Source organism: Podarcis pityusensis (genome assembly GCF_964106645.2).
Source record: "Podarcis pityusensis genome assembly, chromosome: 1".
Classification (NCBI taxonomy): Eukaryota; Metazoa; Chordata; class Lepidosauria; order Squamata; family Lacertidae; genus Podarcis; species Podarcis pityusensis.
The window spans coordinates 75,749,928-75,881,497 of NC_138028.1; the positions used below are offsets into that span (position 1 = coordinate 75,749,928).

The window sequence follows — 131,570 nt, forward strand, 5'->3', positions numbered from 1 at the left end:
GAGTGATGCCGTTTTTGCCTCAAATACTATGAGCAGGGAAGATCTGAACTGGTATTAAAATAGAATATGCTTTTTATATATATAAAAAGGAAGAATGTAACAATGCATTTCCATATCAGAAGAGAGCACTGTCTTGTTTGCACAAGCTTACAAGGAAACTAGAGGAAAAGAGAAACAGAATTAATCTTCAGCACTATCCGCTCATGTTACTCGCTGTGAAACAGCTTGAGAGAGGTATAGGTTACAACCAATGTCAAAGTCAGGAGGGAATCTCACTTCACTAGGTGACTTTAGTCAAACTACTATTAGGCTCAGCTTCCCATTCCCCCTGCCATCTGCAGTATGTTTGGAATAAGACTACCTTAGAGGGCTTCTCGACAAATGTATTACAAAGAAGTAGCTACGTCAGAATTTTCTAGGGCACTAGTCTGCTCTTCGAACACACATGGATTTATAAGTGCAGCAGCAGGGATCATTTGGATAGTAGTGTAAGGATTACAGTTCTGTTCACCGTTAGTGAACCAAAAGTTTGGTAGAGGTATATCTAGCAGCCACTCAGATTGGCATTATCCTTCCTGAGGTAACTCTAGTTCTGATTGGCCGTGTAGTTCTGAGGGCGTTTCCTCCTGTATGTATAGTTATACATCTTCCTGCTATGTACTAGGCTTGAGCTACGAAGAAAGACAAACCTCTCTGTTCACTTCTCCTTATATTATGTACTTTTTTTTCCAGTTTATACAGTATAGGATTAGCAGTGCCTTTCCCCTCTGGACTCTGTCTTCATCATTCAAGTGACTCTCTTAACATCCTTCAATAAGAATTTCCAGGGCAGTTTGTATAAAAATATACAATTAACAACAATGATAGTAATAATAGTACTAGTGGCCCCTCGTAGTAGACCATTCACTGGTCTGTTTCTGTATTTGGTAAATGTCTGAAAATACAGAAACAAGCTTTCACTTCATGGGTGAAAGGCCTTTAGATATCAGGCCTTTTATAATGTTGCTTTAAAAATGTATAGTTCTGTTCTGGATACCTCAGTAAGTTAGACAAGGTTGCAGGTTCAATCCCCCTATGGGACAGCTGCATATTCCTGCATTGCAGGGGGTTGGACTAGATGATCCTCAGGGTCCCTTCCAGATCTACAATTCTATGATTCTATTTACAGGAATGCTGTGAGGAATGTGCATATAATTATAATAATAAGAAATCCATTTCTGATTTTGGGGGGGGGGGGTTTAAGTGCTACTTTCAGGGAAGTCCCAGATTTTTCTGATTATTTTTTAAGTACAGTGGTACCTCAGGTTACATACGCTTCAGGTTACATACGCTTCAGGTTACAGACTCCGCTAACCCAGAAATAGTACCTCAGGTTAAGAACTTTGCTTCAGGATGAGAACAGAAATCGTGCAGCGGCGGCACAACGGCAGCAGGAGGCCCCATTAGCTAAAGTGGTGCTTCAGGTTAAGAACAGTTTCAGGTTAAGAACGGACCTTCGGAACGAATTAAGTACTTAAGCCAAGGTACCACTGTACTGTACTTCATTACTTTTTCTCCTGTGCAAAAAGTTGAATTTGAAATGGTTTTAGATAAATATATGTTGCATTTCAGGAGCCATCTGTGCAGTCTAATGAGACGGTTACTCCCTGGTAAGTGTACATCGTATTGCAGCCTTAATTAAACAGATGTCAATGTTCCTTTATTTATTTATTTATTTATTTATTTATTTATTTAGTATTTGTAAGCCAATTTTTAAATATTTCTATCCTGACTTGTTACAGCTATCAAAGTGCAAAAATTAAAATATTGAAAATAGAAAACAAACTGTAATTCAAAACAACAATTAAGGGGATGCAATCAGTACAGGAAACCAGTGGCGGTCAAAAATAAAAATCCATAAAAACAATATTCTTAAAAGCCTGCTTGGGGGGGGGGGATGTGTTTTATAATGAAAGTGTTGTGGTGATAATCTCCTTTTGCTTTTTGTCATATATCGTCATCAGCCCAATGGAGAAAATATTTAATCTGACATGACGCACACATTGTTTTGGGAGTCAACCATGGATTAAAATGTGTGTCATATAACTAAATACCCTCCTCTTAGGACAATGCTATGCACAGTGGAACTGGAGAAAATTCATCCTTCACTCACTGCCAAAAGTACTCTTAACAAAGGGTAACAAGAAAGCATAATTCAGATAAGGGACATCTGTTCTCTAGTGTTTGCAGATAATGATGGATCAAGTGTCTGCATAAAGGATAATTATTATCAGCAGATGGTTTATCATTATTTTTTAAAAAAAACTGGAAAAGGGGAAGAAAAGGAAATTATCGCTGCAATAAATTGTATGATTTCTGCAGAATGTCATTTTTCTATACAGCATAAAGTGATTTGCAAATGAATGATTTCTACTCTTTCAAACAGACCCTTGAAAGAGAGATGATTATTTGTGATCTCATGGCTAGTCACACTGGGTAAAACTGCTAATCTTATTCACTGGGGTTTTATGCTGAGACAGTTTTCTTTGTGTAAAGGGATTTTATGTGAAGCGATGGGTAATACTGTTGTTGGAATGTAGCGTTTCCTTTGATCTTTGGGTCTTGCCTGTCTATGTCATGCTGCCTACCATTTAGATGGTCTCTCAGAAGTGAAGTGATTGCAGCTGCAAGGGGGGCAAAAGGAGCAAGATTACTCAAGATTTCAAAATGTAAGGCTCAATGCACATCTGCGACATCTGCTATGCACCGTTTTATGGCGTGTGATACTTATTATCGTACAAGAGGAGGAAAGGGATAACCCTTACAAGTAAGAGATGTAGAACTTTCTTAGTAAAGGTAAAGGGACCCCTGACCATTAGGTCCAGTCGTGACCGACTCTGGGGTTGCGGCCGAGGGAGCTGGCGTACAGCTTCCGGGTCATGTGGCCAGCATGACAAAGCCGCTTCTGGTAAACCAGAGCAAAGCACAGAAACGCCGTTTACCTTCCCGCTGGAGCAGTACCTATTTATCTACTTGCACTTTGATGTGCTTTCGAACTGCTAGGTTGGCAGGAGCAGGGACCGAACAACGTCGCAGGGATTCGAACCGCCGACCTTCTGATCGGCAAGTCCTAGGCTCTGTGGTTTAACCCACAGTGCCACCCGCGTCCCTTAGAACTTTCTTAGGAATGGTGTAAATAAATGTTCAAGGGTCCCCCCTAAAAACACCACAAAAGAGAATGGACAGCATAACCTAGAAACATACATTGACATTTTATGTATTTATTGCACTGATATACCTCCTGGCCTTCAAGGTGCTCAGGGAAAGGCACACAATTCTACACCCTCCCAGCCCATTATCCTAAAAATACTGCTGTGGAGGTAGGTGAGGCAGAGAGAGAGACAGAAAGAGACAGAGAGAGAAAGCAATTGGCCCTAAGTCACTCTAGAACCAAAACTGAATAAGGATTTAAACCTGAGTCTTCCTAGTCCTAATCAGGCACACTTGAACTAACTTCAGCACACAGGTTCAGTCACTGATGTACTGTATACTGATGGCATCTAAATCAAATGATGCATAGAAGTGGCCTGTGCAAATATAGCACAAAAGCTGTAGAATAAAAAATGATTTCCAAATGCTGTAGAATATAACATGATTTCCAAATGCTATGGTCAGCTGTTCATCGATCTGTTCTGAGTTCTTAAAAATAAGCATGAGTTAAAGCAAACTCCATTAAGTTCAATATGGCTGTCTGTCCAAATGCTAACACAAGGAGGAGCCACTGAAGTTTGCTATACATATTTTCCTCTGCATCTTTTCTTTTGGTTTCACGCAAAGCCGCTGCACGTTGGTGTGGCCATTCCTCTGAAAGCATAGGCAATCGGCATATATTGCCAGTGCAGTTTGTTGCCCTCAGGAGGCGATTCCAAATCCAGAGCATTAACAAGACTAGCCACCAAGCCCAACCGTACACGCATGAAAGCCTAATCACTCTGCAATTTCCGTGCAGAAAACCTTTGTGCAAATTGTCCCTGAAAAGGTCAAGGAATAAAGACCATGCTATGAAGTGTGTGTGTGTTTCATAAGTGTGTATTTACACTCACTCTAATACAATCACGGTTGTCACATGTTCTCATAATACTGTGGTGACCTCATTTTTGGTGCTATGAAAATCTCAAATACTGTTTAAATTATAAACATCTGTATGCCAGCCTACAGTGTATTTAGTAGCATTTTACCATATTATTTGCAATATAAAATGATCAACATGTCTATGCTTTGCCAGGGCGGGTTATGGGGATTCGGTGAAGTTGGCTGTTTAAAGGAAAAGCAACTCTGAGCAGCTTTCCATGGGTCAAAAGTATTTTTGCTAAAATGCTTGCTCGATCTTTACTTTTTCAGTGATTGTTTCAGAAGGAGCAATGTATTACTATGGACAGGAGAAATAACTGCTTCTGTAATAAATTACATGGAATAAGTCGTATGAAATCAAAACAAAGCCTGGGTATTGAATCTCATAGTGGAAATGTATTTTTTGTACTTCCCCTCTACTAAGTATGTTTCCTCTGAATGAAATCCTTGTTCTCCTTCATATCACATTATTATTATTATTATTATTATTATTATTATTATTATTCAGTGCTTTTTTTCTTAAAAATGTTTAGGGGTACTTTCATTTTTCTACTCATATTGAAATACTGCCCCTCAATGAGACCAAACTTAGATTCACAAAATGTTTAGGGGTCCGCATCCCCCCAGAAAAAAAGCACTGTTATTATTAATAATATTCTGTTGGGAGCAGTCCAGAGTGGCAGGGGAAACCCAGCCAGATGGGTGGAGTACAAATAAACTTCTTCTTCTTCTTCTTCTTCTTCTTCTTCTTCTTCTTCTTCTTCTTCTTCTTCTTCTTCTTCTTCTATTTTGCACTTTACTTTTTGAAGCTCATTGTTTATTTCTGTGAAGCTTTGGGAGCCTGTAAATTGTGGAACAACTCAGAGCTGACAACGTTCTATAGACTTGGACAGTTGGCACTATATACAGACAATGCATTTGACCTGACGTATGGAAAAAACAGCGCCACCCGTGTCCTTCCAGCAAATGTACCTCCTCCTTTGTTCCTGCCCTCGCATGGGTAGACAAACTAAGGCCCTGGGGCTGGATTGCCTTCTCAATCTGGCCAGTGGACGGTCTGGGAATCAGCGTGTTTTTATTAATTGAACAGGAAGGAAAATTAAAATTAAAAGAATATGATGAAATAAAGGAATATCTTCAGAGTCGGTTGCATCATAGACAACTGAATGAAATTTTTTAAGAGGATAATAAAAAAGGATTTGGTTATACAGTTTCCAAATTCCAAAGGGATGTCATAGATGATAATTCTAAACTGTTAAGGAAGGCATATGGCATACTTTTGGAATGGGAAACTAAAGATGAGGAAGTCAAATCAGTAATGATTAAATGGGCGCGGGATATAGGGCATAACATACAATTTGATGATTGGACAAAACTTTGGAAAGTGGATTTGAAATTTACGGATTGTATATTGCTAAAAGAGAACTATATGAAGATGATGTACAGGTAGTATGTTACACTAACAAAATTGGCAAGAATGTGTACAACCGAACTGAAGAACTGTTGGAGGTGTAAAGAAGGGGAAGGTACCTTTTATCATATGTGGTGGGAATGTAGGAATATCCAAATCTTTTGGGAAATGATATATAATGAATTGAAAAAAATGTTTAAAATGACTTTTACAAAAAAAACCAGAAGCTTTTCTGATAGGAATTTTGGGACAACTAGCGAAAGAAAAACAAACATTGTTTATGTATGTCATGACAGCAGCAAGAATCTTGATAGCACAGAATTGGAAGACTGGAAAAATACCATCGTAGGAACAATGGCAAAAGAAGTTGATAAATTATGCAGAGTTGGCAAAGTTAACAACAGACTACGTGAAAAAGACAATAGTGACTTTGAAAAAGAATGGGAACCCTTTACATCATATTTGCAGAAACAGGGAAAAAAAATATAGAGTCATTGGCAGGATTTAAATAAACATTTTCAATTTTATTTGTAAAGAACAAGAAATATAACAGTATGACAATATGGAAGTATATAGAAACAGCAGATTGTAATATGAGAGACAATAAACCAGGGATGGAAGTTGAGGGAAGTCAGTAGGGAAAGGGGAAAATTGAAATTTGAATGTAATGTATGTAATGAATGTAATGTAATGTAATGATGGCAGACATTGTTATAAGAGAAAAAAAATCCAATAAAAATGAGTTAATAAAATAAAATAAAATAAAATGCATCTCTGGGTTATTTGTGGGGCATAGGAATTTGTGTGGGTTCCCCCCCCCCAACAAGGTCTGAGGGACAGTGGACCGGCCCCCTGATGAAAAAGTTTGCTGACCCCTGCCTCACCGCATCCCTATTTCAGGGCTTGTACAAGCATATGACCCACCAGACTTGGCTTAGCTGGCTGAACTCCAGCTGAGTTCACATGGGGGACTCATACTGGTGTATCTCTGGCTGGGCCAGATTGCGGGTCTTATGCTGGTGTGACCCAGCTGAGCTGGAGATCTGCTGGATCCTAAGCTGCTGCTCAGCCCAGCAGATCTATGGTCAGGATTCCTCCCTTATATAATGCAAGCAAGCTGAATCATATTGAAAAAACAGCAACAATTGGTCGGTGGATCTGTCAACGGTGTTCATTATCCCATACAGTCCACAAATTTTAAGAAGCAGTTTTCTTAGGTACAAAAGGAAATTGGAAGAAAAAAAATCTGGCTAAGCAGGAGTGACGATATAGCAGTACATGTAACAACAATAAAGAAGGAAAGCTGTGGAATATGTTAAATAAAATTAATTTCAGAACTATGGGCTACAAATGAACAATTTCCAGGTGTAGAATTTAAACAGAACTAGAGGTGGAAGATCAAAAGCAGAAATTAAAAAGTATGTTATAACAGACATTTTAGAAGAAACTATTGACAGGAGGAATGTTCACATTTTTGTAAGTGTATCTTTTTCAAACCATTGCATAACCTCCAACATTCCTCAGATGAAAATAGAGACATTTCTGACTCCTCCTCAACTGACCTACCTTGACCCCCCCCCCATTTTTGTCCCTCCTCCCCTGCAGAGCATTTCCTGTCAAAAGAAGGGTCAGTGCCACCACCACTTCACCAATGGGACACAGCACACCCCCCCCCCATCCTGAGAAAAATCTCAATTTCATTTCATTACATTTTTTGGATGGATTTACAAAAAGAAATTGGGACCCGGGTGGCACTGTGGGTTAAACCACAGAGCCTAGGACTTGACAATCAGAAGGTCAGCGGTTCGAATCCCCACCACGGGGTGAGCTCCCGTTGCTCGGTCCCTGCTCCTGCCAACCTAGCAGTTCGAAAGCACGTCAAAGTGCAAGTAGATAAATAGGACTGCTCAGGCGGGAAGGTAAACAGCATTTCTGTGCGCTGCTCTGGTTCACCAGGAGTGGCTTAGTCATGTTGGCCCCATGACCCGGAAGCTGTACGCCGGCTCCCTTGGCCAGTAAAGTGAGATGAGCGCCGCAACCCCAGAGTTGGTTATGACTGGACCTAATGGTCAGGGGTCCCTTTACCTTTACCTTACAAAAAGAAAAATGCACACCAATACAATTTTTTAAGAAAGAAGCAAGAGTAGAGGCAGACACACATTAAATAACAACAAGACTCTCCTGAACTGCTGCTTCTGATCCTTTTCACTTCTTGCCTTGCCTAGACCATGGAGTTGGTTTGTTTGTTAGCTAATGCTGCAGAGGAGCATGTTGTTTGGAGGTCTAGGCTAATGGTTAGTTTACCAGCTAACTAGTAATTTTCCATGTATTCCAAAATACCGTCCCATGTATACGGGAGGCGGGAGTCTTTGGCTGGTTGGTTTGGGGAAGATAACATTCCAAATGTAAACAGATCAAGTAGCTTTCGCTTTAGTATGCAGATAGCCAGGAACCATGCCTTTTAGATGTCCAGTTGCTGCACTAATTTAACGTAGGACAAGATATGGATCAGCAATCTTCATGAGATCAAATCACAATGTATACTTTCTAGTTTTTTATGGCCCTAAAGATAGTACAATATCTGAGTAATTCAGGCTTCAAAGACTCCATTCTGGACCTGAAACCAGGGGTACATTATTTTCTGACACTGAATATGGAGCTTTTGGGTAGTTATGTGTCCTCTAAACACTAGATAATGCTATGCGGTTTGGCATCCATTGATTGTTTTACCCCCGGAACACCTAAAATTAACCTCTAGCCTTGCTAATAGCATGAGTCACATGCTTCTTTTTATTTCTTTTATCTGCTTCTCAAGGGATCTATGTGTTTCCAGTGGGACTGTAGCCAGATCTGAGATTCTTTTTAAAAAGGGTGGTGTTGGGGGGAGCCATTTTTGTTTTGCTGCCCCAGAAACCCTTGGTGCAACTTTGTTTTGCACCTAGCAGAAGCTAATCTAATGAAGCCTGTACAAAACCTGGAAGATATCTTAGACTATGGGTAGGCAAACTAAGGTCCGGGGGCTGGATCTGGCCCAATCGCCTTCTAAATCCGGACCGCAGACAGTCCGGGAATCAGCATGTTTTTATATGAGTAGAATGTGCCCTTCTATTTAAAATGCATCTCTGGGTTATTTGTGGGGCCTGCCTGGTGTCTTTACATGAGTAGAATGTGTGCTTTCATTTAAAATGCATCTCTGGGTTATTTGTGGGGCATAGGAATTTGTTCATCCCCCCCCCCCAAAAAAAATATAGTCCGGCCGCCCGCAAGGTCTGAGGGACAGTGGACCGGACCCCTGCTGAAAAAGTTTGCTGATCCCCTGTCTTAGACTGTTTCAATCTGCAAGTGCTGGACTTTAACACCATGTCAGCTTTTCCTTTTGTATTTTGCTTAACATCTATCCTACCCTGGCGTCAAAACAGGTATTTATGCTTTTTGTTTATCCTCATACCATTGTTTCATGATAAAGACCAGAATGGATTTTTTTGTTGGGTCAACATTTGTCAGGAAATCGTAGCTGTACTTCTCCACTACAAAAATGAAGTGGAGCTGGTGTTTCCAAGTATGTGTTGACCACTGAACAGCTTTGTAACGTGGGCCATCATTTATCATACAAAGACTTTCACTTTGCAATCCACCCCAGCAACTTTTCTTTAACACATCTGAAACCCTGGATGAGGGAAAAGTGGTTTGGTGGCTGTGGTGTTGCAGAGGCAAAACAGTAGGTGGGAAAAAGCTAAGCATCCTTGCCTTCTCCTCCCCCCTTGCAAAATATTCCCATTCTCCACCCCCACCTCCCAACTAGGAGGAGCATGCCTGGGTTTTCAGATTCATGTGGATTGTTAAGCATTTAGCAGTACAATACGTTCCATATTTATTCAGAAGTAGGCCCCACTGAGTTTATTCCTTAAAGGTGTACAGAACTGCTTGCATAGTTCCAGAGTGAGGTGATATTCTAATTGCAGAGCGGAACAGCAGAATTTGTTCACATCATTAAGACATTATAAGGCATACTGTTTCCTCCCCCCAGATTTCTCTTTCTTTTATTTCAGGGTTCAAAGTTACATTTTATCTCTCAACAGTTATAATCCTTATTCTATAATACTTATGACTCCCTGCTCATCTGTCCTTGATATTTATAATCACGATTACAAACAATTGCGTCTTAAAATTCCATCACATCCAGTTTCATCCTCTTTAAAAAGTTATTTAATATATTCTGCTATTTTCTCTCTCTTAAACTTCAAACCCTGCTGTGGACTTCACATATTATTATTTTTTTTAAAATAGACAAGAAAGAGTTTCCAGTCCTCCTTGAAAGATATACTGGGGTGTGTGTGTTGGACAGGTGTTACAACCCCATGATACCAGTAGGGGAAGCTCTGAGGGAGTTTTAGAGCACCATGCTTGAGAAGAAGATACATGAATGAAAGCATGCATTGATGTGGTAGCAAGGCTCAGCATTCAGAAGGCAAATAAGGAAAACTCCACTGAAACTGGTTGTTGTTACTTTCGGAGTTTCCATTGGTCCTTTCTTGCTTAGGCCAACATAAGTTTTGAGAAAATGTTAACCCACTCAAGACCCAATCCTGATTGTGCCATTCCACAGCTGGTGGGATATATTTGTTTGTTTGCAGGGGGAACTGAACATATGAGATAAAATTGCACATTTAATGTAATGTCTAGTTTGGACTTTAGCATTATTGGATTATATCCAATTAAGTTGTCCGGTTCCTGCAGAGACTTATACAACAATAGTTCATGGAAGAACTTCCCCTCCCTTTTTCCGCACAACCCATTGTTTTCAGAAATACATGACATTCTAAGTGAAAGTTCAGAATCTTTCAGGCATGGATTATGGCTAGGAAGGGAAACTGGAAGTATGCTTTCATTTCCAAAAATAGATTGACAAACATCCTAATCCCAGTAAACAATCTAATTAATAATGATGGCTATATTTGCAGTTCAATCCCATGTATGTTTACTCCAAAACAAGTCCTGCTCCCAGTTACTAGCAGTTACTTGCAGTTTGGAAGGTGAAATAAAACAGAACTCTTTCATATTGTTATTAAATGCAATTGAATATCTAAAGTCATTTCTACTTTTAGAGACAGGTTTATTTTCTGGGCCTTTTGGCTAAAAGCATGAGCCTCTTCTGGTTTGCATGAGAATGAAGAACTACATACTATTTTAAAGCCAGATAATACTAATATATTACTGTATATATTTTTTAAGAACTCATTTATTGATGGTTTCTATTTTCAACTTTTATTTATTTAAACAAGTTTTAGTCAACTCTTTACCCATGCCCTCAGGCTTGTAATCTAAAAAGAAAAAAAGGGTTTTCTCGCTTTCCCAGCTGCCAAAAGTTACGATATATGCAAAACGAAGTAAAACAAAATATTTACGCATGCTCACACATAAAGTAAGCTCCACTGAGTTCAATGGGGTAGGTAAGTTCCAGGTAGGTGCGAATAAGCACCTTTTCCCAACCTGTGACACTTTACAGAATTGTCGGACTCCAACTCCCATCAGCCCCAGCCCCAGCGGCCAATGGGCAGGAACGACGGGAACTGCAGTCCGCCACCATCCACATGGCATCCCTGGCGCGTGGGAACAGCAGCCGCAACGTGGGAAAATCAAGACTCGGGTCGATAAGGCGGTAAGAAAGCGCAGTATCGCATGAGCCTCGCAGGTTCCCAGCGGCCGCCGCCGCAGCTTCAGCCTTCCTGCTCTTTTTTAACCCTCCTCCCTCTCTCTCTCTCCTCAGCCAGAAGAAACTCTCCCTTCTTCTCCGTTCCCGTTCAGAGGTTCTGTTCCCTCGGAGTTTGCGCCGGGACTCTATTTCCCATCGTCCCTCGGGAGGGCGGTCGCTTCCGGGTTGCTGTGCCGGGCGCGCGTGTGGAGGGGGAGAGAGGGGCGGGGAGAAAATGTTGGAGGAAAGGCAGTGTGTTTACTTCCGGCCACCCTGAGCGCGAGAGCGAGAGAGAGGGAGAGAGCGCTTGTGTGTCTCTCGCCCGCCGAGGCTGGTTGGCTGAGGGGACCCGGCGGGCGCTGCCTTGGGGGCGGGAACCCAGCGGAGCCGCCCGGAGCAGCAGCAGGAGGAAGACGAGGCGGCGGCGAAGAAAGAAGAAGAAGAAGAAGTAGCAGCCGAAGTAGCAGCCGCCTCCTCCTCCGCCTGAGGGAGGAGAGAACGGGGCGCCAGGCGGGAGAAGGTCCGGTGCGGGACAGGCGCCACCCATGAGCCGCCTCAGAGGCCGGAGCGGGCGGTGAGGAGAGGAGCTCAGGCGGGCAGGCAGGGACGCAGCCGGAGCCGCCTGCTTGCTCGCCCGGCCCAGCACCGCGGCGGCGCAAGGCAGCAGGCGGCGTCATGGACTGGCTCATGGGGTGAGTAGCCTTGGCTGGGCGAAGCAGAGGGCGGTGGGGGGCTGGGCTAAGTTGGGGTTTTGTGCTTCGTTCCGGCTTCCTCGTGGGGTAAGAAGGTCAGAAGGGAAGGTGTTTCCGGGCATGCTGGCGGCTGCCCCCACCTCCTCCCCTCAGGCCGCGGGGGTCGGTTTTGGCAGGGCGCTGGCAGGGTCAGGTGTAAGTTGTTCCTGAGTTGTAGTCAAGATTGGATTAACTTGGATTAAATTAGCGCCCAGCATACTTTAATCCCAGCCACCACCTTTCTACTGATTCTCAGTCGGGGCAAGGTAAAGAATGGGAGAAGATGAATTTCATGCTGCCTGCCCGAACATGCATAATGTGTGTGTGCGCGAGCGCGCACGTGTTAGGCACACATGCAGATTTGGACAGTGTATCCTTATGCATGGAGTGGAGGTTACAATCTTTGATTTGCCATCTAGAATCAGGGTGGTAGTTACTCCAGGTAAGAAAGTCCTGAGATTTTTTTTTTTTTTTTTTTTTAAAGATGCAATCTGTGTGAGTATTTGGGAACTATTTTACGCTTGGTTATGCATGCACTGTCCTATGCAGTTGTGTAAGAACCAGAGACTATAATGCAGGGGGTGTCCTGGATTTCGGGGATGGGGGGAGGGCAGCAGATCAGGCTTGAATAAGATGCAGTTGCTATAGAAACCTTAACCCTGACACAGCACCAGGATGTCAAGGAGGAATTTCCAGTGGTGGGAGACTTGGCAAGGGGCACAAAAAGGAGTGGTGTGTGAGTGAAATGCAAAGTGCTCACTTTGATGGGAGTAGTACATTGGTCTCATGTGGGTATGTGGTGGTCAGTGTATTAAGGTTCTGCTGAGTGGCAGAGATGCTGGATCACATGTCCGTAAATGGCATTTTCTAATTGCAAAATATGGAGCATCACAACAGCTGGCCTGGGATCCTGTGTTGTTGGAAAGCAAGGAATACAAAATGGTTGGTAATACCTGGTTGGGATTGAAGTGCTTTGTAATGGTGGGGGCTTGACAGGGAGTTTCCAAAAAATCATAACTTGTTCAGGTGGAGGGGCAGAGAGGTAATGTGCAATAATGTTAGGAGTCAGATTTTTTTTTAAAAAAAAATGGGCTGATGCTTTTATACTTGTCAGTTGTCCAGGACATGAATATTGCTTAATTGGGTTAAGAGAGAGGAGAAATGCAGCATACATATATTGCTGTAACCCATCAATTTAGTAATAATTTGGATTCAGGAACAGCAAGTTGCAGCACATTTCTGTCAACTTAGACTTCTGTTTTTGCAATATCACTTCAGGTCACACCTTAAAACTTTTCCAACAGTTTGTCTGCTAGAATGTAAAAGAGGAGACCTTGGCGGAGGTTAAAACCAAATCATTGCCACGCCAGGGGGCTTGGAGAGCTTGGGATTAATAGTACTAATTACCCAGAGAGACAGAAGGTAGAAAGCTATTTGCTGTTGGTTTTAGGGTTGAAAATCTCAGGCAGCTGAGGGATGCTAGCTATGATTAAATGCAAACGCTTGAATACTGACTGCACAACTATTCTTGACTTGGGTGAACTATGAATAATGGTGATGCGAAATTCATTGGTGAGTAAGATGTGTTCCATAAATGTGCACTCAAGTTATTTATCTTTATGTAACAATTTGATCTTATGCCAAAGGATAATAGTTTGATAGGATATCATAGAGTTTTAGTAGAGGGGTCACAAGCCTTGTGCAATTTTAGATGTAGGCGGGGAAGGTGTCTTATGCTTAGGGTGACTGAAATCAAATCAGTTTTGGGTAATACTTCTAATAAGAGTTTCCGGCTGCATATGCTGCTCTTCGAGAATACTTGCTGGGACATCTGGAACAAGCATTGAATTTATGTGTATTATCAGATTAGGCGAGCTGGCTGATAAATTGTATTATGCTTGCATGTATGCCCATCAGTAGAGATGGGTAACATAATGATGGTTAGTTATTTAAAACCTCAGAGGTTTTTCAGAGTTAGGTCGGTTACTCCTTTGATGTTTGTGTTTATAAATCATAACGTATAGAAGTTAGAATTGGACCATGTAGTTGCAAATAACACTTAGGGTAATTTAATGCTAATTGTTTGTGCTGACCTTTTTCTGAACTGAATCATATATAGATGAATAAAATTGTTTACTTTAGTGTGGCTGGGATTCTTACAGCATTATGCAAATCAAACTTAAATTGCTATACGTGCTTGCTGCTATTACCTGCAACTTTTGGAACACTGTTCACAGTAATGGTGCCTGCTTTGTTTTATCTCAGTTACTATAGGCTTTCTACTTGTGTAGTCTGGTTTTGAAGTGGGAAGCCTTCAAAAGTTAATGTGTGCACTTCTAGAACAAAACACATAGTATTTTACTACTGTAGCAAAGTTCTGATAATGGACAACAGACTTGCAACTAAAACTTAAAAAACAAAAGCCTAGTTTGCATGTCAAGATAAATTATTATTAATGGCTTACTACAATCATAGAAATTGGACCCTTTTGACGACTCCCCCAGTGTGAGCAAAAACTACAATGCCTGACTTAGTGTTCTATCTGAACTGCGGATCATAGTTTGTTTCGGTCCACACCATGATTAGTAAGCCAAGAACAAACCTTGGCTTCACATCATGGTATGTTTGTCCCAAAACAAAACTGCTGTAAGGGAAACACTACTATGATATTGGGGTCTCCAAAACTGATGATCAGGGGAATGTTTTGTTGTGAAGAATCTTTGTGTTTTACAAGGCTGTAGGTCCTGAATTGCTGGAAAATAACAAACCACCATCCTTGATTCAAACATAATGCTAAGCCACTGTGGTTTGTTGCTTGCAGCAACAAATTAACATAGCCACAGCCACCCCTCTAAAGCTTTTAAAAGAGGGATTTCTGGGAAATAAACTGATTTGTTAACTTTCTGTTTTCTCTCCAATACTATTGTGCATTACTTTTCTTTAGGCTATAGTCCTTTACCTAATTACCCCTGAATAAAGCCTGTTGGAGTAATTCATAGAGTCACAGAATTGTAGAGTTGGAAGGGATCCCACAGGTCATCTAGTCCGACCCCCTGCAATGCAGGAATCTCTGCTAAAGCATCCATGACAGATGACCATGCACCTCTGCTTAAAAACCTCCAAGGAAGGAGAGTCCACAACCTCTCGAGTGAGTAATTGGGACTCACTTTTGAGTAGACATATACAGTGGTATCTCGGAAGCCGAACGTTTCGGTTTTCGAGCACTGAAAACCCAGAAGTATGGTAATTGCTTTTTATACTTTTGTATTGAGCAACATTGACAATTGTCCTTATTCTAGGCTTTCACAGTTTCAAGTTCATTTGCTCTTTTGAGCCATTATTCAAAATTTCTGGTTACCGGTGTGGAAGCATGGTGCAGATGTAATGTTTGCTGATCTCTTAGCCATAGTTAAGAGATTGGAAGCATGCACAGACTCTGGTTCCTTCTGTGTTTAACATGATGCATGGCATAGCATCCTATTTGAAGCATGGTTAGCTTTAACCAGGGTTTGATTCTTGTTCATAAGCTTCGGTTAAAGCTAACTGATGGGTGTTTACCCTCATTGTGGTAATGGTCCTACAATATATTTTTATTGTTTTATTGTCTGAGTTCCTGTGGGTTTTGGGGGGGCTGTACACAACTTTGAAATGCAAATAATTAAGCAGTATGGAAACAAATATTAGGAAACACTACATTTACACCAAGCCTAAGGGCAGTAATCAAGAAGACTTGTACTACCCAGAAACATTGTGCTTCTCTTTTGTGTTCTCGTATGCTAAAATTTTGAGGGAAGAACTATGTGAAACAAACTGTCATAACTGGATCACAAAATTTCTATGACCTTTCTTCACATTAGTTAAATATTGTGTATCCTGCTGCTGAACACTGCCATATTCATGTCAAGGTCAATTACTTACAGGTGTGTGCAAATCCAGTTAGTCTGCACAGGTGTTGAACAGCAATGGGGAATATGTTAAGCAATAAATTGCAACTTTTAAGAATGGGAGATTAAAATTTTCCTATTATATGTAGACATATGACACACCACTTTGAATGGAGTTCAGAGTTGCATTAGGATTTTGTGCACTTAAATTTGGTATGAATATGTTGAGCTTTGTTTCCTTTTGGAAGAGGATTGATTGCTATGATACTTTGTTCTGTTAGTTTTAAGTGTCAACAAATAGTATTTGTAGTTGTTTTTAGTTATATAAATTACTTAACTTTTTATGAAGGAACAAAACTGTTAATACATTTGTAGTTCTGAAGTGACAAGACAGTGACCATTTCATCATGGGAGCTGATATAATGTTATGTGACAATTAAAAATATTTATTGAAGAGCACCTTATTTTAGGAAACATTTTAACATCACCAGTCAAGTATTTTGTAGCCAGTTAATCTTCTCACCTTTGGAACGTTTAAAGACTTGTACATTCTGAAGGAAGACAAAAACATGGGGCAGGGAACCTGTGCCGTAGACTCCAGTAATGATGACCAGTTGGGGTGACAGAACCCTGTTCTATATTTTTGTACCATATGCTAGTTTTTAGAAATACTAAAATTGTAAACTGTCCGGAGTGCCATGGCAGAAAGGCAACATATAAATGCCAACAATAACCATCTATTATTCTGCGTACAGTTTTCAGAGCAGCGACCTCTTTATTCAGTAGAAACTTCAAGCTGGTCAGTATTTTTTTGCGGAGAAGGTCCTGTTGCTCCGCCATGACCTCCCTGCCAATTTGGATACAATAAAGGAACTGGAGGCCCCTCGACTGTCCTCGGGTCCAGTATTGGACCACTTTGACCGGATATCCCCAGCCGATGTGGACAGACTCCTCCGAGCTGGAAAGCCCACCACCTGTCCTCTTGACCCATGCCCGTCCTGGCTGATTAGAGCGTGTCCAGACGAGGTGCGGGGCCCCCTGGGGGATATCATCAATTTGTCCCTTGGCACCGGGACATTCCCAGGGGAACTGAAGGAGGCAGTGGTGCACCCGCTCTTAAAGAAAATATCATTAGATCCTTTAGATCTATCCAATTACCACCTGGTTTCGAATCTTCCATTCCTGGGTAAGGTGATTGAGAGAGCGGTTGCTGAACAGCTTGGTAGGTTTCTGGATGAAACATTGGCTCTGGATCCATTCCAGTCCGGCTTCCGCGCTGGTCATGGGACCGAGACTGCTCTGGTCGCCCTAACAGATGATCTCCGCAGGCAGCTGGATCGAGGCAGGTCGGGGCTGCTGATTCTTCTAGACCTGTCAGCAGCCTTCGAAATGGTCGACCACGAACTCTTGGACCACCGCCTTGCCGACGTGGGGATCCAGGGCACAGTCCTTCAGTGGCTGCGCTCGTTTCTCTCTGGTTGGGGACAGAGCGTGGCGCTTGGGGGGGAATTGTCATTGCGGCACTCCTTGGTGTGTGGAGTGCCTCAGGGTGCAATACTCTCCCCGATGCTTTTTAACATCTTTATGTGCCCCCTCGCCCAGCTTGTCCGGAGTTTAGGGCTGGGTTGCCATCAGTATGCCGATGACACCCAACTCTATCTGTTGATGGATGGCCATCCTGACTCGGCCCCAGACACACTGACCAGATGTTTGGAAGCTGTGGCTGGATGGTTACGTGGGAGCCGGCTGAAGTTAAATCCTTCGAAGACAGAGGTCCTCTGGCTGGGACGGGACGATATGGGATTGAGGGGGCAACTCCCATCTCTTGCGGGGGTGCAGTTAGTGCCAGCACCGTCCGTTAAGAGTTTGGGTGTAATCTTCGATACCTCCCTCTCTATGGAGGCGCAGATTACAGCTATAACAAAGGCGGCATTTTTCCATCTCCGCCAAGCTAAGCAGTTGGCTCCTTACCTCTCTCGCCCTGACCTAGCCACTGTGATCCATGCGACGGTCACCTCCAGACTCGATTATTGTAACTCGCTCTACGTGGGGCTGCCCTTGAGACTGACCCAGAAACTCCAGCGGGTGCAGAATGCTGCGGCGAGACTCCTTATGGGGTCTTCGCTGCGAGATCACATTCATCTGGTACTATACCAGCTGCACTGGAGTACAGGATCAGGTTTAAGGTGCTGGTTTTAACATTTAAAGCCCTATATGGCCTAGGACCCTCGTACCTACGGGACCGCCTCTCTTGGTATGCCCCACAGAGGAACCTACGGTCTGCAAATAAAAACATCCTGAAGGTCCCAGGCCACAGGGAGGTTAGGCTGGCCTCAACTAGAGCCAGGGCTTTCTCGGCTGCGGCTCCAATCTGGTGGAACGCTCTGTCACAAGAGACTAGGGCCCTGCGGGACCTGACATCTTTCTGCAGGGCCTGCAAGACAGAGTTGTTCCACCAGGCCTTTGGTCAGGGCGCAGCCTGACTCCCTCCTCTGGCAACCTGCACAGAATTTTGCTTAATGGTTGCCATTAATTTGATTTTAATTAATTTTTATAATGAAATGTTTTTAGAATGTTGGATTATTTGATTGTTTATTTGATTGTTGTTAGCCGCCCTGAGTCCGGCTTCGGCTGGGGAGGGCGGGATATAAATAAAATTTATTATTATTATTATTATTATTATTACCATGTTGAATTCACTATCTGAAACTGGAACTGAATAGTTAAAGAACTGAGATATACTGTTTTAAGAAACCCAAGTCATCCTTTGTCTATGCTTGTGTGCTGCATACATCAAATTTTATATTCTTCATACATTTTGCACATTTCTGGCACCTTCTATGTAGAGTGTCAAGAATTGTTCTTCTTTCCTTCTTTCTTTTTTATTTCTATACCACTTTTCTACCAAGGCATGCAACACTGGAATTTTTAAAATATCAAAACAAATAAATGACATAAAATGTAAAGTTGAGGTGTAGGGTTGGAGCAGTTCCTGATGTTGTCATTGCCTGTCTTCCTTGATGTCTTCTTCCTGCCCACAGGACAGAACATGTAATTTGAAAAAGTAAACATTGTGCCACAGTTACTAATGGTGTAGCATCAAAAATTGCTTACTCCAGTGGAAATAACTCCTCGTTTAAAGTTAGTTGGAGCCATACTTCCCCAAGCACTGCTCATGGGAGCCACCAGTTTTCTCTGAGTCCTGTTTCCTCTTGCAGCCCTCAGAACCCTGTGAAAAGCTGCTCCGGAGAGTTTGAGGCAGGAACTTCCTCCACTGGTTCTCAGTCCTTTTCCCCAACAGAAAGACAGATCTGGATCCATGTTACCCTGAGAAGTGATGGTGACATATAAATATGGTTGTATTAATGAATCTATGGACATCTTGAATGGGAATTTCCAATGTGCATGTAAACTTAGAGTTCTGATGCTAACATGAAACATTTACAGATAGGTAGCCGTGTTGGTCTGCCCTAGTCAAAATAAAAAAAATCCTTCCAGTAGCACCTTTAAGACCAACTAAGTTAGTTCTTGGTATGAGCTTTCGTGTGCAAGCACACTTCTTCAGATACACTGAAACAGAAGTTGCCAGATCCTTCTATATAGTGAGAAGGTGGGGAGGGGTATTACTCAGAAGGGTGGTGGGAATGGGAGATTGGCAGATAGCTGGGATGAGCCTGCTGACGACTCTTAACGACTGTAATGGGTCTTACAGGAAAAGGCAAGGGGTGAGAAGGTGAGAAATGGCTTAGTCATGTATAATGGGATAAGAATCCAATGTCTTTGTTCAAACCAGGTTTCTCCATGGTTTTAAGTTTGGTAATGAGTTGCAATTCAGCAGCTTCTCTTTCCAGTCTATTTCTGAAATTCCTTTGTAGTAAAACAGCTACTTTGAGATCTTGTATAGAATGTCCTGGGAGATTAAAGTGTTCTCCTACTGGTTTCTCTGTTTTGTGATTCTTGATGTCAGATTTATGTCCATTTATTCTTTGGCGTAAGGTTTGGCCTGTTTGTCCAATATAGAGAGCTGAAGGACACTGTTGGCATTTGATGCCATACACAATGTTAGATGATGAGCAATTGGACAAACAGGCCAAACCTTACGCCAAAGAATAAATGGACATAAATCTGACATCAAGAATCACAAAACAGAGAAACCAGTAGGAGAACACTTTAATCTCCCAGGACATTCTATACAAGATCTCAAAGTAGCTGTTTTACTACAAAGGAATTTCAGAAATAGACTGGAAAGAGAAGCTGCTGAATTGCAACTCATTACCAAACTTAAAACCATGGAGAAACCTGGTTTGAACAAAGACATTGGATTCTTATCCCATTATACATGACTAAGCCATTTCTCACCTTCTCACCCCTTGCCTTTTCCTGTAAGACCCATTACAGTCGTTAAGAGTCGTCAGCAGGCTCATCCCAGCTATCTGCCAATCTCCCATTCCCACCACCCTTCTGAGTAATACCCCTCCCCACCTTCTCACTATATAGAAGGATCTGGCAACTTCTGTTTCAGTGTATCTGAAGAAGTGTGCTTGCACACGAAAGCTCATACCAAGAACTAACTTAGTTGGTCTTAAAGGTGCTACTGGAAGGATTTTTTTTATTAATGAAACATTTAACATGTTTTGGTCCTCGTGTGGTAGACCAAATCTAAACATTTTAGAACTGCATTAATAGATTGGATCATGGCCCATTCGGGCTAACGGAGGTAAAATTTAGCTGTCATGACTGGTAGACAACTTCATGAATAAGTCCTCTATCAGCGGCTAATTCCTTTTAGAGCCATCTTAACCAGTACCCTTCAGCATATATTGTGGCAGCAAATTCTTTAATTCCTTAATTATGCATTGTGTGACAAAGCTCTTCATTTTGTTTGGCCTAAATTTAATGCTGATCAGTAGATTAATTTGTAGTTTGTCAGTAAGCCCTAGAATATCATCTCTTGTCACCTCTAATTCTTGAGATGTCTTGCCTGAAAAAAGTAATTTAAGCATGATATCTAATATCTTCCGCTGAAGATTGATGCAGAGAAGCAGAATGATATAGCCCTGCCCTTCTTTAGTACTTTCACACCTTGGCTATCTAACAGTCACCTCCCAGGCTAGTTTCCTGCTTCTGTTGTTACTTACATAAATGTTGGTCTTAATGTTTTTAACATGCCTATTGTCAGGACACCTTTTTGTCAGTTTGTGCTCCACTTCATTTGGACAGGTCTTTAGAGGAAACCTTGGCTTTTATGGCTTCCTTGTCTCTGCTTCTTAGATATACTGGCATACCTTTGGACTTGGTCTCATCTAGGCAGCTCTGTAACTAATGTTTCTAAGATGTTTATCTAGACATTTATGTCACAACTAAGATGTCTAAGATGTTTATCTAGACATTTTTGTCACAACTTCTAAACGTTGCTCCCCCATTGCATTGATTGCATGCATGTAAAAGACATTTTTAATGACCATCATGGGAGGTAATGTGTAAACCTGTTCTGAGTTTCACTCCTTTAATCAGATTTCACATAACCTCTGTTCCTACTACAGACTATTATTAGGGAGTCTAGAACTCCCTAATGTTTATTAAAAGTGCTGCAGCTGCTTAGGTCAATATAATTATTTGTTAACTAGCTGTCTTCTTTGTTGACTAAGCCTCCTTCTGCAAGGAGGCTTGAGAACTCTTGGGTTTTTTCATTGGAAAAGTACTTCTAGTAAAGTTTCAACTTTACTTTTGTCTCAGTCTGGTTTACATGTCAGTCACAGTAATTTATAGTTTGAAGTAAACTACTATGTTTGTGCCTGCTTTGTTACCTAGCTTGGCAAAAGGAAGAACAACCCATGGAGTGGATGGCTTAGCATTATATGTGATTCAGTGTGCATGGTTTTTTCTCTCTCCAGCCATGAGTGGAAGCCAAAGTGTTTTTCGTAGCTTACTACTCAACACTTGTTTCGTAGAAGCAAACCATGTAACACCAAGCCAGTTTCTCCATGGCTTCTCCAAGCTTGGCAATGGAGCGAGGGAAGCAGGTGAGATTGAGCAGAGTACACTAGCACATTGCTTGTTCATGGTAAACCTTAGTTTAGTTCAGATTATGGTTTATTACAATGTGCAGACAAGACCAGTGTGTGTATTAGTTTGTGTGCACTATTTGTGTGTTTACCATTATAAATGTTTTATATTTTGTTTATAGTACTATAAGGGTCTACTATGTTGCACACTTCTAGAACTAGTTTTGGTATCATGTATAAGTGAGAACCATGAAAGAGTTAAGAAGGTTGGCAGCTACCCAAAACAGTTAAATTAATGTTAAAAAAAATAGCCACCTTGTCTGAACATAACAGCAGTCTGATACAGGAAATGAATTAGATCTTAAACATTTATTAAAATTCTCTGTCGCTTTGTTGAGACAACTTACAAAATTTGGGGATTTTCTCAAGAGCAGCTAGCAGATCAGATACAATCTTATGATGTAATCTCATCACTATTTCTTGCAGGTAGACTTTCTTCAAACTTCTGTTTGAAGTGGATTCGAATTCAAGTTGGTTACTACACATAGAAACATAAAATTGTCGAGTTGGAGGGGACCCCAAGGGTCATCTAGTCCAATCTCCTGAAATGCAGGAATCTCAACATACTGTCTCCCATCCAATTTGAAACTGTACTGGACCCTGCTTAGCTTTGCAAATGTTCTGACAGTTTTATTGCTACAGTGCAACTAGATAGTTGCTATGGATGGATATTGAGTTAAAAAAAAACTTTCCCCTTCTTTTTGTAAAGCCTTGTTGGTGTCACTTTGATTTACACAGCTGCAGTATATACGCTTGCTATCAATTCTCATTTAGGCAGGTGTTACTCTTTTGTATTCCCACTGCTTTTTTTTTTTTACCTTTGTGAACTTCTTTCCCTCTACAGAAAACCACTGAAGATATCAGACCTATGTTTTCCACCCATGAAAAGGTGCATATATTGAAATGTATTGACCATCATATGCCATAAATGATATAGTGCTTTCAATAATTTTTTGTGACTTCTTCAAAGATACTTAAGGGTATAGAAAAAAATAATTGGGAAGTTTGACAATTTTGCGATTCACCTAGCAGCAGCATTCAAAATTTGTCAGGTGGATTTTGCACCTGGCTATTGGACACTTGTGACCAAGTGAAAATATCCAGGCACCAGGATGGTGCTTGGTGTCTCCACCCTCTGGAAGTACATGTCTGGGGATCCTTGGATCTTGACTGTTTTCACACACTAGCAACACATCCTGTAGAATTTTATACATTATATTTTATCTGCACAATCAGAATGAATTCCAGGAACCAAAAAGTTGTATTGAGAAATACAACTTTCAAGCTGTCTGGCCCAAAAAATGGCACCTAGACATTCCGTTTTGGTGACTGTAACCCTGGTTTAAGGAGCCATCTGGCATATGCATATATAGATAGATATATCTCAGAGTTTCTAATACTCCCTAGTGGTTATTGCGTTTCATTGTTGTAACAGAAGAAATAAGTGGATGATCTCCCATTACAAAAAATTAACTCAGTAAGAGAGAGTTTTGGCATCTTATATTCCTTAGGACACTGTGAAGCTTATTCATAGCAGGGGTGCTCTAAATATGTTTGCATCAGTCAGAGCAGTGATGGGAATTTGTGGTTCTCCAGATGTTGCTGGATTACAGCTCCCATAATCCTTGACCATTGGCCATGCTAACTGGGGTTGATGTGAGTTGGAGTCCAACAACACCTGGAGAGCTGTTGTTCCCCACCACTGTCCTAATGGAGAACAGGTGAAAGATATAATATAATATAAACAAAAAATCAGTTTGAAGATTAGCAACCTGTAGCATGGTGTTAATAAAGAAAAATTAAGGCCTCGTTCCTGAAAGTATTATCCTTATAATGATAGTGTGCTAGTTGCATCATTTCTCTTTTAATACTTTCAAGCTTTGGCATTCTGTGTGTGTATTTGTAGGTACAGGGTTGTTGTTTCTTTTTCTTTTAATAGGACAGCACACAGGAGAATCTCCAGGAAAGAATAAAAACAAATGCAGTGGCTTGACAGTATATGTATGACATAGGTACTGATTTGCTTGGTTTGGATGAGATATTCAAGGAGTTCTGTATTTTTCCTTCATATACAAAACAGGGTTCACGGGAGGGCATTGCTTTAGCTTTGGCTGCTGACCAGAAAGTTTTCAGATGCCTTGGACTGTAAGCTGGACAAAGACAATAACTAAACAGACGTTGATTTCATTTTTCTTAAAAAATTAAACCTTTAACTCTTGGATGCCAAGAGAATTCAGGTCATAGTTGTGATAAAAATTCTTGTTGTGGTTGTGTGGTATGTTTGCTGGACTGTCTCATGGCCTCTGGAGAATGTGGGCAATGTGCCCTGGCATAAGAGCAATTGAAAGAACTGAAAGCTGGCCTGGGTTTTCTCTCTCGCAGGAACACATAACATTGGTTTTATTGATTAACTTGGTGCATGGACTTGTTAGACCACACGTTCATGGTAGTGCTGATAATATTACTCAGTTCACAAACTTCATCTTCTTATTTTGAGAGACTCCCCGCCCCCCAATATATGCTATGTAATTCCTCCTTTGTTATCTTTCTACTTGTCGGAGGGAGAGTTCCCTTCAGTTTCTTGTTTTACTCAGTAACAATTTTACGGGTTTCAGTTAGTGTGAGATTTGTCTGCTGAACTGAGCCACCTTCCTTTTGTAATACTTTGTAAGTTGTCTTAGTTTTGTTGCTGTACCTGCTGTCTTTATACAGCAAACCCAGAAGTTACAGCCTAGAAATACGGAAGTGTGTCTTCAGTGGCAAGAGCACATAGTAAGTTAATAGGCCCTTGGCTAGTAAAAGAATGGTCTGGCTATTTCTGTTAATCAGATTAACGCACACATACACATGTTACATTTTAATCCTCCTATGTTTTTTAGATCAGTTTGAATAATTTATGCTTCTTCCAAGGCACTTTTTGATGATGAGTGTGCTCCAGCTCTGGAGTACATACTTGTATTATTTGAACTAAAAGTGTTAATTTCTCATATGTGTGTTTGTCACAGAGCAGGCATTTAATGCTGTTAGATGGGGCTTTGTGGCACCACCACTTGCTGGGCAGTAGTTTGTTAATGCTAATGGTTATACTTCTCTCTGAGCATCCAGAGCAACAGAATATTGTAGGGCTTACATAAAATGCAATGTGAACAAAAAATAGTCCTTTATACCTAATACAAACCAGGAACTGCTGTAGAAGAAAATATGTGTTTTGTCTAATTTCCTTGCCTTGTGCATGGATGAGGAGAGGAACATGAAAGGAGAACATTTTCCTGAGGCTCACTATGACTTGTTGCTACTCATGGACTTAATAACAAGCTATGGTTTGTCGTTGCATCTATGGTAAACTGGGTCATTGTTCCTCAGGAATGCATGGCTGTAGCTATCAGTCTGTGAGGGGGTTGATTTTGTTTTATAATGCAAGTGCTGTAGCTTTGTGGATAGAGTTAAGTGTGGGGTTGTTAATTTTTGTGTGCATATCTTTGTGTGCATATCAAATTATTTCTTTTCAAACAAAATCTGTAGGAAATAACTTCTATCTTTATCCTATTTCCTGTATTATTACTCTCTTTCATTTGGAGAACAGCTACACTATCTCCTTTCCCTTTTTGTAGTGTATTTGCATATTTTATAACTTGAAGACTTGTTGCCGGTACTTTGTTCTTTTCCAGTTTCTGTAGTTTCTGCAAGGAAGACATGTGCGTGCAAAGCACCTCATATTCACATCCTGTTTTCAGGCACTGCACTTTTCTGATGTTTCTATTAAGAATGTGGCTTCGAGGGATGGATATACAATGCAGTTCTCATTGGAAAAGATTACAAAAGTTCTCCTCACCCACCACTGTTCAGTTTGTTAAAACACGTCTCCTGCATAACACTTGCTTCATCTAGTTGTGGTGTTGAAATCCCATGTTTTAGTAGTTATTCTTTATTTGACTGTCTAACCAGTTTAAGATTCTCACTATGAAAAAATTCAACCACAGAGAAACGGCAATTGCACAGTGAAGGAAGTGGTCTTGGAGAGGAAACTAAACTTGTTTCTGTGTAGTGTTCTCTTTAGTCATCTGGTTAAAGAGATGTGCAGATGTATAATACTGGAAAGTAAGAAGTAGCACCGAAGTTCATTTTATTGAAAGTTGACCCTATCTGCACTTTTAGAATAAATGTGTAACTGTCTGGCTGCATTCTAAATAGAAAGAATTTGCATTAGAACTCATTTAATTTTCCGCTGCAGCTTTAGGGGCTATGTCAAGTTTGTCAGTTCAGGGCTACCTTAAATATAATCAGCAATTGTATAAGCTAGAAATGTTAAGATCCTTATTTTTACTGATATTTTTCTAAATATGTGTATCTCTTCATAAATCTGTTTAAAGCCACAGAACTAGGTAGCAATCTAGAATGCTCAGTGAATTCTCTTCAAGACAAATGCAGCTGGTTGTGCTCGCTGTTCTGATGTGAGGTATAAATTGGTATGGGTTATAAAGACTCATTTATCCAGATTATCTGACTACCAGTTGCCCAATTTTTGCAGTGTACAAGTTGCAGTTATGCAGGCTTCTGAACACAAGCAATGTGAAATCATTGTAGCAATTTGAATAATGCACGTTCTTCTAAAATGGTATGTTTGTAAGTGGGACAGATTCTACAGGGTGAACTAACTTCTTCAGTTCCTTTTGACACATCTGGAAGATACCATGTTGAGTACTCCTGCTTTAGAATTTAGCTTTGTTACAATAAAACCCTGTGTTCCCAATCTCCTGTGTGACAATAATTTCTGGTCTAAGGTTGCAGTTTCCTATGTATAGACCAAGAACTGAAAGAGTACTCCAGTTTATGGGTGAAGAAGAACCTGTAAATAGAATTCATAGAATCATAGAATTGTAGAGTTGGAAGGAACCCTGAGGGTCATCTAGTCCAACCTCCTGCAGTGCAGCTATCTCAACTTAAGCATCCATTGGGCATCAAGAAAGCAGTTGTACCTCTGCATAGTGGAGGGACTAAATTGTGCTCTTCTGATTCTCAGCCTACCTTATATCATCAGAAAAAGGCAGACCTTTCCATAAACTCAACCAAATCCTGATTCAGGGTTAGGCATTTAACCCATCAACAAAATATTGTAAAATAATCACTCATTTTTTTGCAATCAGATGTAACTTTGATAGGTGTAAAAAAGAAAGAAAGGAAATTACTGCTTACAGGGGCATTTGTGGCTGATGATATTTAGCTGTTTTTAAACAAATGCCCCAGTACATAGTATTTGACCAGTGCTCTGCCCTTGAGTAAGCTTTAATAATATTTCTTTTGCAATCTCTCTGCCATATTCCTTTTGATGCAGTGGGAAAACATGGTAGGTCTCTTCCCCCACCAAATATATGGATCTTTAGTAGGTAATAATTATGAAAAAGCAACTAATCTGAACTCCCTAACCTTGAAAAGGTAACTTTAAAAGGTTTTATATCCCCTTAAATGAAATGAGAACTATGACTGCGGAGAAAGCAGAGAACTTCTATTTATGGTAGGTGTTTGTCCTACAAAATATTACTGTATGTTGGTGCATTGGGTTGTAAGGGTGAGAGGCTTGTCCATCTCTGAAGCCTTGGAACTATCTATAAAAGTGCAGTGCTGATGGACGGAGGCTTTTTTTAGCTCACTAAAATGATTAGGATTTTTGGACAGAAGCAAACACTTGCATGGTATTAAAATATCTTTTGAGCTAAAAATAAATGATACTATTTTTAAAAAGTAAGTGCATCAGTTCTGGGTTCTGCATCAGCTATCTGACTAAGTATACTCTGAGTAGACCCACTGAATTTAATATGTATGACTAACTTTAAGTCCTTTTGGCTTAAGAGGGTCTATTTCAAGTATGACTTAGTTGGATACCACCCTATGCTTTTGGTCCTTGGTAAATATTCCAGTAGATGCCAGATTAGAGCTAAGAAAATATATTGAAGTCTGACTAAGGAGTAGGCCTGATAAAATATCAATCCATGGCTATCATTTGGATATGTTCAGTGAAATCCTGTTAAATGACCTGATTATGAAATAATGTTAGTTTGTCGGAGCTCTGCTCTTGTGCACCAGGTGGTACGAGTATAATGGTCAAGTGATCTTAGAGAGGTAAGTTATGATGTGTAATTTAGCATCTACATAACCTTCTTGTGGTCTTGTATGAGCTAAATTGGTTGTTAGGATTAGCACACATTTTTGTGTATGTTCAACCAAACCCCTTTTAGCTCCCAGCACCACTGCTTATCTTGTATACATCCTGTTGCTGTACACAAGAATGTCGGCTGAGATACTAAAGATTCATAGGAGATCTGTGAGGTTAGGAAGAAGGATGATTGGAGGCGGTGGCTGCCTCCAGGGCCTGCCCAGCTACTCATGCCACTGGTTTGAGGAAAGGAACTGAGGGAATGGCTTGGTTTGCTGAGCGTGAGTATTCTAGCCTCCTCTTTGAGCACTTCTACTTGCCTGCCACTTCTAACATCTTTTCGCTTCTCTTTTCCTCTGTCCGCAGGCTAACAGGCAGTGCATCAGTACACTTGTTACAGCTCTTAAGTGTACTGTGTCAGTTTCACAGCTCTCTGGTGTAATGTGAAAGGCAGTGGGATAGGTTTATCAGAAGCAGCTGTTTTTATTTTGTAGATTGTTGCATGGGTGGAGTGGCAAGGGATGGGGCTAGTAGCTTTTGCAGGAGATTAAGATGTAATTGCAGGTTTGGCTTTGAAAAACACCCTGCTAAAGAACAAAACCTGTGAGTAAAAGAAATAGAGCATCAATACATTTTAATAAGCCTTTCGCTTATGGATCTTTGTAGCAGCACCACTCTAAGCTGTAGGCCTCAGAATAAGTTTATTACATTCTCCATTTTGCCTTAAGTAATCATTTTTCAATTGTGAATTGACCAAGGGCGTGGCTAAGCTGTTGCTGAAATGGCTTGTACCAACCTTCAAAGGATGCTTGAGATGGGTCAAGGTGTTTTGAGGCAGGGAATAGCCAATGAATTCACCCTCTCAATATAATTGATATGTATTATACCCTGAAAGTGCTAATCAAAGAACATGCAGCTCATTAGTGATAGGAAAGGAGGAGTCTGTACAATATGAATTCTAGACCTTTATGGAAAGGATAAGAATATACTGCTTTGTGTAGATATTTTCTTCATCTCTCAAAACACTTCTTAGAAATCTTAATGGTTCTGAAAGGTAGTGTAGTGTCGGTATAATTTTCCCCACAGTACAGATTGGGAGGGTATTGTGGCTGACCTAAGAAAATCTAGTTTGAAAATGTAAACCACTTGGTACTTTTTGTTAGGCTTTTTTATCCCTTCTAATTCTAGGTGTGAAATTATAGAGAAGCTGTGCATTTATTATTTATCAGGCTTATCCTTCAGTAGAACTTACTATGATGTACATAAAGTTTCCAGGTGATCTCCTGTCTACGTGTTGACAAGAACCAGACATGCCTGCCTTCATTAAGGTTCAACACCAAGTACCTTCTGACCATAACTTGTTGGGGAAAAAGATCTTCAAAATGAATACAAAATTGTTTTAGGAATTTACTCCTATTTATTTCTTCTGTGTTTGGGGAATGCATGGCCAAACCTGATCCTTGGCATTCTGTTGAAACTGAAAGGAGTTTAGAAAATGTATCCCACAAATTATAGCATTGTTTGCATTCTGTGATGTCCTTGTGAAATGCCTAAATTATATTTCCTGTGCTGATAAGATCCAAGATCAGTTATTCTAGTAGCAAATGGTGGACTTATAACGGCCCAATTTCTCATTAGTTCAAAATCATTTGTGAAATGTCTTGTGCTATCACAGATACTTTGTGTTACATCTAATGCTAGTGCCACTTGCAGAGAAGCTAGTACAGATGATTTCTGAGCAGAAATAAGTGCATAGAGGAACACTGGAGTGTCTGCCTTGCACTAAAGAAACATCAACTCCAGGCGAAGTGGCCATAGCTGCCAGATCAGCTGCTGAGAGGGTGTAATCCTCTTCCATAAACACAGTCAGCTAGCTTGTTTCATGTTGCCTGAAACTGAGGCTGATCCCTGCAGCCCTGTTTGGAAACTTGATTTTTCTTGCCCTGCCCCTCCCCCCCCAACCCACTTTCCATCCCATCATCATTGGGAACATTTTACAATGGTAATGAGCTTGGCAAGCACAAGGGCTCTGCCTGCTGCCAGGATAAAACACAAATAAGAAAAACAACAGCGGCTCCCTCCTTTCTCTCTCCACCCTTTGCAGTGGGGTGGCTGGTACCACTGTGCCCATGCTGTAAGGAGGATAGAATGTCCTGCCTGCGGTTTCACGCAGATGGCCTGGAATCTGTCCACACTGGGCAAGAAAAGAGGGAATGCCACTCACTGGCCACCCTGTTGTTTGTGTTTAAACAGAGGGAAGACAATGCATCTAATTTCTCTGTTGCTCATTTAAAAACATACTGGCATGTATTGTAGATTCTGTGGAAGTTGACCACGGATGATCCAGGAAATTTTAGACCTCTAAAACTAGTTTTTTGTCCCATATGGTTGGCATCCGTATGTCTTGGGACAGATGGATTTGGAAGAGTGTGCCAAATAAACCAGTGGAAAGCACCTAAGGGTAGAGTTATTAAACATATAGGAAAAACAAGCTTGCCACCACCAATCATTCATAATTTTCTGAGATGTCAGTAAAGACAGATGGAGAGATCTGGCTACATTAAAACCCACTTCCAAAGGATATTGCACTTATTCCTTGCGATGAGTACATTTTGGGCTTTCTCTTTATTAAAGAAATAGCTAAGGACAGAGGTTCATCATATGATGAGGATAGAGGAATTTCTTCCATTAGAGTATCAACCTGCAAAGGCCCTGGGGACTATGTTTTTTATTTTAACTGGCGAGGCAAAGCCTCTATTGTTCCTGCTCAGGACATCTAAAGACACTCAGGGAAGTTGAATCACTGTTGGCTGAAAGTCTTTGTGTTTTTAAATGTAAACAACAGCTGTGATATGCGTTTGGTAAACAGAAGAATAAGATGTGTTGGCATTTTGGATTTATTGTTACTGGATGATTGTCATAATATATTTGGCTGAGGTAGATGGTTCAGAGTTTAGGGTAGATGGTGCTCAGAAGTTATTGATAGCTATTCAATGATGATGATGGTAACTATTCTGTTTAATGCTGCTTTCAGACTGAACTTCAGTGACAGTGCGGGTGTGAGGGGAGAAACCTTGCAGGCACAAGGGAATGCCTCTAGAGGTGTATGTGTGCCTGGATCTGTTGCGCTGGCAATCCTTGGATTGAAACAAATCCTATTTTTGTGTGTGGTGTGGTGAACTTGAAATTCCTGGGTTCACATAGCTGAGACACTAACTTGATGGCCTTTGTTAGAGGTATAGGTAGCAGTGTTGGTCTGTCGTAGTCGAAACAAAACAAAAAAGTAAAAAAAATTTCTCCCAGTAGCACCTTAGAGACCAACTAAGTTTGTTATTGGTATGAGTTTTTGTGTGCATGCACACAATGTATCTGAAGAAGTGTGCATGCAAATGAAAGCTCATACCAATAACAAACTCAGTTGGTCTCTAAGGTGCTACTGGGAGGAATTTTTTAATTTTATTTTGATGGCCTTGGACACGTTGTTCGCTCACCCTCAATTTTCTATCTAAAATAGGAATAATAACCTATTTGAAGGACACATTGTGAAGATGAACAAAGGCTTGTAAAGCACAAAGTGCTAAAGTGCTATGATGGGGTGTAGTAAACTTCAGAATTACTAGGTTTTAGAGAAATGCAAGTGGCAAATGCTACTTCAAAGAGCTCTTATTGCTCTGAGCTCTCTCTCCCCCCCCCCCAATGCTGTGGAAGTGCTACAGGGAAAAAACTTCAATGACTCCTGATGCTAGTTGTAATTACTCAGTGTGCACTGTTGTCATGGTCTGATGTAATTAAGTTAGATGAAGGCATGATTTTGGCCTTTTGCTGTTGATGTCCATTTAAGATTCATATAATAGTTTTTAGTCAAATTACCAGTCCCTTTTCTGAAGGCAAGCATTTCCTCATTTGTAGGGATAGATCTCATTTAACATTACTGTAACTTTTAAGTGTACACGTACGTTTTTCTTTCTATCATTGGCTTAATTTGGCAACAGCAAAGCAGGGCTTTGGCAGACAGGAGTGCCCATATTGGTCTGTGCATTTCTTCCTTTCCTCCCTGGTTTTTAACATTAGTTTACTGTGACATCTGAATTGGCACACAGTGGCATTGCTTAGCCTCCAAGTGATACTTCACAAAACCAATTCAAATCATGGTTCAGTGGAAAGATGCTGCCAGTGTTGATTTTCTCTTGTAGCAAACTTGATGGACAGGAGGGTAATGAAACAAAGTCACCCACCGAAAAAGTGGAGGCCTTTGCATGCTTGGAGGGCGAAGCTGACTCCAGAGGACCAATTTCTGCCTGCCCATTTGATGAAGATATAAAAAGTTTAAGGGTGATATTTCTTCCCTTAACTTTAGCAAAGGATTAAAAAAAACCTTGGTGGGTAGAGCATGAGACTCTTATTCACAGCATCATTCACAGGGTTGGAGCCACATGTTGGGCAAAAGATTCTGCATTTCATGGGGTTGGACTAGATGACCTTTGTGGTACCCTCGAACTCTACAATTCTATTACTTTATCAGGCACAGCAGGGAGAAGGTACATAACCGCATACCTCACGGTGCTGCTCAGGTTAGGCACTTGCTGATCAGATTCTTTTGCAACCAGCCCTGTAACCACTGTACCCTTTACAGTACTCAGGCTTGGAATGAGTAACTTACAGCATGGAGGGAATACCTCTTCCTCCACTTAGTAGCCCCCAATGTCCTCTCACTTTTCTGTCTGAGTGCAGCTGACTTTTTTTTTGGCTGACTAGCTGCTGCCCTTTTATTTTCTGTTGTGTTTACTTGTTCCAAAACTCCCGTTTAGAATAACTGCCAAATAGAAAGACATTTCTGTAAAAAGGATTGCCTATGAATTAGTCACTTTAACAGGGCTGTGTAGGTCTTTTCTACCATACCACACCCCATATGTCTTTTTTAAAAACCTGCCTGAACAAGCTGGAAAGGTAAATGAGCCATAGCTGTGTTTTGTTTTCCTTTGGTAAATCATTGTCCTGGCTAACGAGTGTTGTCACCATTTTAAAACTACTTTTTTCATTGAAAGCAATTACTGGTGTGTTGATTAGATGTTTGATAGGCCCAATTTAATAGAACTTTGCATTTGTCTTCATGAAATTGAGATTCTCAGTCTAAACTAGTACAGTGGTACCTCGGGTTAAGAATTTAATTCGTTCAGGAGGTCTGTTCTTAACCTGAAACTGTTCTTAACCTGAGGTACCACTTTAGCTAATGGGGCCTCCTGCTACTGCTGTTGCGCCGCCAGAGCACAATTTCTGTTCTCATCCTGAAGCAAAGTTCTTAACTCGAGGTACTATTTCTGGGTTAGTGGAGTCTGTAACCTGAAACATATGTAACCCGAGGTACCACTGTATTCGGTGGTTCTTGTAAACCAGACACGTGCAACATAACGGCAAGCCAGATGTGGGGCTTACTTGCAGCCTATTTGTAGCCCCCTAGGATTCTTCCAAAATCCAATCAACAGTGGACGCAACAGTTGTGTGTTGGTCCTCCTCTCTTTGGTTCCAAGAAGGGTGGTGGAGTTCATAATAGTTTGTCCAGTTTATTGCAGCTGGCCGTGGTGTATTACAGGGGAGAAGGACCTTTTTCAGCTCATGAACTTCAGTGTCATGGGCAACATTCCAGGGGTCACATGCCAGTGGTGGGCATAGCTAGAGGCAAAAGTGGGTGGAGCAGTAGATGTGACTCTTGCCTTTGTTTAGTAAGCTGCATTCCAGCCAGGCAAAAGCACCCAAGAAGGGCATGGAGTGGGGTCTGTGGAGAGTCTCAAGGGCTGAATACAGAGGCCCGGAGAGACACATTTGGCTTCCAGGCTTGAGGTTCCCCTGCTGAATTGCCTGTCTAATGCTGTAACTCTGAAGGAATTGCTGGGAAAGTGAAATAAGCACTTGGTGGGTACTCTTGTACTGAACAGAAATGAGGGTGAAGAAGGATTGAAGAAAGAAAAATGGGGCTAATTGTGAGATGAGGAGCAAAGATATTCCTGGTACAGGGTATATATGTGTGTTGGGGAAACTGGATTTCAGTCCTGTGCCTCCAAAGACTCACCTGAACCTATCCCTGGTATACTCCTCTCTATATCTGTTGGAGCACCTATAGAGGGACAGGGGAGATTTCTGCCATGAATAGATCTTTGGCAACTTGTCTCATTTAACTACAGACATCCCTCTCCACCACTGAAGAGGATTGCCCTACAGTTCTATGTCGCTCAGTGTTCAGAAAAATAAGGGATTAACTCAGGTTACTTGTACTTCAGAACAATCCTCATTTGTAATAAGTATTTTCTACATCCCTTAACTGAGTATGAATGTTAGGTGAAAAGAGACATGGGTTTGACTTTTGCAAGTGGTAACTTGAGGAAAAATGGAATTGTGTAAGAGTATAAGGAGCTGAAAATCAGGAGGACGTAGGAATGCTCTTTTTGAATGCATTTGCTGCAGAGCTCCCTATCTGTAGTTTGAGGGCAGTTATGCTGTCATTCTTCATAGAGTGGTTTGTAAGGATTACTGAAATAATGGTATATGGAACTCTGAGTATACAACCCCACGTTATGTAAAACATACTACAGACTATTCACATACTAATACTTGTATTTTATTGAAGATATATAAATAAAGTATATAAATAAGGTGAAGGAAAGAAAAAAGAAAAATTAAACAAACTATAATACAATATGATATATGGGTATCTAAATACTACCCACATACTAAGCCACTACTAGAAGTGCACTTTGTGTTGGGGGCTTCTCTGGATTTGAGAATTTTATGATGTATTCTTTGAAAAGTCTCCTTATTTTGTTGCATTAGCAGAGCACTTTGTATCCAAAATACGTTATTTTTCTCAGGATATTGGTGTTATCCTATTTAAGAGGGGAGGGTTAAAAAAAAACCTGTCTATCTTGTCTCAGAAAGCAGATTGTAAAGCTTTAGACAACTTTCCTCAGAACTAACCATAGAACAAGAGCACACTTCTTTTTAAAAAAGCAACCAAATGCTAGGATGAGCAATGATTTTAGATGTCGTTTGTTAAACTCAGACTCCCCTGTTCCCTTCTGAAGTTATGAAAGGTTTCCTTGACTTTATTTTGACCTGGGCCAACTCAAGTTGCAGGCTGCAGATCTCCTTGCAACTCAGCTCTTTAAGCACCAGAGTTTCTTGCATTTGTAACTAGAGATGCAAGGCCCTAATTTATATTCCATGTGTGTTACTTTAGAGTTTATGGAACGTCAGATTCCAAGCAGCTACAGTTGCTCAGGTACAGAAATGAGAGCTGACAAGAGATGTGGACAGACATAAGAATGTGTTGAATGGGATATCTTCCAATCCCCATTTGAAATTAGTTGTTGATAAACTAAGCTTGAACTAAGGCAGGGACATGAGAACTCAGCTATGTGATACGAAGTGTCGTTCTTCTATTATCAGTATTTGTGTACTCAGTGCTACGAGAGATGTGAACTTTGAAATTAAACAACCTGTGCTCCAGCAGTTATTCACATTACATTTCTTAAGTTTTCTTAGCATCATAGGGTCCAGTCCCTCCCCTTAAACAATATCTGGGCAGAAGTAGTTGCATTGCAGCTGTTTCAACTTTTCCACTTGCATTTCTTGTTCCTCATATCATTTGTACAGTTGCTATTTGCATGGGATGAAGAGGCATATAGTTTGTTTCTTAGAAAATGATATTAGCAGCATCACTGGCATGTGCTCTAAATCTGAAGTTGAGGACTATGGCTTCTTTTGTGTGGATTTGCAAACATGGTGTGTGTGTGCTAGCAGCTTCTTAACTTAGTAATGCACTTTCTGCCAACTAGACAGGGAATCTTTATCAGTGCAGGCTCCTCCTTTCTTCAGAACGCTGAAACCAAATTAACAGCATTAACTGACTTTATTTCATACAAAATCTGTAACTTGTATTTTGCCATGTATTATGCATTATAACTTTTCCAAGGGTAAAACACACAAACCATCAGCTGTAGAGTGCTTTTCAATTCTCTTCCTCCCACTTGGTATTCTAGTGAATCTGCCTTGCAGCCTTTTGATTACACCTACTTGGTAGTGCTCTCCAAGTGCACATTTACACACTGTCCAAGCATAATGCTACAGTATGAGCACAACACTTCAGAAATCATATATATGCCCCATGGTATATATGCCCTGGGAAACCAACCCATAAGTGATACTTGCATGCTTCTTTTTATGAAGTGATTTGCTTAGGTTCTCTCCCTGCCCCGCCCCATTTTTACTGTAATGGTGGATTGTGGTGATCGTGGAGAGGTGGATCAGTTCTGGACTTCTGCCACAAAGCATTTGTCCTGGGGAAAACATGGACTAGAGCTAACGCCTTGGCATTTCTGCCATCATGGGAGGGAGAAGGCCGCTGCCTCCACCTTGATAAATTGCTTTCTCCATTCTCATTAACTCATTTCCGTCAGGATAGAAGCTAGTCAACTGGTCAGCTCCAGTATGTTTGATTTTTAACAATACTGTGCTTCATTTTAGAAACAGTAGGAGGTGCTGGCTTTGAAACTTGCCCAAAGTCACACGTTTGAACATTACATAACTTACTCCTAATGGCAGATGTGAAAAAATTTGATGTAGCTACTCCCTAGTAAAAGGCACTTGGGTATACTCAGGGATGCCCTCTCATTATTTTATACACCTTTGGAATGTTTAAAAATGGCTTAATATGAACTATGTCAGGGCCCAAGTCTATCAGAAAGTCTTCTTTAGCAGTATTTATTCTAAATTTGTATTTGGTGGTTTGTGGTTACACTGGAGAGAATATGTTGCATATGCCCTCTTTTCTTTATAATTCCAGACAATCTATGCAAAATCAACCACATCTTTATGCTCTCTATCTATTAATCTAGATGAGGGCAGCCCAACTTTTCATAGCAAGTACGCCGCAATAGTACTTTGACCTGGAAACCACAGGCTGCACACCACCTTGTTGTGTGGGGAAGTGAGCCCAGCATTTGATGCCCAACCCAGCCCTCCTCCTGCCTTCCCAAAGCCAGGTAAGCAAGGCACCAGGTTTTGGGAATGAGGTGTGAGGCAGGGTTCGAGAGCCCTCCTACCTCCTTCTCAAAGCTGGGAAAGTGCTAACTAGGCTTTGGGAAGGATGTGGGAGGACTCTAAGACCGTTAGTATTTCAAAATTAAGGTATTAGGTTGACATGGTTTGTGCCATTCTATGGTGTGTGAATCTTGTGACCCTGCATGGTTATCGAGTCAGCCAAGTAACACATGAAAGTAATGCTAGATGTGTAGACGTAGCTACTTGTATGCTGTGTATTGTGTGTTAGGGAGGGGCAATCCTCATAGGTGGGCACATGTGCAACTGTATGGAAGTGAGAGCTGGGATTGCTTTGTATGACTGTGGCTGATCTAAAATTTAAACTCTGATCCCCAACCCCATATCCGTAACCATCCATTGAAGCATGTTTCCTCTTGGCTTTGTGTCTTGTTGAAAACACCACAGTTTAAAGTGCCGTTGGGTTGCTGAGATGTAGTATGCTTTTTTGCAGGCTGTAGCAGAGCAGGGTAGACATTTTGAGCTATTTTAGGCTAATTCTTTTGGCTCTAGATCACAGAAGTTTGCTTTAAACAGAAGTTGTTGTTCTTCAACCAGGCATCAAACTGTGTTTGCAGATAAGAACTCTGTGAACTGTAAACTGGTAATTTACTAAAAATATCTGCTCTGTGGACCAAAGTAAGGCATACTATGATCTTGTAAAAGTAATCATGTTACATATGTAATCATGTGGGGCTTTTGTTTTACCAACACAGCATCTAAAATTTAATTTCCACCTGTCAAGAAACCCCTGCATTTTGCATTTTGCTTAATGGTGGAAAGTGACATGGGTAACTGCTAGCTTTATAGTCACAGATAGGCAATCAGCCATTGCTATGTTTCTTATTTCCAGTGAGTGTTAATGCAGCCTGATGCTTGCATAGCACCTGAAAGGCCTTATTTGAATACCTGCTGTTTCTACCCTTACTCCAACTTAAGACTACAAAATGCTGATAGAGATAGCTTTACCATCAGCCAAATATTTTGTTCCTCTTCCATAGCTCCCTTTTGCTTTGATAGCCATCTAGGCTGATAAAGAATTCTTGGGAGCTTGAAAGTTTGTGCACTATTTTCTAATATTTTGGTTGGTCCACTAAAAGTATTGTCCTATAAAATGGACTTTGGAGTTTTTCTTATGGGTCAGCACAGCTATCTTTACTTTTCATGCTAAATGAAATATTCAGATTGCTTGTTGAGCTTGCAAATATTTCGGGTATTTTTCTCCTATATGAGCAGCTGCTGATTTATTCATCCAACTGACACTTGCATCATTTAGTTCTGTCATCACTATACTCTTTCAATAAGCTTCATGTTCTAACATACTCCTGTTCTTCACTGCCAATTTGTGATTCACTTCTCTTGAATTGCCACTTAACTTGCAGAACTCTCTCTGCAACTTTTCCACCCCATAATCATCTAGTGTCCCCATTGTCTCTGCTTTGACTTCACTAGTGAACCAGTAGATTTGTGTGTTTAGCCTGGATGGAAACCAGGATAAACCATGTACAGGAACCTTGCGACTTACATGCATTTAGCTTGTATGCATTTAGTTTTAAGTGCTTGGCAAAAATAAACAAACAAGTAAATAAATAGGGGGTTGGCATCCAAGGGAAAAAAGACTTCAGCAACCCCACCCATCATTGAACCCAATGTGTTTTAACGATACACAATTTTTGACTTTACGTGCTGTCCTCAGAAGGTAACCCCCTTGTAAGTTGAGAATCACCTGTACTAAAGATGATAAATTCTGAAACGACAATATTTCCTTGCTAAAGGTGCTGAAAACAAAGGTGGTATGTGAAACACTTGCAAGAGCAAAATCATTTAATTGGTAACACTAAGAAAGTGCTTTTTGCCTTTCTTAAAATACCCCTCAAAATAAAAACAAAACTGATGCCCTCTCAGATACTTTTCATATAATCATATAATCATAGAATGGTAGAGTTGGAAGGGACCCTGAGGGTCATCTAGTCCAACCCCTTGCAATACAGGAATCCAAGCATGTCATAAATGGCAGTTGGCCATCCAGCTTCTGCTTAAAAATCTCCAAGGAAGGAGAGTCTACCACCTTTCGAGGGAGTTTGTTTCACTGTTAAACAGTTCTTACTTTCAGACGTTTTTCTCATATGTTTAGTTGGAATCTCCTGTCTTGTAACTTGAAGCCATTGGTTTGGGTCCTACTCTCTCCAGAGCAGGTGAAAACAAGCTTGTGCCATCTTTCATGTGACAGCCCTTTAGATATTTTAAGATGGCTATCATATCTCCTCTCAGTCTCCTCTTTTCCAGGCTAAACACACCCAGTTTCCTCAACCATTCCTCATAAGGCTTGGTTTCCAGACTATCATCTTGGTCGCCCTCCTCTGCACACATCCCAGCTTGTCAATATCTTTCTTAGATTGTGCTACCCAGAACTAGGCAGAGTACTCCAGAGAAGAAACATTTTGAAAGCCAGATCCCTCTCCCCAGGGGGCAAGGGAGGGGCCACCTTAGCTTGTTGATGAGCAGCTCATCAGGCTATTCAGCCTTTCCTCTCTTTGCCTCAGACAGAATGAGTATTTGTTTTGTAGAAGTAGCAGCCCTCTCATAAAAAGGGCATGTTCCTCAACCACTCTATTATAATGACTCAGCAGGGCACACTGTCTCTTTCCCCCTTTGAGACACTCTGATGCTTAAGTGCTATGGGTATAAAGCCACCTTCTATCTGCCTTTATTATGCAGAATGGCTGAGGTTTGCAATTTTATTTAAAACCTCATTTCATTGTCAAACTACAAAAATAGCAATTGGAAGTGATGACACATCTTTTTGGGGCCACAACAGATCAGTAGGGAACTGAAGCTTAAACCAAACAAGAAGCTATTAGTATCTCATCTACTTTTGTAATGGCTCTTTTCTTTAATAATTTGTTACAGATTAGTGCTGATGGAAGTTAGCATTGATTACATTTCAGCTACCCACCTACATTTTTCTCAATCACATATTGGTGCAATAGAAAGATGAGTGTAATAGTCCCCATGTTTATTTGGAGGTAGAAAGGCAAAAGTAGGCAGTGTTGGAACTTTCAGTTTGTTTTGCTTAGCAAAAGCTTAGGTGCAATTCCTATTTATAAATATGTCATACCAGTATTCACATTTCTCATTTCCTGTCCATTATAATTACTGTTTTCCATGACTTAACTGTACCTGCTTTTAACATGTAGAAAATATTTTTAATAAAAGTGTATTATATCTCATTAAAATTTAATGTATTGTTTCTATCTGACCTCATCTGAATGTCAGTATTGCAATCCAGCACTTCTCATTTCTGCTTGATTTTCACCTGACTCTTCCCTCCATCCCACTGCCCAGCTTGTTAAGTGTTGTGTGCATTTTTTTTCTTGAAAGAGAAAAGGGCAGAGAGTAATAGTTACAATGCATCAGAACCCCTAGCACTGTAAGGTCTTATCGGCTGTTTGAAAGTACAGTGGTACCTCTGGATATGAACGGGATCCGTTCTGGATCCCCATTTGCATCCTGAAGCGAATGCAACCCGTGTCTGCACGGGTTGCAATTTGCCGCTTCAGCGCATGCACATGATGTCATTTTGACCGTGGTGCGCATGTGCGAGCGACGAAACCCAGAAGTAACGCGTTCCGTTACTTCTGGGTCGCCGCGGAGCGCAACCCAAAAACACTCAACCTGAAGCATATTTAACCCGAGGTATGACTGTATGAAGCTATTTCCCTTGCTATTCCCATTTAGGTTTCTTGGGTGTGTGAGAAATTTACAGTGGTTGAGGTGAGGAGTCCTATCCCATGCTACATTGAGAAGTAAATATGTATGTTGAATTCCCCAGGGCAAGAGTATATGTTTAAATTGGGATATATAGTTGGAACTTAGAAAATTTGTTCTCCTGTTGATGTAAATAGCAACCCAGCCACACACTGCACAGTCCCTTATGCAAACTGCTGGAGTGAGAGATGCTGCTTCTGAATCCTGCTAAAGCAGTGGTGTCCAAACTTTTTTCAAAGAGGGCCAGATTTGATGAAGTGGGGGGGGGGCAACCAAAGGGCCGACCAAAGTTGTTGACCTTTCCCCTTTTTTTAGGATTTTACCCCAAGAAATAAGCTGCCACAGGGGCCGGATTAAACCAACCGGCGGGCTGGATTAGGCCCCCCGAAATGGACTTTGGACATGCCTGTGCTAAAGGCACTGCATGGATTTAGTGGTTCCAGGACATTCTGAATGAAATTGTTTACCTCCAGTTCAGTCTGACTTTAGGCTTGGTTTTGGAATGTAAATTACTTTGGTAATTGATTTGTAGCAGATAATGTACAGGGGATGGAACTGCTGTGAATTATTATTTTTAAAAGTAGCAGCCTAAATGTATTTGCATTCATTGTGCTTACTCATGGCATTACCAACTCATCAATCCCTAATTTGTTACAGCGTTTCTTTCATGTATGATAGAGTAGACCAAGATAAACCAGTAGTGTATAGCAGTTCTTTCTTTATGAAAAACCTTAAAGCTGACCCAGAAAGAGAAAGTATTCAATTGCTCATCATCTAACATTGTGTATGGCATCAAATGCCAACAGTGTCCTTCAGCTCTCTATATTGGACAAACAGGCCAAACCTTACGCCAAAGAATAAATGGACATAAATCTGACATCAAGAATCACAAAACAGAGAAACCAGTAGGAGAACACTTTAATCTCCCAGGACATTCTATACAAGATCTCAAAGTAGCTGTTTTACTACAAAGGAATTTCAGAAATAGACTGGAAAGAGAAGCTGCTGAATTGCAACTCATTACCAAACTTAAAACCATGGAGAAACCTGGTTTGAACAAAGACATTGGATTCTTATCCCATTATACATGACTAAGCCATTTCTCACCTTCTCACCCCTTGCCTTTTCCTGTAAGACCCATTACAGTCGTTAAGAGTCGTCAGCAGGCTCATCCCAGCTATCTGCCAATCTCCCATCCCCACCACCCTTCTGAGTAATACCCCTCCCCACCTTCTCACTATATAGAAGGATCTGGCAACTTCTGTTTCAGTGTATCTGAAGAAGTGTGCTTGCACACGAAAGCTCATACCAAGAACTAACTTAGTTGGTCTTAAAGGTGCTACTGGAAGGATTTTTTTATCCAGAAAGAGAAAGTGTATCTTCTTTGATACTTTGTCTCTATAACTTGCCTGCCTGGACAGAAATTTTATACACACATCATTGCATTAAAAGGTGGACCTGTACATTGTCTCTTGTTCCTCTAAGCTAGCGAGGAGGCATTGGAGGGTGGAATTCAACTTTTTTGCTTTGGTGAATGTTCTGTCATTCTGAACATTGCAGCTTGCCAGGCAGAATGATCTCCCCTGGCAATAGAGGGGAGGAAGTCCCATGGCGCAAGCAGATGCCCTCGCACTGACCAACTTCATTAGGTGAATCCTACCCAGAGTATTTTGTAGTAGGCAGGAAAATATTAGGTAAGCAGTGATTCCAATGTCTGCGGACAAACGCTGGTTCCCTCGGCCTGTAGAGCGAGATGAGCGCTGCAGCCCCAGAGTCATCTGCGACTGGACCTAACGGTCGGGGTTCCTTTACCTTACCCAGAGTATCTTGTAGTAGGCAGGAAAATATTAGGTAAACAGTGATTCCAATGTTAATGTTATTGGATTCTTTTTTTTACAAAAACCCAAACAGGAGATGCTAAATGCTGTAAACTGCCAGAATCGGCCTTGTTTTGTAAGCTTTTATGCAGTGCCTGGTGAGCTCTGGTCCATGGGGTCACGAAGAGTCGGACACGACTAAACGACTAAACAACAACAAATGCACTAAATGTATGTTGTGAAGGAGTTGAATCCTGTACCTCTTGGAATTAGGTCTTTTAGAATAGCTTAGTCTGCTTCTCTTAAGCAGCTAACCTGCTGATGACTCAGCAGAGGGATGCAAGCATACTGCACCCTTTGTAGCTAGCCATTTATTCATGCTTCCTTGTGGATTTGCTCAGTGTTAGGAGACTTGGATGTGTTTGGATACTCTTTCAGGAGTGAAGTCTGCCTGTAACTATGCAAACATGCCCAAGTGTGTTGGCCGGGCTCTCATTGTGTCTGAAAATTGGCCTGCTAAATGCTTCCAGCTTGAGAATTCTGAATTTAGGATGAAAATTCACTTTCCAAGCTTCTCGAGACAACAGAAACAACACTTCCAAAGTGACATGTTCCTCTGTGTTTTCGATATCTCATGTGCTTTTACCTTCATTATGGACAGTTTGAGTTTGCCTTCAGACATGCCCATTGTTTAGGGAACAACTAAATTATTAGACCATTTGTTCGCATATACTTCATTTTTAATGGCATACAGAATCTTTTATTCACCACAGATGACCAGGAGAATGTCTATTTGCAATCCTGTTTTAATGTCCTTTTTTGCTGAAGAGGAATATTCAGGAGCTATTCTTCCTTGATGCTCTAAAACGTAACACTAAAGATACAGTTTATAAAAGAGAAGATTGAATCTTTAGCTACTCCAGTTACTTGGTTTGAAACTTTTGTTTCTAAAATAGTTATTTTACACCTTTTTTTCTTGTAAGCTAAAAACGAAATAACAGTGACATACAGTGGTACCTCGGGTTACAGACGCTTGAGGTTACGCGTTTTTGGGTTGCGCACCACGCTGAACCCGGAAGCACTGGAACAGGTTACTTTCGGGTTTCGGTGCATGCACAGAAGCACCAAATCGCAACCTGTGCGTGCGCAGACATGGCGCTGCGGGTTGCGAACATGCCTCCCACACGGATCACATTTGCAACCCGAGGCTCCACTGTATTTGGAAAACCTGATACAATACTAATCATCCACAAACACTTGCCTGCAATATATGGATATACACACGAAGAATATGTAGGGACTGAAGTTGGAATATCCTTTGTTAAGTATTGAACTGAAATGCCTACATAGTGCAAGGAAGGGTGGCAACAGTTGTCACAAATAACATTGGCCATGACCTCTGCTTGTTTTGTTGCTCACTACTTCCAGCTGGGAAATTCTTGGTGGTATTAGATCCCTTTACTTGGAAATCCAAATGTTAATTATTTTGCAGACACAACCTACACTACTTGTCTGATTTACTGAAGCTTGAAAAAAGTACTTTTCAAAATGTTCTTATCGTAATCTCTACTCTGTAATATGATACACTCTTTTTTGGGGGGGTGTCTAATACTACTTAAAAACTTTGCTTCCATCTGTTTGTGTTACTCCCCCTTCTCATGTTTCCATTTCACAACACTTGGTTTATTCTCCTAGTAATGAATTAGCACTTGCTGTTCTCTTGTCTCATTTTTATTTTCTGTCATTATGGGAATCATCCACTCTAAAACTAATCTGTTTAGGAGAAATATTGCCTGGAATTAGTATATTCATATTTTGAAAACTCTGGCACTGTGATTTGTTACATTGGTATTTTACTTTTGTATTAAACTGCTTAAATAATAGGAGGAAATGTGCTTTTCATCTGTAATTTTAATGAAACTTGTGGTTTCACATCTTAAACTTAGGGAGCCAGCTATCTCTGAAATTTGGTAGACTTCATCTTCTCAGAAGAGGTGACCATGTCTTCATATTGCATCCAATTCTGGCAGAAAAATCAAACAGACCTTTTGTTTGACTTTTCCTTTCCTAAACTTCTTTGTTTTTTAAAAAATCAAAATGCTGTCAATTTGGGAGGTTTAAAACACTGTAGAGGTTTTCCTGTACCAATAAATTTCATTCACTTTGGCCAAAGGAGAACAATAATAGCCATTTTAGATACCCCATTATAGTGAATGGGGAGAACAGAGCTTTGTTGTATAGAGCGTAACTCAGAACCCAGAGCACAGATCAAAGTAGAGAGAGCACAACATGAATCAAGCAGATGAGAATTTTTTAAAATATGCAGGTACATATAATAGTGGATTTGCATTCTGCCTGAAAAAGTTGGTCCTAAATATTAAATAGCTTTGATTTGCCTTCCAGTGCATGTTCCCTTCTGTGCAAATTATAAATTTGCTTGTAGTGGTGACTAATGTCTACCAGGCATCTTGTCAGTACAGTGGAACATTTGCCCTTGGTATCCTGGTACTATTTAAAATGATAAGATTCCAACGTTTTTAATATCTACATAAATGAATTGGTATCCTGTATTCTTTCATTAAGGTTCCAATAATGAACCCCATCAAGGCGAATAATTATCTAAATAAAATAGAGCAAAATGGGAACAAATGAATTTAATATTAAAATTAAAATCTCTTAATTGATATCTAACTTATCTGCCTTCTTTATGCTTAAGACAGCAGCACCCACTATTTTTAGAGACAGGAAACAATAAAACTAGCACATTTACAATACAGGATGCTTTTGAGCTTTATCTGTGTCCAAGTAAAAAAATGAATCGGAATGTATCAATTTTCTGTTTATCTCTCAAAAGGGAAGCTTGCAGTTATAACATGCCTGCAGAAACAATTTTTATAATGAGTTCTGTGGCACCTTAAGACCATTTTTGTGCCATGTGAGCCTTTGTTTTGTAGACTACAGCATGAAACCACTTTACTCAGTAAGGTAAAATGTTTGCAAAATGCAAGAGGTGCAATACTTAATAAAATCAGAATGATGAGTCTCCGTACCCCGATTTTACAGTATAGTTGAACTCTAGCAAAAAGAAGTTATTCTTGGCTATGCGTGTGTGTGTCAGTCCTCTGGATCCTAAGATACTTGTAAAATCCAATGAGACCAAGGCACTATTTGAAGATCCATGTTAAGACAAGATATGTAGTCTGGCTTTCATACTTCTTTTATAAAAGCAATTTCCCCAGTTGTAATTGCAGATGTCTCCCACAAGATGGGGCACACTCCTTGTTTTAAAGCAAGGTTATTTAATCCTTTCTCAATTGAATAACACTACTGAAATGACTGAGAGTTCCCACCTTTTGGGGGAGTTTCCATTTCTTTCGGGGGGGGGGGGAAAGATTAAAACCTAGCATAGCCAGTAAAACAATTTGAACCAAAATGCTTCCTTTTAAGTCACGGAACTGTTTGAATTCCTAATGTTAGGAAGACAAAGCAAGGAACGAGTTGCCTCTTTGCTTTTTGTATTGAATAATATTGATAGCATGGTAAGTAATGTTCTTCATAACTTTGTTTCCTGTTGAAGTGAGGCAGTGAATTTTCATAAATGGTGCTTAACACATGCCTGAAATGTTTTGGTTGTAAACATACAGATACAAGCCAGTGCTTTAGGTAACTGTATTTAGTGATATTCTCCCTTTGTTCGCATATGTTTCCAAATGAGTATGAAGGTGTTAGCTTATGTGTAGCAAGTGGTGATCCATCGCCATTAATAACTGAAAGCACTGATCGTTGGAATATTTTAAGGTGGGGTGACTAGAACTGAACACAGTACTCCAAATGTGCTCGCACCATGGATTTATAGAACAGCATTATGATATAGGCAATCTTATTTTCAGTTCCTTTCTTTATGAATTTGCCATTTTCACAGCTGCCAAATGGTGGGTTGACATCTTTGAGCTATCTACTATGATCCCAAGGTCTCACTCCTGGTCCCTCACCTCCAGTTCAGACCCCTTGGGTGTGTGTGTGAATTTAGGATTTTTTGCTCCGACATGCATCACTTTACACTTGCTTTCATAGAATTGCATTTGCCATTTTACTGCACATTCACTCAGTTTGGAGATCTCATTTTGGAGCTCTTCACAATCTCTTTGTTTTAACAACCCTGAACAATTTAGTTTCATCAACAAGCTTGACTTTAGTTTCATCAACTGCTCACTCCTAACTCTAGATCATTTAAGAATAAGTAAAAAGCACAGGTCTTAATATTGATCCTTGGGAGACTCTACTCTCTACTTCTCTCCATTTGGAGAACTGTCCATTCCTACTCTTTGTTTCCTGCAGCTTAACCAATTCCTGAGCCACAAGAGGACCTCTCCTCTTATTCCTTGACTGCTAAGCTTACTTGGGAATCTTTGGTGAAGTACTTTGTCAAAAGCTTTTTGAAAGTTCAAGTATACTATGTCAACCAGGTCATCTCTATCTATATGCTTATTGACACTCTCAAAGAATTCTTATAGGTTTGTGAGACATGGCTTTTCCTTGCAGAAGTCATGCTGACTCTGCTTCACTGGGGCTTGTTCTTCTGTGTGCTTGGTTATTTTATTTTAAACAATACTTTACACAAATTTTCCAGGGAGAGATATTAAACTAACTGGCCTGTATTTTCCAGGAACCCACCCTCCTCCCCGGATCCCTTCTTAAAAATTGAGGGTCCATTGCCAATTTTCCAGTTCGCAGGTATGGAGACTGATCCGATGAACAAGTTACATATTTTTGATAGAAGACAAATGAGAAGCAATTTCTCATTTGAGTTCCTTGCGGACCCTTGGGTGGATGTCACCTGGAGCCAGCAATTTGTTGTTTTTTTGTTTTATCTATTAGGCCTAGAAGTTCATCTCTCATCAGCACTGTCTGTCTTAGTTTTTCAGACCCTTCTCCTACAAAAGTTAGTTAAGGCACTGGTATCTGCCATTGTGAAAACAGATGCAAAGAAATCATTTCTCTTCTCGTTAATCTCTTTAACTTCCTCTACAACTCCTTTTCCTCCCTTGTCTTTCAAGGATCCAGCTGCCTCCCTGAAGGGTTTTCTGCTACTAATATATTTAAATAGGGCTGCCATTTCTGAAAGATGGTGCTCAACAACTTTGGGGTTTGTCTATGGCAACCCTATATTTAAAGAACTCCTTGTTGTTCGTCTTAATGTTTTCAGCAATGTGTTCTTCAAAGTCTTTTAAAGCACTTTCTGTCTGCTTGCACTTTTTTTTGTCAGAGTTTGTGTTCCTTTTTGTTCTCTTCATTTGGACAAGCCTTCAGTTTTTTGAAGGAAGACTTCTTGCCTCTAATAGCTTATTTGACTTTCAAGTACCTTTTGGCCAGTGCCCCCCAAATTCTTACACCACTTTCCTTTTATTTTTATGCCTCATGACTTGATGGGGATCAAAATCAATATAATAAATCTTCACATCAGTAGTGTTGGAAATTCCCTGCTCACTGTTTCACTGGAATGGAATCCTTGTATCTGTTCTTCCTGTAATGACTGACTGGCGAAAGAGCAAGACAGGTATGAGCATGTATTAACTTCACCTGGGGGTCTTGAGAAGAGCTTTTTCAAAATTGGGAAGTAGTAATGCTTCCAGGGCAAAGTTTCAGAGGTGTGGGATATTGGAGCCATAATTTTTTACATGCTTCATTTACCTGGGTCAGTTTAGTGGCATCACTCAGCTTCTTCTTTTTTTAAAAAAAATAATATTTATTGCTTTTAAAAGTTACAAAAAAGTAGAAAAAAGAGAAGAGACCAAAAAGAAAAGAGGGAAAAAAAACAAGAAAAAACAAAAACAATACAATATATAAACAATACAAACCCACCCTAAACCCATTAAACTAAGCACATAAACAAAGCAAAACAAAAACAATTTAAAAACATCTCTCCTTTTCCATACTCTGTCCTTCATTCCCTTGTTTCCTTGACTTCCTCACACCTCCCTTCTTGTATCCCACTTCTAGTACTTGTTTCAGCAAATCCTTTCCATCTTTCTCTATTTTCTGTCATATTATAAATAACATATTCTTTAACCTTTTTTCCCATTAAAGGTAAATTACTTATATACACCCAACTTCTTATAGCATTTCTGCTAAATCCATAAAATATCATTCCACCATTTTTCTAACAGTCATTACTTTAACAAAATTTCTAAATAAACACTTTAAATTTTCCAGTAATCTTCCACTATCTCCTCTCCCTGGCTTCGGATTCTGCCAGTCCTTTCCGTCAGTTCCATATAATCCATCAACCTGGTGTCCTTATATCCGAGGCTCTTAAATCTCTTCCAAGTCCCTTCTGCAGGTCTTCTTCATATTCTTTGATGCTCAGGAGCAAATCTCGGGAAAACTCCAGCCTAGCAATACTTTTGTTCCTTCTGGACAGTTCAGCCAAATTTCCAAAGTTAAAAATAAAGTCCATAGAGTGTTTCAGAACGTATTTCAAGATTCCTCCAATTCTAGCGACCCCCAAAACTTCAAGCTCCTCCAAACCCGTCCATGTCCCAAAAGTCAGTCAATCCCTGGATAGAGGGTTCTTTCCAAATTTCCTTCTTCAATCCAAGCCGGGATCATAGCCTCAAAATTTGACTTTTGCTAGATTCAGTCATGAAAGACCTCAATTTATAATCCTCAATTTGCTAATGAGAAATTAAGGATCCCGTTTGTACTACTTTTGGTTTCACATCATCAGCTTTCTCCTTTTTCTCCATCATTTTCACATCATCCTGAATTGTTTCTGTATTGACACTCACTTTTTGACTCAAATTAATCACGTTCTGTTCCAAGTTGTCAATTTTAGAGATCGTATCATCTGTCTTTTTATGGAGCTGTTCCAGCGAGTAGTTTATCTTGTATAATACAGTCACAATAGCTTCTCCTATCAACATTTTGAATAATCCAAGGTCAGACTCTAGTTTTCAGAATCTTATCTTGCAGCTGGAGATCTCTCTGTTGCACTCCTGTAACAGTTTCACATGCTCCCTCTAGAGGGATGGCATCACTCAGCTTCTTAAAGAATATCTCTAGTAATAGTTACTTGGGTATAATTGTGAACTCATATTTCTTTTGACCACATATTAATAATAGTGCCACCAATCTTTTTTTAAAAGAATGTTAAGAATTTCATGTTTTGTAAATACGTTAACAGAAAAACAAGCATAAGGCAAAGGGCTGCAACAGCTATTGATAACTTTGCCATACTATGATATAGATGATATAAAGGATCAGTATGGTTAAGTTGACAAGTAAAATGTTGAGGATCAAATGAGGAGTAGAAGGATTATGGCTTTGTTTCTTCAGCCCAAGGTGAGAATAGAGCAAGTTACTTTTCCAGATGTCCATGGCTTCTGAAGAGGTGGATGTATTTGATGGTTTTTAGCAAAGTCTAAGAATCCCACTACAAATCCAAGCCACAAATGAGCCTGGTTTTGCCTTTCCCTTTAGGAATCTGACATGCCATGTAAGTTTTTTCCTGAAGAGCAGAGTTGCAAGCATTGTTCCACCAGTTTGTAATACTGAAATCAGGAATGGTCTTCCAGCATTGAGTTGTAGATAGTCTTGTTGCAAGAATCAGGAAGGTAATTTATTCCTCATTTATTCCTCATTTATTCCTTCAAGTTTGGAGAGAACTGAATACAGTCTTTAATATTCTTTTGGTAGGACTTGAAAACAAAAAGAAGGGTGTGAGATAATTCTATGGTTCTGCTTAACCTCCCTTATAAGCATTGTGGTTGCTGGCATGACCTTGATGTTTACTAGTCAGTGTCTGCCAGACTGAATTTCAGATGTCAATGCCATCTTTTGAGCTCTCCAGTGCATCAGATCAGTGGCTACAGACTTTTCTTTCCTTTTGTTCATTATCAAATTCTTAAGGCAGAGATGGGGATGCTGTAGCCCTCCAGAAGTTGTGGGACTCTACAACACTCCTAATTCTTGAACATTGGCTATGCTGCCTAGGGTTCAAAGATCTAACATCATCTGGAGGCCCGCAGGTTCTCCATCCATGCCTTAAAGCTTAGCTGAGTGGTTCATACAATGTCACCTATGAGTTCACTGGAAGTTTGTCTGGGCTTAGGTTGCCCCTATAAAAACCCCTTTAAAAGCATTTTTTTAATCATGCTAAAGTTAGTACATTATTGTTGTTTAGAGGGATAGAAATGCATTGGTGGAGGGAGGCAGTGAGTGGGAGGCACATTTGGGGTACATTTGTGGAGAGTTGCATTGCTCAGACCCATACATCAAAGTCTGGCAAATACAGCAAGTATGTCAGAGCAGTCTAAATGATAGAGGACAGTTAAAGAGCACAGTTGTTTGGAAGAGACTGTTTTCTTCGTTGGCAGAAAATAGTTGCTTGCTTTGAATAAGTTTTGGTATGCAGTATTAAAATAGAAACTTTAATACAGAAGCCCACTCACTTCCTGAGGGTAACCATTTGTAAGCTGCTAACTGCAGCCTAGCTCTCATATGAGAAGGGATTCAACTTCAAGCAGGAACAACATAATAAGTAGTTAGAGCAAATGAGGAAGCAAAAGCAAGTCCCATTTCCTACAGAACTCATTGACAGTGGAGAGGACAATTTTGTGTATATAACATTTGAGCATTATACAAGCTGAATAAGTTCCTTCCTGTGTATTTCTTAAATAGTATACTCTTCTCTGAGTGTTTATATATGTTTTTCTGGCCAAACACACACCTTTCTGGCAATAACTTTTAATTTTTTTATTTCTTTATCTGTTGCTGGCATGAGTTTTTAGTATAGGTCTTGCTTTACTAAACCCTCTTTAGTTTTTCACCATTTAGATGATTCTGTACAATTTCATCAGTTTCTTCAAGTTTTTCCCTTGGGTTTACTACCACTACTATCACTACTACTACTTACTAGGTTTCAAAATTTGTCTTACCCCTCATTGTTGAACATTATTGGCATACTTCTGCCTGAATTACTGGTCTAAGACAGCCTCCTTCACACTACAATCCCTGGCCATTTGCCTTGCTGAATGAGGTTGATGGGAGTTGTCATCTAAAATATCTGGAGGGCACCATAGGTGTATGGTTCTTGTTTGAAGTGCATGCGTTCCCAATTCCAAATTGCAGGCAAACCCTGGGTATGGGAAATGCAGTATGACCCTAAAAGTATAGCAACTGCAATTTATTCTGATCTTAGCAAGTTTAGCAGGTGACTTAACACATTTAGCCCTTTTGTTACAAAATGGTTTCTTATCACGTATTTGTTTGAATCATAGCATTAGGTAAATAACCTGGTGGCAGTGAAAAAACGTTCATCATACACACCCCTGAATCCTGCATGCATCATTCACTCAATCCCATAGAAGACATTTGTTTGTTTTTGGAGCTACATAGGTAGTACAACAGTTGCTTTGCAAGTACTGGTACATGCTCAGCTGAAGGCAAGGGCAGTTACTATCTGGACAGTACTGCTTAGAGATTTTTGAAATATTGAGCAGTATATAAATGCTTTCAAATAAATAAAATAATACTGCACTAGATAAAAGTGGGTAAGTATCTCTGAATAGGCCTGCCTTAACTTACTACCATCTATGAGTCCTGTGGTTATTGGAAGCCCTTGGAGTTTGGCATGCCAGACTTTCCCCCACAACGTTCATGTGGTTTACATGCTGCTGTGGTGTGGGGAATATGTGATATAGCGTGCTATGAGTGCTTGGTGTCTGTGTGCTGGAATTTCAACATATGTAGCAAGGTTTACCCTTTGTTACCAAACTCTGAAGGAACAGAACTCTATCTTGACCATCTAGCAGTAGCTGGGTATTACTAAATAGCACTGTCTACAGTCTGATAAAAGAAGTATCATTACACTGCTTTTCCAGACTACTTTACTTCCTTCTGTATTGGGTCACCTTCCAGTGGTGTGCCTAGGTTTTTGACCCTGAGATTGGGAAATCATGCAAAACAAGTTGTTGACAAAAAAAGGTATCAGAGGCATGGATCAATTCAGATACCTGTTTGGCATGTGATTGACGAATCAGACAACACAGTTGGAAAGACTGAATACTTGAAAAGCATGAGTATCTGATGTCTGCTCATACTTTGAAGGCATGGTTCTGATCTCTCTAGGCAGTTGCAGACATTTTTAGCTGTGCATAAAATATCTTTGTGTTTATTATTGTTTGCTGTGCAGCTAATAAATGCTGCTTTTTGATATGTCTGAAAAAGAATGAAAGTTCGTTCACTAGAATTTGTCTAGATAAAGAAGTGATAATATACAGAAACTTATGTTGCTGCATTTTAGCATAGTTTAATAATTCTTGACATCCTGAAGGAAGTATCCAGTATTGATTGAGAGAAGAGTACATTGGATAGATAGTTGCAGACTAATATTTCCATCTTTATACTAAACCTGAGACAGCTCTCTATATAGATTACTTACGGGACCCACAGTACAATCCTATGAATTTCTTCTGCTATACTTTTCCTTGAGACATTCTCTGTGTAAGAAAAGAAAGGACTGGTGCCGTTGGTTAGTTCATAACTAATCAGACCCAAGCAGTTTTATAGCTGAAATCACGTTAGACAGTTGCATAGTGAAAATAAACTCTCTTTTTTGCAGGTGATTGCCCTAGGAAGCACGGCTATAAATACAAAAGCATAGCTTTTTGAATGTGCTTAAATTTTATGTGAACAGTTTTCAAAACCTTCACTTTTAAAAATGTAAACAATACAAGGGAGCATGTGCTAGTCATTACTTAAAACGTTTACAAGAACCCTTGTAAAAAAAATAATTTCTAAAGAAAGCTTTTTATTTATTTGACTATAACATCTAAACTGCATTGTATACTTTACTGATTTCCACCACCCCCTCGGCCCCAAATCATTTCTATTCAGATACTTTTGGCCATTGAAAAATACACTTAAGAAGTTTATACAGATTCAAAACTACCTGTCATGCTCCTTAAATCTTACTTATTAAATAAGCAAAGCACGTTAAATCATATGGGCATTGGAAAGTTTCCCATATAGTTCTGCTTAGCAGACAATTTAAATTTTGACAACAGACTAACTATTCTTATAGCCAATCTATGATTTCTAGCTTGATTATATTTTTAGAAAGGCAGTCTAGAAATGTTAGAAATAAAGAAGTAAACAAGCTATTTATTTAAACCTGCACTTCCTTCTCCAAACACATTCAAAATGTCCCACAAGCATATAAATCAGTCTTGTGAGAGCAGAAAGGCATTTCTACTCATGGAAAGCAGCTGTTCTGAATTCTCCCAATTTCCCTGTCACACTGCAGCCCCCATGTTGTCCCAGAGAGTCTGAGAGATGTATTTTGAGGGGCCTGAAGCTGTAGTAGGTGAGCTAGGAAAGCCCTGTTGTGCAAGAAGGGTTGCACTCACCAACCCAATGGATACAACACAGTAACACACCAAAGTTTTAAAAAATCCCAAGAGAGCCGGGACTAGCAAACATCACAATCTAAAGGTATGTAGCCTTCTATTAAGAACACAAGAGCCCTGCTGGATCAGACCAAAAGCCCGTTTAATCTAGCATCCTATTCCAAAAGTGGCCAACAAGATGCCTATTAGAAACCACCACTTGGGTCATAAGTGCAATATCACTTTCCCCATTCATACTGTCCAAGTTCTTTACTCACAGGCATTCCATCTCCAATACTGAGGTGGTATAGAGCAATCATGACTAGAAGCCATTGATAGATAACCTTATCAGATAATTCATCAATGTCTGTGTATTCATTTAAAACTGTTTGATTCATAGTTTTGTAACTCTCATTTGAGCTGCTTCAAGAATTGTTTGTGAAGTAAAATAGACATTTTATAAAATGTCAGAATAGATAGAAGGGGTCAAGATTTTGTCATGCTCATTGCCTTGAGCAGTGTTCTAATGGTCATCTATAGCAGAGGTCAGCTAACTTTTTCAGCAGGGGGCCGGTCCACTGTCCCTCAGACCTTGTGGGGGGCCGGATTATATTTTGAAAAATATATATATAAAAATGAACAAATTCCTATACTCCACAAATAACCCAGAGGTGCATTTTAAATAAAAGGACACATTCTACTCATGTAAATACACGCTGATTCCTGGACCGTCCACAGGCCAGATTTAGAAAGTGGTTGGGCCAGATCTGGCCCCCGGGCCTTAGTTTGCCTACCCATGATCTATAGCCATTGTTAAAGCTAAGACACTCCTCTTTGCTGCAAGAATTAGCAGTTGACCTGCATTAGAACTGGATTAGCTGCTTGAATAACCTGCTTTTCTTGACACTGGATACTCTTTTCTCCCTGTCTGCCTGATGGCACTTCAGAATATGAACGGCAACACCTGCCTTTAAGGATATTATGGTGGAGAGTGACATGATAAAACTAATTAAGGTTCGCTGACTTGGACATCATCTCTCAGTTCATTGATAGCGGTATAAGATAATTTACTTTTTCCACTGTTCAAACAAAGATGTGCTGCTTTAAGCTGCAGGAAAAGTTGTATAGTGATGAAGGAAAAATGGGAAAGGCACCAGAAGAGAACACCAGGCTTCAGTATTCTCCTGTTTGCGCTGCAGAGGTGGCAGCAATGTTGAGAGATGCAACCTGAGAGGTTATCCATTCTGCTGTGGGTTGGTCAATGCAAGATATTCCTTTTGTTGATACATGTCTGAAGAGAGAGGGGCTGTATTGGCATAAAACATAATATGTGCTGTGATGTGCATGGAATACTAATATGCAGACTTTACTTCTCAATCCAACCTTAAACTTCTCTGAAATGGCTGAATAAAATGTATAAAATTGCTTTCTGATTGATAATGATGAGGGCACAAGATGCTTTTGACTAAATAACTGACTTTTGTCCTTACGTTTTGGGAAAGTGTTCATATTAAAGCATCATGGATTCTTGGTGTCTATCACAGTGGAATATTCACATTTTTTGTTATCAGATGGTGATATTCTATTGTCCGTCCTTGAGTGGACCAAATTTCTACTTGTGCAGTGGGGTATGCCCTTCCTCTCCTTCCCCTCATTGCCCCAGAGAATCTTGGGGGTGGGGGGGGAGAGAAATTATTTGGAATAGATTTGTATGTGTGAGAACTGTAGGGTAAGAATGGAATGGATTTGTATGTGTGGGAACTGTAGGGTATGAATGGGCAGACTGTTACTTCTATTCACAGAATGTTGCTTATCATCCAGTATTGGCTAGAATACTCCCTATATATATTAGCCAGGTTGTTAATATGTACACCCTGTTTCCCCACCACCACCCCAAAAGAAGACCCAAAGCTGTTAACAGCATAAGCAAGTGAAGAACGTTTCTTACGAAAGGAAATTGAAAGAAATGTTAAACATATCTACAGTGCAGTGAAGCATTTTCTGTATGACACTTTCCCAGTCACATTTGTGAGCAGCAGTGTAGGAAAAAGTAAATACAGGGAAACACTCTATTTAAGGCCTTGGATCCCTTAACTGAAGTCTGCCATCTGGATGGAGGATGGATGGTTTGTTCCTGGAACATATAGAAAGAAATTCCAAGGGCTAAAAATAAACTGCACTGGAGACAGGAAGCATTTGAGGCATGGAAGGGATGATGAGAGCTGCATAGCCTTGTTCTTGTTGCAGCAAGAATGAGAATAAATATTTTCTAATCTCCCAGTATCTCAATGCATTCTTGCTATAGGATGCCTTAGAGACTAAAACTGAGTCCACATGGAAAACTCTCATATTGTAGCCACTCCAAATAGGGGCTATAGTGAATGTAATAAGTTTACAAAATGGATTAACACTATCATCCTGATAACATCCACATGGCCAACTGCTTTCAGATGTTTAGTCCCACCAAACATATCCCCTCCCCCCATGGTATAGGATTGGAAATGTTATTCAGTGCTCAGAAAGAGGATGAAACTGTACAAAGGGACTGCAATCCTATGTACATTTAGCCTGGGAGTAAGGTCCATTGAATTCAGTGGGATTTGCTTCTGAGTATGAAGAATACTGGAATTTTGTGAATCTCTTGCAATCTCTAGATTTTAGATGCAGTATTTATACTTTGCTTTTTATTAAAATACTCAAAGCGGCTTACAATGATAAACAACAAAAACGCAGCATGAAGCACTACAATTACATATTCAATTTAATGATTATCAAGAAGAACAGTAATATATTCCAGCTGCTTCTCTTGCTGTTCTGGAGCTCTGGTTGGTATCACTCCAAAAAGTTATTTTCCCTTTGGCAGCCCCCCACCAAAGGGCAATCACCTTTTAGGTTCCATAGCTGTGTATATTTGTGGATCCCTTTGGGCTGCTCTGGACACCAATGATATATAATGCCCTATTTTATTTTAATTATGTCTAAAATGGATGATTGGGGACGACGACTTTGTAAGGCTTCTCAGCTGGGGCTGCCTTCCTATTGGTAAACAGGAGCATGGCTTTACAAGCTCATTATCAAGATATATGTGAAGGGATACTTGTTCAAAGTATAAGTTATCTTTCTGTGGGTCTGTCTGAGGACTGCAAGCAGGTAGGAACCCAGGGAATTCCTAGCAGAAGCAGTAAGAAGAGGGAAATACAAAGCCTTAAGATGGGATGAAAGGAGAACTCATTTAATTTTCATGTGTATGTAAATTATTTTCAGAAACTTTTAAATGTGTTAAGAGTTTTCAGTGTAATTTTCTGATATTAAGACAGATGGGCTTTAATCTTGAGAAGACTGCAACAGAAGAAAATAGGCTGCTACTTGATTCTGTGGAGAGACTAGGGATTTAGATCACATGTAATTCAGAAAATGTAACATCTATGAAAAATATATTCATGGGGTGTAAAGGAAGACTAGATATAATGGAAAATTTTCAGCATTAAAATGACAGTACTTCTAAAATATACTGGGCCAGATGTAACTAGAGTAGCAAAAAACCCACAAATCCTTTGGTCCATCAGATGCATTCATTTCAGTGGGCTTACTCAAAGTAAAACTTACCGTATTTTTCGCTCTATAGGACGCACTTTTTCCCCTCCAAAAATGAAGGGGAAATGTGTGTGCGTCCTATGGAGCGAATGCAGGCTTTCCCGGGCTTCCTGCAGCTCCGCGCCACCCTCCGGATCCCGGCGCGAAGCCGCGCGGGGCTCCGGAGGGTGGCGCGGAGCTGCCTGCGCCCCAGGGCTTCCTGCAGCTCCGCGCCACCCTCCCGATCCCGGCGCGAAGCTGCGCGGGGCTCCGGAGGGTGGCGCGGAGCTGCCTGCGCCCCAGGGCTTCCTGCAGCTCCGCGCCACCCTCCCGATCCCGGCGCGAAGCTGCGCGGGGATCCGGAGGGTGGCGCGGAGCTGCCTGCGCCCCAGGGCTTCCTGCAGCTCCGCGCCACCCTCCCGATCCCGGCGCGAAGCTGCGCGGGGCTCCGGAGGGTGGCGCGGAGCTGCCTGCGCCCCAGGGCTTCCTGCAGCTCCGCGCCACCCTCCCGATCCCGGCGCGAAGCTGCGCGGGGCTCCGGAGGGTGGCGCGGAGCTGCCTGCGCCCCAGGGCTTCCTGCAGCTCCGCGCCACCCTCCCGATCCCGGCGCGAAGCTGCGCGGGGATCCGGAGGGTGGCGCGGAGCTGCCTGCGCCCCAGGGTTTCCTGCAGCTCCGCGCCACCCTCCCGATCCCGGCGCGAAGCTGCGTGGGGCTCCGGAGGGTGGCGCGGAGCTGCCTGCGCCCCAGGGCTTCCTGCAGCTCCGCGCCACCCTCCCGATCCCGGCGTGAAGCCGCGCGGGGCTCGGGAGGGTGGCGCGGAGCTGCCTGCATTCCGAAGCCTGGTGCGCACTGAAGAGCGCGCCCGGGCTTCGCGCACCTCTCCACAAGCCTGGGGAGACCGGCTCGGTTCCCTAGGCTTGCGGATAGCAGGCTGTTCTGGGGGCTGGGGTCGGGGGAAGCTCGGGCTTCCCCCGCGCCTGCCCCGTGCCTGGGGAGGGAATTTTTTTTCCTTTACTTACCCCCCCCCCCAAAAAATAGGTACCTTGAACGCACCTTGTTTTAGAGGGAGAGAACAAGAAAAAAAAATTTTTCCCTGTTCTCCCCCTCCTATGATCCGGTGCGTCCTATGGTCCGGTGCGTCCAATGGTGCGAAAAATACGGTAGGTGAATACCACCTTTTGGAACAACTGTAAAAAAGGGAAATAGCATTTCCATGTATTAAAAAATTGACATGTCAATACATTTAAAAATGTGGGACTACCTTCATTATGTACCTGCCTAGAAGGTGTGTATTGAATGCTAGCGTTCCTCTCTACCTTCTGGCATTTTGCTTTCAAACCTCTTCCCACCAAGACGTAATGCAGCAGTGTGAAACGTCTCACCTGTGGGCCCAATTAGTCACACCAGGCCTCACCATTTGACTGATGAGACCATTTTGACCAAGTTATACCTACATGACCTAAACTTATGTTATGAATGATGTCAGGTGTGGGACGGGGGAAAGATGTGATTGGCCTGAAATAGTGTTTGCAGGCATTAACAATCAGCTGATCTTCAGGGCAGCCCAGTGTCAAGTACATTACATGGAGAGAATGAGAGAATGAATGATTTCTGTAGGAAGGGGTGCAGTTGGCATATTAAAAGTAATTGGCAAAAAGCACTCCTGGCCAAACTACCGTATTTTTCGCCCTATAAGACGCACCAGACCACAAGACGCACCTAGTTTTTGGAGGAGGAAAACAAGAAAAAAAATATTCTGAATCTCAGAAGCCAGAACAGCAAGAGGGATCGCTGTGCAGTGAAAGCAGCAATCCTTCTTGCTGTTCTGGCTTCTGGGATAGCTGCGCAGCCTGCATTCGCTCCATAAGACGCACACACATTTCCCCTTACTTTTTAGGAGGAGAAAAGTGAGTCTTATAGAGCAAAAAATATGGTATATCTTACTGTATGTAACTTCTGTTCATGCAGTGAAGCCAGCTGCAGAGCTAAACAGAGCATTAATTGGGGAGGTCGCCCCACCATGGGTCATTTTCCTATTTGGCATTGTCCCCATGAGAGTAAAAATACGTAAGATAACCCTTTGTGGTATGTCTTTTCATGGGAAAATTATGCACAGCTGCTCTGCCCTGAATCAAGCAGGGCAATTTCTATGAGGTTTTGGTGTTGAAATTATTAGTAGTAGTAGTATAGTAATAGTAGTGGTAATAGTATTTATTTATATCCCATCTTTTTCCCAGTATGGGACTCAAGGAGACTTACTAGAACAAGCTAAAAACATGGAAAAGTCTTTCATTAATATAATTAAACACTAATAGAATTAAAAGACTATAAAAAGATCCATTAAAAACACAGACAATAACAATAGACACACCACATTTTCCTCAGTTCCAAAATTCCTCTTGCAATAGAAAGGTCTTCAGCTGCTGGCAGAAGGACAGCAAGTCTGGAGCCAGTCTAATGTCCTAACTCTGGGATCGGCCACCGAGAAGGCCCTCTCCACCAAGGCTGCCTGTGATGGTGGTGGGACTGAGAGAAGGGCCTCGCTGAAGATCTCAGAGCCCAGGCAGCAGGTTCATATAAGGGGAAACGGTCTCTCACATAAAAATCCACCCCTGATTTGCCCAAACAATTTTTTAGTTGCTATTATTAGACAATTTGGAGACAGAAAACCCTTTTTGATCTACTTCAAATCATTTGGAGCTTCCAGTAAATACTAATAAACTTTCTGCCCATTCTTGGCGCTCTTTTCTGCTCACTCTTTGGTCTGCACGTAGGGTACAAGCCCTCCGTGCAGTGTTGAGGATTGAACTGTTCTCCTGCTTCAGGTGATTGAGCTAGAGTAGCAAAGCAGTTTTGGTTATCGTGTGTGTGTGTGTGTGTGTGCGCGCGTGCCTGTCCCAGAGGGCTATTCAGATCAGGTGTGGTGTAAGTGTCCATCCAAGTATTTTTCTGGAGGGTTTGCTACTCTTTTTGGTCACTGCAAATATCAGCTAAAGCAAATCTCATTGCTTTTTCTTCCTGAACTCACGTCTCTTGCTCTCCCGCCACAGCTTTCCTCCTCCTAGATTGTGTCACTGGCTATATTTTGCAGCAAAGCCTTTTATACCAGCTTGGGAGGACTTGGGTGGAGCAAACTGGCAAGCTGAACAGTCGCTTCCTGTATCTGGGCAAATGTTGTGCCTCAATTACCTGATTGTTCCTTCTCTGCGGCAGGAGGGGGGGGGGAATACTCCAGTAAACTGCAAGCTTTCCTCCTCCTCCCCCTTTATGTGCAATTTATGTAACTTTATGAACTTGGATCTCTTAGGAACAGTGGCTTCATGTATTTGGATATTTAAGAACTTGGCCACTGTCCAGCGTGCAGTTAAGCATGCTTATCTTGACTCTTAATTGTGGTTTTGGTGATGGCTGCATCTAACAAATCTCTAAAATTGAAAAGGGGGGGGGGTTACTCTGTGTGTTGTGGTAAAGAAGGACATTTTGTGTATCTCAGTTTATATATTTCTGTTTTTATTAAAGTAGTTTCACGCTTGTAGGTAGTTTTGTTCTATGTTTCAGAAGTAAGTTTGCAGACAGAACCAAGATTGTGTTGTATCAAACATTTTAAATGTATTTTAAGACAATTTTAGGCATTACTTACTTAAAATAGTGTACTGAGTAATTGAACCTCAAGGGGGAAGTGAGACATTTAGCTTGGTGGGGGGCGGGGAGAAGTAAGTTTTAACATGTACAAGCTGTACCTCCCATGTATGTGTGCCCCTTCCCCCAAGCTAATGGTTCTTAACGCCTGAAAACAGAAGTGACTTAGTATAATTTCCTTCATGTAAATTCCACCATTGGAGTTGTATCAGGAGCATAAAGCTCCTGCTAGTGCAGAAATCCCAGAGGCGTGACCAGATGCTACTTTGACCTCTGGGATTAAGTCATGCAAGACTTGATTTCCTGGTCCACTCATTATTCTCTTCCTGCCCGCGCACAAATGGACAGGGAAAGCAGTGCAGGAGCCCAGAGCTTTTCCCCAGCCTCATTCTGGGCATGAAGCAGCATCTGAACAGCCCTTATTTTTTATGGTTTAATTTAAATGCAATTATAATCTAAACTAATTTGGTTTATAATTCAATTATAAGGTTTGGTGCTGGTTTGGATAGCTACGTGTCTTTGGATCACATTCTCTTTGCACTCTTATAATGCACTCTTTGCATTATAAATTGTATTGTGTGCCCCCAAGCCTGTTGGTTTTAATGGACATTTTGTTGGTGGATTTCATGGGTAACAGTTTTTCATTTACTGTATAAGCTTTACTTTCTTCTAAGACCTTTGTCTCCAGGGTCCTTCAAGTATGGCTCCCAAGGCTCATTTTGATCTTTGTTTTAGTTCGGTTACTCTTCTAGTGGCTCTAACACATGGTTTATCAGGTGTGAGAATCTTGTCCTAGCACACTTTGGGAACTCTGAGTTCAGCCTTGTCTTGGAGCACTGCCATATCCATGAGTTCTTTTAAAGAATCAGTTGTAATGGTGCTGACATTTTGTCCAAATATGCAGTTTTGTTTGGCAGAATATGTCCTACCTACTCCATCATGAAACTTCCTGCCTAAGATTTGTTGTTTTTGTATTTGCATATGGTAAAAGCTGCAAAGAAACAGATGTCTGCTTATGTTTTAGCTTCCTGATTTAGGGCTGATAACTGGCTTGGTTCACATGTGAAAAGAAATGCCACCAACCTCTTTTGTTTCCTATTCTCCTATTCAGTGGTGCATCCAGTTTTGTACTATATACCGTATTTTTCCGTGTATAACACGCTCCCGTGTATAAGAAGACCCCTATTTTTCGGGACTCCAAATTAAGAAAATGAAGGGAGATTGCCCAGACTTGTTGAGCTTTTTAAAGGAGGGATCGCCAGTTGGAGCTGCGCTGACACTTGCGCGTGCCGCAAAAGCCACCTATCGTCTGTCCCCTCACCGGCAGAAGCCACCAATCGCCAACCAACAGCAGCAGCAACAGCCAATCAACACCAGCCCTTGCCGCAGCCACCAATAACACACCCAATAGCTGCTGATAATCTCCGGCTCACAACAGCAACCAATCCCACGTCCCCTCTAAGCACTATCCGTGTATCAGACACCCCACAATTTTTAACATGATTTAAAAAATATAAAATCCTTGTCTGATACACGAAAAAATACAGTACTTTCCTTAAATGGCTCATACTTGCCTGCTGATTCCAGTTAATTTTTCTTCTCTCTGGTTCTTATGTAATACATTAATTTGACCATAATGCTAAAATCCCACATTAATGCTATTTAGAGTCCATTTCATTACATGCCTGAAATGCTACCCTATGTTGCAGATGTATATACATAAAATCCTAGGTTTAAACCTGTGAAGATACAAATCCCTCAGGTATTCAGAGCAAATAATAATGAACTGATAGGATGTTCACACAGGCTGTTGATAACCTTACATCTGACTCATCTGAGTTGCTTAACAGTCTGGGCACATAAGATGCCTTTCCTTTAATCCTCGTTTTGATTCTCCTAAATCTTGAATAGCTTGAAAGCTTGTTTTTCTTACTTCAAAAGCAAGCTAGTCCAATTAATTTACTTTTGTACTCTTAGAGGTCCATATTACATGATTTGGAATTTCCATGCAGAATGGGATTCATGTTGGGATTGTGATGAAATCTGCATATAGATTGTGTGAAGATCTTGCATCTTTCCCTGTCGCTTGCATATTTTGTCCATGTGCTAGGGAACCAACTGCAGCTTCCTAATGTGCATATACAAACTCAGAACCACAATTTACCATTTGTGTACATGTTCACATTATATTCCTCCTTGGAAGTGCTCTCCGTGTAGTGTGAAGCAGTCCTTGTTTTATGGAACCACTGCAGGTGCTGCAGTTCGAGTCTCATTTTAAAAATGCTTAGAACATTACATAACAGTTATAGTTCTGTGCCATAGAAATTGTGTGGGTCCACAGCATATTGCTAAACAGTCAGGGAGCGGCAGGCTGTACAGGAAGAGAAGCTAAGCAGCCTAATCAGAGACAGTGTGATCTAGTGATTTATGCAGGGCAGCCTGCCCGGGACTGGACTATTAGAAGCATTTCTTCCTCTCTGCCCCCACCCCACCCTTCCATGTGCAAGACTCGAGAGCAGCCTGCTTTTTGTGTTAAATGTAGCTGTCCCACCTACTCTCCTGCTCGGTTGTCTGCGGCTTGATCTCTTTTTTGTGATATTAAATAATCTGGACACCAGCTACTTTGATTTGTTTCTCATTTGCCTTGTTCTGCTGAGGCAGTCATAAATACTTGAGCCATAAGTCAAGCAGGCTTGAGAGGAAGAGGGAATATCTGAAGCTGCTTTCAGACTAATTAGAAGAGGGCAAAACATAGCAAACTTGATTCATCTTTGTCATTATCCTTTGAAAGTTAGAGAGGACGTAACATTTTTTATCTTTTCCTTTTGCTTTGCTTCAGCTGCCAAATTCTGCTCCTTTTTGGAAAAGGTTTTGAGGGTTTTGCTTGTAAAGAGGTGGAGTATTTTACATCCTCAGGCTCTTGTTTTGCCTGAACTGATTTCCTTTATATTTCCTGCTAATTGGCGGTTTCTGATTGTTCCCAACTGATGACTGTGTGAAACAGGAAAGACGTTCCCTGACCAGCAAAAGACTTTCTGACAAACAGGTGCTTCGGTTCTCATTAAACTAGGACAAGCAGATTCCATTCTGGATTTTTTCCTCAAATTTTTGTCTGCAAGCATGAGACTCAAGAGGAATGGGTCCTATACATTGAATAGGTAAGGAATGATAACCACTTTCATTTGTTTCATACTTTCCACCCCCCACCCCTCAAATGGTATGGAAAGGTATAATTTGTTTGTGAAGTTAAGACAGTTGTTTTCCAAAGTTTTTCTATTGCTATTGCTGGTATGATCACATATTTGCTTACTGTATTTATTTACTGACTTTTAGTGGGAACTGAAGCAAGACCAAAGCATGAGTATTCTTGTTTGTTTATTTTTTGGCAAACCTATTTCCCATTTTTGCATGTCCTCACAATACCTCATTTGGTAGATCATGCTTGTTCCTAATTTACAGAAGGAAACTTAGACAAGGAGAAAGTGATTTGCCCAAGGTCAAACTGTGAGTTCATGACTTATGCGGGATGAGCTAGGTCTTTCAGGAGTAAGTGCCAGCTTTCCAGCTGGGCCACATGGATTCCTAAATGTGAAGGAATAGAAAGGTGCCTTGGTAGTTGAAAGGAGCCCAACTCTTAATACAATTCTTAACGTTTCTGCACATGATCTTTTTCCTAAAAAAAACCATCTTTGCTTTTTCCTTAACTCCTAGAAAATTGATGCAGTGGAAAGTGCTTTCTGGTGCAAGAAGATGCTAGAGTTTAACCTGAAATCTTGGATTTCATTTTGGAGTTTTAAATACAACATAAAGCTCATGGGAAAACCATCCCACTTTACACTTAGTTTTGTAGCCCAGTTTTACCTTGAATATATCAATTAGTTACAGCTATATTTAATAATGCTTAGGTCTGGAAGATATGAACATGTTAGACAACAGCTTGCTTTTAAATATTTTGAATAAGATTACCATACGTTGCGGAATCCTGTGTTTTGTAGCAGCTTGCTATGATAACGTTATACATAGATTTGACAGCTTGTTTAATGCCATAAATTGTGAACATTGCTATTGTTTTGTAGATATCGGAAACATTGTAGTAATTCCTTTTTAAAGAGAAGACTCTTAAAGTGAGGCAAAGTGCAGAAACAGCTTCCAAGGTTTGTTAGTCTCTTGAATCCTAAATACACTTTTGCTGTAAGATCTATTGACTACAATTGATCTAACTTTTTAGTATGTCTTTGGATTTTCTGCTAAATCTTCTCTTCAGTTAGTGTTCGTCCTAATTCATCCTGTGGTGAAATAACTAGATAGGAATCTTTTGAACCAGTGTGCATAATGTTTCAGAAGCTCCTGACAACCAGGTGGTTTTCAGACACTACAGAAGCTGCACAAGGGGGCTTGGCAGATGCTGTAAATTGGCAGCACCTGTCAGGCCCTGCCCTTATGTGCCCCACATTTGAAGTTTTATGAGGCATCAAGTGAAGGGCAGAAAGTGTGGCTATCCCAAAATGTGCTTGTGGGCCAAATGAGGAAGCCTAGCAGACAGGTTTGACCTGTGAGCTGGATGCTAGGCACCCCAGCCTACCCTCTAGCACTCAGGTAGCAGTATTATGGAGGGAAACTCACAGACATTCACTTGAACAATAGCAGCTTTAAAAGCTCACTGAGAAAGAAAAGTATTCAACTGCTGGTGAAACAAAGTAAAGATAAGATTCATTACTTGATGCAGGAGGTCCACACATAGGCTGCTACCATAGTAATCCACAATGGGGGCGTCTCTAATGACCAGACCTTAGAAGGCAGTGAAATGCACAAGAGAGTTGCTTAAGTTGAACTTTGAGGCCACAAAGAGTGACATGTGCTGCTGCTGCTGCTGCTGCTGGACTGATCACTCGTAGCCAAGTAAGATTGTCTTCCATGAACACGATCTTAACTTTCCGACTGCTAGGTGGTGACCTGACTGGGCACGGTAATCCAGTCAGGGAAAAAGGGAGGCAGACTGTGTTCAGGGCACCTTTTCTAGCCCTTCCCCCTTTTCGGGGTGAGCAGAGTGCATCCTAAATAGGACTGCTCAGTTGTGGATACAGCTGCCGAGATACTAAACTGCCTCATTCCTTGAGTCAGGACGACTGAATCTGTATCCACCACCTATGTGCCGGTTCATGACTAGGGGCTTCCAGATTTCATGATCCTGCCACCGTTACCATTTTCCAATCACCATGGGACTTTTTGGGGGTTGGGTTTTGGATGGGTTTTTGGAAGATGCCTTGTGTGAATTTGTTTTATGTGTGTAGATCAGTGCATGCTGACCAACACACAGTAAGGCTCTATTCTGATGGCATGAGTGTCATACAACCAGTAGATTCTTACCCACTGCAACCTTCATCCGCTTTCACAGCTGTTGTAACATGCCAGCATCTTCCACCTGTTCTGCTGTTGAGGACTTCTTGAGTCATTCTTTGTCTAGCTCCTCCCCCTTGGCCTTACCACCTTGGGCAGGCTTCCTCAACCTCGGCCCTCCAGATGTTTTTGGCCTACAACTCCTATGATCCCTAGCTAGCAGGACTAGTGGTCAGGGATGATGGGAATCGTAGTCTCAAAACATCTGGAAGGCAGAGGTTGAGGAAGCCTGGCCTTGGGAGCATGAGATTCCTGATGGCTTTGCTCACAAGGATCATAGGAACATGCAAGCCCACTCACTACGACCAAGTGATGATCCAGCAAGTGAGGATATGTGCAACCTTCACGCCAGGCAACTGACATAATCCTCATCACCACTAATAATGCATTTATTACCTGCTCTTTACTAGCATGTCCTGGGGTGGGTTGCAACAATTTAAAATTCAGCAATAAAAAAAAGATTGAACAAATTACAGTCACAAGAATAGGGTGGGTGTGAAAACACACATCTCAGTTGTCAAAGACCAGAGTAGAGAGGTACATTTTCAGCATTCAACAAAAACTGTATAGCACCTCCCCTTTCCCGGGCCATCCTTTGAACTTCTGAGGCTGGCAGAACTACCAGGAGAGCCCTGTTTGCTGATCTTAACACCCAATTGGGTCTGCAGGAAAGGAGCCAGTCTTCCAGCTATTTGGGGCCTAAGTTGTTTAGGGCTTTATATACTAGTGTGAGCACCTTAAATGGAGCTAGAAACATCACCTATTTTGTGATTGGTGTGTACTTTGCTTCCCTAAATTGCATCCTTTCTGTGAATAGATAGCTGGTTGTTCCCCTGGATCATTTTCCTCCTGGGGTGATGGTCTCCTTTTCCTGAGACCCTCATTTTCTGTGACAGCAGAGCAATTGCCATGCTGGGAGTGACTTTTTTGATATCTTAGTGCTCAGGTGCTATTTTGTTTGTTCAGCATTGCTGGTTTTTCCAGTGCCTGAGCACTATTAGTTCTAACAAAAATGCTTGGTTTCTAAATTAAGCAGTGCATGTAGGGGAGAGAATCTATCTAATTAAATCCATTCATAATTTGTTTGTCTCATCACAGGTGGCCTCATAACATTATGTAATGGAAACAATGCCAACGAAAAAAGCTTTTCTTGTTCAGCCAAACCTTTAACTTGTCAGCAGAAAAGTAGTTTGCCCTTGCAAAACTTGCCCTTTAATATCACAGGTTTGTAATTGCTTTTGTATTTGTCTTCTCCTCCCGAACAACTTCATAGATGTAGGGAAGAAATTAAAAGCCAAGAGGATAGGGCAGATACAGAGCCTATCTGAAACATTGAACATTGTTCCAGGTGAACCACCTGGGAGAGTGCCTGCCAAATGCATCTTCTCTTTTAGGAAGCAATATGAGAGAAGCAGCATGGGAGCATTATGGCAAGGTTGTGTGGGCTGCCTTTGCAATGCCAGAATCCATTCCCTTTCCTCATATACTCTTGTTTGCAGTTCTGTGTTTTTGTGACATCTGTTTCAGCATATGTTGCATGTGACTTCATCCTACTAGAATGATTGAGTCCTGACAGGTTGCTTGCTTGCCAAAGAGATTTGAGCATCTCCCCTCCACTCTGTCTTGGGGAAAGTTCACAGTTGTTCTTTTAGTTCTTTGATCTAGATCCTCAACACAAGATAAAGGTGATGTGTTCAGTACATTATCTGTTTTGTGCAACTTCCCTTATAGTGTGGAAATATGAACAATCACCTGCAACAGTGGTGGCAATACTTTAGGGTATGTGGTATTTCCTTGTTTGTAGTCATCTGCCACATGTGATAAGAAGCTAACCTTTAAATCACTGTAATGACCAGTCCATCAGCTTGGTGAAGACAGTAAACTAAGTATCAGTTGTTGATGTTAAATCAGTTGTTGATGCCTGCTGAGTGTCAGAAACCTTGGGCTATTTGCACCATGCATGTTCTTCATGTTTTAACTTGTGACATCTTTACCTTCAGCTGTTTGTATTGAGAATTTGTAATCAGTTTCCAATGCAAGTGCTACTCACAAGTTGACAATAAAATAGCAATAAACCTTCAATAAAAACATGCAACTGCAGTAAAAGTGAATTGAAACAGCATCAAATCCAACAGCAGTTAAATAGAGTATATTTAGGCAGCAGCTTAGGACCTTTCTGATAAGGAACTTCAAAGTTGATCTGGTAGGATAACAACTACATAGCTTTGCTTTGAGTTGAGAAGATTTCAAGATATGAGGTTGTAGAAGAAGTCATATACACATACCCCAAAATAGGTTTGATTAATCTTATTTAGGGTTATTTCAAAACATAAGAATTTTTCGTGCTTTCTTCCCCCATGGTTGGGCAAGAGGTAACATGAAATCCTGAGGCCCATTCCCAGTTGCACTTATCCAGTGGAGTTGCTAGTGACTGAGTAGCTTTTAGTTGCCTTGGCACTTACGGTTTCTGGGTAGGATAGGTCCATCATTTCACTTTTTTAACTGGGATATCAAACATTTTTGCAGTTCCCTCCCAAACCACTGTGTATTCAATTAAGAATTCAGATGTGTTACATAGAATCCCAGTAATGCCTGCGTAACATAGCTACTCTTTAAAGCTGTAACAACTAAGACAGAGAGTTTCCTTCAGGAAATACTTCAAGAATGAAATAAAAAAAATTGTTCATTTTATCTGATTCTACTTGCCCTTATTTAACATCATGCAAACCAGACATTTGCAAATAGTTTTAGTGCAGATGACACAAATCATTGCGTAAAACAGTTTTTTTAAAAAAATGTTTTTCTCAGAGTGGTATCAGGCTCCAATTGCATCCCATTGCACCTGGAGAACGACTTGATCCAGAGCTATAAACTCCCAGGTGAGAAGTCATAGGCATTTCTTGGAATTGGAAAGTTCTCAGGTTTTCATTTCAGACAGGTGGGAGGAGAAGAGAGGAAAGACTTTCACAATACAGTGGTACCTCGGGTTAAGTACTTAATTTGTTCCGGAAGTCCATTCTTAACCTGAAACTGTTCTTAACCTGAAGCACCACTTTAGTAATGGGGCCTCCTGCTGCTGCCGTGCCGCCAGAGCCCGATTTCTGTTCTTATCCTGAAGCAAAGTTCTTAACCTGAAGCACTATTTCTGGGTTAGCAGAGTGTGTAACCTGAAGCGTATGTAACCTGAAGCGTATGTAACCCGAGGTACCACTGTAATTGGGTTCCATGAGAATAGATTCTTAGAGGAAATGGGAGTTTAGGACTTGAGGAAAGAAGCCTTCAGGCGCTGCAAGTAACCCACAAATGTTACTAGCTTGCCTGCTCACTCAGACCCTAGGCTGTTTGCTGTCTAAAAGAAGAAAAAAAAGTTTGAAATGCTTTCCTTGCTATTTGCCTAGAGGAGATTTACTAGTCATACATTAGCACATAAGTATCTGTTCACAGGCTTTCTTCTCATGCTTTTACATCTTCAAGGTTGAAGCATGAATTGCTGTACACCCTGTTCTCCTTGTCCTTGGTATCATTGTGCTCTCCAGCTTGGCTTCTCTTTTGCAACTGTTCTTCAGTGTTCATTTACACTGCAGATTTTTCTATACCATGAAGGTCATTATCGCAGTAATTTGCTTACTGTTACACTTAGGCACTTTTCTTGGTAAGTTTTTAAAAACATTTCTCCATTCTGAGTTCTTGCTGTTGTACCCTGTGTGTCTGGCATATAGCTTTGCAGCATTTGCTCATGTACCTGTTTTGTATGTGTTTGTATTAAGCCTATTTACTAAGGCATATTAAATTATGAGGATGCATATTAAAAGGAATGACTACCTACTTTATATTGTAAGCCACCCTCTGATCCTTGGATGAAGGGCGGCATAGAAAATACATACATACATACATACATACATACATACATACATACATACTACTTTAGAGCCTGTCTACTATGTATTCTGATCATGACAGCAGTTGTTTGTATGCTCAGTTCAATACTCACGGCAAAGAATTTCGCTGGAACATCATACCAAGTAGTTATGGAGCCCAATGTTGGGCAGTGAATTCTTGGCACACCAGGAGATAGTTCTTGGTCATTCACTTCCAGGTAGCTGGTATGCCACAAGTGATTAAGTACATGCAAATGCTGACAGGCAGACATATAAAAACATAGATAGGCTAATAGCTTATGTAAACTTATTTATAATTTTTTTTTAGTGAGCTTTTAGCTTCTCCATCATGAGTTGTTGATTAGCATCATTCTGCGTACACCATATTATTATTGTGCCACATAATGCACATTTTTCAAAACTAGCAATACATGCTAAACTATGCTGTGAACAAATGGGGACCTGCAAGAAATTGGGGAGACAGTGCCCCCTATTCCCAGCCAAAAGAATCCATCCAGCAGGAAGCCATGGCCAATGGTACCAAAGGTCACCAAGAGATCAAGGAGAATCATCAGGGTCACCATCTCCTATCTCTCTCCTGATAGATATCATCTGCCAGGGTGACCAGAGCCGTAGTAAGATAAAGGTAAAGGTACCCCTGACAGTTAGGTCCAATCGCGGACGACTCTGGGGTTGCGCGCTTATCTTGCTCTGTAGGCCGTGGGAGCTGGCGTTTGTCCACAGACAGCTTCCGGGTCATGTGGCCAGCATGACTAAGCCGCTTCTGGTAAACCAGAGCAGCGCATGGAAACGCCGTTTACCTTCCTGCCGGAGCAGTACCTATTTATTTTCTTGCACTTTGATGTGCTTTCGAACTGCTAAGTTGGCAGGAGCTGGGACCAAGCAATGGGAGCTCACCCCATTGCAAGGATTCGATCTGCCGACTTTCCAATCGGCAAGCCCTAGGCTCTGTGGTTTAGACCACAACGTCCCCGCATCCCTTAGAGCCGTAGTAGGTTCATATTTAATTGATACACCAGCACCGCTGCATTGTCAGCAGTAGGAAAAAATAGATGGAAGCGAACAGAGATAAGGCCAAGGAGGGTTTGAGGTGGCGAGACCTGTCAATTCCAGTTCTAGCAAAGAAGCCGGTGATTTCTCCTTAGTGCTGCCGGGGGTTGGTGGTAGCAGTGTGTGTGTGGTGTATAGCCTACCAGTCATTTGATAGGAGAGAGAGCTACATTTTATGGACAGTTTTCTAAACATGCCAATATTTGAAAAGTAGAATCCAAACTTAGAGATGAATGAACCATGGTCCCTTTAATTTTGCCTATCTTTATTAACATCCTTTAGATATGCTTCCCGGTATTTTTGTTCAGAAGGCTTCTGGTCATTGGGTACTGTCCTTGAAGTAAATGTGTATACGCCTGTTTGTGATACATAAGCACCTCAAGACCTTCCCTCATGGCTCATTCATTTCATTCACGATTTCCTACCAAGTTTCTTATCATCTCCTGGAAAAGCATGCTGTACAGTCAATAACAATACATCATCACTGATCTAACAGCCAGGAATGTTTTGTGGTGGTAGCTGACTTCATTGTATTTGTGGTCTTCAAGAGGGGTTAATTAAGTTTTTCTTTTTTTACCTTTTCCTTAAGTCTGATAAGTGTTAAGATTTTAGTGAATTATTTTCACACTCTCACAAACAAGTTCCGTGTGTGTGTGTGTGTGTGTGAGAGAGAGAGAGAGAGAGAGAGAGGTCTATGTACTTACTGTAAACCTCAAAGACTGTGATGCATATCAATTCAGAATTCACTTGTCTTGTGATGTTTGTTTGTCTTGTGGGTTCTGAACATTCTGTATCAGCTTCCCTGGATTTTCAACATATGAACCATTTCTACCTCCAGCTATGTGGAGTTCAGTTATAAACCAATACCTTTTCCTTTGAATTAAGGAGATCTCTATTATTAACACCCCTAAATCATGAAGTATGGGTGCTTTTGTGGTGGGACATGCAGCTGAAATTGCAATGAATGCATTTTTTGATTCCTTACGTTCTGTTCAATAGAATAGACTATTGAGTAAAATGCTCCCAACCCTTTCAGATAGAACTGATCCTGTTCTGTTAACTAGACAATCCTATGCATGTCTACTCAGAACTAAGTCCCATTGAGTTAAATGAACCTTACTTCTAGGCAAAAGGGTTTCATATTGCAACCTAAGACAGTTGGTTTGTGTGTGAGGCTTTGGAAGTGAAGGCAGGTGGAACTTTTAACACCAATGGTGCAAAACTCCCGAAAATCTTCCTGTATTGAAAATCTTTTTCCTCTTCTTTGTGAAGACTTTTATTGTCTTTGGCACCAATTATAAGTAATTCTTGGATTGAAGCTAAGTTAAAGATCCACTGTACTCTTAGCTATTGGTGTGCAAACTGCAAAATAATCCATCTTACCAGGAAACATTTATATTCTCAGTTCACTTTCCTCAAACTATAGCGTTCTGTTTATAAGGTATCTGCATTTGAAAGCTTTTATTGGCTTCTTTAAAATGTGGAAAAGGGTTAAGAAAGTGAATGGTGCTCTTTCATATTGTTTCAGCATGACTCCAATAACTGCCAAGTTAAAAGGCAATCCTGTTTATTGCGCTCCTGATTTAAAACTAGTCAGACTAGCTCTTTTAATGCAAATTTTGAACTTACTAGTGAAAGCAAATACACCAAATCTGAAATCCATAGCAGTAAACCTCTTTAACATTACATCATGTGCTGGCTATTTATAATAGCAATGTGCTCCAAACAATGCTGTTGTTGTCACCTCTGTTATGTCTGAGGGCACTTGCTGATGACCAGCCGCCCACAAATAATGAGTAGCCTTTTGTACTTGGGCTTTCACTTTTTTCAAATGGAAATAGTACTATGGAGGAAGCCAATTTTATTTCTTTATTATGGAAATCCACCTTCCTACTACATATACTGGATGTCAAGACTACTTACTGGTCATTGCTTCTGATGTAACAATTTCCATTACAAATAACTGCTACAGTGTATTGTGGTTTCAACATATATGCAGAAGTGCTGAGTGTAGAATAGCACTGTGTCCATGAGTATGTAGGATCATTTTGATCTGGTAAGCTAACATTTATTATTTATTTTGAGGGTTTAAATGGAAGTGAAAACATCTGAATTGAGAATGGAGGGAGACGCATGTTAGCCCAAACTGTGGTTCATTCTTGTAACGCTAAACTATTGTCTGAACCATCTGCTGAAGTGGAACTCTAACACACAGTTTTCTGTGATTTATGTGCATGTTTAGTTAATAAAAATTTAAAAGTGGTTGTTGGTTATTAGAGTTGTGCACAAGTAGGAAAAAGGATTTCCATGAAGTGTTGGTTAGCACATGCCAAAAGCAGCAAGAAATATGCAATGCATTGTCTTTCTATACTTTGCAAACATCTGGAGTTGGCATCTGTGCATAGACAATTCTATTCTGCCACTTATCTGACTTGGGCAATGATCAGTTTGTGATTCTTCTGTGCTTCAACAAATGTAGCCACTACTCCCAACAGACACTTAATCAAATCATGATAAATGATATTGGCTTAAATTAGCTGTGTTGTAATCTTAATTTGGTGTGGTAATTTTCATGTCCCTGGCATATTTGAAAAGAATGTCAATTGTGTTTTCATGTGAAGGAAAAAAAATCATATTGAGAAATATATTAGTTTCCATTATTCTGGACTTCTCTGTCTAGGGATATAGTGCACACTGGCAATTGTAATAAAGGAATTGTTCTCCTACATTCTCAAGCACTTTGGCCTCTTTTCTGAAAGATGAAACCATTTTTGCAAATATTTAGCTGGGGGTAGGCTAATAATTAGCTGGTTTGATTGGTTTTAGGTACGACTGCAGTTTAATGCTTATCAAATGCAAAATTGGGATTCGGGTTGTCCACAGCTGTGTGTTCGTTCTCTCTCTCTCTCTCTCTCTCCCCCCCCCCCCCAAGCTATCTTGGGGACAGAGGCAAGCACTTGATAATATCAAACTATATTAGCACTTGAATCTTGTTGAAAACTGAATATGTGAAGTTGAATTGAGAGGGGAGTGCTGAAAATATATCTACACCACTGATATAAACTGGCTTAGCCATCATCTTCCCTGGGAAGTATTGGAACCATAGCTCATGAAGAGAGAGGAGTATGCTGTAGATTGATTGATTGATTGATTGATTGATTGATTGATTGCAGCAACCCCTTGTTCTCTCTGGTTTTCAGATGTGCATGCTAAGGGTTATGTATCCAAAATAGCACCCCCCACATATAATAGATAAATTTAAAAATCTAGTACAAAAATGGGACCCCAAAGTGAGGAATGAACACCATCAATAGCTACAAATGTTTTATTATTACTGTTACTTAATAAATTATCATTTATTAAATTTGTATACTGCCCTGTTGGTAGATCGGGGGTGGACAGAAACTATTTAGTGGGTGAGGAATTGGAATGGGGTTTTGTGACAGGGCATAGTTGATTGGAACACTGAACAAAAGTGATGCACACTGCAGCATTTTGTTGCAGGTTCCGCTGTGTTTCATGTCACAGTATTATTCCAGGTTTTTTGGTTTGCAAAATAGTATCTGCTAGATGGGCACACTTTCCCCAGAACCCTTTTGAACAATACAGTGGTACCTCGGGTTACAGACACTTCAGGTTACAGACTCCGCTAACCCAGAAATAGTACCTCGGGTTAAGAACTTTGCTTCAGAATGAGAACAGAAATCACGCGGTGGTGGCAGTGGGAGGCCTCATTAGCTAAAGTGGTACCTCAGGTTAAGAACAGTTTCAGGTTAAGAACAGACCTCCAGAACGAATTAAGTTCTTAACCCGAGGTACCACTGTACTTACCTGATAGTGTACCTGCTGCTACCTCAAAACAAGTAGCAGTGGCTTTAAAAAGTGAAGAAGTAATTCTCTCCCCCCCCCCCAAATGTCCCCAATTTCATCCAAAGAATCTCTGTTGAGAACTTCTGGCTCAGCCAGAAACCATAGAAACTATAAACCTCTTCTGGTATAAATGTAAATGCAATATCTGGTTGATTGGCTTCAGTTTTCAGCTAGTTCAGTTAGGCTCCGGAGAAATAGATCACTGTTATTGTGAACTGCTAAATTCCACTTGGTTGTCTTAGAAACATATTGAAGCCAGCTCAGAGCAATGCAGTGAACTAGGAAAATTTTGTTACGTTGTCAGGTTCAAATAATTGTGTTCAAATGCTTTAGCTTTTTCTTTTAAGAACTCCTTTAACCATTTTCTTTTTTTTCACTTCTGAGATGATTATCCTGAGGCTAAAATGAGGAAGAACGAAAATGTGGCCAAATGCAATTTGTGGGTTTTAGACTATAATCTAGGCTCAGTTTTTAGTTTAGATGATGGTAGGAAACGGAGCAGTGTTAGGAAACAAAAATGCTCAGTCTGAGAAGTTTGTAAGAGAAATTGTCATCCACACTTTCACTCAGATTATAATCTTGCACATTACTTTTATTAAAAGTATACTATGATTAAGGCTCCCCCCTCATAACTCTGGTTTCTTACTTTCCCTCCTTACCATGGTTTCCATTGCATCTGAATTATGAAATTATAGTCTAATCTCGATCTACAATCTAGGATCTGAAACCAGGATAGACCAAGATGAAACTACAGTTCCTCTTGATATAAAGGGATACCTTGGTTTAACAAACCCTGAAATTTTTCACCTATAGCATATGTGTGATAGGAGGAGGGCGTGTAAGGACACAAGTTTGATCTTAACCTAATAAATGATGAATTGCCTGAACTGGGCCATAGAGGCACACGTGGAAGGAGTTTATAGATACATGTGCAAAGATATTTTAGCAACTGAGCAAGTAAATCCACCTGTATATGTTCAGCAGATTTGAAACGGTGACAGACAGCATGTAATATGACAGTGCACTGCAAAGATAGATTCATGAGTAGCTCTTAAATGGTCTTCTGATCTGAAACATGCAATTAATACACATGGTAGTGAGCAAGCTGCTAACACAGTTCTGCATGTCTTGGCTAAAATAGTCAAATGCAAGTAGAAAAATGTAAACTATGGTAGTTAAAGCAGCGGTTGGATGCTTTAACTCTCTCTTGGATCTCTCTTGGATGCTTTAGCTGAGATTCCTGCATTGCAGGGGGTTGGACTAGATGACCCTCAGGTCCCTTCCAACTCTAAGATTCTAAAGTTACACGAAATACAGGGATGGTTTAGAAGGATTTAGAAGTTATTGAAGCTCTGAGTATGACTTCATCATACAGTGATATGGCAGCCAGGACTATCATTCTTAAAACAAAGTTTTAACACTTAGTATTTTTCATATTTGAAAATAATTTTGTTGAGCTGCTAAATGGGACTGAAAAATCCCCAGCATGTCAGGCATGAGAACTTAGCTCTGAAACTGCAAGCCTGAGCACTTCCCTATCAACTGTTCTGTACAACTAACCTTTCTGGCATGCATTAGTGGTAAGTAGGTCATTGACTGAGGTTCTTAAGCCTTTCCTGTAGCTTTCTGCTTGCTTTGCAGACATGCTGGCACAAGAATCCTGTCTAAACAGGTTTTACCTTAGGAATATGAAGCTACCCTTCCCAACTTTGTATACAACAATGCAAATAGGATAAAAGAGTCATGTAAGATTTATCCACTTGTATGCAGGAACACATATACTACTCCTGAGGTGTCTACTTTTGTTGTTGGCATCTGTCTTGGGAGACAGTGGAGGAATATGCCTTTGGGGGTGAACACAAACCGTTGGAAGAATTACAGATCCTGCTATGGCTATAGAGACTGATTCCATGCCTGTTCCCATCTTCTGTCACAAGCACTTGTGGAGGAAAAGGAGAACATTCACACACTTGTTATTAAAATTTGTAAACCACCCTATACCCACAGGTCTCAGGGTGGTTCATAGGAAAAAATAACGATATATGTGTATATGAGGGGAGATACCAGATGTCAGTGTTCATTTGATCCAGTAGTACAACAGCAAATATTGTCAGCCTTTCACAGAGCGCAACATCCAGTTATATAAACCATAAAAAATGTAATATATCCTCCCCCTTGATGCAAGTTAGATATATGACTCTCAGCCATTTTCTGTGTCTTTTTTTTTTTTTGACACATTACTGTGAAAATAGAAATTGTGCTGTGAAGAGGAAGGGTTATGCTGTGTGAAATGAGCAACTGATACTGAGTTAATTGAACTTTGGAGAACCCTCTTAAAACGGGATCTAAGATTAGGGCTCCAGGAGCAAAGTTCAGTGCTTCCTTTTAGATGGGTTGCATTGCTTGGCAATGCATTTCAACTTCAAGGATTGTGGTGTGTGAGCGCGCGCGCGCGCACACACACACACACACACACGTGTATGTCCTGACATTAACATTGCAGAAATAGCAAATGTGCTAAATGGTGGCTAAAATATGCACCCCACAGCTTTTTGATGAGGAGTAGTCAGTAATACTCCTCTTCCACCAGTATTACTAATTCTCATTATTGAGAGCTGGTGTAGTAGTTAGAGCGTTGGACCAAGGTGGGAGTGGGAGACCCAAGGTTCAAATCACCACTCAGCTGTGAAGCTGACCGAGTGACCTGGGACCAGTCGCTGGCTCTCAACCTAACCTACCTCACAGGGTTGTTGGGATTAAAGGAGGAGAGGGGGAACCATGTACACCACCTTGAGCAGTAAAAAGCAAATACAATAATAATACAAGTCCTTTAAGTATCTTTATATACTAGCAAAGAATAAGTATTATGCACCAGTAGTAATCAATCAATTATCTCCTTCCCCAAGTGCTTAGCTATGGCTAAAGGCGTATGAAGAAATTGTGCTTGAGTGGGCAGAGCCTGAAAAGAAATTGCATCATAAGTAACAAGCCACCCAGGAACTGCTGTCTGCATTGCCTCAGTGCTTTGCAAGATGTGCACTTGAATTGTGGGAGGAATCTGTTATACTAATGAAGAACTAGATTAACTTGTCTGCTGTTTTTGAGAATATGCTTATTTGAAAGTTTGATATTCTGTGCTGCTGCTTGCTGTGTATCCCATCTGCTTTCGTTACTAAGTAGCCTTTCTTACTACTAGAAGTGGATGATACAAGAATTTCTACTGTTTCTTTTGGGCTCAGAATTACTGTGGTTTCAATATGTGTTTAGTTGTGTCAACACTTCTGTTCAAGAACAGAATTTCAAAGTGATATTGTGATATGGTGAGCACCTACTAAAGCAAATTTAATGCCCCCCCATCACCTAACAGTTGTTGGAGTCCTCCCATGACACCTGGAGTGTGCTCCCTGCCCCCAACATTCCAGCACCTGCTCTGCATGCAGAAGGAGACCTCCAGGTCCTCCATTAGGAAAAGCTGCTGCTACAAGATGTGACATAGGGATTGGAAAATGAGCTGAATGCCTTCACACTTTTTAAAAATGGATATTTTGGGGGGCCTAAAGTACCAGTTTCAGACAGGAAAAGGAGGCACAACTCTCCCGAATTATGAGTCAGAATCCATCAGGCAGGGGAGTGAATGCATTTTTTAAAAAGCCAAATATGGTAGCTGTGACAGACAATGGTCTTCAACACCTTCAGGCATTTGTTGTTCAGTATACTTCAGTCTTTGGACAGGACAGACAACTTTCTCAGTACTGTAATTTTGTGTAAATTGTTTTCCCTTTTTACTTGCTGCAAGCTTGAAGCCTGCAGCACTTTTTCAGTGAAAGCCCTGAGTAGAAGCTTAAGTAAGAATAGTATTTCAGCAGTTTCAGAAGTCTAAAATATTTAGCAGGCATGTTTGGTTGGGCAGTAGTACAACAAGCACGATGAAGTGAAAAAAGAAAAGGGCAATTAGCAGTATCAGGACATTCATTATGTTAGGCAGGGACACACTGTATGAATAGGTTGCAAGTTAAATTAAATTGACTTTGCAATTAAACCCTGCAAACTTTTGTTTGTCTCAAATGCTGCACTGTATTCTTAGTCTGAAAAATGAACTCGATTCACTTTAATTTTGAGGCAGAATTGCTTTTTTGAACATTTTTCTCCAGGCCTCCTGATACTAATATTCTCTGTGGTGCTCACTGAATACTTGGTTAACAAACGGTTGCTCAATTAGCTATTTATTTGCCTCTTTCTGTGGTCATAAAAATTAAGTGGTTTTGTAAACTCTCAAAGTGTTGTTGCTTATTAATATTTCCTTGCTGTTGAATAGGTCGTCATTGTTGAAATTAAACAAAGCTCCTGCTGTATTTGGTATAGCAATGCATCTAAACTGTCTGGAAAGTTTTTCATCATGTTGCACTTGATAATTATGTCTGTGTGTAAATGGCTAAGCAAAGGGATTTCCAACATGCATGGATTTCTGACAGCACTCCTACTGTTGACACAAAATGGGGATGCCCATGCTTACAGTGCATCACTCTCAACTTTAACACGGGGTTTCCTTCCTTTACTTAGCCACAGGATAGTAAAGGATTTAGGAACAACTGTAGAGCTTAATACCCTGAAGGAGCAAATGGGTAAGCTTAAGATGTGTGTGTGGGAAATGAAGTGGCAGAACCTGAACAAGCAGGTTGTGAAAACAACACTATCATATTAACCTTCCAGTTAACAGCCTTGCATATTTCAGGCAGATTTTGCCATTATCTCAACAGTGTGACGCGGCAGCTAAAAAAGCCAATGCAATTCTGGGCTGCATCAATAGGAGTATAGCATCTAGATCAAGGGAAGTAATAGTGCCACTGTATTCTGCTCTGGTCAGACCTCACCTGGAGTACTGTGTCCAGTTCTGGGCACCACAGTTCAAGAAGGACATTGACAAACTGGAATGTGTCCAGAGGAGGGCAACCAAAATGGTCAAAGGCCTGGAAACGATGCCTTATGAGGAACGGGTAAGAGAGCTGGGCATGTTTAGCCTGGAGAAGAGGAGGTTAAGGGGTGATATGATAGCCATGTTCAAATATATAAAAGGATGTCACATGGAGGAGGGAGAAAGGTTGTTTTCTGCTGCTCCAGAGAAGCGGACACGGAGCAATGGATCCAAACTACAAGAAAGAAGATTCCACCTAAACATTAGGAAGAACTTCCTGACAGTAAGAGCTGTTCGACAGTGGAATTTGCTGCCAAGGAGTGTGGTGGAGTCTCCTTCTTTGGAGGTCTTTAAGCAGAGGCTTGACAACCATATGTCAGGAGTGCTCTGATGGTGTTTCCTGCTTGGCAGGGGGTTGGACTCGATGGCCCTTGTGGTCTCTTCCAACTCTATGATTCTATGATTCTATGATTCAAGATAAAATATTACTTCAGTTATGCTCTCAAATAAGCACTTGCACTGTGAACCAAATGATACACCACTTAAATGGTGTAGGTACTTTTTTTAGTGGTGATTTTCTTAACATCTAAATGGGCCTATGCTCTCTAATGATTTTTTGAACGCTTCCATGTTACAATGTGCCTATATAAAAGTAGGTGAATTATTGCTTAAAATTGCACTTCACGTTTCTTTCTTTTATGGAGTTGGAATGTTGCAACTGACTAAATTTAAAACAATAGTAGCATACTTCCCAAAATTTAAAGCGAAAAAACACCTACCCAGAATGGAAGGAAAAATGGGGAGAAAGGTGATGGTACACAATAGGGTTCTTTCAAAGTGTGTAAATTGAGTTTGAGGTTTAAGTTTGTGGATTTTGCTATCTTCCTGCTTTGATGTGAAGAGTGTTTGTTATTGCTACGGCCTTGAAAATGCACCTACTTGGTAAGTGCGTTGAAGTCGAGATTGCAGATTCAATATATGAAATCTCTGTTTATGGAAGTAACACCCCTAATTGTACTGGGAGTAGATGAGCCCCCTTGAAGTGGAAAATAGTCACATAATCTGTCTCCTTGGCTTCATATGAAAGGGAAGATACAGACTATTTTCTTCATCCTATTTGCTCAGAGAGTAGCAGAAGGTAGGGCTGGACGATACCTGCTTTCTTACATCAAAATACAACACCAGCTAAGCATCACAAAATGGTGGTATATTAAAATGTTGGAAAGGATGTGGGAAGGAAGAAGGCAGTTGTCTGCCATGCAGGCAGTTGACCGTGCATAGCTTCTGCCTCTTCCAAAGCTGCCGCCTCCTCCAGCACCTTCCAGCCCGTGCTAAGGCAGCTGAGGCAGGACTGTGAATGCTCCGTTCAGGCACCTGCCTCAGCCGGTGCCACCTTATAATGGGTGGGGCGGCAGGGCGGATGGGTTACCTCTTTTTCCTGGGATGAAGAGGCAGCCCATCCCCCCTCTGCAAGCCAGATTAAGGGGCGGGGCTTGATCAGAGGAGAAGTGGGTGGTTTAAGGAAGCCTGCTTCTCAACTGAACAAACCTCCAGCTCACACAAGCCGGAGTGGAGGCTTTGTTAAACTGCTCTGCTGAGGCATGGTCAGCTGCACACCCGTCAGCAGAGCAGTTTAAAGAAGCCACCTGCCCGCATGGTACCTCTGAGGTATGAGGGCCAGAGCATGCTGGCGGCTTCACCCGTTGTTTATTGCAGGTGAAGCAGCCCATCGCTCTCTGGCCCTCATACCAGTCCTGCCTATTAGAAGGTACCATAAGGAACCACCCATATGGAAAAGGAATCTATCTGAGCACTTTCACATGACCTATCTTTATTCAGTTTGCCCCTGGGGCATACTAGATTTATGCTGCATATAATTGGAGACCCCTGCTTCCTTCAACATTGACTGCTTCACTAGACCAGAATTCCCAGCTCCATTACTATTCCCTTGTTTGTTTCTTTTTTAAATACTGTCCTGGGATGGGGGAGTGGGGTTGTCCAATGCTTCTGTGTTGCATATAAGAGTTGGAAGATGCTTCATTTGGAAATACTACTCCAGCCAGTTGCTCCTGTCTGGGAAGAACATGCATTATTATTTCAGTTTCCAGAACTAGTTGCACCTTTACTCCATTACTCCTCTCCTGATATGCCTGAAACTGAGAGATCTAGTGGAAATTAACTTCTCATTTGACCTAGACCCTGCTGTAGAGGCACACGTCCAGTATTGGTTCGAGCAGCAAAATGCTTACATGCTGGTATGAATGTACCCTTGGTATTTGAGGATGACATGTGTTTATGCTGATGTCTGCAAACTGCTACCTCCCCCCACCTTGTTTATGCTGATTACTTAAATCAAGTGTTTATAGGGTGCTACTGCTGACCATCATTAGTGGTTAAGGAGGAGTGAATTCCATGCTGGGCTTGAACATGTACCAAGTCTTTAACAAAAGTCTTACAGTTCTGGAAACTTGGCAGGTACTATCTGGGAAAGGTACCATATCTTCAGGATTAATATAATCTGTATGAGCAATGAAAATGCAAAGTGAATTCTAAGTTAAATTGGATTTATTTCAGCTTCAACACTAACTTTAATATGAGAGTAGGCTTTTAATTCATGAATTATGATTCCATACTGGGCACTTGGGTGTGTGTGTGTGTGTGTGTGTGAGAGAGAGAGAGAGAGAGAGATTCATGATTAGTACTTGCTGTGAATATTGCATCAAAACTGTTGCATACTTCGATGTATTAGTTATCACTCTCATAATTTGACTACCTAGATGTACATAAAATTTTATATTGAGTTCATGCCTTATCCGGTGGCATGTATGTGTTATGAGATATTGGACATGGTCCGCTAGGTTCAGTACTTCACAGATCACAGAAATTGAAGTGTAAATGGGCTCCCTCCTCTCCTCTGTTCATGCAGTATCTCTGTAACAGGGTGCTTGAAAAAAGCTTGCTTATCCCTCACACTACTTCTCTTGTCCTGTTGCACAGCCGGCGCCAGTCTGAAAAGGCCAATTCAAATGCTTCCTTATTGGCACTGGCTCCTCAGGCTTGGCTTTTACTTAGAGTTTGTAAAAAGGAGCAGCTGTTTGTCTTTTCCAGCCTAGGTTTTTTTCCGGTTTCCTTTGCTGCTCTTTCATTGGCTGAGGGAAGGAGGGAGGAAGGGTTAGAGTGAAGTAAGCTGTGTAAACTCTGTGAATGTGGTTGGACTAGTTTTTTTGAGGAGGCAAGGAGAGAGAACTAGTAAAGCGTTGCGAGTCTGTACTGGCAGTTTCCAATTTCCCCCCTTTCCCCCTCACTTTCTCTCTCTCTTGTCTTTCTCCAACATGGTTGGGGATCATTGTAACCTCAGCGGCGAAAGACCAGTACTTGCCCAAACTCCCAAAACTGGATTAAGCTGCAAAATGGTTCTTCAGGCAGTGGGCAAAGTATTAAGGTAATAACTTATTTTAAACAATCTTCTTGATGTGATGGGGGAGAGAAGAAGCATATGTCGCATTCTCATTCTCTAGCTTGTTCGGCTATTAATTCACTTTGAGTGCAGACAGATCCTTATAGACATCAGTGGCAAAACTACAATTGATTTTAAATGAGGCAAGATTGCAGGTGATCATGTGAAGCAGAACAGTGTATTTAGAGCTAGGGTGTTAATAAATTTAGGTTGGATTTTAGTAAAGACAACAGTAGTTTAAGTGGCTTGGTCTTGCCCCAATTTTTCTGACTTCTGCATTCACTATTTTAGAATTCAGAATCAAAAGAGCAAAATGTTTGGAACTTCTTATTCTCTATGCACATCTGTGCTTGAACACCTTTGTTCAGATGTTATTGGGCTTCAACTAAGAAATGTAAACTTCATGTATGCATATTGATTTCTGGTAGATTTCTGATTTTCTGGTAGAATTACTTAAGTAAGGCTGCAATTCTGTGCACGCTTAGCTGTGGAGTAAGTCTCATTGAACACAATGGGCATCTTCATTTTAAAGTGATAATGCATATAATTGGGTTACAAGTCATTTTGGTAAATAATTTCTTTTATTTTTATTTATTGTTCATTAATGTGTTCAGTCATAAGATTTAATCAGGCTCTCGGTCCAGAGTTTGTAATAAGAATTTTGATCAGACGAGGAGGTGTGTACTTTTCCATTGTAACTTCCAGAAATGTTACCACAGAAATAAAAATACCTTTCAGCAGAAGTAGTTTTTAAATCAAATATGAACATTTATTTAAGTTTGAATGTATGGTTAAATAAAGTGGTTAGAGATCAGTATCCGCTGAATGAGTTTATTATTTTATCACAACTTGGTTTTGGTGAAGGTTTTGGGGCAGTTTGTCAACCAGAATATTATCCCCCACTTCCTTTCTTGCATTGTGCTGTCCACAAAAAAGTCATGGACATGTATTTATCTGCGTCCATGGGGTAAATTATATATTTGAAATGCATTTTCTTGTAAGTTACATTTTTCAGTTATTTGTAATGATAACACTGGTATTGACATGAAAGTGACGAACCCAGACTGCATAAGTGGGGTACTTGGTTCATGAAGAAAACTCTGAACTAGCCAATTAGCAATGGCAACATAGGTTGTGAGTACAACACTAATGATATGGTATGTGAGTATGATCACCTCACTGCAAGTTAAATATAATTACTACATTTTGAGGTGGAGTTGTGGCTTACCTGACAGCGTTGGCTGCCATCTTTTGCTGAATCAAACTGCAATTAACAAAGATGGAAAAAGTGATGTCACAATGCAGTATTTTTATTATTAGTGACTACTGGACTCTTCTAAGTGGGGAGTGTGTGTGTGTATGCATGCTACAGGTAGACTTACATAATTGAGCAAGCCACTTTCAGCATTTCATTTTACAGGTTTCGCCTTCCCCCCCTCCCCCAATGAATAATCCAAAGTTGAACTTGTTTGGGGCACTTGGTACTTACTCTCTGGTGCATAAAGATATGATAAACTTGGGAAATGGCAAGCTCTGGGTGTGTGCTGTGCAGGAGGACAAGAAAAAGGTGGTGTTTGTGTGCTGGGATTCTGCAGAAGCACAGAAAAATCTTAATCCAACTTCCTAAGAATACCACCTGTCATTAAGGAATGACAAGAACTAACCAGACTTCCCAGCCTTATGTTTGTGAAGCTACGTGTGAAAACATGTGGATGGTGTCTGATGAAATCTCAGATGGCAGTGAGAGTTTCCGAGTAAGATTTCCAGGAGTCACAGGCAAGGCTTCAATGCCATGTATAGACTGTTGCTTCTCTTCATGTTAAGGATGAGGATAACAAATTTTGCAGAGCAAGAGATCTTCCTATTTGCTTAATTGGCAAAATTTATTCCAAGTCACAGAAACCAGTAATTCTTGTCACGGAATTTGGGCTAACTTGGTGCAAAATTGTGTTCTTTGCATGTGTTTCTCTTCATCGGAAATTATGGACCTGAGCAACAGTTATTATGAAACTCAAGAGAAGTTGAGGGGAATTTCCTTAGTTCCTTTGACTTTTCAAACAAGCATGGGAACCCATTTTTTATTTCATTTAAAATGAGTTACTCTTTATGTATTCAGATACTCACCTATGGTGCCAACAAAGAAAGGAAATAACCAATTAAATATTTCCACATCTCTTTGCAGTACCCTGTTCTGCATGTAATTATTATCAGTCAGCAGGATTGACTAATATAAGAGTTTAATAGCTCTGTTAGAGCAAATAGGCTATGACTGAAAAGGGTGAATAGAAATAGGACATGAAGGAAGAAAGCAACATTGGCTGCTCAGGAAGGGTAAATAAATGATAGTTTAGATTGTATAATGGGTTTGTGTGTGGCAGGTGACAGAGGGTTGTGCCAAGAAGGATGAAAACGAATTTAACCCACTGAATAGTCTTTTTTAAAAATTGGCAAGTTGGCTGTGATAATTTCAAAGTGTCCTTTCAGTTTGCCAGGCTTTAGTCAGCTAGTTCACTTTAAGGACTGTGGAACCTAAACTCAGTAGAACAGTAACCCATTCATCATGCCATAACTGGAAAGAACTGCTTTTGCTATAATGTTTGCTGAGAGAATTAGGGAGCAGGCACACCTGGCTTTCCCATAGGAATGCTGCCACGTTTCTCAGGAAGCCTATGCAGTCTTTGCTTTCTTACAAAGGTAGCACCACCTTTTACAATTATCCACCTCCTTGGCTGGTTTGCCTCTTTGCTGTTACTGCTCCCTGACTACCACTTAGTTGGGGGAAAGTTCATCAGGGGGTGTGCATGTTTGTGTAAAATCTAAAATGTTGCTTTACTTGAATTGCTACAGTACATCAGGTAGCAGTAAGTTTTGTTGATAATATATTGTCTCCTCATCCAACAGTTTAGGTAGGAAGCATGTGCACATGTGCATGGTTTCATAGAATATCTAGTGTGGAGGGTCAATCTGGTGAAGCTTCTTCCTGATTGTTAAAAATCCATTTCCAAGATCTACTGCTGTTGCATTTCCTTTTGCTGAAAGTTCATTATTCTGGAGAGAATTTTATGTGAAGTCTGTTTCATGGGCACACTTTGTGAACTGGATCATATCCACCAAGCCCATGATCCTTTTATGTTTGAGTTAGTTTGCTTGTAAAACAAAAGCAAACAGTATTGGGACTGCTCACTTTCCAGTCATGGCTCCTCCTTATATTCTTTAATTGTATTGCAACTTCTACCAAAAGCATGAAAGTGCATTTGTGCAATTTAAGTTTATACAGTGTTGATTTGGCTGAATCCTAGGCCCCAGTACTCCAAATTCTGCCCTTATATCATGCAAGTTGCCATCTCAGTGACTTACTCAGTTGTGCATGTAGATATGGCCTAGAACTTTATAGGAATGGTAGAAAAGTTAAATAAGGATTCTGAGTCACTACTATCAGATTAGTAGCCATGGGTAAGGAACTGGAAGTTATGTAGATCCCTGAATCCCAGCTCTGACTAGTAGAATCCCTGTTGATCCTGACCATGCACACATTTCTTCCGAGTGTATTTGCAACATCATGATAATGACATTTTTTCCTCTAAAGGATACACATTTTGCTTCCTTGAATTATGTATTCCATAAATTGTTAGGTTGAATATAACTAAACTGGCAATCCTTTTGATTAATGTCTTATCAATCTCCATCAATTTTACAGTGCAACTAATGCAACTAATTTTAGCTAGGTGCTAGAGAGAAATTAAATGTTTTTATAAGAAGTTCAGCTTCTTTTTATAAACAAGTCAGTTGTGTAATACTACACATACTAGTTCTGAGCAATGTTTTGTTTGCAGACTAGACCACCTTTATCTCTAATGGACCAAGTTCAAATTTTATAAGCTTCGGCAAAATAGCTTCTTAATCACAGTATGAACTACTCTGTAGACATTGCTAGAAAACAGATCATCTTGGAATTTGTTTAAGCAGAATTTAAGATGGGTTGGAGACTACTGGGCAAAAGGCAATTTGGGAGCTCTCTGAACTATTTTTGTCTTGCTCTGTTCTTTTCTCCAACTTTCCATTTGATTAAAATAGTGTAGCAGGGAAAACTTTTGACGGAGAGCAAATTATTGAGCTTGAGTTGAGTGTCTTTTAATTGCTTCAAACTGAAACCTGATTGTGTCTTATTCAAAATATATCAAGTAGCATTTGTCTCATTAGGTCTTGGCAAAAGGTTGGCAGAAAGGCAACATTTATTCAGGCCTGTCTGGCAGAAATGTTTAAGCATCGACCTGATTGGTCGATGATAAAGTGCATGTGTATATTCTGGACTTAAAATAAAAATTGTGCTCCAGAGTAACTGTTGAGATACCAGGGTTCAAATCCCCACTCAGCTATGGAGCTCACTGTGATTACCTTGGGCCAGTCACCATCTCTTACCCTAACCTAATTTACAGGATCACTGTGAGGATAAAATGGGGAGAACCACCATGTACGCAACCTTCAACTGCTTGGAGGAAAGGTGACATAGGAATGTAATAGCAACTAAATAAATAACACTACATAAGAACACCTGGATCTATGTATGTACTTTGCATAATTCTGCTTCTAGTGCTCATGATGGAAAAAGTATAAGGTACACTTGAGTACAACTCCACGAACTTGGGAAATCCTGGCCCAAATGTTTTAATGGTGATAAAAGTGAGTGTGTGAATGTTTCTCAAAGATGCTCTGTCACTTCTTTAAGAATGGACAAGGACTCTAAAACTTCTGTTTTTAAATTAAGAATTTAGTCAATTTTTTGAGTTATACTGATGTTTAAAGAACCAATATGGTACTTATGGTTGTCGCCTAAGGAAGAAGTTTTCTGATTGATACATCATTTTATCCAAGGTGTAATGTTCAATTGTCAGTTATATTGAAAGGGAATATTTCTAATCCAGTTAAAGATGCAGGCTGAAGCTTAGTTTTGAATTTAACAATAGAAGCCCATGTTCCTTGTTAACTATTGATTAAAAAGAAAACTAGTGTAAAGTTATTTTCACAAAGCTGGTTTTAAATTGTTGAGAGAACCTTTGGCATTGGCAGAAAATTTTTGTCCAAACCTTTTTTTGGGAAACGTCAGATCCTATTAATGCTTTAAGCATAACATGTTTTAATAAGCATAACATGTTTTAAAATTTTAAACAATTATATCTTTAAAATTATGCTAAACTACTTGTATATAGTGACACATATAGCAGAACTGGTAGGCGTATTCTTTAATTACAGTACACATGGAAGGATTTCTTAAATGTATGAGCAGAGAAGTGTGGGATCTGTCACCCTTGTTCCTAGTTCTTATAGTCTGGCCAGCACTGGGTACATAGGAAAATGCCAGCGTACTTGTGCATACATGGAAACCATTTACCAAGTGTAGAAATGCTTGCTGTTTACAATGTTGTTGAATCAGTTGAAAAGGAATGTTGAAATTCCACTTGGAGAAGTTAGTTTGCAGCATGCTGAAAGAGGGGGGAAAGTGAACTTTTAGATCTTGCTATATTATCAGAATAGTTTGGAGTGAGGCTCTCTTTCTTGCACAGTAATTTGTATGCATGTACTTCTAGCCATTCCTGCAGTATTTCTAAAATCTTCTGTGGCTTGTCCAGAAACAAAATAGGTTTAATTTGACCTTGTGCTTATGAATGAGGCAGAGAGGTATACTGCAGTTACCATTCAACATTGAATTGGATTTAATGGAGCAACATTGTCCTGCCAGCCAACTCACCAGTTAAAAGTTAGAACCAGATAGAATTGATGGTGTTTTGAATGCCAGTCCCAACAAGCTTCAAGTGTAGATGTTATTGTTTGCTCCAGTAATGGACTGAATTTTGACATACTGTTAGCAAGGCATTATGTGCTGAAAATTGTACACACAAAGTAGTTAAGAGGTTAAAAGGTATTATAATCTCTAATTTGAAAGAGTACAAAAAGGGCATCAGGCAGGGCAGGACCCTTTTATTTTCAGTGAGGGCGAGACACAATGAAGTGAGCAAATGTGGAAAATACCTGGTTTCTTCTCCACTCCCTCAAAACAGAAACCAAATCTCTTCATCTCAGAGCACTTTAATGCATATATGGCTTTTCTGGCAGGACAAGGCAAGTCTGAACTAAAGACAGACCTTTTGCTGTTCCTTCCCCCCAGGGAACTTAAAACAGAAATAAGACTGATTGAACTCAGCTGACGTGTTGTGCCGTGTTGAAAAATATTTATCCTTCAGAAAAGGGCTCAGCTTTGCGGAATGACTGTTCTGTGAACTCACTCACTGATGGTGGTGGGTGAACGTGGTCATTTTGCATTCCAGCATAGCACTATTTTTGCTTGCTTAGTTTATTTTAGAATACTTATATTTTGCTTTATAGCCTAGAGAGGCACTATTAGTGGATTTAAGAAGACCCTCACAATAGAAGTCACATTCACGTCTGGTACCAGGAATATTAATAACAAGGTGTTCCTGTGGTGCCAAGATGATTCAGGTGGCATTTCCTGCCCTCTTCTTTGGTGTTGTCCTTCACTCTCCACCTACTAGGGAACAACTCCCCTTGGAGTGAAGCCAAGCAGCTGGAGCTCACTTAGCCCATTATGAAGGAAAGTCCCCTAGTGGCATTTTCTAACGTTCATCCTCATGGAAGCATTTCTGTAGATTGATGAACTGTGAGAGTGTTTTCAAACTGTGAACATGCACTTGCTTCATTCATATCCCTTTGTATTCTCCTATCTGTGCTTCCCACTCTGTCAAATTGCTATGAATTGCTGATTGCAGCTGTTGTGCCCTTTGTGTCTGTACAGTCCTCACAATACACCTTCCTTTGACTAATGAAATAGTCCATGCCAATTGCACTTTTATATAAGGGACCTTCTCCAACCTGGTGCGCTCCAGATGTATTGAACTTCAGCTCCAACAGCCTAAGCCACCATAATCCAGTGGTTGGGAATGATAGAAACTGTAGTTCAGAACACCTGGAGGGCGCTTGGTTGGGCGAAGTGACCAGGTGAAAGATTCCATAGCATAGTATTTCTTCTAAACAACAAAGCTGCCTTCATTCCTGGAATGTTATGGCATATCTGGAGATGACTTGTAGCCTTGAACACTCTGAAAGTAGTTTTCCATTGTAGATAGATTCACACTTCACATTGGCTCCCCCCTCTCCCGCCACCCGGTTCATCAGCAACTGTGTGTAACCCAGCTCCATTCTTCACTCAGCTGGGGGGAGGGAGATGATATTAATGATTCCTTAAATGGGGCCTATTTCTTGTTATGGGCATCTTAGAACTATTATAGTTTTTCTCCCCCAACCCAACCCCTCACATTTTTTTACCACCTAGCACAGTATTTTGTGACATTTTTGTTGGCCTAACAAAGGTATTGCCAAATATGGATTTGGGTTGAAAAGCAGGATTAAACTGACCTTGAAGTGACGATAAGCAAGCAGAGTGGCCCCCTAAAGACCTATTTTTGGCCCAGTGCTATTAATGTTTCATAAATGATCTGAGCTGAGTCAAGTTTCTTGATAATGCCAAATTATTTAGAGCCCTTAAAAATTCATATGGCTGCAAAGAACTCCAAAACAATTTCTCCAGACTGGCTGAATAGGCAAAAAAAATGGCAAATGTGGTTCAATGGGCAAAGTGCATTGGGGCCAGAAATCCTGACCACACATCTACTGACAGGGTTGGAAATGGGTCGGAAAGAATATTGAAAATCTGGCATAAAAACAGATATGGGCAGCTAAAGCAATTAAGGTGATGGTGCACTTTCCCTGTATCGGGGTGGGGAACTTGTGGCCCTGCAGATGTTGCAGGACCCCCACCACCTCTGCCCATTAGCCAGGCTGGAGCTTTGCTCATTTGTGAAATGTGTTCTACCCACTTTTCATTATACAATAAGACTACTTTTGGGGGCCTAACCCCAGATGGCTTGCATATCATAAAAGCATAAATTCAAAGCAAAATTAATGGCTTAAATGATGGCAGTACAAAAATATTTATAAGTCACAAAACATGTATATCCAAGGTTGTAAAAGGCAACCAGGCAGTGCTTCACATGTTGCGCTTCACATGTTTAAGGACAGTTAGGAAGACAGTCTCTGTGTCCCGCTTGTGGATTTATTGAAAGCATCTCGCGCTTGTGGATTTATTGAAAGCATCTTGTTTTCTGCTGTTTGAAAAATATGTCAATTTAGATCAGCTTTTTAAATGTGAAGCTGTGTAACTCCATACTGTGTAACATGTTCCTCTTAAGCGTTTTTTTGAAGACAGTTTGGAAAAGCCCTGACCATTCCTTACATAGCTGCAAACCTTTGCATAAGTGATCTACAGGGCAAAAAGTGCTCTTGTAATGGTGCCCCTTCTAATCACTTGATGAAGAGTAGAGATGAATCCATACAATCATATACTCAAGATATAATGACAATTATCGAACTATAACATAATTGTATAAGAAGCTTAAGGCATTATTGGCATCAGAGAGAAAGGGTAACAAACTGTATATGGCAATGTCTGTACGTGTACAAATGTGAACATTTTCAGCCATGAATAAATCTGAACCTCCATGATGGGATTGTTTGTAAGAGCAACATGTTCCTCATTTATGTATCATCATAAATGTGTATCTTTTAGCCAGCATGTGGGCTATATACTTGATGAGAGGCGGTAACGTGATCTCAACGATGAAATAGATTGTGTAAGCTGAGGTGAGAATAGTACCTCCATAGCTTAAATCAAATAGTTCTACCATACTAGTAACTTCATAATGCTGCAATTAATATTTATCTGATCACAGTAGTACAATAAATAAAACTTGTCTAGGGATATGAAGGCCTGGGAATATTCAGGCAAACCCCAAATTTGTTGGGGTTAGGTTTGTGTTTTGTTTTGTTTTGTTTAAAAAAAGACAAAGCCTTTTGTTTTCCCCCATAAAAATGGAAGATTTTTGGATGATGAGATGTGAAACAATATATAACCTTGTTTCAATATGGGCAAACCTTCAGTTTTTAGAAATCCATGATAAATGTGAAGAAGCAGAAACTGATAGTGATACAGCTCAGAAGATGAGACTGATTAAATTTCATTGAGCCTTCCCCACCCCCCCTTAATACTGACCTTCTAAGAGGAAGGAATAGAACACGTAGAAAGTCTAGAACAACTCATTTTGTCATGGCAATATATTGGGCACAATAATTATACTTCTAACAAGCCCAACTTTGTCTTCATACCTCAAAGTTAAGTACATTTATTTGCACAGTGAATGCTGAATTTAGAAGGCAGAATTATGCAATAAGGTTATGGCACTTGTCATCCTTAATATGCTTGCCATGCTTGGGCACTGGCTGTGTTCAGCCCAGCAGCATCTGGAGCCAAGGCAGAGATTGCCTTTTAAGGGAAAGATCTGCTATGAGAATATGAAAGAAAAACTTTTCCCGGGCATGCAAGGAACTTCCTTCCTTCCTTCTCTTAAATAAACTATTAGCAACTTTTTAAAAAGAACAAAATAGGGGTGGTAAATAGCTGTTGTTGCAGCCAACTATTTTTTTTAAGAAAAAACTTCTGGCAGTCAAAAGAAGGCAATGCAGTTCTCCTTTGCCCACAGCCAGCATATGACTGCAAAAGATAAGATGTAAAATGGGGTTCTGGGGTCAGGCAGCTTGGCAAGGGAAGCATTATTCACAAAGGGCTTGGTTGCCTTCTCTTTTGCAACCAACTGACCACAACAATAGAAGAATAGTTTTTCCCATACTTTTACCTTGCAGCTAGACCCTCTACAATGTGCCCATACCTCCCAGATACAAAAACTTGCAATAAAAAAGCACTTAAAAGCTGCTCTCATAAGGGAAATACTTATTCTTATTCTTGCTAATATTTTTTCCTGCCAAAATATTGAAGATGAAATCCCAGTATATACATTCTGGTGCATGGAATTTAATGTGTAATGGGAAATTTTGATTTTTGAGGAAACCGCTTTTAAAAAAAATGACAAAGATTTATAACAATAGGTTTTGCTAATACGTAAGCAGTGTTTGTGGAAGACTATATATGTCTGTCTCTCATGGGGTTTGGGTCATGTTCTCCTACTCGTGTTCCTCTCTAGCATTGTACTGTCCTTTCTGGTTTTTGATCCCCACCTGTTAAAATACCTGGGCTTGAATTGAAGCATTCGAGTTGGACACACACTCACTCACGGAAAAGTCAACTATGAATGTATCATTTTACCTTGAGTATTAAACCTGAATTTTCTTGACACATTATTTGAATAATCTTGTGCCCTCTCACTATTGAGGAGGGGGGAGATATTCCAGTAAGTTATACTCAGGTAGACTTAAGTGTTTGCCAAAATCTTGACCTCCTGCCTCATTAAAGTTGTTTATATTTGAAGTATAAACCAATTCATACTGCTTAGAGCAATATGATGCTTTCCCTTTAATATGTAAACATTTTAAAAGTAATTTAGTTTGGCTAAAAATATGAGTTACATTTAATGGGATTTGCCATCCTGAATTTGCATGAACAAGTTTGGGTTTAACATAGACACAAGACAGGGAAGCCATACAAGCCCCTTGCTCGCATCTCCCTGTGCTCCTTATTTTAGACATTCACATGTTTAGTACAAAGCACTGGGTTCTGTGTGTGTTATATACAATGCACTTAGAAAGTATATATAAACCTTCACGTTAATCATGCAAAGGTCTAATAAAGAAGATGTGCCTGGCTGTGCTGCAGGTAGGGCTTACCTGTCTCTTTGCCCCCACCCCTTCTCCCTGTTTTGTGCCCATACATATGCAGGCAAACATCTGGGTTGAGCTCACATCTTGAGCTAAGGAGCTTGCAACCCCACCTGACCCTGGCCAATCAATTACTGTGATTACCGTATTTTTTGCCCCATAGGACGCACTTTTTCCCCTCCAAAAATGAAGGGGAAATGTGTGTGCGTCCTATGGGGCGAATGCAGGCTTTCGCTGAAGCCTGGAGAGCGAGAGGCATCGGTGCGCACTGACCCCTCTCGCTCTCCAAGATTCAGGAAGCTATCCGCAAGCCTTGCAAGCCCGGCGGGAGTTCCCGCGGGCTCACAAGGCTTGCGGGCAGCAGCCTGCAGCCTCCGGAGGGCTTCCCGTGCTTCGTGCGAGTGTCCGCAAGCCTTGCGCGCCCGGCAGGAGGTCCCGCCGAGCTTGCGAGGCTTGGGGCGGCGGGCGAGTGTCCGCAAGCCTTGTGCACCCGGCAGGAGGTCCCGCCGAGCGCGCGAGGCTTGGGGCGGCAGCTTGTCGCCCGAAGCACGGGGAGCCCTCCGGAGGGCTCCCCGTGCTTCGGGCGAGTGTCCGCAAGCCTTGCGTGCCCGGCAGGAGGTCCCGCCGAGCGCGCGAGACTTGGGGCGGCGGCAGCCTGTCGCCCGAAGCACAGGGAGCCCTCCGGAGGGTGCCCCGTGCTTCGGGCAGGTGTGCGCAAGGCTTGGGGCGGCAGCCGCCGGGGGGGGGAATAAATTTTTTTTATTCATCCCCCCCCCCCCAAAAAAGAGGTGCGTCCTATGCTCCAGTGTGCCCTATAGGACGAAAAATACGGTATATGAAACATGGAAGCCCCGTGTTGAGAAAAGTGCTAAATAGAGAAGCCTAGAAAAAGGACAGAGTAAGTTGTTGATTGAGAAGCAGTAACTAGTGGGAAAGAGCTGTAGGAAATTGCACATGTATTCTAGGAATTGAATGCACTGTGTAGATTATTAGTAGAAGGGGCAAGAGGTTAGGTTGGCTGGGAAGGCGGAGAACCTGTTGACTCTGGAACAAGAGAGACATGGAGCTGAGGTGTATGTGTTGAATTTTCAGCACTGTATAAAACAACTAGCTAAATCTGAAACTGTGGCTCTCTGATTAACAGCTTATTCAACTTTACATAAGTAACTAATGTTTTCTTAAATTGTTGGCAGTGCTTGCTGACTAATCTAATTTACGTTGAACATTGCTTCCTACACATGGGGGGAATTGCGTACCTGAAGTTGCATGCTCTTGTCATTCTCCCTCTTTTGTTCTTTACTTCTGCAACCATTCCACTTCTGAGACCCCACAGGCATTATTGATCCACTGCTTTGTTTTAGCCATTCATTCTGCTGGGTAGGGCTTACACTGTGTACTGCTACCACAGATTTATCTCTGGTCTCAGATGTGTAGGAGGAAATAACTTGCTTTCAGGCTTTTGAGAGATGCAATCTAGATTGTCTACTATTCTGTGTTGCGCTTTACCTTTCTGTTTTTCACATCCTACATTGGAAGTGGAGGATTGACTACCCCATTCACAATCATCCCACAAAATGATATATCCCATAACAGGAACTCTTAGCATTGCCTTATATAGGCATGGACGCTACTAGCTTAAAGTGGTTATTAAAATGCTACATGCTTTAGAGATGCTTGTAGAACTGTGTAGGTTCCATGCAGTGCCTGAATAATGGATTTGGACATGCCAAGTGCTATATAAAGGGTCATACTCCCTCTGTCCTTCTCTTTTTAATTGCCATAGTCTCCCTGTCTATGGAACAGACATTTCTTCCACCATCTATGTCCCAAAACAGTAGCAGACAAAATAGGCCCTACCCTGGGCTATTACTATCTTTATTAAGAAGCGCTTCAATTCAAGTACAGATCTCAGTTATTCTTACTTGATACATCAGTGGCTTTTGATACCAATGACAGTGGTATCTTCCTGCATCAGCTCTGTGAGATGAGTATTGGGAACATTGTTTTGTAGTGGTTCCAGTTTCATTTTCAGTGTCTGTTTCAAAGAATAGCATTGAATGATTGTTTCCACAGTTGTACTGTGGCATGCCACATCATAGGGTACCATTGCATCCCTGATGTGATTTAATGTCTACATGAAGCCATTGGGGGCTGTTATTGGAAGGTATGGAGCAACATGTCAACAGTGTGCTGATGATGGTGAGGTTGCTCCTGGGCTCAGTGGTGGGCTGGATGAGGACTAGTAAACTGGCAATACAGAGGTGTTGTGGCTGGATCCAGAGTCTAGATAATTGCTCAATTCACTGAAGGAGCAGGTTAATAGTCTGGGGTTTCTCTTGTTGCTTTAACCAGCTGGCAAGTCTGAGAGAACCCAATTCTTCAGCCTGTTTGGAGCATGCATGCACACCCACCACATAGTGTCTTGTACGGCACTGGGGTTTGTCTTTAGTTGTGTATTTCTCAATAGGAATTGCAGACCATGGGCCAAAACCTAGTTAGCTTGGAAATGTGGTTAATTCTACTCTTAACAAAACCCAACACTTCTTCTTCAATGTTTTTCATATGGGAAGGGGGTTGATAGAGCTTGTTTGGGTGTGAGATCACTAAATTATCTGCAGCACAAAGAACTTGTAAAACTAGAAACATTTATCATGTTACTTTGCACTGTTGTCTGCTTCCCATTTGATTTATTATGCTGAGAGATGAGAGGAACTGAAATTAAAATGTTGAACTTAAATTTTCTTTTGGAGTGGATTCCTTTTGGAGCGGATTCCTTTAAAAAGAAAGTTCTATTCACAGTAAAACATGGAGCATCAAGGAATTCAAATGAAGTTTGGGCCTACAAGATGTGATTAAATATTGGCCCACTGCTTGCATAATTTTGCATTGGCTGACATTGAAGCCAGCTTTTCTCCTTGGGAGACTATTGGGGTTGACTGTATTGGGGGAAAATACCTTATGCTAGTAGGAGTACTTCATTCTAATGTCCCGAATAGATATGCTTTCTCTCTTCTGCTGTGTCAGTGTTTTCTGTGATGCTAACTGTATATAGTGTAATTCTTCTCCAAAAACTTTACCCCACAATCTTTTCCCCATTTTAGTCTTATGGAGTGAGAAGAAGGGTAGCCAAATATGTGAGAATTTTATATAGTTGGGAGATCATTTCCTTTCCCAGTGGGTTGATCAAAATGAGTAGTTGCTTAAAACTATTTAAGCTATGTCCCTATATATTTGGCTGATTTAGAAAATGTTTAATCTGGTGTTATCTGGTAATATAAAAATTGTTTCTGGAGCTATAAGGGGCTTTGATTAGTGTAGAAGTATCTGAGTTTATATAATCCCACTTAGCAAATGAGCCTGATTTGGCTGCTGTGTGAAGGAAGACTTTTGAGTTACTGGAACTAAAGGGGAATCAAAAGGTAAATCTTTCAGTTTCTGTTTCTTCCATTGGGTCAGATTTGATTTTAGAAGGGGGCTAATATTGTCTTCTACTGTTTCATCCATTTTCTGATAAGGGAGTGAACACATAAAGTATACGTTGTTAGTATTGTGAGTATAGGCAGTTTGTTTTGAGGAACATTGTTAACGTGTAATTTGGTTTAAAATGTTTCTGATCCTCAGGGCTGGCAAAATGAAAAGAAAGGGAAAGTCAACATGAGGTGCTTGGCATGGAACTGCCATTTGACATTCTCAGATGAGTTTCCAGGGAAATAGGTTGGGCTGCAGTCTGATATTTGCATGCATTCCAAAGGGTGACAAATCCAAAGTTTTAAAAAAACAGGCAGTTTGGAGGTATGGCATGTCAAACAGGGGTAATTCATTATGCTTTGTATGCAGCTGCAACTCTCTGAGATAAAGAAGATCTCAGAGGAGAATAAAGGACATCTGGCAGTCCTAGATGTGATAATAAATGGGAACAGAACCTATAACTGTTCATTGTCACTTATTTGGACTTTAACAAGGTTGTGATTTATGTGACTAGGCTTGTGAAACTCTTTTTAACCTCAGATAGGTCAATGTCTTTGTTATATATATATCCATGGAATCCTTGGCTAATGGTAGAAATTGTGTGTGCATGTGTAGTGTATATATAGGGAACAAGTTACTTTTAAAAATAAAAACATTTCAATAACTTTCAGCTGTAGTGATGCTTAGAGCAAATCTTTCTAATTTATTTTTATTTATAGCTGTAGCGTTCATAACAGTTGTTGCCGTCCATTTTGGGTGCTGTGTCTAGTTGTTGATAAATTGATTCTAATTCCAGAAATATTTATCTGGGAATTATCTTTTGGTAACTGATGTTTTCTTAGGTTCAGCATTTTGATTTCTGTACAATACGCTGGGGTGCGTATGAGTTTAAATGGCTCAGTTTATATATCTTGAGTATTCCCAAGCCCTTTTATTGCTTGAATAGGGCAGCTTCTCACCTGATCCTTTGTCTCTGGACATGTGAAGGGAACATGTGTAGAAAATAGGAGGGCTTGCATTTCACATACATGGAAATGGATACCCAATTCTTCCTTTGCTGTTTCAGTGCAGTATAAAATAAGGTGCATAGTGCATTATAAATTTTAAAGATCTATTTAGACATGCATAAATGTTTCACAGTATCTGTGTTTCTTTGTCCTTTGATTCCTGAGTGTTAGTACAAAATGCCAAATAATAATTTTCTCTTTCTGAAACTTCACAAGTTGTGTTCCGAAGCTTGCTGACAGAGCTTAAAGTCAGAAACTTGATTATGTTTACCAATATTCAACTAAGTAGTGGTGGAGGGGGTAGCCTGGTGATGAGGTATTTTGGGAGAAAGAATTCAGGTTTTCAGAATGAATTAAAACTGTTTAATTGTATTGAAATGTGAATTTTCAGATGCATTTTTTAAAGTCATGGAAAAACGTAGAAATGGGATAGAATGGACACAGACTGTAAAAAGGATTGACCATCCTTCATCAGAACTGAGACTTGCTGGGATATCACTATCTATCAGGATCAGTAACAAGGAGAGTAACAAACCTTGAAATTAGCCACTTGCCTGCAGGCAAGTAACAGTTTGGTCCAGGCAAATAGCTTGCCAAACCCAGAGTTCAGTGGTGAGTTTGCAGTTGAGCTTTCATTGCAATAGCATTTTGTGGGCTGGTGAGTACAAAAATGTTATCACTTAGGCTGATAGAAAGCAGTTTGCACATTACAGTACATTACAGTAATTGTGTTTTATATTATTCCAACTAGAGAGAGATTTCTTTCTCCCAGCTGAATATAAAGCGGTATGTGTGTGTAAAAGGTTGGCTGGAAGCAGCAAAAACTTGAGCAAGCATAACATTTCACACAATGACCTCAGTACACACTCCATTTGTCTGGCATTCTTCTCTGCCCTTCTCTCCCCCTTTTACTCTGTAGGGTGATTTGTGCCTGTGACATTTGCATCAACTGTGGTTTGGGTTTTTAAGTAACCTTTGCTTGACGAGCCGCCTGAAGAATTGGTTTGCAGTCGTGTTTTCACTGGCTAACATAGCTGAGGTTTATTTCCTCAGAGACTGCAAGGAGATGTGATTTGACTTTCAGCAACAAAAGGAAAAAAGCTTTGCATTTATCAAGCTGGATATTCACTGACATTTGACCATCATGAAGTGGGCTTTTCATTTGTTTCTTTATGTCCAAGCTTGTGTATATCTAGTAGAGGCATTTCAGATTAGCCAGGAACTGGTTGAAGGAATACCTTGATATAAAGGCATGTATAGCCATGACAGTGTGACTTGTGAATAATCTTATTGAGGGATACCTTGTTTCTCCTGCCCAACACATTAGAAGTAAGTGTATGTATGTTATCAAGATTCAAAAGAATGGAAAAGTAGCTGTTGCTGGCATCCATCTGTCTCACCTTCTTGACCATTGGACCCTCTATTGGTCTCATCCACTCAATCCATCGGGATGTGTCCTTGCATGCAGGAAATCCCTAACTCACTGAGGGTTAGAGACCCATCAGCTACCCCCACCTGGCCAGTCAAATCTATTTCCTGGGCTGTGGCCATTGTCACATGCTGACAGCTTCTAGGAGCCATAGGTGAGAGCTTAATGCAGGATGGAGACCAAAGGTGGACAAACTACCTCAGGAGAAGCAGAACATGTCCCCCTCCAGAAGTACTACCCAAAATTTAAAAGTCCTGGGTGACAGAAAAAAATCTGATCACAGGCTTGCACCATGAACAATATTTTCTTCCCTTAAGGAAGCTCTTCCACCAATGGTCTGAAAGTCTTGAATTGAGTGAATAGGATTAGCACGCTCTGTATTTCCTTGCAGGGTACTCCAGTGGCATATAGCATGGAAAGTGGTGTTTGTGGAGAATGAAGGGGTCAGTAGCCTATCCCGAAGCCAAAAAGCAGGTAAAGTAAGCAGGCAAGAGGGTAGATATGCAAGGATACAAAGAAGGGTCTTTAAAATAAAATCAAGGAGAAATAAAACCATAGTAAGTTCTTTCCCCTCTATGCACAAATTACTACCACTGAGCTGATTTCTATATGTGAACTATCACACAGCACTGGATCAATAGGACTTCCAGTTTCTTGTCTCCCTTCTGCAACTGCCCTCACACCTCTGCTCCAGATGTTGCCCCAATTCCCTAGGACAGATATTGGGGGCACACAAGGAAAGAAAAAGGCCCTTTGCCCAAGTAGATGCCCACTCACACTACACTGAGTGGACAACAAAAGTGCAGCTTTTCTTTCCTTCCTTGCCTCTGAAGGATGGTTGCACTTATCAAATGGGCTCAGCATAATTTCTCCATCTCTTCTTTGACATGGCAGCAGCTTTACAGCCTAAATAAATGCATGAAAGGTAAAAGGAAGTATTAAACAATCTTTTTCAGGTGATGGTATCACACTTTCCACTTCGAGCAGCAACTAGCATCATTTTCATGTAAACTCTTCTAAGGCTATTGTGCTCAGGATTCTCGTGCTTCTCCTTGGTAGTCAAAAGTTTTGAATTGGCTCTCCTAAATGCTGCCTCTGCCCCAAACCTTGTTATTTTCTACACACACAACTTTGTCTAGAGAAGAACAGGAGGCATGCTGTACAGAACCTGGCCAGCTTGTTCACAGCATTCAGGGGATTACTAGTGTAGATTTTCCTTTGGAATGAGGCAGGCTCATCATGTTGTGCTTTCTTGGCTACCTTGAGGCAAAGTGCATAGTTTGAACTGGATTTATGCTGTTTACTGTTAAGATAAACTGGTTCTATGATTGGAGCTTGGCATTCCTGGAGGAGGAAGAGGTCAAGTGGAATGTTTACAGTTGGACCACTTTGAGAAATAAAGGTTTAAACAGTGTTTTCCACGAGTGCAGGACTCTTCTCTCTTTATGCTCCTTTGGACTGAGCAATATCTGGTGTTTTGAGGCATGACTCAGCTTGCATGAGGCCCAGAGGCAGAGAGCCCACGCAGGCCACGCATGGTCTCTAAATCAGGGGCTAGATGGAAGAACACCTAGGAAACTTGTGTAGACCCCCCTTTAAGCTCCCTGAAGGAAAGTTGGACTATAAATGTAATAAATCAAGGCCATAAGGTTTAGTAGGCAGAAGCATGCTTCATTGGATGCAAATAATGCAAAATACTGTAAAAATGTTCAGTAGAATAAAATGAGTATCTGGAGTAACATATGCTTTAGCTTCAAATTCTCTCCCCTTCTGTGTTAACCTTACGAGGGGGGGGGGGGAGAATATGAGTGTGTGTGTATAAACAAAATGTTTTTAGTGTAGAATATAGAAAGAATAAACATACCAACATTGCAGTGCAGGTGTTTATGTCCAAAGGACCCACCCTGAGTTTACCTTTATTGTTTTTTTTCACAACAGCTTATAACTCCTAAACCCCCAACATTTCTCATCCTACCTTTTCCCATAACAGCTCAGAATGCTTCCTTTGTGATTCATTGGATTCATGTACGGTTTTAAATATTTTAAGCAGCAATATTTTAAAGTGGACACCTCTGGTACAGAAGCCAGCATTAATTGATCACCTGGTAGAGGGAGGCTTACATCAGCTTGGGCATGAACCCAGTTTTCATTATTTCTTTTTTTTTAATGATATTTATTAAAGTTTCAAAGAAAAAAATTACATATATAAAAAAGAAAAAAGAAAAAGAAAAAGAAATAAAAAAGAAAAAAATACAAAATACAGAAAAAAGATAGAAAACACTTAAAAAAAACAAAACACATTGATCTTTCCATAACTTACATTTCATTTCCTTACTTCCCTGACTTCCTCGCACCTCCCTTTTTTGTATTCCAGTTCTATTAGTTAATTCAGCAATTCCTTTCCCTCTTTGTTTTTGTCTTAATCCTTTAACTTAACATATTATAACTTTAGATTCTCATCTGTTAACAATCCATTTGTACATACACCTTTATAACATTTGCTGCTAAGACCACTTAATTTCATTCTGACATCATTCTAACATTCATTAATTTTGCAATATTTCTGTAAATAGTCTTTAAATTTCTTCCAATCTTCTTCCACCGACTCTTCTCCCTGGTCTCGGATTCTGCCAGTCATTTCTGCCAGTTCCATATAGTCCATCACCTTCATCTGCCATTCTTCCAGAGTGGGTAAATCTTGTGTCTTCCAATACTTTGCAATAAGTATTCTTGCTGCTATTGTGGCATACATAAAGAAAATTCTGTCCTTCTTTGGCACCAATTGGCCGACCATGCCCAGGAGAAAGGCCTCTGGTTTCTTCAGGAAGGTATATTTATATACCTTTTTCATTTCATTATAGATCATCTCCCAGAAAGCCTTAATCCTTGGGCATGTCCACCAAAGGTGAAAGAATGTACCTTCAGTCTCTTTACATTTCCAACATTTATTATCGGGCAAGTGATAGATTTTTGCAAGCTTGACTGGTGTCATGTACCACCTGTATATCATTTTCATAATATTCTCTCTTAAGGCATTACATGCCGTAAACTTCATACCTGTGGTCCAGTTTTCATTATTTCTTTACCAGGAAAAGGGCAGGGGTGCAATAGCATTTTCAGGCCTTGAGCAACTACCCTGGAGCTGTATGCCTTTTCCTTTGGCCTCGTTCTTGCAGGGATTCTAACAGCAGGTTTCCTTTGTTAATAAAGGAAATTGGATTATGCAGTATGAAAGAGAAAGTTATTACAAAAGATGGGAGATGAGTTTATATAACCTACACCTCAGTTTGTAATTCAAGGCATTGTTTCCTTTTCCTTCTGCAGGAAATCCAAGGGAAAACCAAATGGTAAAAAGCCAGCCCCAGAAGAAAAGAAACTCTACCTAGAGCCGGAATACACGAAGTCAAGGATTACTGACTTTGAATTCAAAGAGTTAGTCATGCTACCACGGGAAATAGACCTTAATGAGTGGCTAGCTAGCAACAGTAAGTACCATGATATTGATAAAAACTGAATATTCCTGCTACATAGTTTTCATGCTAGTAGGTTTTCTGATTTTTTTTTTTTTAAGGAATTGTAATGGGCAGAGGATGTTGCATTTGGATACCAACTCTTCCACTTTGCAAAACAAATAAGTTCAGCAAGGTGAAAAGTTCCTCCTTTCACTTTGACATTTGCACGAGACATTCAGTTTGCTATGGAATACATTTCTAAAAGCTAATGATTATACCCTTATTGTAACTGGAAATCAGCATCCTGAATGCTGAAATACAAGCCTGGATGACTTAAAAAAAAATTCTGGTCAATGTGAGAAGACACAAAGTGCTAGGGCATTTTAGGCCCCTGCTTTAGATGGTGACATCTGTGTTCCTTCACGAATGGAAACATCTGTGGCCTCCTGAACCATTCAGGCTGGTCTTGGTCTGCATGGCCCTCTAGGCATACATTGAAAAGTGTGCTAATGAGACCTGTTTGCTCCAGTTGTTGTGCTGCCTGTGAATAATTTAAGTAGTGCTTCTGATTAGAGCTCTCCACTGCCATTTTTGAAATGCATGCAAAGAAATAACAAAAAAGGCCTTGGGGAAAATAATGGATTTTGATAGGCTTATTTTATTTTCATTTGTATTCTCTATGCAGCTTAGGGTTAAAGTTCTCCCCCACCTATTTTACCTTGTGATAGCCCTGTGATGTAGGTTAGGCTGAGAGCGTGTGACTGGTCCAAAGACAACCAATGATCTTCATTGCAGGGCATCATGGGGCCTAGGGCAGCAGGATGGCAGGGGAGCTGGTGAGCGACAGAACAACTGTCTGTCCCTCAAAATGCCAGCTAATCATGTTTTGGAGCTGTTCCCCCCAAAAAAACTCAACAACTTTGGGTGATCTCCTAAAAAAAACTCTGTTCCAGGTGCTGGAAAGCTGTTGCTACGCCACGGATTGCACGCTTCAAGCGAGAGAAAATTTAGTGATTGTTGTTGGGCTAATTTTGAAAATGTTCAAGTGAACCACCAAATCCAGTGTAATTATGCAGCTCCTTTCTTTCTGCAACCAAAAGTTCAAATGAGTAATGGAAACACCTTGGTGTCTTTTTCTCTTTCAGCAACAACCTTTTTCCACCACATCAATTTACAATATAGTACAATCTCTGAATTTTGTACGGGAGATACATGTCAGACCATGGCAGTGTGCAATACGTAAGTGATTTCTTCATTTGTGGTATGGTGATGGCTTGGGCTATTGTGCTCCAGTATGAGGGATGGCAAGAAGTGGAAAGCTTTCAGACTTGACTGCAAAAATGCTTAGTGCATGCTAAAAGGATGACCAAAGGGATTGGATGCAAGGAAGAAGAGAAAAGTCCAAATTTGAATCAAATATTAGCTGTCAGTGTTATTATTATTGAAATAACAATTTTAGAAGAAATAACAGAATGATTTGCTGCATCTGGCATGTGTTTTGTTTTGTTTTGGGCCCTTACCCACCACCCTGAAAAATAATCCACACTTGCACTTTTCTCCCTGGCCTACAGTTCTATGGTTCTGGAACTGAGTTCTGCATTATTCAAAGCTCTGCCCCCCCCAAAAAACCGCAACATGGAAGTACAAAAGGCCACTTTTGAGCTGCTAGCCTGGGGGGACTTTCTTAACCTCAGGAATGATGGCTGGGCACCCAGCCATTCTGCAGACAACCTTCAAGTAGTGTAGCTGCTAAAGCTCTGAAGTATTGTGAGCATGATTTGGCAGTTTCTCAGGGACCAGGGAAAAAATGCTCTGCTCCTAGTGTTTTCTCTTTGAGGTTGACCATGTCTTTCTAAAAGCAGTGAACTGCTGAGAGTGAAAAGAAGCATTGTTTCTCTATCATAACCTTGGAAAAAGAAAACATCATTCAATCAGAATATGCATGTGAAACATAAAGCAAATAGTTTTTATTATGTTTTTATTGAAACAAGAATGTAATTCCATTCAAAGGTAAGAAAAAATTGAGAAACTTTAATAGTGGTATTCCACTATTTCCACCCGTGCTTCTTATCTGCCATTGGACTGGCCAACCTGCACTTTCACGCCTCTATGATCCAAATTCAGTGTCACACTATGGTGAATGTTGCATCGGTGCAAGCGTTACAGCTTGTCAGATGGAACGATTCCCCCCCCCCCACTATGCACTCTTCTGGGGGATTCTGTCAACCTCCCCATGGCCAGTTTTGTAGGGTGCCAGGAAAATCTATCCAGTACCCTACTACCAAAATTATTTAACCTCTCATAGCTCTGAGCATGTGACATCACCGCACTGACTTCTTGCAGATCCAACACTCCTCTTTTGCCCTTACCTTGAAAGCCCCCCATGACCTCTCCCTGAATTACCTCTTTTGTATCCTAGTCCCTGCTCCTTCAGCTCCACCTTTCTACCATGTATGCTCAGAACTGCCTCCCAGAACACCTGCATGAGGACACCTGTCTTACTTCCTAAAATTTTTCTACAACAGTGAACACATTATTTGAATGTGCATCATTGGGTAACCAAAACAGCACTATCCATGCAGAAGTCATTGGCAGACTTGGGAAAGCTCCAAAGTTTGCAGAATAACAGTATTTAGGCTGGAGAGAGGGGGGACCCTAAGAGTATAAAAGACCACCAAAAACTGCCCAGCGAAGACTGAGCATGCTTGGTGGCCACATGGTGCTGGCTGATTGTTGTCCAGGGGGGAGGAATGGAGAGGAGTGGAATGGAGTAACTTAGAAGAGGGCCTGACTGAACAGGAGTGCTTCACATTTTCTTATAGAGCCCAGTTGTCCCTTGTTAAAACCCACCTTTTCTGTGATGCCTTTAGCACACCTCCTAGTTCCTATATTGTACTGCAATGAAGCACAAGCACAAATTACTGAAACAATTGCATATTGTCTCCACTTTGTGTTTCACTTGTGTTTCGGATCATAAGTCCCTTACGTTCTATAAAGAACTATGCACACTGATGGGGCTATATAAATCAATAAATAAAATGTTCACAAGATGATTGTGCAGTAAAATGGCAGTCTTTATGTGCTATGAAATAGCATTTTCCTTTAATGTTCCACACATGGACTAAAAAACTTATAGTAAAACAAAAATATGTACAATTATTTGGTGGTTTTGAAATGTGACTTCAGTCCCAGTCCCATAGGAAAGTGGTGTGTCACATTTCAAAACTGATAATAAGCAAGGTGAGGCTATTCAATCCCTGTGTCTGGTAGTTTAAAATCTACAGTGCCAGAACATGGAAGCATTTCTAGTTCTCATTGCTGGGGTAGCAATGTCAGGTTAGTTAATAAGAGAATTGGCTGGATCCCTAAATCCAAAGCAAGGGGCTAAACATACTCTCCAGCAAGAGATAGGCCCCAGCAGAGTATTAAAATTACAGAAACATGCAGCACTGTGAAGCATGGGAACAATAGGCAATTAGACCTTTTTAAAATCTCATTTAGTTTGCTTACAGCACCCCCCCCCCCCCCGTTTCTAACCCTTTTACAGACCACACCGTTTAGTAAGCTTAAATGTTTTACTTACAAACTCAAAAGGTCAGATTCATGCATTATTCCATGCAGCAGGAAGAACACCACAAATAGAAAATTCTTGGGTTACAAAATACTGCAAAATATTTCAGAGCATGCAGTCTGGGCTTGAAGCAGACAAGCCCAGACTTGTTGCCTGGTCAGCTTCACGTGGTGGAAGAGAATGAAGAAAGAAGCTTTACTTCCTTCTTTACTAGAGGAGAGGGAGCATGGTGTAATTGAGTCTGGGAATACCGTTCTGTTTTCTTAACCCCTTTATGCTATGCATTAACTAGCTCTAAGCTTGCTAGTTATATTCAGCTGCAATTTCCCACACTCATAGGCAGTAAGCTATTCATCTTATTTACTCTATGTATACCTAACCTTCTTTCAAAAGCATTTATGGCCATTGCATCATGTAGGAACTAGTACTGGAAAACTACTAAAGTTCTGGAAAAGTGAAGTTGCAGCTGTTTGGGGATAACAGGAAATAGGCAGCATCTGGGTGCAATTCTGTTAAGTTGTTGTTATCAAACTAAACAGAGTGACTGTTTTTCCTGTGCTGTGGAGCAGTTTGCAAACTGTAGCTCTGCTTCATTTTGAAATTACTACTCTGTATTTCCCCTTGCATAACCTCTTCCTTGTTTCTTTCCCATTTTTAATTGTGTTGGGGGTAGGGGCGAGGGCGCTGTCTTGGTAGTTGCTTCTGCATAAGAAAAATATATGGGATCTGAGGGCATGCTTGCATTTTGTCTGCTCCAGTATCCCTCCTGCTCAGCTTCGGCAGTCTTTCCGCATGTCATTCCCTTTTTCTTCTGCAAGGAAGTCAGTGCAGCTGCAGCAGTAGCTGTGCTTCTATCCTGGTTTTGGTTCCACTCATTGCCTGCCCTTTCTCACATCCTTTTCAAGCTTCATGGATGAGTGACAATATGGCTGATCAATGTAGGTAATGTGATGACTTGGTCGTTGCTGGTCATTCAGCTGTTGCATGGGAAATGCCTGGCCCTATAACTGGGGGTATATTTGTACATGGCTGCTCCTTAATAGAATTCACCTCTGTTTGTGACTGTCTTACCCACCTTATCTCTAGAAATGAGGGCACACTTAACTCTGTAGGCTCAGTGCTGCAATACATATTCTCGGTTGTCAAACCCCTTTTGGGAATAACGAGAATTTTGGGTTGTTAGGGCACATGAACAGCCATGAATGAAGCCTTAGTTTTTAAGTTATTCTATTTCCCTGTGGCTAAAGTGGACATGCCTCCTGCATTTTGCCCAAAGCAGCACTTTCCTGTTATACTGCCTGGACCAAAAGGCAGTTGTGGCTCTCTTTGCCCTCTTGAACTTTAAGACAGTTTTTGTCTAGAATTCAATCTATCTCCACTGTGTGACTGTTGCAAAGGCATGCTGTGTAAAGACAAACAAGTTTAAGCTTGGACTTTGCAGATCAAGTGAGTACAGTGAAGTCCTTATGTATTTGCTTCTGAAGACGGCTGTGTTCAAAGTAATGTTCATGCTGTAAAATACCATATTTTTCGCTCTATAAGACGCACCCGACCATAGGACGCGCCTAGGTTTATAGGAGAACAAGAAAAAAAATCCTCCCCCTCTCTGCTCAGCGCCTCTCCAGGAAAGCGGGAGGAGAAACGGAAGGGGCTTCGCTGAAGGGGTGCTGTGCAGCTCTCCCTCTGTGCGCAGTGCCCCTTCAGCAAAGTAGCAGGAGAAGCTGAGCCCTTTCCATTTCTCCTCCGGCTTGCACAGAGAGGGAAAGCTGTGCAGCGCCTCTCCAGCAAAGCAAAGCCAGGAGAGCAAGAGGGATCGGTGCGCACCGATCCCTCTTGCTCTCCTGGCTTCAGCTAAAGCTGCGCAGCCTGCATTCGCTCCATAAGACGCACACACATTTCCCCTTACTTTTTAGGAGGGGAAAAGTGTGTCTTATAGAGTGAAAAATACGGTAAGCATTTGACCAGCAAAGTATTCAGTTCTGCTTTGCTCTAGACAACTCCTTTTTCAGATGCAGGCATCATTAGCATTAGTCAGTTTTTTTTAATACAGGTATCAGTCCAGTTTGTTCTGCTGAAATTGGTTTCCCATTGTCAAGCGGAGATGGAGGTGGGTGACTAGAGAGAGAGTTCAGCAAGACCCAGGGGAATCATGCCACAGACCAGACCAGCCAGAAGAGAAAGGTCCACTGTTGCTTCTCTAGAAAGTGAGCTGCCCCTGGGAAAGGATTGTGCTCTGGGAAGTACAGCTTTCTATCATTAAAATGTAACAGCTGAGATCAGGAACCTCTCCTAGAGGTTAGCAGACTGAGGCTCAAGCACACCAGGATTTGACAGCTATGGAAAGGGATAGGCATAGCCAGAAATGGCACCTGCAGACCTGTTACAACAGAGAGTTATTTTGCCCTTTATATTCATGCCCAGTATACATGAGCTCTGGTCTCAAAGCACTCTTCTGTTGCTTTTGTAGCTACTTCAATTCAATTCTGTTTTCTTGAGGTTGACCTAAAAATGACATGGGACTGACTTTCCTCTTATTTCAGTACTTCTGACCCTGTTAGGCCAGGTTGGTTTCTCTAGCACACAGCATCAGTGGTGGGGTCACATATGCTCAATCTGTCTTGGTTTAATGAGAAAATATACTTTGCAGTGAGGCGATAGGAGTATGACTATTGAAACTGTCGTCTTTAAGACTTTCTTGAAAGTTACTCGACTGGGGAATGATAGATAGCAAGCTGCTCTGCGGGCAAGGATGCAATGGTTATGCAAGAAGCACATATTCTTAAAGTTGGGAAGGAAACCTTGCCCTTTTGAAAAACACAGCCCAGTCTTGTTTTATGGCTTCCTCAATGACTCACTGGTGCTGGCAATCCTTGCTCTCCCAAGCAGCCTGAATTTGGAGACATTCCACCACTGTTCATTTAGGTTGAAGGACAGGATTTTAAAAATATCTCCCACTAAGAATAAAATTATTCTTTTTTTCTTTTAAATTGTTTGGCCTTGTAATCAACAATTGCAAATTTGTTGCCTGAAGAACCAATATAAAATTATATTTTTGTTTAAACGCTTAACACCTAGCTCCTGCCCTACCCTCTTGATTCCCTCCTGCTTCCTGCACTCAGCTGATGGGGCTGTGCTCACAGTGCTACACATTCTGTATGTAGTTACCAGCAGCAGGGTCTTCAGTGTGGTTGCACCACCATAATGGAAGATGGTCCCCTTGGCAGTTAGACAGGCTCCTATTATAATGTGTTTTAGATGCCTCTTGAAAATCATTCTTTTTCCTCAGGCCTCCCAGCTGAATTGATTTGTTTGCTGAATTGTTTTAGTTTGATGCCAGTTTGATCTACAATGAAGGAATTTTACTGTTTTGTTTTTTAAAAAAATTGCTATGATTTTCATCTTCCGTATTGTAACAAAGTCCCACTCACTGTTTATAAACATCTCAGTATAGAATAAAGTCTTTAAAAAGGATAACATGACAATGAATACTGATAGCTGATGCTGATTCAGTATAAAAACGTTTAGAAGGTTCCTCATTGCTATATGTAAAACGCATTTGGTGGTTGTAACAGTCAACATCTGAGTGTCTAAATCCAAGGATTATTTAGATGATGGTTAAAGGCTGGAGTAAAACTCAAAACCCTTACTGCTGGTGGTAATAAGTGTCCTGCAGCTTCTGAACTCTGCATCTTAAATCTCTAAAAGAGATTAAAAACCCACTTGTAGAACTGGAATCAGGAGTGTATTCTTCCAGTATAATCTAGTGAAATATACAGTAGTACCTCGGGATGTGAACGGGATCTGTTCCGGAGCCCTGTTCGCATCCTGAAGCGAACGCAACCCACGTCTGCGCAGGTCGCGTTTTGCCGCTTCCACACATGAGTGTGATGTCATTTTGACCGTCTGAGCACGTGGCGAAACCTGGAAGTAACGCGCTCCGTTACTTCCGGGTCGCCATGGAGCGCAACCCGAAAATACTTAACTTGAAGCACATTTATCCCGAGGTATGACTGTAGATGGTAGGTTTGAGTGGTAGCTTGAAGGAAGCTTAGTCATAAGCATAGCTGAGAGGTAAAAGCCTACTTTATGCACAATAAGATATATAGCAGGGAAAGCAGGATTGATGTAGACAGAATTATTTCTATGGTAACCGGTTGTAATTTACTATTCTTACTTCACTATGCATTACTGTAGTTATAACTACTGCTTACAACTGCTGTTACCTATTTGTTTTTAAATGCAAACAGCAGCCTCTCATCCGCTTTTGTGCTCCAAATGAAAATCACTTATTTGAAACAGCCATTTCCTTTGGGAGGATTTCTCCTCAATGCGAATAGCTGTTCCAAAGTGCAACTTTGATCGGGCCGTTGGAGCTTCATGGATCAGGCCAAATGCCCATCTAGTCCAGTAATGTGTTCTCACAGTGGCCAACCAGATAGCAATGAGAAGCCTGGAAGTGGAGCTCAGCCTGTGAATCCCAGCATCTGCTGCCCAGTGGCATACTACTTCCAACAGTGGAGGTAGAACAGCCATTTTGGTTTGTAGACTTATCCTCCGTGCATTTGTCTAATCCCTTCTTAAAGCCACCCAAATTGGTAGACACCACTACATCTTTTGCGAGCAAATTCTGTAGTTTATGTGCTATATGAAGGGACACTTTCTTTTGCCTTTCCTGAATCTTCCAACATTCAGCCTCAAGATCTAGTCTATCAGGAACTCCACGTAGGAGAAAAGTGTTCGGTTTCCCTTCCTTGCTTCAATCACAGTAATTACCAGCCTCTCCCCAAGTGACTGCTGTTCGCATTAAAAAAAAAAAAAAAGTGGGCACATAATGCAAGAACGCATTTAACATCAGTCTGGTTTGAAGCTGTGTAATAACTGTCAAAGTATGTTGTTAAGTCTGTCTTGCTGTAGTGCCCTCTCCCGACAGCTGATTTTATTAACACTCTAAACTTTGCATTCTGTTGCAAATCAGCCTGAAAGCTTAAAATTCTGTATTCACTTGTCATACTTCATCACAAGATCACTGGCATACTTTTGGCCTGCATTTCATTAGCGCATGGATCTACTGACTTGCATGGAAGATGTTATTTTGATAACAGCTCAGTTGACTTAGGCTGTGGCAAAGAATGAAGAGAGAACTGATCAACCTCAAGAATGGTCAGCAGGCAGGATGAATTTGTGCTAATGTTGGGAGAAGCAAGAGCTGCACTATTCTGTTTCAGTTGGTCTCCATAAAAATTCTAAATAGGATTATCTGCTTGGTCCAGCAGCAAACCTGCAAATGAAATCTTTATAAGCACTGGTAAAACATATCTGTGCTTCCAGGCATTTGCTGATGTCTTATTCCAGAAGATGGTGTTCTTAATATGACAGAATCACAAATTGTTACATTGAACAATAATCAAAATTCTAAAACACTTTTGTTTATTTTGTTGAGGATGCGACAGGAAAGGCAGTATTAAAATGCTGACCTGAGAGTCTGTTTGTTTAAGCATCTGGTGTTACATCACCAATTAAACACCAGCTCTTGGGTTCAGTAAGCAAAAATACAGGACCTCATGTGAAATTTCTAGCTCTCCAGGGAGGACAATTTATGACTCTACTTGCTTTGGTCTACATGGAATTAAACTTCTAGGACAGATAATACATTGCTGTTAACTCTCTCCACAGACAATACTACTGGTATGATGAGCGGGGAAAGAAGATCAAGTGTACTGCTCCTCAATATGTTGACTTCGTCATGAGTTCAGTGCAGAAGCTAGTAACAGATGAGGATGTCTTTCCTACAAAATATGGTATGTTGCTTCACAGGAAAGATTTTATTCATTTAATTCACAAAAATTATACACTTAGTGACTAAAAAACCCCTCAAAGCGGTTTACAAAAAGAAAAAGTCCCAGTCAGAGTTTTATGGCTTTGAAAAAACAAGCATTACATATGTATAATTACTAATTGTTTGTAGAAGAGATAAATAATATGTGAAACTGTATATTAAATGCAGTTTCTTCAAACTACTTTGATCAGTGAATAATCAAATGAAACCAGCTTCTAAACGTATGCCATATCTCTGCTATTCCTTTCTATACACATAATTGTTTTTTTCTGGGCCAGTAGCTGGATGACATGGGAACACTTTTCTGGCTAAATGTGAGGGTGGTTTGTGTATGGTTTGGGATCTGAAACATTAGCCTCTCCCAAAGACAGAGATTCACCTAAACAGCCCTGTTGCAAGGACATAGGCTTACAGAACAGGGCTTTCTCCCCCTTGCCCCCAATTGAGGGTTGGAAGAATCCCATGAACAATATGTTGGGTGGGGGTTCATTCCTTCTGGCATGGTAAGATGCTTGCGCAGACAGACAGATTAGAAGAGCGTGATGTTGAATTTCACCAAAAAACCTTTCAAGCTTCCTGCCTAGTGGGCAGAGGGCTAATTCCAGTGCAGGGAGTTAAGCAAATGTTGCCTTACTTCTAGAGTGCTTTGATGCACCACTGAACATTATAATGGTTGGTTCTCTCTCTCGTGGCAGGCAAGGAATTCCCCAACTCTTTTGAGTCTCTAGTGAAGAAGATCTGCAAGTACCTGTTTCATGTGCTAGCCCACATCTACTCCTCACACTTCAAGGAAACGTTGGCACTGGAGCTGCATGGACATTTGAACACACTCTACATACACTTCATCCTATTCATCAGGGAGTTCAACCTGGTGGACCCTAAAGAAACCACCATCATGGACGACCTCACGGAGGTCCTCTGTAGCACCAGTGGGAGCAGCAGCAGTAATGGGAGCGGCAACGGCAGTGGTGGCAGCGGCAGCAGCGGCGCAGGAGCACAGAACCATGTGAAAGAGAGATGAGTCCCAGCAGGAGCAAAACTAATGCTAACATTTTTTTAAAAAAACAAAACACTCTATATTCTTTGTGTGTATGTATATGTGCATATTGTGTATATATATACAGACATACACAGCCATGACAGTTTAAGCAATTATGCTGCCACCACAGGACATGTAGACGTATGGAGCTTTCGTTTAAATGCATCATCCTTGGCGAGAAGTTGCACCAGTTCCATTTTATTTTTTTCCTTCTCCCTTCTTTCTTTTTCTCCCCTATCAGATGGATGATGAGTGCTGTTTTTAGAGAAGAACCACATTTTTTTTGAGTTGGGCTACCGCTTTGTCTTCTTTTGTTCTGCCCACTTCCCCTCTCCCTTGGTGGGGTGGGGGTGGGGGAGTCCTTTAATGCAAGCCCCTTCTGTCTGTCTCTCTCTCTAGGATGGTGGTACTGCCATTTTATAAATGTTATAAGAAGTGACTTTTACTTGTAAAGTGGCTTAAGATGCAGATATTTTGTTTTGGGGGTGGGGGAGGGCTTGAGATTTGTCTTGTTTCTCCTTAAAACGGCCCATTTCCTTTCCCTCCCCTTAGGCTTTTTGCATCTAGCCCTTTGCTGGCTTGTACCGGGAAGAGTTTTGCCTCAACTAGAGTAGCAATAAGACTCCCACTAATCAATGTGGCTCAGCAGTCTACCTGGTGTCGTCAGCATGGGAATCTCAAAAGAGCATCTACAAACCTGTTTTGCTTATTGCTTCTAGTTCCTCTGCCCAACTGCCCCCCACCCCCGGCTTCTCCTTCCCAGACACAAACATCAGAATTACAACAGTGGGGAATTGAGCCTAATGCAGTGGTTGAGCAGGGGAAGCCTGGGGCAGATGGAAAGGGGCATACAGTGTATCACCACCTGTGTTAGAGAGATGGCTGTTGGCATATAATTATATTGTTGGCTTATTTTAGTTCATCTGTCCAATAATAATAAAAAAACTTCTATCAGGTATAAGTGTTCTATATGCAATGTCACATCATTAGCCTATTTGCTTCAGGGGTTGAAACATTATCTGTTTACAGTGTGGGAAGTTGTTAGCCAAGGTGTGTATACTTTGCATTTTCCAGACAAAGTTATTTTGTGTAAGTATTTGGCATTTACTATTATTTATTTCTTTATAAACTATCAGGGAGGGTGTATGGCATTAAGCACAACACTATTAAAAACAAGATACCGGTAATTATTAAAATGACTGGCTAACCAGGAAATCAATTAAACAGGTACAAGGCCTACTGGTGTAATAGCTCTGGAAATCTCTGCTGCAAGAATGCACAGCATGGGAGTGGCAACAGCCTTCCTCCAGATGACCCCAGTGATTGAGCTGGAATATAAGAGCCTCAGGTGGTATTTATCAGGCCAAGTACAGTGTACCTTGTTACAGCCTATCCCCAAGCCTATCTGGAGCTTTTGGACCAAAGGGGGGCAGCCCCCACACAGTGCAGACAAAACTGGTACAAGGCACTCTTAGCCACAAAGGTCACTGGCGGTGAGAATTTTAGGACATACTGAGCTGCATTCAAGAAGTCAACATGCTTCCTCTAAGAACATACTTTGAATAGTTAAAATTTTCTAAATAGAATTTTCTGGGAGTGGACAAGATTGACTAACAAATTATATAGTAGGATGACTCTTCAGGGACCCAGGCTTCTCTTTGTAGCTGTTTTGCCATTTTTAACAGTTCTGTTACATCGCAAGCCTTCTAAATTAACAACTTTAGAAAAGTGATCTTGCTTTGAGGAGAGGTTTATGTTAAAAAAACCAAGCACAGAATACTCTTTCCCATCTGGTACATGAGGTTGTTTTGCTATACTTCATATTTCATGGTAATATGCATTTAAAACATTTACCTGCCTTTCCTTAAAATGCTAAAAAAGAAATCACTAAGAGCAAGCAGAATACAAAAAGGAGACATTAATAAGGCTTTTTTCTCAACACAGTTAATGGGAAAAGTGCAAACTTAGTACCATCCATGGGTCAAAAAGCCTCTTTAGCGACATGACAGAAGACCATTAAGAAGAGCCTCCCTCAAGAAGACACACTTGGATGCAGACACTGCATATAATAGAAAATGGTGCAAAATATTGTAATGTAACCTAACTGATAGACATACTGTATGAATCCACCTCCTGGTTTGTTTAAATGGGGAGGGGGGGGATATCTTTTTGGCCCCAGTGCACCAGCACTAACTGTTCCTGTTGCTGCGTACAGATCACCTGGCCTCAGATTACTGACAAGTGGGTGGTTTGGCCCACTTGTCAAAATTCCTTGTGCTGCACTTCCCTGGCACCTGACAACAAGAGGCTTGCCAGCCCTGAGCTCAGTGAAATCACATGCATAGGGCTGGCAGAATCGTTTTCTGTACAGATCAGCTGTGTGATTGAGTGCCCCATATGTGGAGGGGACAGGTGGCCATGGTTTGGGGAAAGTGGCCTCTCTGGGCTATACTGCTTTCAAGGTCCTCTGTTTTCTAGAAGCTCACAGATTCTTGTTTAGGCAATGCATCCATGTTGTTGTGCGTGGGAGAATTCCTCTTTAACTGCCTGATTTAATGAGGGAAACCTAAAGGCATTTCCTTAGTAATTTATGCATCAAAACTGTAACTGGCAGAGACATTTTAACATTGTGTTAAAAACAGTCTAAAGCTACTAGCGTACCCAAATAAAAAGTAATGTATGAAGTGTGCAAAGCTGCCCCCACCCCCTGGAGATTATACTCTTTATAGGATGATGCAGTAATAAACTTAAAATAGACCTATTGCCCTAATAGGTGCTGGAAGATGAAGACCGGAGAAACAGGCATACACAGGTCAGTTGTGGAACTAGGTTTGGACATACTGTACTGTTCTTTGCCATTGGAACAGTGCATTGTACTCGCAAGTGGAACTCTATCGCTACCTAATGGCTAAAGCAGCCAATTGCAGATACAGCTGAAAGAGAATAAATTTCCCTACACCACATTGTGGAGGGACTTCCTTTCCTGTAAACAAACAGCATAGACTTCGTCATAACTGAATGAGGCCTAGCACTGTATTCTAAACATTCTAATGTGCAGACTTTTGAATTGTCTAGCTCACAGACCAGATGCAGCCCATAGCCTCCCCCCAGCCTGTAACAACTTTTCTTACGGGGGTGGGGGGGTGAGTTCCAATTTGTGGAAATGGCATATTTCCCTACAAGCCTAATTTCTACATGGGGTAGTAGTGGTGATGGGAGGCAGCTGGGAAAATAATGTTAACCCTACCCCTCTTTGTGCTGTGACCCCTCCCCCCGGCCTACCACCTGTCTAGTGTGACAATTAGGCTTGGATGGAAAAGGTCTCATTCATGCAGTTGGGATCGCCCCAATTCTCACTCCCCAGAATTGCTCTCTAGGCAGTATTTTGGCTTAGAAAAAAAAGACTTCACCCATAGGAGGAAAACTCTAACCCTAATTGTCCCATGGGGTGAGAAAGGAAGAGAAATGAAAAATTGTGCAACTATCCCCATTCAGGTGTGGGGAGTCTTTGGCTCTCCAGCTGTTGATAAACTGCAAGACCCATCAGCCTCAGTAAGCAAGGTAAATGGCCAGGGAAGATTAGAATTGTTTTTCAGCAACTTCTGGAGGGCCAAAGGCTCCCCCCCCCAAGGGAATATGATCCTTGGAAGGAGGGAAAAGGTCCCCTACCCCTGCATGCTGCAAAGAGAATCACACATTGTGGAAGGCACTGTGGAGGCCATGCAGTCCACACAAGTGCAGGATCTGCATGAAAGAATCTCTGAGAGATGGATGTCCAGCCTCTGCTTAAATACTTCTTGTGAATGGGAGCCCACTGCCCTGAGACTGGGTCTGCTCCACTGTAAAACAGCCTGTGTTGCCTTATTATTGTTAAGAAGTTTCTGCCAAAGTTTCCAACAGATTATTTACTTCACCCCATTAGTCCTAGTCCTGTCTGCTGGAGCAAATAGAGCAAGTCTGGTTCATCTTCTGCTTAACAGCCCTTCCAATATTTGAGAGCCACTACTGTCTCTCCTCTTTTATTTTTCTCCAGCTACCCAAGTCTTCCAATTGTACCTTAGAGGTCTTGGCTTCCTTACCATCTCAATTGCCTTTCTCTGGACATTTGACAAATCACCTCAACCAGATTGCACCCACCCAAGAGTTCTATAACAAAATTATGTAACTTATCACTAAGATCAGGCACTATACATGAGGACTCTAAAGTGCCCAATGCAACACCATTTTAAAAAAGGGGGATCCAGGAAATTACAGGCCACTTAGGTTAACATCTGTACCTGGAAAACTGTTGTCAAATATGGAGTTACCAAACTTAGAACAGGTAGCAAATATTCTTCCTCCTGGTAGGCCAAATCTGGCAGCTGTGGGAAAGGGTCAGGTAAATTTCCCCTAAAAACCCACCTCTCTGTTCCTGCAAGAACAATAGTCTTTTCTTGTCTGACTTTAGATTGAACCTCTTCATGTTTCAGTGTCATATCCAACCATGTACTTGCCAGCTGACTCCTTGTTTTGTTGTACAATATTTTGATTACCTCATAAAGTTCAAAAGGGGGTAGGGACTGAGCAGGTTTTGCAAAGAAAACTGAAAACAGCATAAAAGCATCACCACTCAGCAGAGAGCTCTCTATGCAGCCACACTGGCTTATTTAGATGCCTTCTGTTTTCCCTTCCCATCGAAGGAATGGTTTGTGGTTCAGTATTTTACTTTTCAGAATCTCACATCCTTAGCACATTTCTCCTTCAGAATTTTTAGTCATGGGATCCAGTCCAACTTTTCTCAAAACTCTTTGAAATCAGCTTTCCTAAAGTCTAGGTTACACAACCCCCAATCTCTTGCCATCACAGATTCCAAGGTGCTCCTTTTAAGAACAAAAGCATTCCAATCTAGGGTGTTATAAGGTCTGGGTTTATATTTGGCTCTGGGAAAGCCAGGTTCAAATCCCTATTCTGCCCAGGTGATCAACTGCTAGCCTGGATGGAGTCACCAGTTCCCACTCTAATTTGCTTGATAGAGTACTTGTGCAGCCAAAATGCACTTCTGAGCTCTTTGGAGGGAGAGCAAGATGCAGATTCTGGTTACAAAGAAGTTACTCAGGAAGCATCTTCCTTGGTACTAAGATCCAAGGTCAGCCCCAGATATTTTCTGCCCAAAGTGAAGCACAAGTTGGACACCCACACCCTACTCAATTCAACACAGAGAAACCAGCCAGACAACAGGAAAGCATTCTCCATTGCATCTGAGTGCAACAGCCAATATTGGGGGGGCATAGGACAAGCCACACATGGCACACAGAACTCTGTCCGCCAACATTTTCCCACAACTCCTTGCCTCCCCATTTCTGCCTTACTGCCTAAGGGTAGAGCCATCCCTAGGTACTCCCTGCTGAAGAACACCTGACATAGCTTGACAGCATATATTTGCCACCTGCAGAACATGGCCCTTTGGGGTGAAATAAAGGGGTTTGAGGGTGCCACAGGCCCATAGCCTATAGTTATTAAAGGTATAACATAGGCAGGAAAACAGCTTCATGTGTTCCAGCCATTGTGTCCCAAGCACACCAGCCCCAATGAGGACAAGTGATTGGAAGTTTTGTTTTCCATTGACAAAGCACTCAATTACATCAGCTCTTAAGGCACAAGGGATATACGCAGTGCTCCCCCCCCCCCAAGAAAAATAGGTGCCTGTACTTACCATGAAGCTGATACAGTAAGTGTCACACTTTTTAACAACAAAAAGATGTGACGGTACTGCGTACCATTGAGTACCCCCTGGGGGGGGGGAAAGCACTACTACTCCTGCTAGGCACCTACTTATTCAGACATGTGCTCCAACCCAGATAGTTGGAGCAACAGCGCATTCACACCCCTTTCAAGCCACTTAAACCTCATCTGATGTGGTGTGCATAAGCAACCGGCAAGGGCACAGCTCCATCTTTTTCTGTCGCTATCAGCAACTCATTGTCCTTGGAGACAGCAGGGAAAGGGCACTTTCTTCTACCTCTGCACCCCAGGCCTCCTCTCCTTCCATCTCTGACCACCTGGACTCTTCCTCCACACCCGGCTCCTACCTCATGGGTGGCACAGAACCCTGTCTTCCCCTGGATCCTCCTCCTGCCCACCCCTCAGACTTGCCTGCACGATGACATTTATGGACAGTCTTGTGTCACTAGAGCAAACTGTCCATCTTCTGAGAGAGCAGGCCCACAGGACCGAGAGTGCCTTCATGTTACGAGTCTGTCAAATACTAGAATGTTAAAAAATGTAAACAATATTGACGCTAATGCATATTTCACAAGCGTATCCTATTGCAAGCAAGTTCAACAAAATTCCTGCTGATCTCCAGCTGTTAAGGAGTTGAGACTACACAAGCTGCAGAGAAAAGGAAAGTCAAGTTTGCAGAACACATTAAATAAACAAGCAGATGGTTCTGCATGAGTGGTCTGACATTTCAGACACAGCGGTAGCTGTTGTGAATTAGTAGATAATCTTGTCTCTTACCCCACAAGGAGCCTAACTTTCCGCTTTTAATGTAAATAAAGGCTTTATTCGGGGCTAGCTGCTCCTGGGATAGCTCATGAAATAGTAAGGCAGGAGGAAAGCATCTAATCGCCAACATTCCCTTCTCTTTTCTGGTACCACTTAAAAAAGAAACTTACCGTACTCCTCCTCGAAGCAGTTCAGGGTAGTGTGTAGTTGTTTTCCTTTCCCTCCTCATCTTATCCTCAAAACCCTCTGAGGGAGGCTAGGCTGAGAAATGGTGACTAGCTGTGAAGACTTGAATCTGGGTTTCCTCAGCTTTTGTTTGATACTCTTTCCCACCACACCACACTTTCGTACATTTTAAACATGCTTCTTAGGAAGCTGCAAAAGTAAAAAGGGGGGTGGGGGAGAGATGCACCATCTCTGCCCTTTGACACCACAAAGCTTCTGGCCCCTGGCAGGGCAGTTCACATCACATCAGAGTTGTGATGGGACAGGTCCACACCATACATTTAAAACACAACCAACACACATTTCACACGTGTCTTCCCCCAAAGGATGCTGGGAACTGTCACCTCCCATTCACAGACCTACAAACTACAGTTCCCAGCATTCCTTAACACATAGTGTGGCTCTGCCCAGGATTTGAGGCTGTGCTTCTATCTCCCTGCTCAGTTCTGTTAGCAGGGCTTCATCAGTGTAGTCATAGATTTAGTACAGGACCCTTCAGTTCCTCTGTATACGTCTAGGCAGGAATAAAACTCTCTGGCTACCTTCCTTGCATTAAAATTCTGGGTCCTCGACAGAAGCAATGTTAAGCTTAGGGTTTCAAAAGAGTGCAGTGTAGTAGGGCCCATGGTGTTCATTCTCTTAAGTTGTAAGACACCTGTACAGTGGTACCTCGGGTTTCATAAGCTTCAGGTTACAGACTCTGCTGACCCAGAAATAGTACCTCGGGTTAAGAACTTTGTTTCAGCATGAGAACAGAAATCGCACGGCGGCAGCGGGAGGCCCCATTAGCTAAAGTACCTCAGGTTAAGAACAGTTTCAGGTTAAGAACAGACCACCAGAATGAATTAAGTACTTATCCCAAGGTACCACTGTACTGTTTAGTCAGGAGAAGAGGACACTGAGAAGCAATAGGCGACCATCTCACAATGGCCCAAGTTACTCTGAGACACCTGAACAGGAAATCCCACTTCTCAAGCCCTTTCAAGTCTGCCTACCTTTCTTGGTAGAAGCCTGCACAGTGGAAACTAACTTGTGGGACAGCTCAGCCAGCAGAGCATGATATTCTTCATCTCAGGATTGTGGGTTCAAGCCACACCTTAGGCAAAAAATTCCCTGCATTGGACTAGAGGACCTTCATGGTCCCTCTCAACTCCACAACAATTCTATGATTCTGTGGCAGTAAAAATAACTCCCACAGTACATATTCTGCATGGGAAAAATGGAGGAGCATGCAGCTCAGTTGGTAGCAAATGATATCCATCCAGAAGTGCCCATATTCAAGCTGTAGCATTTTCAATTATGTATTTTATATAATTACTCTGATAATCCTGCCTTTCTTCTGTGATGGAATTTAAGACGGCATTCATGGGCTTCCCGGGCAAATTTGACAAGCCTCAGAGTACAGGCACCCTGAATCTGGAATGCCCTAATAATAATAATAATAAAATAATAATAATAATAATAATAATAATAATAATAATAAATTTTATTTGTATCCCGCCCTCCCCAGCCAAAGCCGAGCTCAGAGTAGCCAACAGCAAGTAAAAATAGCACAGTGTACATAAAATCAAAGTCAATTAATTAAAACACGTTCTAAAATCAATCTGATGCCAACTCCTCTACGTCTTCAGTTTCAAATAAAAACTTACTTTATTTACCCAGGCCTTTGACAGGTTTATGGTCTCTAATTGTACTGCTTATTTATCTTGTTTTTATTTTATAACTTTCGGGATTTGCTCTTATTTTAAATGCCTTTTATTGTTTGTTACGCATATTACTGGCAACTGTAACCCTCTCTAGGCTCATGTATGAAGAGTGGGGTAGTAAATACAATGGTCCAACTACTGCAGCATCCTTCCTCCCACTGTGGCTTGCCCAATTTCCCCTGGAAGTTCAAAGCAGGACTTAAACGCAACAGCAGCTGGCACTCAAAGGCATGTTTGCCTCCAAGGAAGGTCTTATAAAGCCATCGTGACTAAAAGCCACTGAGACTTGTAGGTCCCCCTCCTGGAACTGACCACACCCAACCCTGCTTAGTTTCAGAAGTTTGCTGCATCATGTAGGGGCTTTAGATCACACCCCAGACTCAGTTCAAAGGAGCAGGTACCAGGGCTTCTAAAGACCTTAAGAGAGCCACCAGCAGCCCAAGATGGCTAGATGGACCAAGGAACCTGCTCAAGAAAGCAACTACTTTAACTCTGCTTCCCTTGAACTTTTCACATTTAGTGGACCTGCTCTGGCTTAAGCTATGTCACTGGGGTTTTATTTTAGCCTTCATAACTACAAATGCCATGAATAGAAAGAGAACCTACCCAGGTGACCCCGACACAAAAACATCACATACACACTAGGGAAGCCTAGGGGAGTTTTTAATGTTTGATGTTGTGTTGTATTTTTGAATTTTTTTTGGAAGCTGCCCAGAGTGGCTGGGGAAACCCAGCCAGATGGGTGGGGTATAAATAATAAATTTATTATTATGATTATATTATTATTATTATGAGGCAAACAAATGAAAGTTTACTACCCTCCCCCCTCTTCCCTGCCTGCTCTCCCCACCTCTCTTCTTCCTCCAACCTTATACTGTATACAACAGTAAAGTCTCACATTGAATAAACCTGATATGTAGAAAGGCCTTTATGATCTGAAAATAGAGACGATGTTTGTATTTTTCTAATCCCAGAAAATCTTTAATAAAAACAATTTTTAAAAAAACCCACAAATGCCAAAGATAACAAATTTCCATGTGAAAAAAAATTAAGGGATGCAACCAAAAGTAGAAATAACATTGATTATTTTTACTGTCTTGCTTGGCTTTAAGGAAAACCCACTTTTCTTAACCCCTTCCCAAACAAACAGACAGACAGACAGACAGATAGATAGATAGCTGCAACATGCATGTTATAGAGGAAGGACTGTAACAGCGGCTATAAATCATAAACGGCAAAAGTGCAGCTACTACTCTTTTAGAGCAGCATGCTTCTGAGTTCCTGTTGATGATAATAAACATTATTTGCACCCCACCCATCTGACTGGGTTTCCCCAGCCACTCTGGGCAGCTTCCAACAAATATAAAAGCATACTAAAACATCAAACATTAAAAACTTCCCTATGCAGGGCTGCCTTCAGATCTCTTCTAAATTATAAGTGCTCACCACCATGCCCTCTGTGTGTATATGTGTGTGTGTGTGTGTGTGTGTGTGTGTGTGTGTGTGTGTGAGAGAGAGAGAGAGAGAGAGAGAGAGAGAGGGATGCTGAATTGCTAGCATCACCACAGCTTATTGTGCTGTTAGGGCAGTTTCAATACAAGTTCTGCTCCTGGGGGCTGATAGGATCACTTCCAGTATCCATCAATACAATCTTATAAGTATCTACTCAGAAGTAAGTCCTCCAAGCTCAGGGTAGTTTATTTTTGGGTAGGTGTACACAGGACTGCAGCCCAAGAGGCTGCTGTTGATGTTCCTGCTCTATCTTTCAACCATTTCTCCAATCAATTTATACACAGCTTAATATACAAAATCTCGCAAGTGGCTGATGAAGCAAAAACTTTAGAGTGGAGTGGCTCTAAGGGTTAACTATACATGATTTTCACATACACATGTAACCCTTGGAACTGAACCCCTGTGTAAGGTAAGAGCTTACTGTATTCAAACACACACACACACACCCCTCTCAGAGAGTGCAGATATTTATCTTTGTACAGTGGTACCTCTGGTTACGTACTTAATTTGTTCTGGAGGTCCGTTCTTAACCTGAAACTGTTCTTAACCTGAAGCACCACTTTAGCTAATGGGGCCTCCCACTGCCGCCGCCGTGCGATTTCTGTTCTCATCCTGAAGCAAAGTTCTTAACCCGAGGTACTATTGCTGGGTTAGCGGAGTGTGTAACCTGAAGCGCATGTAACCCGAGGTACCACTGTATATGCACTGGTATCCTAAAGGCATGGAAACATTAGGGGAGAAGGTAAGATAACTATATCAGTCTATCTAATTTAAATATAGCCCTTCTGCCAAGGCATTTGTAATTCACTGGGCAGTGTTTACACACTCATACAAAGATGGAAAAGTTGACACCAACTTTTTAATATAAAAGGGTAAAGGGACCCCTGACCATTAGGCCCAGTCGTGACCGACTCTGGGGTTGCGGCACTCATCTCGCTTTATTGGCCGAGGGAGCCGGCATACAGCTTCTGGCGAACCAGAGCAGCACACGGAAATGCCGTTTACCTTCCCGCCGGAGTGGTACCTATTTATCTACTTGCACTTAACATGCTTTTGAACTGCTAGGTTGGCAGGAGCAGGGACCCACCAATGGGAGCTCACCTCATTGCAGGGATTCGAACTGCCGGCCTTCTGATCGGCAAGTCCTAGGCTCTGTGGTTTAACCCACAGCGCCACCTGCGTCCCAACTTTTTAATATAGAGTAAATATGGTGAACTGGTTGTACTGCCAGTACAATCCTTAGCTGGAATCTCTGTACTACGTTGCAAAGTAGCCATAGACTGCTCCTTTTTCTTCTCTGGTGCAGTGATGACCTAGCCTTTACAAAAACACAAAGATTGTAACAGAGCAATCCTAGGCTTATCTGTTCAGAGGCAAGTCCCACTGAGTTCAATGGAGCTTTGTGTGCATAGGATTGCAGCCAAAGGAATTTATTCTTGCCCCACTAAGACCCGTACTGGGACCATGATGCAAGGGTGAGTCATCTTTGGAATCATTAGTTCAACTTATTGCTCCTAATCTCTTGCCAGGTGACTTTTTACTCTATTTTTCCTCTAAATTATATCTCCCCCAAATTAATTTTTAATCTGCACTAAGTTGCTGCTGCTTTTCATTTGTCTTTCATTTCCCCACCTGCTTATTCCTTCTAGAACCTTCCAATAACAATCGCTAGAGCAAATGGGAATCATTCCACCCCAATATTTGTACAGCACAGTCTCCCATGCCCTTTAACTAGTGCCTCAAGACGTTTCCATTTCTACATGGGTTTTCAAAATGACTGGGGTATCTGAACAGTATCCCTCTCCCTCCATTGTCTTCATCCCACCATTTTGCACTTTGCTTGCTATCCTTTTTTTAAAAAAATATATTTGTAGCCTGTCAGCACAGTTGGGGGTGATTGGGGTGCAGTTCTGCATTTTTAAAATATTATACAGTACCTTGAAAGGTTTAAAAAGAAGACGACGACATTATTAGCAGAATGGAAAAAGATTACAGTCGTACCTTGGTTGCCGAACGCCTTTTGACTTGAATGTTTTGGCTCCCAAACGCCGCAACCCCGGAAGTGTTTTGGTTCACGAACATTCTTTGGAACCTGAAAGTCTGATTGGGCTTCTGCGGCTTCTGATTGCATGCAGGAAGCTCCTGCAGCCAATTGGAAGCCATGCCTTGGTTGTCGAACATTTTCAGAAGCTGAACGGACTTCCGGAACGGATTCCATTCAACAACCATGGTACGACTGTACTTATCTCCCTCAGTGGAGTTGGAACTTAAAAAAGAGATATTCCCTTTACCTTTAGATCTTCTGCTGAATAAGTAGATGAGGCAGTCAGGCTCAGCCTGTTATAATGGCTCCCCCACCTGTTATAATGAGCTGAACATGCCATACCCTGCCCAGCACACAAGGGACTAAGGATTATAACAAGATTGGTGGGGTGGGGGTGGAAAAGGGGAGAAGCAGGTTGGAAAATCCACACCTGTCTAGAGAAGTTGTTTCCTGTCATGAAGGAACAGCTATAATTAGTGCAAGTCAAACAGCTGTTAGGTACGGGGGGGGGGGGGGCAGGATTCCAATTTTGGCAACCCGAAGGCTCTTTCCAGCAGAATTCCTTTTAAGAATGTAGCCTTTTGGATGTGTGTGTTTTTTTTAAAAAAATAAGATATCGCCAAAGCAATTATCCTTTTCTCTAATGTGGCTTGTGGGCCCACTTGCCACTTCCCTCTCCCTCAGCAGATCCAACAGTCCCTTGAGGGGCTTGTGCCAGCTTAACTAAGCAGGTGTGAATAATCTCTGGCACACTTTTGGAGGAGAGATGAAGGTTCTTCCTGGTGCTTTGCAGGCGATTCCTCCTGGGCAGGTGGCTCAGGGTGGGACACCTGCCTGCAGTAGCTGGGGCTGCAATGAATGCAAATCTTACCTTTGTACAGAAGGTTAGTTTCCACCCCTCTATGTGGACATGTAAGATACAGGGTCAGAGTTCAAGGACACATTCCAACCAGGTAAACACTCAAGGAGGGTATGAAGCCAGGCCTCTGAGTGTGGCCTGGGAAGATTCCTGATGGCTCTGCTTAGCTCCAGGCCACAGGTTCCTCACCCTTGCTTGGGCAGTTAGTATGTCATTTAGATGGGTAACATTTCCTCCTTTGCAATTACTCAGCAGGAACAATTGAGCTGACCCTTCATCACACACACCTAGATTTCACTTTGCCACACAGCTCTGTTGCTTTTCAATTTGTGGAAAGTACTACAAGACTACTCCTGCTAGGACCCATGCAGTAAAGTTAGTTATTCTCACCCTCTGACCTTTTCATTATGCCATGCACAATTAAAGAAACACCAGTCAATACCGATACCTATACCTACAAACAGATCAGAATCACATCACCACATGCACTGGAAAGATGCATGGAGTGACAGAAACTTAAGGTTGACAGGGTGCATTAAGAGGTAATTAACACGCATTAAGCCATCTCAACCTTGGGGAAATATTCATATATCCACTTACGGATCACAGATTCCTCTCAGCTAACTGATTCTCCTAAACGCCATAGGTGCTCACTCCCTGGGGCCCTAGGTGCCCGAGCACCACAAAATTTCCCATGAAGGGGTCAGGTACCCAGATATTTTGGTGCCAGGGTCATGCACACTACATGGCACCCACAGCCCTGGGCACCCACAGTCACAGGGCTAAGCTGGCACTCCTGCTAAACTCCATTAGACATCACCCTCAACTAGCAATAGTAAGACCCTTTTCCCTTTTGGAAGAGTCTGTGTGCGATCAAGAATATTTATTTTTTTACTGGGGTACAAATACTTACACAACTGTGTTAGCCTTTTCTCATAACATGGCTTGCTTGCTAGAGCATTTATGCCTATTTTACAGTGCAGATATGGGTCGCCGGGAGGTGCAGGTTGAGCAGGCAACAGGATAACCACTTGACCCATTCCTACTTCACATGACCTTTTCTGTGCCAACAAGAGCTCATATGCCTGTCAGCATGGCAAAGCAGCCTCATTTACTTTCCTCCATTTGCTCAGTCTGTTGCTCCCAAGGTGGCCCACCATACATTACAAGGGTAATGGAGTAACTGCCAAAGCTGCTTCTATATGCCAGGTGTTCCAGGCCGGGGTATAGGCAGGATTTATGTTGGGGGCAGAACAGAGCTATCTGCAATGCTATTGGTCAGTTAGTTAAGTATTTTTATTTATTTACTTGATATGCATGGTTCCAGCAGCAGCAGCTGCAAATATGTAAACAATTTCCCATGGAGGACATGCCGTACTGGTGTAATGCTCCTGTAGGCTTGGGGGATGAAATGCAAAACAGAATAGGGCAGTTACCTCGGTTGGCTATAGGGTGGTGCTTATAATGCCAAGGTCACAGGTTCGATCCCCATATGGGTCACATACATCTTCCTGCATTGCAGAGGGTAGACTAGATGCCCCCTGTGGGCCCCTTCTAACTCTACGATTCCGATTCTATGATAGGGTGCACCGGGAGGTGACAAGTTTGTTGTTTTTAAAAAATCAGGAATTAGACTGCAGCAATTCTAACAGCAGCACAAACCGTAGCTTCTTCAATCTTCTGCCCTGGCACCCAAAAGTTGCAACAGGCCTTTGGGAATTGACTGCTTTTAATAAAAGGGCTGGCGCCATGCTGTTTTTATTGTAATTGTTGGTAAATAGATTGCGTGTGTATATAATTTTAATTGTATCAATGTTTAAATGTATTTCAATGATCGGTTTTTCTAAGTTTTTAGCAGTTCTTGTTTTTATCTGCAAGCCGTCAGAGAAAAAGGGTATAAATAAACATTATATTATAATGGTAGGAGTACTACAGTAGCAGCTACAGTGGTGCCTCGCAAGACGAAATTAATTCGTTCCGCGAGTTTTGTCGTCTTGCGATTTTTTTTCGTCTTGCGAAGCACGGTGTTGGAAAAGTTTTGGAAAAGCTTCAAAAATACCAGTGTCTTCAAAAACCTCAAAAAAGGCTACCACACCGCGTGCTATGAGTTGCTCCTCGAAGTCAAGTCGCAACTGTATTAACGGTGTTAAGAAAAAGGAAACAAACTTGCAAGACGTTTTCGTCTTGCGAAGCAAGCCCATAGGGAAAATCGTCTTGCGAAGCAGCTCAAAAAACCCTTTCGTTTTGCGAGTTTTCCGTCTTGCGAGGCATTCGTCTTGCGAGGTACCACTGTATAGTAAAACACACAGCTGAATGAAAATATCAGTGTCCTCTGGTGGCCACAAAATGCCATTACAGGCAAAGCATAGAACATTACAGTAGTACGATATGCAACATGGTAATAATAGATTACCGTATTTTTTCGGACCATAGGACGCACTTTTTCCCCTCCAAAAATGAAGGGGAAATGTGTGTGCGTCCTATGGAGCGAATGCAGACTCCTCGGCTTCAGCGATAGCAATGCGAAGCCTCCGAAGCCTGCGCTCCGGAGGCTTCGCGTTGCTTCCGCTGAAGCCAGGAGAGTCTGCTCTTTGAGGCTGGCGGTGGGGGAAAGCAGCGCTTCCCCCATCGCCAGCCCCAGAGGATGGGGGGCAGCGAGAAGGCGCGCGACGCCTTGCCGCTACCCTCCAACCCGGCTTCGAGGCTGGCGGTGGGGAAAGCAGCGCTTCCCCCATCGCCAGCCCCAGAGGATGGGGGGCAGCGGGAAGGCGCGTGACGCCTTGCCGCTACCCTCCAACCCGGCTTCGAGGCTGGCGGTGGGGAAAGCAGCGCTTCCCCCATCGCCAGCCCAGAGGATGGGGGGCAGCGGGAAGGCGCGCGACGCCTTGCCGCTACCCTCCAACCCGGCTTCGAGGCTGGCGGTGGGGAAAGCAGCGCTTCCCCCATCGCCAGCCCCAGAGGATGGGGGGCAGCGGGAAGGCGCGCGACGCCTTGCCGCTACCCTCCAACCCGGCTTCGAGGCTGGCGGTGGGGAAAGCAGCGCTTCCCCCATCGCCAGCCCCAGAGGATGGGGGGCAGCGGGAAGGCGCGCGACGCCTTGCAGCTACCCTCCAACTCGGCTTCGAGGCTGGCGGTGGGGAAAGCAGCACTTCCCCCATCGCCAGCCCCAGAGGATGGGGGGCAGCGGGAAGGCGCGCGACGCCCTCCCGCTACTCTCCAACCCTCCTTTGGGCTTTTGCGGGAGATGGGGGAATTCCCCCACCTCCCGCAAAAGCAGGCAAAAGCCGCGCGCTCTTTAAAGGGGCTCCGCGGCTTTCTAGGAGGTGGGGGAATTCCCCCACCTCCTAGAAAAGCCGCAGGAGCCGCACACCCTTTAAAGAGCAAGCGGCTCTTGGGGGCTTTTCCCCAAGGAGGGAGAAGGGACTGACTGGCCGAGTCAGTCCCTTCTCCCTCCTTTGGGCTTTTGCGGGAGATGGGGGAATTCCCCCACCTCCCGCAAAAGCCCGCAAAAGCCTCGTGCTCTTTAAAGGGGCTCCGCGGCTTCTGCTGGCTTTTCTACGAGGGGGGGAATTCCCCCACCTCCTAGAAAAGCCTGCAGGAGCCGCACACCCTTTAAAGAGCGCGCCGCTCTTGGGGGCTTTTCCCCGAGGAGGGAGAAGGGACTGACTGGCCGTTTCAGTCCCTTCTCCCTCCTGGTCGAAAACCCGCAGGAGTCGCGCGGGGCTCCTGTGGGCTTTTGCGGGAGGTGGGGGAATTCCGCCACCTCCCGCAAAAGCAGGGAGAAGGTCTTGGAGTAGCGGACAGGCCTGCGTGCAGCCTGTCCGCTGCTCCCAGAGCTGCGGGGGGGGAAAATAATATTTTTTTCCCTTGATTTCCCCCCCTGAAAACTAGGTGCGTCCTATGGGCCGGTGCGTCCTATAGTCCGAAAAATACGGTATTTTGTGCGTGTACTATGCTATTTAGCCCCAATAATAGAGTGCACCTTTAAGCAAAACTACGAAAGGAAAACCAACCATTTCTTTTGCATTCCTTCCTCCTCTGAATACAAGGTTGCCAACTAGCAAGAAGGAAACAGTCCCAGCCAGGCCTTCTTCTGCATCCTTAACTAAGATTTGATATACTGTACGGAAAACAGCAGGTGAAGCTTTTAATGGCACGGAGCTGAATGCAGTCACCTCCTGAAGGCTATGCAGAACAAAATGCTTTTAAAAGACCACCCAAGGGGCTGGTTCAGAAGCTAACAGTCCAATTAAGCTCAAACAGGCTATCCTGGAAAGTTTGGAAGAACACCTGAA

The 131,570-nt window shown here is 41.4% G+C and overlaps 1 protein-coding gene and 1 long non-coding RNA gene across 5 annotated transcripts; both read left to right on the plus strand.

The window, feature by feature from the left end:
- The first annotated feature begins 11,475 nt into the window (after window positions 1-11,475).
- On the plus strand, window positions 11,476-115,404 carry MOB2 (MOB kinase activator 2). Of its 4 annotated transcripts, none has more exons than XM_080999793.1 (5): window positions 11,476-11,905; window positions 103,870-104,030; window positions 105,143-105,236; window positions 113,242-113,366; window positions 114,100-115,404. In XM_080999793.1, exons 1-5 carry the CDS (start codon window positions 11,889-11,891, stop codon window positions 114,423-114,425), a joined length of 723 nt encoding a protein of 240 aa, XP_080855919.1. In that variant the 5' UTR covers window positions 11,476-11,888; the 3' UTR covers window positions 114,426-115,404. The 4 variants fall into 4 exon arrangements, with proteins under 4 accessions (XP_080855919.1, XP_080855917.1, XP_080855918.1 ...); XM_080999791.1 differs by lacking the exon at window positions 11,476-11,905 and adding an exon at window positions 12,810-12,886; XM_080999792.1 differs by lacking the exon at window positions 11,476-11,905 and adding an exon at window positions 64,325-64,477.
- On the plus strand, window positions 21,476-24,065 carry LOC308474162. The gene is made up of 3 exons (XR_013984532.1): window positions 21,476-21,851; window positions 22,738-22,782; window positions 23,833-24,065. It is a non-coding gene; the product is annotated as an uncharacterized lncRNA (long non-coding RNA).
- Window positions 115,405-131,570: the final 16,166 nt, after the last annotated feature.

Coding starts and splice junctions, on each gene's coding strand:
- MOB2 (XM_080999790.1), top strand. CDS start 83,780: ATGGTTGGGGATCATTGTAACCTCAGCGGCGAAAGACCAGTACTTGCC. Junction 83,890..103,869: donor GCAGTGGGCAAAGTATTAAG/GTAATAACTTAT, acceptor TTCCTTCTGCAG/GAAATCCAAGGGAAAACCAA. Junction 113,367..114,099: donor TGTCTTTCCTACAAAATATG/GTATGTTGCTTC, acceptor CTCTCGTGGCAG/GCAAGGAATTCCCCAACTCT.